Consider the following 133,375-nt stretch of genomic DNA (forward strand, 5'->3'; position numbering starts at 1 on the left):
AACAAAAAATTTACAGACTTACAAAGAAATGGCAAAGTGTGACCCACATTCAGGAAAACAATCAACAAAAGAAACTACCTCTGCATGCTCCTAGATGTTGGAATTAGCAGATAAAAGCTTCAAAGCAGTTATTACAAATATGTTCAAAGTACTAAAGAAAACTATCCTTTAAATAGTTAAATGAAAGCATAATGACAATGAATCAACAAAAAGATATTCTTGATAAGGCTATAGAGGTTTTTTTTTTTAATAACTAAATGGACGGGCACCTGGGTGACTCAGTTGGTTAAGCATCCAACTCTTGATCTCAGCTCAGGTCATGATCTCAGGGTCATGGGTTCAAGCCCTACATCGGGCTCCACATTCAATGGGGAGTCTGCTTCAAGATTCTCTCTCTCCCTCTGCCTCTGCCCCTCCCGCTGCTCATGCCCACTCTGTCCCTCTAAAATAAATCCTTTAAAAACTTTTTTAAAAAAAGGAGCACCTGGGTGGCTCAGTCAGTTAAGCATCTACCTTCATCTCAGGTCATAATCTAAGGGTCCTGGGATCAAGCTCCATGTTGGACTCCCCACTCAGCAAGGAACCTGCTTCTCCCTCTGCTGCTCTCCCTGTTTGTGCTCTCTCTCTCTCTCTCTCTCTCTCTCTCTCTCGAATAACTTTTTAAAAAATCTTTAAAGTCATAAGTAATAATAAATAACTAAATGAGTGGAAATCATGGAGTTAAAGAGTACAATAATTAAAACAAAAACCTCTCTAAAGATATTCAAGAACAGGTTCAAGATACTCAAGAATTAGTGAACTTGAAAACAGATCAACACAAATTATCCAATCTGAAAACCAGAGGGATAAATGATTGAGACTCAGAGACCTGTAGAACAAGTATACTAAAATGTGTATAATGGGATGCTTTAAATCTTTATTTTTTAAAGATTTATTTATTTACTTATTTATGATAGACATAGAGAAAGAGAGAGAGAGGCAAAGACACAGGAGGAAGGAGAAGCAGGCTCCATGCCGGAAGCCTGACGTGGGACTCAATCCCAGGACTCCAGGATCACGTCCTGGGCCAAAGGCAGGCGCTAAACTGCTGAGCCACACAGGGATCCCCTAATGGGATGCTTTGAAGAGGAGGAGAAAGAGAAAGGGGCAGAATAAACATTTGAAGAAATAATGGCAGAAACACTCAGAATTTTATGAGAAACATTAATCAGACCCAAGAAGTCCAATGAATCCCAAGTAATATAAACACAGAGTTAGTCGTAGACACTTCCTGGTGAAAGATAAAAGTCAAAGATAAAAGCCAAAGATAATCCATTTTGAAAGCAGTAAGAGAAAAATGACCCATGCAGAAGGGAACCACAATGAAATTAGCAGTTAACTTCTGATCAGAAACAATAGAGGCCAAAAGACAGTGGAATGACATAATCAAAGAATTGGGAAAAAACACCATCAATCAAAAATTCTATATCCAACAAAATTATCCTTTAAAAGTTGCCGGTTAAATGGGGCGCCTGGTTGGCTCAGATCAAGAGCAAGTGACTCTTGATCTTAGAGTTATGAGCTCAAGCCCCAAACTGGGTGTAAAGATTACTTGAAAATAAAATCTTTTTAAAAATTAAAAGTTGAAGATTTTTTTTAAAAGAGATATTCCCAGGTATATAAAGAGTGAGAAAACTCACTGCTCATATAGTTCTTTACAGGAAATACAGAAGTCCTTCAGGCTGACACCAGTTTGTAATTCAAATCTGAAGGAAGAAATGAAGAGAAGCAAAAATGATTAATATGTGTGCTAATATAAAAGCCTCAATATATTTTTCCTCCTTTCTTCTCTTAACGTATTTAAAGGACATAAGATCATATAAAGAAAGCAGTAACCATAACAATGTATTATTGGTTTATAACCTATGTATGCAATAAACATATGCATAACATTAACTGCACCAAAGAGGAAGGAAGGAATAGAGCTATATTGAGGCAAAGTCTCTACATTTTACCAAAACTGAGTAATGCAATTGTAATTCAAAAATATCCAGTTAAAAAATCAACACAGGGCAGTCCTGGTGGCTCAGCGGTTTAGTGCCGCCTTCAGCCCAGGGTGTGATCCTGGAGACCCAGGATCGAGTCCCACGTTGGGCTCCCGCATGGAGCCTGCTTCTCCTTCTCCCTGCGTCTCTGCCTCTCTCTCTCTCTCTGTGTCTCTTGTGAATAAATAAATAAAATCTTTTAAAAAATCAACACAGAAAATAAAATGGTATATAAACTGGTAAATCAAAATATTTAATACAAGAGAATAGTCAAAGAAGAAGAGAGGAACAAAAAAGAATGGAGATATATAGAAAACAAAGAGAAAAATGGCAAATGCAAACACAACGGCATCAATCGTTACATCAAATGCACATAATCTAAATACCCCACTCAAAAATCAGAGAATCAAAAAAAAGCGAGAGTCCATTAACTGTATATTGTTTCAAGAAGACAAATCTTAGGTTCAAAGACAAAAATAGATTAAAAATAAAAGGATGGAAAAAATATATCATGCAAACAGTAACCATGAAAGAGCTGTAAAAGCTATATTAATATCAGATGAGATAGACTTTAAGACCAAAGCTATTATTTTTTAAGATTTTATTTATTTATTCATGAGACACACAGACAGAGAGAGGCAGAGACACAGGCAGAGGGAGAAGCAGGCTCCATGCAGGGAGCCCGATGTGGGACTCGGTCCCAGGTCTCCAGGATCACGCCCTGGGCTGAAGGCGGCGCTAAACCGCTGAGCCACCAGGGCTGCCCAAGACCAAAGCGATTATTAAAGAAAAAAGGGACATTTCATCCAGAAGATATAACAATTATAAACAAATACACATCTAACAACATATAAAGCAAAAACAGACAAAAGGAGAAAGAGACAATTCAACTATGACAGTTGGAGATTTCAATACCCGACTTTCCAATAATTGGTAAAACTAGAAAGAACATCAGCAAGATGCAGAAATCTTGAACAACACTATCCACAAGGCTGACCTAACTAAAATCTATGGGACCCTCCACTCAACAAATGCAGAGTACTCTTCAAATATGTGTGGAACATTCTCTAGGACTAGGATTATAACTTAGACTATAAAACAAGTTTCAGTACATGTAAAAGGATTGAAATAACTCAAAATAGGGCAGCCCCGGTGGCTCAGTGGTTTAGCGCTGTCTGCAGCCCAGAGTGTGATCCTGGAGACCCCGGATCGAGTCCCACTTCGGGCTCCCCTCATGGAGCCTGCTTCTCCCTCTGCCTGGGTCTCTGCTTCTCTCTCTCCTTTCTGTGTATTCTCATGAATAAATAAATAAAATCTTTTAAAAAAAAACTTTAAAAAATGAAATAACTCAAAATATGTTTTATATTTTATATTATATTTATATTTTATATAAAGTAAACACAAAAGAATTAAATCAGAAATCAAAACCAGAAAGACATCTAGAAAATTCAAAAATATTTGGACATTGAACAGAACACTTTTTTTTTAATTTTTTTATTTATTTATGATAGTCACAGAGAGAGAGAGGCAGAGACACAGGCGGAGGGAGAAGCAGCCTCCATGCACCGGGAGCCCGATGTGGGACTCGATCCAGGGTCTCCAGGATCGCGCCCTGGGCCAAAGGCAGGCGCCAAACCGCTGCGCCACCCAGGGATCCCTGAACAGAACACTTTTAAGTAACCTTCAAGCCAAAGAAAAAATTACGAGGGAGGGATCCTTGGGTGGCTCAGCGGTTTTAGTGCCTGCCTTCGGCTCAGGGCATGATCCTGGAGACCCGGGATCGAGTCCCACGTCAGGCTTCCTGCATGGAGCCTGCTTCTCCCTCTGCCTGTGTCTCTGCCTCTCTCTCTCTCTCTCTCTCTCTCTGTATGTCTCTCATGAATAAATAAATAAAATCTTAAAAAAAATTACGAGGGAAATTATAAAATACTTTGAACAGAATGAAAATGAAAATTCAACACATCAAAATTATGGGATGCAGCTAAAGCAGTACTTAGAAGGAAATTTGTAGCTTTAAATGCCTCAACCAGCAAATAAGAAAGGTCTCAAGTCAACAGCCTAGTAGTGATCTACCTTAACAACCTAGAAAAAGAAAAGCAAACTAAATCCAAAGCAAGCCAACATAAGATCAGTGTAGAAATGACTGAAATAGAAAACAGAAGAAAACTAATGAAAACAAGAGTTTGCTCTTGGGAAAGATCAACTAAACCAACCTTAACTAGACTGATCAAGGAAAATGGTTACCTAGATCAAGAATGGAAAGGTGGGACATTACCACTGATAAAAAACAAATTTGAAAGATTCTAACGCAATGTCTTGAACAACTTTATGGCAACAAATTAGACACTTCAGATGAACTGGACAAATTCTTAGACACAAATAACCAAAATTGACTTCCAAAGAAAGAGAAAAAAAAACTCAAAGACAACCTCCAGAATGGGAGAAGATATTTGCAAATGATGTACCAGATAAAGGGCTAGTTTCCAAAATCTATAAAGAACTTATTAAACTCAACAGCAAAGAAACAAACAATCCAATCATGAAGTGGGCAAAAGACATGAAGAGAAATCTCACAGAGGAAGACATGGACATGGCCAACACGCACATGAGAAAATGCTCTGCATCACTTGCCATCAGGGAAATACAAATCAAACCCACAATGAGATCCCACCTCACCCCAGTGAGAATGGGGAACATTAACAAGGCAGGAAACCACACATGTTGGAGAGGATGCGGAGAAAGGGGAACCCTCCTGCACTGTTGGTGGGAATGTGACCTGGTGCAGCCACTCTGGAAAACTGTGTGGAGGTTCCTCAAAGAGTTAAAAATAGACCTGCCCTACGACCCAGCAATTGCCCTGCTGGGGACTTACCCCAAAGATACAGATACAGGGAAACGCTGGGACACCTGCACCCCGATGTTTCTAGCAGCAATGTCCACAATAGCCAAACTGTGGAAGGAGCCTCGGTGTCCATCGAAAGATGATGGATAAAGAAGCTGTGGTCTCTGTATACAATGGAATATTCCTCAGCCATTAGAAACGACAAATACCTACCGTTTGCTTCGACGTGGATGGAACTGGAGGGTATTATGCTGAGTGAAGTAAGTCAATCGTAAAAGGACAAACATTATATGGTCTCATTCATTTGGGGAATATAAAAATTAGTGAAAGAAAATAAAGGGAAAGGAGTGAAAATATCAGTGAGGGTGACAAAACATGAGAGACACCTAACTCTGAGAAATGAACAAGGGGTGGTGGAAGGGGAGGTGGGCAGGGGGTTGGGGCGACTGGGTGATGGGCACTGAGGGGGGGGCATCGGTGGGATGAGCACTGGGTGTTATGCTATATGTTGGCAAATTGAACTCCAATAAAAAATTTTAATAAAAAAAACAAAGAAAGAGAAAATCTGAACAGACTTATAATAAGCAAATAAATTGAATTAGTAATTTCCAATGTTCCATAGCAGAAGAAATGGACATCTCTCCAAAGAAGCCATCCAGACTGCCAACACATACGTAAAAAGATGCTCAACATCACTGATCATCAGATAAATGCAAATCAAAACTACACTGAGATATCACCTCACACTTGTCAGAATGGCTAAAATCAACAATGCAAGAAATGAGTGTTGGCGAGGATGAGGAAAAAAAGGAACCCTCTTGCACTGTTGGTGGGAGTGCAAACTGGTGCAGCCACTCTGAAAAACAGTATGGAGGTTCCTCAAAAAGTTAAAAATAAATAAATAAATAGATAAATAAATAAATAAATAAATAAATAAATAAATAAAAATTTTTAAAAAGTTAAAAATAGGGGATCCCTGGGTGGCTCAGCGGTTTAGCACCTACCTTTGGCCCAGGGCGTGATCCTGGAGTCCCGGGATCGGTCTCACGTTGGGATCCCTGCGTGGGGCCTGCTTCTCCCTCTGCCTGTGTCTGTGCCTCTCTCTCTGTGTGTCTCTCATGAATAAATAAATAAAATCTTTTTTAAAAAAAATGTTAAAAATAGAGCAACCGTACAATCCAGTGATCGCTCCACTGGATATTTACCCCCAAAATACAAAAACACTACTTCAAAGGGATATGGGCACCCCTATGTTTCAAGCAGCATTATCTACAATATCCAAATTATGGGAACAGCCCAGGTGTCCATCCATATGGATGGATAAAGAAGACGTGGTATACACACAGTGGAATAGGACTCCCAGAGAAAGAGATCCTGCCATTTGCAAAAACGCGAATGGAGCGGAGAGTATAATGCTAAGGGCCGTGTGTCAGAAAAAGACAAATACTATATGATTTCACTCATCTGTGGACTTTAAGAAACCCAACCACAAGAGAACAAAACAAAAACCAAGCAAAATAAAGACAGACAAACCGAGAAACAGACCTGTAGTTACATCTGAGGACAAGCTGATGGTCACCAGAGGGCAGGGGCATGGGGAAGATAGGTAACGGGGTTAAGAAGTGCACTTGTGGGATCCCTGGGTGGCGCAGGGGTTTGGCGCCTGCCTTTGGCCCAGGGCGCGATCCTGGAGACCCGGGATCGAATCCCACGTCGGGCTCCCGGTGCATGGAGCCTGCTTCTCCCTCTGCCTGTGTCTCTGCATCTCTCTCTGTGTGACTATCATAAATAAATAAAAACTTAAAAAAACATTAAAAAAAGAAGTGCACTTGTCCCCACGGCCACTGGGTGGTGTGTGCAATGCGGAGATGTTGAGATGTTGGATCTCTAGATTGTATACTTAAAACTAACAGAACACTGCGTGTTAACTATCCTGGGATTTCATCAACCAATTAATCACTTAATGGTCCCACAAAGAAAATCCAAGCCCAGAAGTCTTCACGGGTGAATTCCATGACGTAGCATAACCGGAAATCTATGTCCATAGAAAAACTTGAGTGTAAAAGAGAAAGAAAACCCTTGCATCAAACGATCACAGCAGCATTATCCACAACAGCCAGAAGGTGGAGGCACCCCGAAGGCCCATTAGTGGGTGCACGGATGAGCAAAACGTGGTCCCCGCATACAGTGGAACATCGTTCAGCTAGGAAGAGGTCATGAAGTACTGTTCCACGCTCCGGGGCGGACGACCTCAGAGACGTTACGCTGGACATGAGAAGCCGGGCACGAAGGGTGACGTATTGTATGATTGCATTTATGTGAAACATCAGAACAGGCCAATCCACAGAGGCAGAATGTAGACTAGTGGGGGGCGTGGGGGTGCTGGGGGGAATGCGGAGTGACCACTAACGGCTACAGGGTTTTTTTGGGAGGTGATGAAAAGGTTCTGGAATTGGATCGTGGTGATGGTTTGCACACCTTTGTAAATATGCTAAAAACCAACAAACTGTACATTTCCAAGGGTGAATTTTACAATATGTGGATTATATCTCCATAAAATAAAACAAATTCTAACTTTGAAAGGGAAAGGATCAAAGATCCTATACCGGACAGATATTAACCAAAAGAAAGTGACAGTTGTTATGTCACTGTCAGGCCAAGTGGACCATGAGGCAAAAGCATTGCAGTGTCAATGCGCGTGTCACTCCGTTTTTTTTTTTTAAGGTTTTATTTATTTATTCATGAGAGAGAGAGAGAGAGAGAGAGACAGAGACAGAGACACAGGCAGAGGGAGAAGCAGGCTCCATGCGGGGAGCCCGACATGGGACTCGATCCCCGGCCTCCAGGATCACGCTCTGGGCCGAAGGCAAGTGCCAAACCCTGAGCCACCCAGGGATCCCCGTGTCACTCCGTTTTGATGAAATGATCAACTTACCTGAAATATGTAGCACCCGCACTTACTAACTTAAAAATACACAAAGCAGAAAAAAAAATACACAAAGCAGTAGTTGGAGGAATAAGAAAGAGCCATCAGGCTTCTACTCAGGGACATCTCCGTGGGGCCTCGGGGCATCCGGGTGGCTCTGCCGGTTGGGCGCCCAACTCTTGATTTCGGCTTGGGTCATGGTGTCCAGGTCGTGGGATCGAGCCTCACCTCGGCCTCTGTGCTGAGGGTGTAACCTGCTTGGGATTCTCTCTCTCTCTCTTTCTTTTTTTTGAAATCTCCGTGGGGCCTGGAGACAGGCTCTGGAGATTTTTTTTTAAGATTTATTTATTTATTTATGATAGACATAGAGAGAGAGAGAGAGAGAGAGAGAGAGAGGCAGAGACACAGGCAGGAGCAGGCTCCACGCAGGGAGCCCAACGCGGGACTCCATCCCGGGTCTCCAGGATCGCGCCCTGGGCCGAAGGCAGGTGCCAAACTGCTGAGCCACCCAGGGACCCCCCCACCCCCGGAGATGAGGTTTTTATATTCATCGCAAAAGGCCAGGTGGGGTTGAAAAATATCGAAAACCTCTCTTAAGGCAAAAATCTAATCCCGTCACTGCCCTGCCTACAGGCAGCCGTGCAACGGCTCCCCAGCGCCCACTTGAGAAAGTTCACTTTCAGGCCAGTCGCTAGCCACTGGGCACAAGTGTCCTCAATCCACCAAAGCGGGTTATTTGTTCTTTCCCAAACACTTCGCGCTTCGTGTGTTGCCCACCTGCGGCCATGGGGACGGAGGCACGGCTGCCCGGGTTAAGCCAGGAATGGGCAGAGGACGTGGCTGGCCTGTGGCCACCAGTGGCTGGCGGTCCTGCGTGCTCCCCTCCGCCTCCCGAGGGAGCTGCTTCTCTCCCGGGGTGGACTCCTTCACCCCCCCCATGTCACCCACGAGTGATCCCCATCTTTCCAGGCCCGCCTCCACTGCCCATGTCCCGCCTCGGGCCCCCACGTGGACCCGACCCGCGTCCCTGCCTCCAGCACCGCCACGCCGAGCTCCGCGGGGTCTCTCTAGGGCTCGGGTCCCACGCTCGGCCTCTGGCTCCGTGGAACGACCTCCAGGTCCCCACTGGCCAGCGAATGTCATGAAACGGAACCGAGGCCCCGGCTCCCCGTTCTTCCTCGCGCTGACGGCCTGCACCCGCGCAGAGAAGGGTGAAGAGCCCCCCGCGTTCTCCGCAAGTCCCCAGGCACCCTCATGCTCCCAGGGAGCCTCGTCACTCGCACGCAGGCAGTCGGGGGCGTCAAGCACGCGGCTGTGTGGCCTTGGCTCCGGCCCTCGGCCTCTCTGCGCCGCCCTTTCTGCAGGTGTCAGGTGGAGATGGTGACGGGGCTTCGAGTGACACACGGAGGCGGCGGGTGGCCCGACGTAAAGCTGCATCCGCATTTGCAGAGGAGGACGAGAAACAGTCCCTTTGGCTCTATTTTTGGGCCCTGCAGGGAAACTGGCCGTGCCCACCACCCACACTGTCTCTCCCCCAAGCCCACCCCAGCCAACCCCTCTTGGTAAATGGTCCGACGTCTAGGCCACCGGGCTGCACCTCCTTTGCTCCCCACCCCCACCCGACCAGCATCCCCGCCCCACCCAGCCGGTGTCCCCGGCCCCAGCGCCACCCACAGGTTCGCGGGGACCCACCCTGTGTGGGCCAGAACCAGGGCTACAGGGTCCTCCCATTGCCGGACTGGTCCCTGACAGCTGGGAGGACACGAGCGCACTGGGGCCCGCTCCCAAGCAGCACCCACCCTCTCCAGCTGCCCCAGCTCAGCTCCTGCCACCCGCCAGCGGCTGGCCACTGCTCCCAGACTAAGGTCCAGCCCTTACCCTGCCAGGCCTGAGCACCTGCCCGTCCCCGAGCCTGCAACGGTCTCACAGAGCGGCCCCCAGCTCCCTCTCCATGGCCCACCCCCAGCTCTGGCCTTCGGGGCCAGTCTCTCTCCCAGACCGCGACACCTGCGGCCTAGGCACCTGGGCGACCCAAAGATTGCCTCTCACAGACTGCCCCCTGGGAGGGATGCAGGGCACCCCCCCCCGCCTGCCCTGGGGGTCCCCTTATCTCCCGGCTCCCGGATGGGAAGGGCAGGACTTCTCCCCCAGGGCCCGATTCCAGGGGTGCGGGTGGGGTGGGGAGGGTGGCAGTGGGGGAGAAGAATGGTTTTGAGCGGCTGCCCAGGTGGTGACGTCCGAGGAGGCCTGATGGATGGTTTTAGATGTGGCCATGGCGCCGCCTGCTGGCCGGAGGCCAAGTGGCACCCGCGTGCGGCCGGCGGAGCTGCAGCCCCAAGCCCGCGACCGGCCGAGGGTCTGGCCATCTCCCAACCGAGCGGCTCCTGCGCAGGGCTCCCGGAGCAGCCGGCGCGCTGTCCCCACGCAGGTCATGCCTATCGTCCGAGCAAGCTCACCCCCTCCATTACGGGGCCTCCTCCTCGAGGGCAGGCACCTTGCACGCCAGGCCCAGCGGCGGCCACAAACCAGAGGCCCAATCGATACTTGGACAAAACAAGAACAAGCAGGTGTCCTGAGACTCTGGGGTGAAGACGTCAGAAGTGTCAGGAGGTGACAAGGGCCTGAGTAGGAGCTAAGGGGGGGGACAAACAGGTCACTGGAGGTGAGGACCCCAAGCTGCTGGGACCTGGCCTCAGCCCTGGCTGCCTGAGGGCCCCTGGACTGTGGGCCGGGAAAGGGGCGCAGGCATGGTAGGACTGGATCATGTGACCCAAAAGCCCGGAGCGCAGCATCACCTAGAAGTGGGCCTAGAAGTGGGCCACGGGGACAAAGGGCGAAACTGCCCGCCACCCTCTGGATTTGCCCTGAGCACAAGGGCCCATGGGAGCTAAGGGCAATAGGGAGCAGGAAGGGGGTGAGGGGAGGCTAGGAGAAGAGAGCTAGAGGGGTTGGTGCGCCTGGGACTCCCACCCTACGATGTGCCCATTGCTGGCCGCCTGGAGGTGCGCTATGCCCGGCGGTTCCGACAGGTGCCAGGCCCCCTGGCTCCGACCCCAAGCACCACTGCAGGCCTCCCGCACCCCCTGCCCTCGCCCGCCGACACCCAGGCCGGCCTTGCTTGGGCCTCCCTGCCTCCCTGCCTCCTCGCGGGTCCCAGAGCTTCACAAGGAGAAGGGTCTCCCCCATCGCGCTCCGCAACAGGGGCTGGCAGGGAGCAGCGGGCAGGACTCAGTGGGGAGGAAGCACCGGCCAGCTGGGCCGGGACTCAGGGTGCTCCTCTGCTCGGTTAGGGCTGAAGAGCGGCCCTAGGGGTCTTCCTCGAATGGAGGGAGGAGGGAGGAGGCCTAGTGGGGCCAGGAAAGGCTCAGGGCCTGGAAGGTAGGACTCTGGAGCCCTCGCCCGGCCACAGTGTGGTTGCAAGGGGCAGGGGCCACACAGCCCGGAGGACTGGCCACCGCTCTTCACGCTGCAAGCCATCACAACCCAGGCTGGGTGTCCCGTGTCATCTTCCTGTCCCGGGGGTGTCATGCCCTCCCTGCCCCCAGCTCATGGGCTCCATAAGCCACAGTACGGGACGGGTGTTGAGTCCTCACTGGTGCCCTGTCCTGGCTAGGGGGCTCCTCCCACCTTCCGGGGTTCCCTAGCCTTCCACATAGGAGGTGCTCCTGGAAATGCTCTCTGTCTGGCCAAGGCCATGGAAGGTGGGGGACGGAAGGGAGAGGTTGGGGGACACAGTCTCCCCTTGCCTGTGAGCCCTTCCCAGCCTGTCCCCGAAGCCCATCCCCAGGGCACTGGAGACAGGGCTCCCCAGACCGCCACTCGGCCCCCCACCACCGCCCTCGGCTGGCAGCCCTCCGTTTCCGCGGAGCCAGAGCCACATGCAGGCCGGCCTCTAGGGGAGCAGAGCTGGCAGCCGGGCCGCCTGTCGCTGGCACTTTGGGGGGACAGGGACAGGAAGTTCTTGAACAGCTGGGAGCTCGCCTGCCACCATGGGAGGGAACACAAGTTCAGGTGGCGGTGGGCGAGGTCACATGGTGGGGGCCTGCGGCCAGCGGGGCCACCTCCTCGGTTTCCTTCCACAGGTGACATTCATCCCTCCATACTCGTCCCCCACCCCTGTCCCTTACCCCTCCCTCCAGCTCACCATGGGCCCGTTGCTCTGTCTGTCTTTATTGATTTAGGGACAACTCGAGGGGGCTGGAGGGCCATGACGCAAGCGGGACCACCACAGTCAGCAAAGCACAGAACAGCGTGCAGGAGGAAGTGCCCCCGAAGCCTCCTTGGCTCCTAGAGGGGGCGTGGTGGTGACGGTGGGGGAGCCCCCGCGGTCACGGAGGCCAGGGCACAGGGTGGCAGATGGGGGAGTCCCACGCCTGCCCGGGGCCGTGCGCCACACCCACACCTCTCCGACTTTCCAGCAGAGGCCGCGGGGTCCTGGGGGTGGGGAGAGAGGCCCGAAAGGATCCACCCATGAGAAGGGAATCCGGGAGGCCGCGTGCACCCGAGCACCTGCCTGCGGGGGGGCAGTCAGGGGGTGCCCCCAGCCTGCCCTGCGCCCCTGCTCCCAGTCAAGGCTCTCGGCAGCGGCGCCCACTGGGTCCTTGACACCGGCCCGCACTGACCCTCATGGGCCCGCGGCCACCAGCCCCCGTCCCCTCCCTGCCGCCGCCCTCCGCTCTCTGGGGTCGCCCCGCTGAGCTCCTGGCCACACGGAGCCCGCCCCCTGTAAGTGCCCTCGGGAGTCAGGTCCCCGTGGGTGCGGGGCCCACACCTGCGCATCACCACTTGGGGGGCTGGCAGGACTGGAGGCCGGGGTGGCTGTGGCGGGCCATCCTCCCCTCAGAGGCCTCCTCACCCTCCGGGCTCTGGCCCAGCTTGCGGATGTGGCGCAGGAAGGAGGTGGCATTGAACGCTCTCTGTGGGGACAGAGGGTTGTCGGGCCAGGCCCCGGCCATGGCCCCAAGACTCCCAGGAGCCCAGAGGCCACCGGCCACCCGGGCCCTCTTCCCTGAGGGGCGGGGGCCGCCCTGAGCCAGGTCCACGGGCCCGTCCCTCACCGACCTTCCAATGGGTCCGGGCAAAATTCTTCTGGATCTGCTCACTGACGGAGCCCAGGATGTCCTTGTCCAAGGCCGCGTCCCCAGAGATCCTAGAGGGAGGCCAAGGGTCAGTGGCGGGGCAGCCTCTGAGGGTGTGGTCCCTCCGGGCGCGGGCCAGGTTGGCAGGGGTCCCCACTCACCAAAGATGCTGTAAGGCCTGCTGGCAGGTGAACCTCTTCTGGGGGTCTCGCTCCAGAAGGTGCCGGATGAAGTCTTTGGCTGGAGTGGGGACGGCAGGTCAGCCCACCCCATCCCCACTCCCCCCGTCACTCCCCCCTCCCGCAGCTCGGGGCCAGCTTCAAGTTCACCTGATTCTGAGATGTCATCCCAAAAGGGAGAGTCAAACTCGTAGCTGGCCCTCAGGATCTGGCTGAAGAGTTCAGGATCGCTCTCGTCGTAGAAAGGGGGGTACCCACAGAGCCTGGCACCCACACATGAATCACCCAGCTGCCCAGCCCTCCCCAACCCAGCAGAAAGCAGGCAGGCCGAAGAGGAGCCTTCGCAGGGGTCACTCACAAGATGTAGGAGATGACACCCAGGGCCCACACATCCACGGCCTTCCCGTAGGGTTTCTGCTCCAAGAGCTCCGGGGCTGGCGGCCAGAGACAGACAGACACACACCCGCACGCACACGCACCGCGCCTTCAGTGCTGCCAGGCTCGGCCGAGCTAACCCCACAAACGACCCACCACCTGCCCTACCCTGGTACACGGCTCCCGCGGTGTCCCCCAGGCCCCCAGCCCCCAGCAAGCCTCAGCGTGCCCCCCTCACTGACCCACATATCCTGGGGTCCCACAGGCGGTGCCCAGCATGTTGCCAGCCTGGATCTTGGAGAGGCCGAAGTCGGAGACCATGATCTTAGAGTCCTCAAAGGGCGTGGCATAGAGGAGGTTCTCAGGCTGCGACACGCGGGGCGCCAGAGGAAGTGCCAGGTGAGCCCCGGGGCCCCCTGGAGTCCCCCAGACGCTCGGGGCGCAGGGTTGCCGGGCGAGGCCCAGGCGGGCAGGCGGGAGGGCAGGCACCTTGAGGTCCCGGTGCACGATACCCAAGCTGTGCAGGTAGGAGACGGCCCCGAGGACCTGGCCCACTAGGTGGCTGGCGTCCTTCTCTGTGTAGGAGCCACGCTCCATGATGCGGTCGAACAGCTCGCCCCCTGTCACCCTGGGGGGAGCGGGGGCTCAGCTAACCCGGCCGCGGCGCACCGCCCCCCCAGCGCCGCCCGGCAGCCTGCCCCTGCCCTCCTCACAGCTCCATGGCCAGGTACAGGTGGGAAGGGCTCTCGTGGACGTCCTCCAGGGCCACGATGTTGGGGTGGCTGACCCTGCAACGGCACGAGGAAGGCGCCGCTGGGCCACCACAGCCCCCCCGCCCCCGCGCCTCTCGGGGGCCTAGGAGTGCTCCGCCCGGGGCCACCCCAAGCCCTCCTCCCTCCTCCCGTCCTCCCCCGGGGGTCGGAGCCCCAGGCCGGGCGCACCTGCGGAGCACTGCGATCTCGTTCTCCACCAGGGCCTCCTTGCCTCGCAGGGCCTTCTTGGGGATGCACTTGAGGGCCACAAGGTGTGAGGAGCCGCGCTCCTGGGCCAGCACCACCTCCGAGAAGGCGCCCCTGGGGGCAGGCCGCGGGGGCAGGAGGGAAGGGGGAGGGGTGGGGAGGCTAAGGCGGGAGGCGCTGCGGGCCCAGGCCACCCGGCCGCCCCCACCCGCCTCACCCGTTCACACTCGCACACGCACCCCGCGCTCACTGACACACACACTCACGAGCCGAGCTTCTCCCGGATCTCGTAGACGCTGCTGATGTCTTCCGTCTGCTTCTTGAGCAGCAGCATGTCTGCGGGGGTCGGGCGGAGATGGAGGGGCGCCCCCTGGGGAAGCCACCCCCAGTGGCAGCCCCGCGAGAGCCAGGAAGCCGCCTGCCCCTCCCCCACCGCCCAGGCCCGCACCCCCAGGCGGGCGACTCCCAGCGAGGCCACCGGGCCGCTGCCCCCTCCCGGACGCGACGCGAGGCCACGACCCGGTGCCCCCACCCCCGCACCCCGACGGCGGTCAGCACCGACACCCGCTCTCTGCCTCCACACAGCGGCCCCGCCGCGGTCGGCGCACCCCCACCCCGTCCCCCCGGGCCCACCCCACCCACAGCGCGCACAGACGGGCGGCCCCCTCCACCCCCGGGCCTGGCCCCGCCGCCCTCGGCCCGGCGCTGCCAGGCACGCGCCTCTCGGGGCCTCCCGCGCCCCCGAGATGCACCTGCGACCCCCGCGCCCCGCCGCCGGCCGCGGCCACAGCCACCCACGCGGCCGCCCCCGTGCAGCGCGGGCCTAGGCGCCTCGGGGCGGGAGGGACTCGGCTGCCTGGGCCTCCCGCGTCCCGCGCTGCGTGGGCCGCGCCGGGCTTGACAGGTGCGCGCGGGGGCGCGGGGGCTGCGGCGGCGGGGCCGGGATCCCACGCGCCCCCGCCCGCGCGCGCCCCCGCTCCCGGCAGCGCCGGTGCGGACCTGGAGCCGAAGCCGCAGCGTCGCCGCGCAGTGGCCGCCGCGCGAGCCCCCCGCCCGCGCCCCGCCGGACCCGCCCCCTCCGCGCGCGCCCCCGCCGGCCGCCGGCGACCAGAGCGGGCGGTGGCCCAGCGCTGCCGCGGAGCCGCAGGGCGCCTTGTAAGGCAATGGGCCCGGCGCCGCCGCCGCCGCCTCCCTCCTGGGCCCGCCAAGCCAGTTCCTGCCGCCTCCGCTGGACCGGCCCCAGGGCCTTTGCACCGCGGCCGCGTGGTGACGGGGCTCCCTGCGTGCCTGCGGGTCTCCTCCCTAGCCCCGCCCCGCCACTTCTGCCACCTGGCCTGAGCCCCCAGCGGTGAGCACAGCTGGAGGCCACGACGAGCCTCCCCACTGGACTCCCCCTGCCCCCCCACGCCCAGTCTCCTCCCCTCCAAGGAGTCAGGCCATTTCCCGAATCCAGAACGGTTCCCGCGGCCTCCACACCCTCCCAGGGCTCCCCACGTGACCAGGAGTCAGAGCACAAGTCCCTGCAGGGGCCCAAGGGTGCTGCATGTTTGGTCCTCCTTCCCGATCATGCTCAGGCCCCTCTCACCCCCGCCCCCCCTCCACTAGCTCTAGCAGCTCCGACCCCGCCGGCCCCCTAAGTGGCCCTCAAACCCCCCCCCCCCGCACCTGCCCCAGGGCCTTTGCACTGGCTGCCTCTCCCCCCGGGAATGCACTTCCCTCAGACTTCTGCGTCCCTGCCGCCTCACTCTATCAAGTCGCAGCTCCAGTGTGCCCTCCTGGAACAGGCCTCCCCTGCCCGCCCACCCCAGTCCCTAGTACACCACCCTGCCTGCCCTGTCCTCAGAAGATCCATCATTGCCGTGTCACCTTCTCCGTCTTGTCTTCCTCTTCAACACACCCGCTCCTGGAAAGTGTCTCTGCTGACCCAGCTCCGGAAAATAATCGCCGGGTGACTGGACTCAGTCCTTCATCCAACAACTGGCGGATGCTTCCCCTCCAGCTCCATCTCAGTTCAGGCACTGGGTCCAGGGACGTCCGTGCCCCACCAGGGACAGGGATGCAGGTGTCCTGGCTGTTGACCAGAGCTCATGCAGACCTGCCAGGGCTGCAGGGGCTTCTCGGAGCCACAGGGGCCACGGGTGGCCTGCTGAATGTCTCTTCGCAGGGGTCTGCAGGCCCTGGCGTGACACAAAGTCTTTTTTTTAAGTATTTTATTTATTTATTCATGAGAGACAGAGAGAGAGAGAGAAAGAGACACAGGCAGAGGGAGAAGCAGGCTCCATGCAGGGAGCCCGACGTGGGACTCGATCCCGGGTCTCTAGGACCACCCTCCGGAGTGAAGGTGGCGCTAAACCGCTGTGCCACCGGGGCTGCCCCACACAAAGTCTTTTAAGAGGCTCCCCAGGCCCGACAGACATTTGTCAAGATCATCTTTGCAGAACTCAGCTCGGACACGTCTCTAATACTTGGTCAATCTGAGAAGGACCCCCAAGCTCACCCAACAACGTTCCCGGGGCCCTAGCCCTCGGCAGCTGGCTCACCTCTGTGAACAGGGTTTCCTAGGAATGGAATTGACCGTGACCCGCAGCTCACCCTGACCGGAAGGCCTGTTTCGGGACGCCTGGACCGACTGACACAAACCGGAGCCTCGTCTTACCTGCTCGTCTAATAATTACCCATCAACGTGTCTAATCCACTGTGGCCGCTTTGGCTCAGCCAGAAGAAAGATTATCAGAGCCCCGTGGTCACGGGTGATGACAAGGAATATAATTCACATACGTGTGCGTTTGTGTTTCAGACAAGCGCGATGTCTGAGAAATGAAAGCCCGCCCGCCTGGAGAGGGACGTCCCCGCCGGCCAGCACGTGAGATGTGGAGGCAGGAAGACGAGGGCTCACTTCCAAAGGGAGCATGGAAAGAAGAGGCGGCATCGGAGTTTGCGATGGACACAGCTCCGAGCTCAGCAGGTGCTTTTGAGGGCCCCGGCCTCACGTCAGAGGTGGTAGGTATCACGGTTGCTGGGCTTTCTTACAGTGTTTACAATACGCCAGAAATCACACCCTTTGCAACTGTTTAAACATCTGCTGAAGTATTGTAGACTCCCACTTCGAAATGCCCGTGTGGTTGGGATAAAGAGCTTTTCCAAATCCTTTCAGAGGCCCATTTGCAGAAAAATCAGTGGAAAGTTGACCGTAGGCCTAAATGTAAAACACCCAACTCTTGTAAGAAAACAGAAGAGAAAAATCTGTCTTAGCTTGGGCTTGTGATGAGTTTTTAGATATAATATGGGAAGCACGGCCCATGAAAGAAAACACGAGAAATTGGACTGTATCAACATTTTGAATGTTTGCTCTGTAACAACGGTGTTAAAGGGAATGAGAAGACAAGCCACAGGAGCGGGGGAGATCTTTGCAAAACATGTGTTTGATAAAGGACCGGTTGGGATCCCTGGGTGGCGCAGCGGTTTGGCGCCTGCCTTTGGCCCAGGGCGCGATCCTGGAGACCCGGGATGGAATCCCACGTCGGGCTCCGGGTACATGGAGCCTGCTTCTCCCTCTGCCTGTGTCTCTGCCTCTCTCTCTCTCTCTCTGTGACTATCATAAATAAATTAATTAATTAAAAAAAAAAAAGATAAAGGACCGGTATTCAAAGTATACGAGGAACTCAGGGATGCCTGGGTGGCTCACCTGGTGAAGTGCCTCTGCCTTCGGCTCAGGTCTCGATCCCGGGGTCGAACCCGGAGTCAGGTTCCCTGTTCAACAGGAAGTCTGCTTCTCCTTCTCCCTCTGCCCTTCTGCCCTGCTCATGCTCTCTCTCACTCCTGTCTCTCTCAGAAAAAAATAAATTAATTAAATCTTAAAAAAAAAATATATATATATATATATATATGGAACTCTTAAAATTCAACAATAAGAAGCAACCCAATTAAAAAATGGGCAAAAGGCCTTACCAGACAGCTCACCATGAAAGAAATACAGATGAAAAAGAAGGATATGAATAGATGCTCCACATCCTACATCTTATGTCAGCAGGGAACTGCAAATTAAAACAGCGAGATACCCCTACCCTATGGCGGTTTCTTACAAAAGTCAACGTACTCTTACCATATGACCCAGCAATCACACTCCTGGGTGATTTCTGGGTGATTCAACCCGAAGAAGTCGGAAATTTATGTCTACACAAAAACTAGCACATGAAGGTTTAGAGCAGCTTTATTCATAATCAGGCAAAAATTGGGAGCCACCCAGATGTTCCTAGGTAGGAGAATGGATTAAAAAGAAAAGGGTGTGGGGATCCCTGAGTAGCTCAGCGGTTTGGCGCCTGCCTTCGGCCCAGGGCCTGATCCTGGAGACCAGGGATTGAGTCCCACATCGGGCTTCCTGCATGGAGCCTGCTTCTCCCTCTCTCTCTCTCTGTGTCTCATGAATAAATAAAATCTTTAAAAAAAAAGAAAAAGAAAAGGGTGGTCCATCCGGAGGCACCTGGGTGGCTCAGTCAGTTGAGCAATCGACTCTTGGCTTTGGCTCATGTCGTGATCTCAGGGTCGTGGGATCGAGCTCCACTCTGCTCAGCTGGGGGTCTGCTTGAGATTCTCTCTCTCCCTTTGCCCCTCCCCTCGTTCCCTCTCTCTCTCTCAAATAAACAAATACATAAATAAATCTTTTTTTTTATTTTTTAAAGCTTTTATTTACTTATTCATGAGAGACACAGAGAGAGACAGGCAGACTACAGGCAGAGGGAGAAGCAGACTCCCTGCAGGGAGCCCGATGCAGGACTCGATCCCGGGCCCCTGGGATCATGCCCTGGGCCAAAGGCAGACGCTCAACCACTGAGCCACCCAGGCGTCCCAATAAATAAATCTTAAAAAAAAAACAAACCAAAAACCTATGGTCCATCCAGACAATGGAAAAGCTATGAAGCCATGAAGAAATGGTTGACTCTTGGATACCTACTGCATTTTGCTAAGTGAAAGAAGGCAGTCTGCAAACAGTGACAGACTGTGTGAGTCCCCTTATATGACATTCCAGAAAAGAGCAAAACTATGGAGACAGTCAACAGATAGAGGGTTGCCAGGGGTTGGAGAGAGGGGAGTAACGTTTGACTAGGGGAAGCCCAGGAGATGTTTAGGGTCGTGAGGCTACAGTATGTGGTGCTGTGATGGTGGATACTGTGGATGAGTCAAGACCCAGGAAAGTGTGCAGCACAAAGAGCGAAGCTTAACATCAACAAAGTTTGGGGCGCCTGGGTGGCTCAGTCGGTGAAGCATCTGCCTTCAGCTCAGGTCGTGATCCCAGGGTCCTGGGATCGAGTCCTACATCAGGCTCGCTGCTCAGTGGGGAGTCTGCTTCTCCCTCTGCTCCTCACCCCACTCATGCTCATTCTCTGTCATAAATAAATAAATAAATAAATAAATAAATAAATAAATAAAATCTTTTTAAAAATCTGCCAATTTAGGGATGCCTGGGTGGCTCAGTGTTTGAGCGTCTGCCTTTGGCTCAGGGCATGATCCCGGGGTCCCAGGATCCAGTCCCACATCAGGCTCCCTGCATGGAGCCTGCTTCTCCCTCTGCCCATGTCTCTGCCTCTCTGTGTGTGTCCCTCATGAATAAATAAAATCTTTTTTAAAAATCTGCCAATTTAAAAATAATCCTTTAGGAAATTGGGAGATCTCAGGGAGGAATAGACTCTGACAAAAGAAGCTAGTTGTATCTCAAGTGTATGAAACCGTTTCACAGAAGAGGACTGGGGGGCTGATGTGAGTCAGTAGGAACTGAGTGGAGTCCGTAAGACCAAAGGCTAAAGGAACAGTGTATTCTAGCAACTCTTGTTCCCCACAAGGGTAGGGGTTAACAATGCTGAAACCCCTCGACACGTACACTGGCATTCAACAATTAAGTACATGAAAGGCAGAGACAGGGAGGCAGGTTTCTCACTGTTGCAGTGGGATGACACAGACAAGCAAGGGGGGTGCTAGAAGGATCCATGTGACGATGGATCAGAGTTGGAGACATCAGTATGAATGGACGTTTACGTGACTATACAGGTGCGTATGTATATATAGAATGTATAACAGATGCATACACCGTGTCTACCTATATACCATACAGCAATTTGTTGTATATTAAATTCCGACATCACGTATAGGTATGTTCATAGATACGTGTTAGTATGCACGTAAACTTCCTTGCTCTGGCAGCTAAGAGACGTGGAAGCTATGACACCCCAGTAGCCCTGAGCACACTAGAGCCACGACCATGGTCTCTAACAGCTTTCTCCCGTAAAGGGCTCCTCGTGTAGGGCTGGGACAGGAAGTGCACACGGGAGCCTGAAGCAACTTACACTGCCAGAAAGTAAGGAAAGGCAGTGTGCTCAAGCTCTCACTCGCTCTGTCTCTCTCTCCTCCTCTGTTGCTCACACACACACACACACACACACACACACACACAGTGACGAGGGTATGACAAAGGACCGCAGGAGTCAACTGAAAGAGCACCCAGGGGTCAAAGATGGAGCCACATAATAAATAAAGTAGCATCGGGTTGTGATCCAAAGTAGAAAATAAATATCCACTGTTATAAATAAATGGTCAAATAAATAAATAGGGGGGAAGGGACAACTTTGGCACAGAAAACTGTAAATAATGGACTCAAGTGTGGGCTGTGCAGAGTGCCTGCCTTCCAAACGGGATGGATCGGAAACAGGGAGGTTCAATTTGCAGTGGAGACACCCAAAGAGCCAGCGGGACCCCAGCCAGGTGACCGGCGTGGCCGTGGCCGGGGGCGAGTCACGCTGAGGGCATGGAGCCTTGCGAGGATGTGAAGGGAAAGGCACGTTAGCCCTGCGGTCGTCCTCCCAATAACCGCCCGTGTTGCCTCCTGAAACACCAAAGCAAAGTGTCCAGGTCGTTCAGCACGAGGCAGTGTGGTCCTGGGGCAGAGACAGGACACTCCGGTAAGTCGAGGAAACCTGAGTTGTCGCTGGGGGCTTCCGGTCATCAGGGAGCACTGTGCGCTGCTGGTTGATGATGGTGACCGCGGGGCCCCAGACAAACTCCAGAGACCGAATCGGGAAAGTTTACCTGAGGGAGGCCAACGCCCCGAAGGGAGCGGACTTGCATGTCAAAGACGTTTCCAGAAGACCCAAAATCCTTCCAGGTTCCAGAAGGAAAATGCGCCGCACCTGCTGGTGGGCAGGGAGGGTCAAAGGGCTCGAGGTCAGGGAGTCCCTCGGCCGCGGGCAGCCCCCCGGAGCCCATTTGGGGATGCTCTGCCCTCGGGGTCTTCTGCCGCCTGAGCCCAGCCGGAAGGCGGACCCCAACTGGCAAGTCTGAGGTCAGGGTGGAGACAGCGAACCCCTTCTCAAAGGCACCCCGCCGAGGCAGTGTGAGTACCAGGGGAAGCTGCTGTGCCTCTGCGGTGGAGGAGGGTCAGGTTGCCCCTCCCCAGCACTGGGGACCCTCCCAAGGCTCCAGCCCCCAGCCCCAGGGGTGCCCTCGAGCCGCTCTCCCTCCACCAGCTGTCAAAAGCACAAAGCCCTTCAAGGTGGACTCCGGCTATTTTGAATTCCAAAGCTCTTTGAGCCCCCACCCGATCTCCAGCTGCCCCCAGGCCTCTCCAGGGATCCAGGGATCCCAGGCGCCCCGGGGTGGGGCGTCCTCCCACCCGTGCACCAGCTCCCACCCCCGCCCCCACGCCCCAGGCCCGGGCCCAGTTCCCAGCGGGCACTCCCAGGCCTCCGGGGACAATGAGGGCCTTCCGCTCCCGCTCCCTTCCTGCCCTCCCCCCAGCTCTCTCCTTCCCTCCTCCCCCTCTTCCTCAGCTCCCGGTGCCAGCGGCCAGGGGCTCCAGGCAGGGGGCCCTGGCACCCCGCTCACCCCAGCAGCCAGGGCCCCAGGGGCGGGGAGGGCAGCCGCAGAGCCCATCGAGGCCCACGGCCCCTCCGCGGGAGCCGCCCCGGGAACACTGTAGCCGCCTCTATGGGTGCGGGCTGCTGGGGTCAGCACACGGGAGGCCAGAGTTCCGGCCTCCAGCTCCCACTTTGGGCAGCTCCTGCCAAGTCACCCTGGCCAGAGGCGAGGATGGGTCCGTGAACTTCGGGCACCCCGTCAGGCTGCCCGCCTCGGCTCTGCGTGGGAGGCAGCGCGCGCCCACCTGCTCGGCCTCTGTCCTGGGACAGGTGGCAGCTGAGCGGAGCCTGCGGGGCGGGAGGGAGGTCCGCCCACGGGGTGGAGCCCGCAGGCCGGCTCCTGTCCAACTGTGCACCCCTTGGAGAGGACCTGAGCTCCATCTGATCTCGGGCGCAGCGACGCGGCCCCGGAGGAGCGGACACGGAGGCACAGGGCGGCTTTGTGCTGCTGAGACAAGCCCGCGGCGCTCGGCCAGGGGAGGAAGCCACCAGTGGGGTCCGGGCCCGGGGCCGGCCATGGGGGTGGCATCAGCACCTGCCTGAGGACCACTGGGGCGGCGGGGGAGGGAAGGTGCAGCCCTGCCAAGCCGGGTCCGGGGCCCTGTGGCACCCCCAGAAAAGGAGGCCTATGGAGGCCTACAAGGGCCTAAATGCTCCCCGTGAAGGCCCCCCTGGGGCACTGGGGGCCTAGGTCCTAGGGGTCCTGGAGCTCACGCAGGCCATTGTGGGCATCCACCGCGCCCTTCCCGTCTCCCTTTGGCCTCCTGCAGGCCAGCCGCCCTCCCTCCTGACACCCTCTGACCTCGCAAAGGCAGCAGCAGCCTCGGTGGCAGCTCACTCAGGGTTGTGCCACTGGCCTTTGAACCTGCCTCCCCTCCCAGGGGAGACAAGAGTCCCCACCCTTGGCTCCTGCAGGCCCTTCACAGGCTCCCGAGGCCTGGCCCTTTGTCCCCTCTGCCCTCCCGGCAGCTGAGCTACTTCCCCAAAGTGCCACCCACTTGCCTGCGTCCTTCTCCAGCCACCGCCTTCTCCCCCCACCACTCTCTTCAGATGAGCGAGATGTTAAAATTCTCGAAAGAGCCGCCTGCACCCGGCCACGTCCCCACTTCCCCTGGCTCCTCAGGGCGCTGTCTGACCTCTGCCCGAACCTCTCCATCGCAGTTGCCGCCCTCACTCCACTCCTGCAAGTGCTCCCGGCCCCTCCCCCCGTCCTCCCCCGGGACAAGATCCTCAGCCTACTTCCTTGGCTCCTCTTTCCTCGCACAGGAGCACAGAGGGGCTTGCGTCCCGGGCTGGGGCTGCTCGTCTTTCCCCAGTCCTTGCTCCCCGCAGTCCCCCTGCCCCGGGCCTCCCACGGCCCCTGTACTTCTCCACGGCCCCTTTGTCTATGGGCCAGCATCGGTCTGAGACGGGGCAGAGAACACCCAGGTTAGGGGCCTCTGATGAGCAGTGCAGCCCTGCTGCCTCGAGGGTCCCCGAGCGCCCTGTGCCCCCACCCGACCTAAGCACAGGCCACCCTGGAGGCTCCTCCAGCGATTCTGGGTGGAGAGGCTGCCCCTCCCTCACCGGCAGGCTCAATCTGGCTCGGCCCAGAACTGCTTTTCTTCCTAAAGCCGCTGGATGGCCGAGGGTTTAGCTTAACGGGATGAGCCATCTGGGGACTACAGCCTGGTGATCAAAGTGTGGGACCGGTTGGGGGGGGGCGCACTTCACCTCCCTGCCAGGACAATGACCCTTTCCTCCCCCCGCCCCCCCGCCCATGGCTGCTCTTGGCTCTACAAAATCCCCAACAGGCTGTCCCGTGCTGGTGGGGAAGTGGCCCAACACCCTTGCCAGGAAGGCCTGAAAGTCCCTGGAGAGAGAAGCTCTGCAGGTGGGGAACTGGGGCCTCCCAGCTGACGCCGGGGGGGAGGGTCTGTGCAGGCGGCAGGCACCAGGGGGCAGCCTTGGCCTATTCCAGCCGGAATCTCCTGCGGGTCTCCCGGGAGTGGGGGGCAGCCAGGGTCCCCGGGACCCCTCCTTGGTGACAACGTGTAGCTTTACCGGGCAGGCTTGTCTCTGTCCACTTGGGAGACTCATAGAGAGACCTGTCACCCCGAGAGCTGGGACCCTGACCTCCAGCTCCCAGGGTTCGTTCGCTGGCTGCCAGGAGGAGGCAGGTGGTGCCCGTGGCCAAGCCCCCCAGCACACCTGGAGGCAGAGCCGAGGCAGCCTGTCCGTTGCCTGCCAGCCGAGGGGTCCCTCGGGAGGCCGGAGCGGCCTGCAGCCCCCCGGGAGCAGGGAGCTGGGAAGCCGGGGAGCCGCAGGCCTCCTACCAGCACTGGCCCAGGCCCTCGCTGGGGGTCAGACCAGGGTCAGGGAGATGGCACGGCCGGCCTGCGAGGATGGGGAGAGCAGGAGGGGCCCAGGATGGCCGGAGGCAGCCAGGGGAGTGGCTTTCCTCGAGCCGGGAAGGGAGGCTGGGAGGGGCGCCCTGGGCGGCAGGCGGGCCCAGGTGAACCTGGGGCCAGGCGCGGTGGGGTCCCCGGAGCGAGGCACTGGCGGGCGCCCCAGGTAGCAGCCATCCTGCCTCCCGCTGGAGCAGCGTCTCCTCCTCGGGAGGAGGGAAGGAGGAGGTGGGCGGAGTGACGGGGAGGGCGGGACGGGGGGGAGGGGGACCAGCCCGGTCGTGGGGGTGGGGCGACAGTGACATCACCCCAGAGTCGGTTCTTAAGCGGCAGCCGATCGGACCGGGAAAGAGAGGGACGGTCGGAGCGCGGTGGCGAGTCGCTGAGCCCGCCGCGGCCCCGAGAGCGGCTGGAGCCGCCGCCGCCGCGAAGGAGGGGCGAGCGCGCCGAGCCGTCGTCGTCGCCGCCGCCGCCGCCGCCGCCGCCGCCGCCGCCGCCGCCGCCACCGCCGGAGCCGCGAGCGAGCCGGGCAGCCGCGCCGGCCCGGACCGGGGCGGGGGGCGCGGGCCGCAGGCCCCTGCTCCGGCCGCCGCTTGCAGACCGTGGGCGCCCGATGCCGCCCGCGCCCCGCTAGGCTGAATCTCGGGCCGGGCGAGCCGCCGCCGCCGCCGCCCGAGCCGCGGGCAGGAGTCTCGGGAGCCACCGCCACCGCCCGGCCGGGCCCCGCCGCCGCCCGCGCGCCCCCGGGCCCCCGACACACATGAGATTCTTCAGGCTCACTTTCAAGTGCTTCGTGGACTGCTTCTGACCGCGCCGCCCCGCCTCCCCGACCCCCGGCCCGGCCGCCCCCGGCCCCCGGAGGGCCCGCGCCTTCGGGGCCCCCCCCGCGCCACCGGCGCCCCCCGCCGCCCGCCCGCCCGCCCCCGCGAGGCGCCGCGCCCCCCGGCCCGGCCGCGCGGCCCGCCGGGGCCATGGCGAAGAAGAGCGCCGAGAACGGCATCTACAGCGTGTCCGGCGACGAGAAGAAGGGCCCCCTGATCGCGCCCGGGCCCGACGGGGCCCCGGCCAAGGGCGACGGCCCCGCGGGCCTGGGGGCCCCCGGCGGCCGCCTGGCCGTGCCGCCGCGGGAGACCTGGACGCGCCAGATGGACTTCATCATGTCGTGCGTGGGCTTCGCCGTGGGCCTGGGCAACGTGTGGCGCTTCCCCTACCTGTGCTACAAGAACGGCGGAGGTGAGCGCCCCCGCCCCGCCGGGGCCCCCGCTGCCCCCGCCCCCTGCCCGCGGCCGGCCCCAGCGGGGCGCAGGGCCGAAGTCCGGGGGCCGGGGGCCCGCAGGCCGCCCCTCGCTGGCCGCCGCCGCTCGGTGGCCCGGCCTGGCGGCCTCCACCCCCCTGGCCGGTCATGTGCCTGGCAGCGTGTGGGGGGAGGGGGCCGGCGAGCCTCCTGCCGAAGCCCCGGGACTGATTGGCCACCGAGGTGGGAAGGCCAGGCCTGCCCCCTGGGGGGCTCCCAGAGGTGAGGAGCCCAGGCTGCCCCCGCTGCTCGGGCACACAAGTGGCACATTGTGCGGGGCCCCCACGTGTGCACACACGAACACACACACACACAATGGGCTACTCTGTCCCTCCCCCTGCCCTCTCCTCCCCTCCCTTCCCTTCCCCTCTCTTCTCTTCCCCTCACTCCCCTCCCTCCCCTCCTCCCCTCCCCTCTCCTCCCCTCCCTCCCCTCCCTCCCCTCTCTCCCCTCCCCTCCAGCCTGGGCCTGGAACACTGGGTGCCTGAGCCAGGCTTGGGTAGCCTGCGGCCTGGGCCGCCTGGCGCCGCCGCTGGACACACTGCATGCACACCCCATGCCCGCCTGCCCGGGCCCAGCTTAGCAACAGCAGTAGGCACCCGTGTGTCCTGTGACTGCAGAGCGGCACTGGGGTTGGGGGGAAGCCACGGGGACTGGGCGATGGCTGGGAAACTGAGGCCCAGAGCGAAGGCCTTGGCCCAAGGTCACGCACAAGAAGGATGCTGGGACCAGGAGCCAGGCAAGCTGCAGCCAAGCCTGACTTCTGAGGAGTGCAGAGCTGAGCGGGGCCGACGGTAGGGGGCCTGGAGAGGGAAGGGGAGCAGGCGGGCTGCTGGTGCCCAGCTCCCCTGACCCCCCACCCCCCGGGCCTATGCTCTCTGGCCCTGCCGCGCCAGGGGCCTCGAGCCCCGCTCACCAGACATTGTTGTACCCCACTTCGTCTCCCCCTGTCCTTGCTCACCAACACCTCCAGACACCCCCTACATTCCCTGGCAAAGGACTGCCACTCAGCCACCCACCTGCCCTCTTCCCCGGACCTTCGTGCTTGCAGGCGACTGCCTGGGCACACGGGACCCCAGGGCTCCCTGTCCTGGCCCCAGCCAGCCAGTCCCCCAGGCCTGAGTGCCAGCCACAGCGCACGTACGCGCAGGAGCACACATACACATGCCCGTCCTCCCCTGCGCTGCCCAGGAAACAGGGAACTGCGACACGAGGGTGTGTGTGTGTCCTCCACGCCTGTTAGGTCACCGTAGGTGAGGGTAGGGCCAGAAGCCTTGTGGGTATAGGGCCCCCTCCCACCCCAAGAAACAGGGTTGCAAGGGCCGAGGACTGCCACAGCCCTCCCAACACTCCAGCCTTCTCCCCACAAGGCTGTTCACCTTGCACCTCTGAGTCAGTGGCCACCCCCTGCACTGATTCACCCAGTGGGAAGTTGTGATGGGGCCAGGGTGGGGCCCAGAGCTGGCTCCACCCTGACGTCCCAGGGCTTCGGAAGGCGGGCCAGCCAGCCAGGGGCTAAGGGGCTGCCTGTGCAGGTGCCCACCCTCTGCTTCCTCCCCCAGGTGTATTCCTTATCCCTTATGTCCTGATCGCCCTAGTTGGAGGAATCCCCATTTTCTTCTTGGAGATCTCACTGGGCCAGTTCATGAAGGCCGGCAGCATCAACGTCTGGAACATCTGTCCCCTGTTCAAAGGTGAGCAGCCCCAGGCTGGTCCCTCTTGTCCTCTCCCTCTGGGATCCCTCGCCCTTCCCACTGCGAGGGCAAAGCTGGCACCCACTTGAGAAATCTTGTCCTATCTCAGCACTAGGCTGGGGCTCCACGGGGGCCCCCCACGTCACGAGGGGAAAGCTAGAGGACCTGCAGACCACCCGCATGATCTTGGGCAGGTGGGGACGGGAGCCAGGGACTTGGCCTCTCCGCTGAGGCCAGGACGCCCAGGCCCGGCAGGGCTGAGAACAGGCCCTGCCAAGCACACTTGGCCCCCCGAGGCTGAGTGGCGGGTGCAAGAGCTGACAGCAAGACACGCCGCCAAGGGCCTGCTCCCCCAAGGCCAGAGGGCCAACCAAAGGAGCTTGGATGGGAGCCATGCAGTCCAGGGCCTGGAGGGAAGGACTACTGGCAAAGGTCAATTTAGAGCTCCTTGGGCGTGTGGGCAGTGCGCTCCCATTCTCTCAGGCCCTAGGAAGTACCCTGAGGAAGAGTCAGTGATTGGCCAAGGTTGCCTGCCGAGAGGGAGAGGGGGACTATGTCCCAAACGGCCCCAGGTCACCAGGAAGCCCCCAGCCACTGAGGACTGGAGGCCACTGGGGGCCCAGGTGGAGGCTTGGCCCTCCCTCCACCACCATGGTGGCAGTGGGACCCAAGAGGAGGGGACAGGTGTGTGAGGCTAGGGAACTTACAGGACCGAAGGCTGAGATCGGGGCCAGAGGGGAGGACTCGAGGGAGGCTGCAGGAGGTGAAGCCGGGAGCAGGGGCAGGTTTCTGCTGGCGGGGAGGCTGAGGGGGCCAGACACAGATGGGGGAGCTGCCCTGGTGTTGCCACACTTGCACAAGGGAGTCCAGGGTCCAGGGGGCTCTCTGCATCTGCTGTCCTCCCACTCCCCACGATCCTCCCACCAGATCTTCGCAGTCGTGCTCTGGAGGCTTCTCGGAGCCTGGTTGGGTAGATAAGCAGGGGGGCGGGGGGGGGAGTGGCTCGTGAGAAGCCCACGCAAAAACTCCTCCCCAGGCCTGGGCTACGCCTCCATGGTGATCGTCTTCTACTGCAACACCTACTACATCATGGTGCTGGCCTGGGGCTTCTATTACCTGGTGAAGTCCTTCACCACCACGCTGCCCTGGGCCACATGTGGCCATACCTGGAACACTCCCGACTGTGTGGAGATCTTCCGCCATGAAGACTGTGCCAATGCCAGCCTGGCCAACCTCACATGTGACCAGCTTGCTGACCGCCGGTCCCCTGTCATCGAGTTCTGGGAGTGAGTCAGGCGCCTCTGGGCCGGGCCCTGCCTGTCCCCCGCTGCAGGCTCCACATATGGCCGGAGTCTGCGTGCGCTGGGGCCCGGCCTGTCTTCGGGGAGCCCCCAGCACAGCCCCTAGAGGAGCGGGAACGGGTGGACCTGGCTCCTTCAGAACGTCTCAGTCCCAGGCATTGTCACTCCATCGTGCCCGCCAGCCTGAGAGGGGGTGGCTCGTGGGCATGCTGTGGGTGCTGTGGGTGCTGCGGGGCCGGGCTCCCAGCCCTACAGCCTCCGGCCCGTTCAGGCTCACACCCTGCAGCACCTCCAGGCCCCAGGCATGAGAGGGAGGGGGGCTGGATGGGGCGCACTGCCCCCGGGGCCGCCCCCAGCCGCTCTGCCCGCTGCCTGCACCCCTCACGGGCCCTCCCTCCGCCAGGAACAAAGTCTTGCGGCTCTCCGGGGGCCTGGAGGTGCCGGGAGCCCTCAACTGGGAGGTGACCCTGTGTCTGCTGGCCTGCTGGGTGCTGGTCTACTTCTGTGTCTGGAAGGGGGTCAAGTCGACGGGAAAGGTACAGCCAGAGGCTGGCAGGGCTGGGGGTGATGGCCGCGGTGGGGGTGTGGGGGGAGAAGGGGCGCCCCTGCCAGGGACCACTGCTGCAACGGGAGGGGGCCGGGGCCCCAGCAGGGCGCGGGTCGTGGAACCCAGGCCGCCGGATCCCCCCCTGCACGCTCAAGCCCGGGAGCCTTCCCTCCCTCGGGGGAGAGGCCCAGGCGGCAACTGTCCCTTGTCAGTGAGGGGCCACCCCGGCTCCCCCACTTGCTGTCCGGGCCTCTCTGCGGGGACCCGGGCTGCAGCTGCCCTTGCCTGCCTGGCCCGCTCTGCTCCGTGCGGTGGGAGGCAGAGGTCTGCGGTCCACGTGGCTCTTGCCCCTGTCCCTGGCTGGATGCTGCCTCTCTGGCATCAGGGGGCGTGGGACCTGCCCCTGGCCGTCTGCCCCCCCCCCCCCGTGGCCTCCCCTGCACGCCGCGGGGCTGCTGCTGCCGCCCGAGCCGAGCACACAGCCTCCCCGGGAGGAGCCGAGGCCTCGAGGAGGACGGCGCGGCCGCCGGCTGGCCTCCCGCTGGACCTGCGAGCCCCCGGCGTGGTCCCCTGGCCATCCCGCCGGGCCGGGGGCCCCTCTGAGCCGCCCGCCCCCCCACAGATCGTGTACTTCACTGCTACCTTCCCCTACGTGGTCCTCGTCGTGCTGCTGGTGCGCGGAGTGCTGCTGCCCGGCGCCCTGGATGGCATCATCTACTATCTCAAGCCCGACTGGTCCAAGCTGGGGTCCCCGCAGGTGAGGGCACGTGCGTGGAAAGGGGGGAGGGCGCGGCCGGGCGCACAGCCCCTCACAGCGTCCCCGGCCGGCCCCCCGCAGGTGTGGATCGACGCCGGGACCCAGATCTTCTTTTCCTACGCCATCGGCCTGGGGGCCCTCACGGCGCTGGGCAGCTACAACCGCTTCAACAACAACTGCTACAAGTAGGTGCCGCCGCCGCCGCCGCCCCCCCCCCCCCGGCCCGGCCCCGGGAGGCGGGTGCCCTGACCCGCCCCGTGGCCCTGTGTCCCCAGGGACGCCATCATCCTGGCACTCATCAACAGCGGGACGAGCTTTTTTGCTGGCTTCGTGGTCTTCTCCATCTTGGGCTTCATGGCCACGGAGCAGGGCGTGCACATCTCCAAGGTGGCCGAGTCAGGTACTGCCCGCGCCCGCCGCACTGGCCGCGTCACCCTGGGCCCGGGGAGGCCCGGCCGAGCAGCTGCACGGCCCAGCTGTCCCCGCCGGCTCGGAGCGGGAGCCCGGGGCCCCCCGCCACGCGGAGCCTTGAGCCCCGGGCCTCGGAGAATGCCCCGCCCGCGTGCCAGAGGCTGCCGAGGAGGGGGGCCTCGGTCACCGGTGACCCGGGGACGGGGTTCGAGTCGGCGGAGCGACGGGAGTCGGCGGAGCAAAGGCCGCCGACACCCTGACCCCTGACCCCGGCGGGAGGGCCCCGTCTGTGGGCGTGGGAAGGGGAGGGGGCGATGGTGCAGCCGGCGAGGCACCCGGGTGTGCAGACCTGCCCTCCCCTCTCAGGGCCCGGCCTGGCCTTCATCGCCTACCCCCGGGCCGTCACGCTGATGCCCGTGGCCCCGCTCTGGGCTGCCCTGTTTTTCTTCATGCTGCTGCTGCTCGGCCTGGACAGCCAGGTTTGCAGGGGGCGACAGGGCGGGGGGGGGGGGGGGGGGGCAGGGGGGCGCTGGCGTAGGCGGAGGGCGTGGCCTCAGCGCCCGGCCACAGTTTGTAGGTGTGGAAGGCTTCATCACCGGCCTGCTCGACCTCCTCCCGGCCTCCTACTACTTCCGTTTCCAAAGGGAGATCTCTGTGGCCCTGTGCTGCGCCCTCTGCTTTGTCATCGACCTCTCCATGGTGACTGATGTGAGTGGGGGCGAGGGGGGCCGCCCCGGGCCTCCGGCTGCCCATCGCCTTCCCTGTCGCCTTCCCTGACACGGCTCTGTCCCCAGGGCGGGATGTACGTCTTCCAGCTGTTCGACTACTACTCGGCCAGCGGCACGACCCTGCTCTGGCAGGCCTTCTGGGAGTGCGTGGTGGTCGCCTGGGTGTACGGTAGGTGCTGCCTACGGGCGCAGGGGCGGGCGGGGCGCGGGCGGGCGCGGCCGGGGTCTCCAGCTGCAGCCCTCGCGCCCCAGGAGCCGACCGCTTCATGGACGACGTCGCCTGCATGATCGGCTACCGACCTTGCCCCTGGATGAAATGGTGCTGGTCCTTCTTCACCCCGCTGGTCTGCATGGTAAGGGCCAGGGGAGGCGGGGGCGGGGGGAGCAGCGCCGAGGGCCCGCCCCCGGCTGAGCAGGGGTCGTCCCCCTCAGGGCATCTTCATCTTCAACGTGGTGTACTACAAGCCGCTGGTCTACAACAACACCTACGTGTACCCGTGGTGGGGCGAGGCCGTGGGCTGGGGCTTCGCGCTCTCCTCCATGCTGTGTGTGCCCCTCCACCTCCTGGGCTGCCTCCTCAGGGCCAAGGGGACCATGGCCGAGGTCAGTGTGCCCTGCGCGACACGCCCCCGCCCCCGGGCCGAGGCATCAGCTCCTAAGTGCCCGGTCTCCCACCCGCTAGGATGCACCAGTGTGCTAGAAGTCTCCGGGCCAGCTGGGGGAGGGTGGCATGGAGGGGACGCAGACCCTCCGGGGCCTGAGGTTGTGGCGGGGGGGGGCAGAGGTCTGTCCCCGGCCTCCCACCCCTTCCCCTAGTCAGAGAGTGGGGTGCAGTCAGTCCCCACAGGAGGGGCCCCTGTCCCCAAGCCGCGGCAGGTGGTGGGCAGCGGACAGGTCAAGGGCCAGCATGCGTGCCCCCTCGACCCCCATGGCCCGGGGACTCAACGCGTCCCTTTCTCCCGCAGCGCTGGCAGCACCTGACGCAGCCGGTGTGGGGCCTCCACCACTTGGAGTATAGAGCTCAGGACTCCGATGTCAGGGGCCTGACCACCCTGACCCCAGTGTCCGAGAGCAGCAAGGTGGTGGTGGTAGAGAGCGTCATGTGACGGGCACCCGGGCTCCCATCACCAGCTCACCCTCTTGTAGCCATAGCAGCCCCTGCTTTAGCCCCCCTACCCCTCCAGGGGGCTTGCCTTTCCCTGACACTTGGGGTCTGCCTGGGGAGGGGGGGAGGAAGCACCACGAGTGCTAACTAAAATAACTTTTTTTTCCATTTTTAATAAAACGCCAAAAATATCACAACCCACCAAAAATAGATGCCTCCCCACCCCACCCCCCAACCAAGCTGGTACACACGCTGCTTCCCAGGCCCTGCCGACCGCCGGCCCCCTCGTGCCCGCTGCAGATGTGTCTCCCCAGCCCCACCACGCCTGCCTCTGGGGGGGGGGCCACCCTGGAGGCAGCAGTGGCGGGAGGGGGGGGACACAGGGCAGGGAGGTGGGGGAGGGGCAGCAGAACCAGAACCAAGGCCGCTGTTTCAGCTGGGCTAGACCCCTCTCCCCGTCCCTCTTCTAGAAGCTTAGAGAGCCAGCCAGCAACGGAACCTCCCGGTTCCCGCGCCAATTGCCACCAATATCAATTGTGTGAGCTTGTGTACGAGTGCATGTGTGCGTGAGTATGTAGGTAGGGGGAACCTAGATCTCTCTTAGCAAAGGTGAATACCAGGTGTAAACTGTGCCTGTGGGCAAATGAGGCTTGTATTTTGCACATTTTATAAAAACTTGAGGAAAGAGATTTCTGCTTGTATATTTCTAAAGAGAAAACAGCCCGACGTCCCTCCCCCTGCCACTCCCCACCCGTCCCTTTCAGCGTCCCCTTAGTCCCCTGCCCCAGCCAAGGAGTGTGAATTTATAGATCTAATTTTCATAGGCAAAAGCTTCAAGCCATGGAGCGTGCGAGTCTGTCGTGTGGGTGTGCATGTGTCGTCCCCGGCCCCAGACTGGGGGGGAGAGTGCACGGCGGGCGGCCTCCGGGGACACCCCCCACGCCCCCGCTGCCCACAGGTGGATGCGGTGCCGGGACCCCGGGGCCGCTCGCCTGGCACGTGCGCCCTGCCCCCGGGGCCGGGCACGACCGCAGGGATCTGAGGTGGGCACCAGCCGGGGAAGGGATCCCGGGCCGGGCTCCCACCTGCGAGCTTAAAGCTGATGCGCTTCCCACGTCTCGAGTCTTCCATGTAGCAGCTTTAATTAACCCACGTGTGTGTCACGTCCGATCCCGAGACAGCCGAGTGGACCCTAGAAAGGCTTCCCCCATACCACCCCGACGTCGGTCGGAGGGGTGGGACCGGGTGAGGGTGGGGGTCCGGCGGGGACATTCTTACTGTGCTAAAAAGCCACTGCAAACATAGCAATAAAAACCTGTCATTTTCCAAAGCTGCCTCCTGCTCCACCTCTGCTTGTCAGGAGGGGGGCTGTGCGGGGAGGGTGTTGGGGCTGCAGGGGTGGGGTAGGGGAGGCCACCTCCCCTCGGGCTTTCCTCGGTCCCCGCGCCCACCCGGTGCCATTCCGGGAGCTGGGAAGAGAGCAGGTACCGAAGCCCGCAGAAGCCTTTTCCCCCCGGAGCTGACATACTTGGGGAGATAGGATGACGAGGATGGTAAAGAGGAACGCGAGGGTGGGAAGTCGTGGGTGCTGAGATTCCTGAGGGTTGCCCAAATGCTGCATTGAACAGGTGACCTCCAGAAGGGAAGGTGAGCAGGAGTGCTGGCACGGCCAGTGACAGCTGCAGCAGGACCCAAGAAGGTGAACAGCACTGGGACTGGGGTGCTAGCACCGTAAGGGCCAAGTCTTCAGATTAGGGACCCATGTGCAAAGTGGAGCCAGTGGAGGTGTGGATGGCTGTGATGAGGGGGTTCAGACAGGAGTCAGGAGACTCTGTGAGACACAGACAGATCCTGAGCTCCTGGGCACCAGGAAGGGTGGCGGTGGCAGGCCCTGCACCCAGGGACTTGAGAGAGAAGGTGTGGGGGTGACGGTGGCAGCTAACTAGGCCTGCTGTATCAGAGATGTCGCCTCAGTGCAAACATCCAGTCAGCACGTGGACAATGAGTCTGGACTGGAGAGAAGAGTAGCAGTTCTCAGCATGTAAACACAGCCCTGACAGCCCCGATCCCCGCCCCCCCCAAGCTCCACAGGTGACTGAGAGCAGGGGCAGAGGGAGAAGTGGCCCAAGCACCCGGCCCTGGGGCCCTGGGACACTCACAAGGGGGCAGAGGGGGAGCCGGCAGTGGAGAGGGGGGAGGGGCAGGAGGGACCCCGAGAGGGGAGGGTGGCCTCCTGGCACAGGAATGAGCACCCCTCTCCCGCTTCCACGCCCCACCCCCCAGAGAGGAGATGGTCAGGAAGCCGGGGGCATAGGGTTGCGCTGGGGGACCACTGATGGTCAAGAGACAGGAGGCCCTGAGAAAGTTTGCTGGGTCCGGCAACGGGGTTCCAGAGACCCACACAGGAGGCCCGGGGTGCTGGGTGCATGCAAAAGCTTGACCGGAGTGGGATTAAGAAAGGCGGTGTAGAAGCAACCCAAGTGTCCATTGATAGAGGAAATGGATGAATAAAATGTGCCTATCCACGTAGTAGAATATTATTCAACCTTAAAAAAGGAAAGAAACGGGGCAGGGCACCTGCCTGGCCCAGTGGGAAGAGCGGGAGTCTTGATCTCGGTCGCGAGTTTGAGCCCCACATTGTGGGTAGAGATTCCTTAAGTACCTAAAAGCTTTAAGGAAAAGGAAACCCTGACATGTACTATGATGTGAAAGAACCTCAAAAACATGCTGAGAAAAGCAGCCAGACACAGACACTGTAGCAGTCTGCGTCCACGAGGTACACAAGAGTGGTCACACCCACAGAGAAAGTACGATGGTACGTCAAGGTTTCGGGGCCTGGTGCGCACTCTAGACGCCAGCCTGGGAAGGGAGTGGTGGCCCTCAGAGGGACTGGCTTGCTGCCCCTGCAGTTCCTCCCTGGCCAGTCCCTGCTCTCCAGCAAGGCATGGCCCCCCCCTACTGAGGAGGAGCTTTAGCCCTCAACTATACAGCCAAGGGTGGGCCATGTCTGAGGGTCACCAATAACCAGGGGACAGGTCCCCACAGAGCTCAGAAAGGAACACTGGCTGAGCAGGCCCGACTCAACTCAAGCCGGGCCTGTGCTGGCATGTGGAGGCGCCTCCCCAGCGGGCCATGCGAGCAATGTCCCGGGCCCCTCACATGTGCCTCGCCCTGTCGACTCCTCCAGCAACAGCCCCTGCCTCGTCGCCCCCAGAACAGAGCCTGCAGCCCAGGGTCATCCTCAGGCCCGCTCTGCTCCCCACCCTGGGCTCACACCAACTCCTTACCATCCCCACTCCCCCAACTACAGCTGTACCTTTGGCTCTTGCCAAATGGCCTATGAGCCACCTGCCACAATGCCACCAGACTCCAAAAACATCAACATCATAAAAAGGGAAGTCGACAGAGGTTGGACTGCTTGGCTGGGGCCCTGAAAGCAACGGTAATCACCATTTACTCTGGAACCTGCCCCTGTGGTAGGGGCTTCAAATGTGGGGTCTGGCCATCTAGTGGGAGACAGGTAAGGAAAGCAGTGAGTCCTTGGGGCACGTGGGTGGCTCAGTGGGTTAAGCATCTGCCTCGGGCTGGGGTCACGATCCCAACATCCTGGGATCAAGCCCCACATCGGGCTCCCTGCTAGGTGGGAAGTCTGCTTCTCCCTCTGCTGCTCTTCTCCCTTTCTTGCTCTCTCAAACAAAAAAATTCTTAAAATGTTTAAAAAAAACAGTCAGCCCAGGATTTGGTACGTACTGGGCTACCACAGCCAGGGGTGGGGCACCGGGAGACGGGGTGCCGCAGGCCCACTCAAGAGCAGGAGGCTGCTAAAAACGGTGCTTAGAACAACCTACGGGCCAGTTTCTGTGGGTGGTCCTCCAGTTGGGGCTGTTACCCCCATCCTCATCTCATCCCCCCACCCCTGGCGGGGTATGCCAAAAGCAGCATGGTGCAACATTCTCTTTGCTTGGCCCAGGGCCTGACACCATGGGGGTTCAGGGGCCACCCGAAGCTGGCCAGGGAAGAACCCACAGTTTGGACTCTGACCCCTAGAAATTCACAGAACGGTGAGCTCAGGGGGAGGGCAAGGTAGTCAGGGAACACTTCCTGGAAAAGTGGGACTATCCCTCAGCCTTAGCATAGCAACCACACAGCCTCACCCACAGTCCCCCACCCCTACCACCCATCAGACACCACCTTGCTGCTCATGAAAGCACAGGGAGGGGACACAGGAGAAGGCAGCCACTGGCCCAAGGCCTGGCCAGGAGGAGTAGGAGTACAAGCTAGCCACTAACACGAACATCTCCAGGGGCTCCCCAATTCCAAAGAAAATACCTCCAACCTGTTCTTTTTGCCTAGTCCTCAGGGCCAGCAGAGGATGAGCACTGCATCGAAGACAGGGGCTACAGCAGCCCCAGCCACCCAGGCCCTCAGGCTGGTCTTGAAGGCCACCTCCTGAAGCTGGCCGGCGGGAGGGGGCAGGGAGGGAGACTGCCAAGGGGGGAGACCACAGCAGAAGCAGGCTCTCCAAGCAGGTACGCACGTCCAACATGTTCCCAAGGTTGCAGGCAGCAGAGGGGGCACCCTCCCCACCACCTAGCTCTATCCTGGGCCAGTCATAGGTCACTGTCAAGGGCAAGTCTCCTGTCTTAGTAGGCGTGAGTCAGAGGTCATCCTGCAAACCTTCAGGAGGAAGTGGGGCAGGGAGTGACTGGTGGCACTCTGCCATGTTCTATCTGTCCTAAAATGTGATGAACAGGACTCAGAGAAGGCAGGCAAGTCTGCCACCCGGAAGCCCCAGCAGTTTACTGAGTCTCCCAAGATTCCCTGGACCCAGTGGCCAACACAACAGGTCAGACACACCCCAAGTGGTCATAAAATAGGGCCTGCCTGGGGAGCAGAAGGCAAAGGGACAGGGAGAGCAAGTATGAGCCTGGGCCCAACCTAGGATGAGGGGGTCTTTAGAGATTAGTAAACTGAAAGAAAATAACCTGAAGGCCTCTAGGACCCAACATTGGGGGTCTCTATCAGAACTCCCCGCCACTCCCTTCCTGGTCCCTCCAGTGATGGGAGAAAGACGCGGCTTCCTGGTGGCCTCAGTTACACGCACGAATCATAGTCACATAACAACGAACTTTATTGCCCCAGGAAAACTCTACTCTGCCTGCACCGTCTACCCTCCTGCAGGACCAGAGACAAGGGGCCCTGGAACCCCAAACAACACGCAACACAAAAGAGGCACAACCCAGTGGGAAGCAATGCCTGCCTCATGCCTGGCCGGCTGGGATGGCAGCAAATTCATCCTGCGCAGGCAGAAACTGGGTCCCCTGGGGTATGCCGGGAGAGCGTGGAACTGCAAGCTGTGCAAGGGGACAGGAAGCAGAGGGGGCGAACTGAGGTACCGGGGAGGCCGGGCTGCAGGCAGCAGCGGGCACAGCCCAGGTGGCAGGTGGGGAGGAGCAGCCTCACTCCTCCTTCTTGTCCGTGGGGCCATCCACCGCTGCCTGGAAGGGACAGAAACCACAAGGCAACGGGTCGACAGGGTGCACCCCTCCCCTTCACCCCCTAGCCCCTTCACCCCAAAGGCCCAGCTTGCTGGCTTCTCCCCAGGTAACAGGTACCAGGTGAGCAAGGGACCCCACCTGCAGCAACACCTAAAGGCCTGCCCAGGTGATTGTGGACCCTCTCTAGCAAAGGCTGGGACCCTAATGCCAACCAGAGGGGTGTAGCTGGGCGCCTCTGCTGTCACGCTTCTCTTCAAGCCACAGGACCCCACACCAACCGCCGTCTTGGGCCGGTGGCAGACCTGGCATTCAAGTCCCTCCCAAGTCCCAGCTCAGGCCCTGCACAATTCTGCACATCTTTTATGGGTCCTGCTGGTGATCCCACCCTACACTGAGGCCAAGCAGTCCTCCTCTGGGGCCTGGGCCCTATCTCTTCAGCCACTGTGGTGGCCAAATTAAGGCCAAGTGACAAGGCAAATTGTTAGAACTTAGGGGCATTTACATGACCCTCAGGCCCAATTCCCAGGCCACCTGAGCTTCCAGATTCAGCCAATCTGAAGACTCTTGACAGGTCCTAGGAGCAGGGTGGGGCAGGTAGGCCACCCCAGCCCTGCATCACCCCCACAGCCCACATGCAGAAGAGGCAAGCTGCCAGTCGCAGAGTGTCCCTGCAATGGACCTGGACCAGTCAGGAGCGCCACACCACAGACCAGGTACACGTGTGGGGGAAGGTGCTCTTCTCAGAGACACTGACGCCAGGCATGAGGGCCCACCGCACTACCAAGGCCACTTTAGCAAGTGGCTGCCATCTGCCAAGCCACACCCCTCCTGCTAGAGAAAGAGTTCCAGCTGCTGAGCCCAAACTGGCACTGCTTGGCAGGCTCTTCTCTAGACCCAGAGTCAGCAGCAATGGAGGAAGAAAGGGGGAACGGGGGAAAGAAGAAAGCAGCCAGCCCCACCACCAGGGCCTCTTGAAGGCTCTGTCGAGGGAGGCCAGGCTGGGGATGAGCCCGCTCGGTGCTGCTCAGGGTGCGGGGGGCAGATCCGACCCGGCAGAGCAGAGCACACATGCCACTGACCTGTAACTTTGCGTGCTCCTCCAACAGACGGTCGTACTCCTTGGTAAGGCCCTCAGACTGCTTCCGCATGGCCACGGCCTCGCGTTCAGCTTTCTCTAGTTCTGGAGATGATGCAGATAAGGAGAAAAAGAAAACACAAAGATAGGGATTAGTTAGGAGGAAAAAATCCAGCTGCTGGAGACACCAGAGACAGGTCTGAATGTGTCCCCACTGAGGCTGTCTAGGAGGGTGCTCCTCTCCAGAAAAGTTCCCCTGCCAGCTGTAGGGCGAGCCCCTGAAGCAGGGGAGGGCTGGCTAGCACAGATGGGGGAAGCGGGAAAACACCAAGGACCCCCTGGCCCATTTGATGGAGGGACTCCAAGTGGCCCTAGGCATGGGTGACTTCGGGGAGGCTGTGGGCCTGGAACCAACAGTCTGAGAACATTGAGGTGACAGCAGGAGGTAGGGAGCAGAATGCTGAGAGCAAAAAGCGTGTTGGGAGGGGCTTTCAGGAAGGGAACAGATGAACTCTTCAGTAACACTGCCACATGCGGAGAGCAATATTCCCTGGGCCTATTGCTGGCCAACATGCTCCAGAACTAGTCTCAGAGCACCTGGGACTCCCCGGGCCTCCAGACAGAGACTGCACCACTGAGCCCCAGCAGCTAGATAAGCAGGGGGCCATTTGTACGTTCTCACTCAGCTCCTGAGCCCAAGTGCACATCTGTTATTAATACTTTGGCACAAGAGGGGCAGCCAGCACTGGTGGAGCTTCCAGACTTTCAGGGGCTGGGGGACACCTGAGGACAATGCTCACTTTGCTTGTTGATGTCTAGCTCGTCCTTCAGCTTCTTCAGATCAGCCTTCAGGCTCCTGTTCTCCTCTTCTACCTTCTCCTCGGCATCCTTACCATCCAACTTGACCCCGCCAGCAGCAGCTTCCTAGGAAGAACGCCAAGGGCACGGGTTACTTGGGAGGGAAGGAGGGAGGGAGGGAGGGAGGGAGGGAGGGAGGGAGACAGGCGATCCTGCTCCGTCTCCCCCACTGAGTGTGATTCCTCAAGCTGCACTGGGCACTTGCCCCTTCAGAAATGTCAGCACTGAACTGGGCCACTGCTTGTTCCCAGCTACCAGGCAAGGGGAAGGGCCAGCAGGGCCACCTGCCACACTTCACAGGCCACACACCCTACCTCTCTTCCTTAGCAGCACTGGGAGTTCACCAGTCCGCCCAATGACTCCATCTGCTGCTACCTTCTGGAGACTTTTGCCAGTCACCCCTAACTGACCAATGACCTCTGTTCCTCTCCCCAGGCTCCAGAGCTCACTCTGGACAGAAGCAGCAAACTCATCCCTGCCCATGCAACTCTATCCCTCCTGTGGATGAATCCAACCCCATCTACCCATCTTCCCAGCTTAGCTCACACCTCACCTCCTCGGATAAGCCTTCTGAGACTGGCCACTTCCCATCCCTGTCTTGTCCTGAGCTGATACAATCCTCAGGAAACCACAGGCCTTATCTTGCATTCTTCTATGCTAACCTGCCCATGGTTCTTCATAGCACAGGGCTCAGCTCACCAGAGTCAGTTTTATCAGGAAAGAGTCTGACCTGGATGTAGCACATAGAGACAAGGGAGCAACGAGGGTGCCCCTTTCCCTGTCAAGTCCCACAACCTCTCCCTACATACCCCCACTGAGAACCACCCCTGTCCCTTCTACCCAACACCTCAGCTTTGCCAACAGCTGCAGTGTCACACATTTCCCAGCGGTGACACTGCGGCCCGGAGGGAATGTCACGTGGCAGAGTCCAGCAGGTAGAACTCACCTTCTTCAGCTGGTCATTCTCTTCCATGTACTTCTTGGCCGCCTCACTGGCACTCTCTGCCTGCTTTTTAAAGGCTTCATTGGACGCCAGCAGCGTGGCCTGCTGGGAGATGAGAGTCACCAGGCGTCTAAGCAGGCTGCAAATGAAAAGGAAGGGAGAAGTGAACAGAAGCAGCAAGGGAAATGGCTGGCATGAACTTCTCTTGGTTGCTCCTGCCCCAAGCCTGCCTCCAGCCTAGACCTGTCCTCTTGGATTGCCAGAGCAGCCAAGCAAGACGCCGCCAGCCTGGGTCTGGCAACAAAAGGGAAAAGGTGGAGCCTAAGAACCATCTTCTGCCACCAGAATGATTAATACTGCCCCAAAACAGCTGCTCGAAGCTGAGGCTGTCCTTCAGTCCCAAAGGCACAGGAAGCAGCAGATTGACAGAATACCCCAGGCCAGGCCTGGCTACAGCTGGAGGACCCTGAACCTAGCCCTTTCCAGCTCAGGGCCTGGATGTTCCAGAGAAGCCACAGCACCATCTTTCTAGCTGTGAAGTCAGGCTTGCCCTGGTAAACGAGAGCAGCCAGCGTCCAGAGGCACTTCCAGCTTCTGGGCCAAATCCTCAACACCCACCTCATAGGGGAGGCACAATCACTGCCCCATTTCAGAGGGGAAACTGGCTAAGGCAACTGGTAGAGGTCAAGAGCCAAACATGGACACGGCAAAGCCCCCATTGTAGGCTGTCTGACCCCAAGATCCAAGCTTGGAACTATCACCCATTCTCAATTTAGAGGGAACCACTCCCAAGCCAAGTAAGAGGAGGACAAAAATGACTCTTCTCTCTACACATGGTCTACAGGCAGCTGTTAGAGAACATTGCTACAACAAGGTCTTCTGGGGCTGGAGGAACAGAAAAGGAAGAAGCAGGACCCAAGCATACATCTCAGGTCCAGACCAGCCACGAAGGGCAAACAGGTGGCAGCTGGGGGCACCTGCGACTCCATTTCCCTGATAGCCAGCCCTGTCCTCGAGATGTTACCTGACAAGAGAAGAGAGGAACAGAGAAAGGCACAGCTCAAACAGTAAAAAAAAAATAAAAAAGAAAAAAATGGGGTGGGGAGGAGGGAGGGCACATTCCCCACACACCTGAGACAAGAGGCCCTGGCTGGTCATAGCTATGAGGAAGGCACCCACAAGCACCCCTGGGGAACAGGGAAAGACTGCTTTGTACAGTGTTTCCACAACAAAGGGCTTGCTCAGAGGAGACAAAGCAGCCTTGGATGTCTGCTCCTGGGCCAGCCTTCACAGGGTTCTCGTGGACACCTGTAGTTTAGACGGCCCGAGGGCATGGGGCAAGAAACCAGGTGCACTCCCCTGCTGGCATGGGCCGTGGCACAGTCCCCGTCAGGAATAAGTACTGGGCAGGGGCAAGAGAGGTAGGCACACAGGGGCCCTCAGAAGCCCATCATGCTTCCTGGTTTGCGGAAAGGCTCCAGGGGCCCCTGGCAGCATGGGGAAAGCCAGGCTGCTGGTTCCTGGCAGGATGGGAGAGTTTCCAATGACATGTGCTCTCTAAAATTAGCAGCTGGACCTCGTGGCCCAGGGCTCAGGTTTCCCTGTCTCAGCCCCTGACTATACACCAGCCTGCCCCCCACTGGGCTGGAGCCCTGGAAGAGGAAGGAGCTACCAAGCACCCCAGAAGCCAGAGAGAAACAACACATTTGACTTATGTCAGCAGGGCAGAAGTCACCGGAGGGACCCAGAAAGAAAGGCAAGTCTGACTAAGCCCCAACCTCCCTATTCTGAGCACTCCGGCAGCTCTCAGCAGATCCTGGTGATGTTGAAGAGGCCCCTCCTCCCAGATGGCGACAAGCTGGGGGGAGGGCACGTGTGCCACCTGGTGGACCCAGCAGGCAAAGATAGGGCAAATAAGCCCAAGAGTGACACACCTCCTGTCACAACAAGGCCAGGCAGGTGGCCGACAAGAACAGGACTCCAGCAGCGTCGTAAGTGACCATGGCTGTCCCCCAGGTTATCCAAGGAGGCCGGGCCCAGGATGGTGGTGCCAACAGTAGCAATGCAGCAGGGGTCCGGTTTTCCTCAGTGCCCTCCAAGCCCGTCCCCAGCTATGGAGAGCCAGGGCTACCACCATGAGCCCAGGCAAACACAAAGACCCTAGCACAAGAACTGATCAAAGAGCCTCCTGAAACCGCAGCCTGCTCCAGCTCACAGCCCTTCCTCAGGATCTCTCCCTCGGTGCAGGACAGGAGCCACCAGAGCAGGCGCCCTCCAGCACCTGCCAACCCCAGACCCTGAGTCCACGTCCTCCGGCTTCCTGTTAGACCTGTTCTTCCAACCCTGCCCTGGACAACTCTGCTATGCTAATTCTTCCCTCCAGGAACCTTGTTCTCAAGGAGCTCTCCCTCCTGCTGGCCCAAGCCACTCTTCTCTTCTCTTCCTTCCCTCTCCCTCCCTCCCTCCATTTGGCAACCTACACCAACCTAGGACTTGCCCTGCTCAAGTCACTACCAGGACCACCGCTGGCCTAACCACCTGCTCCAAGGAGTGCCCTGAAACCCCTGGAGCGCTCGCTCGGCAGCACTTGGTGCAGCTGATAGGTGGCCCTCCTTGCAGGATTCTCCCCCGCCCCTGACTCAAGCAACCCTCACTGCCCACCCATCTCATCACTGACAGGGTTCATTTCAGGCCAGGCCCTCACACCCAACTGTCTCCTAAAGGCTGGCCCCTGGGGGTCCTTGAGCCAAGCCCAGTCGGTCTGTGGGCAGACCATCCCTGTACCCCCCTGTACTGAAGGGTGTAGCCGGTCTACCCACAGTCTGCATGTGCCCCATTGCGCCCTTCTCCCCCCAGCCCCAGCCCAGTCCTGTCCACATCACCTCCACACAGACCACCTCCAGGTCATCCCCACTGCCAACGGGGATGGCCTCAGTGTTCGTGTCCTGGGTGATGAACAGCTCCCAGTAGCCTCCTTCCTATCCATGACCATATGGCTTTGCAATCCACACTCCAAAGGCAACCAGAGTGATCTTTCTCCGAGGCAACCTGATCACGTCACCCCTCTGCTTAAACCCTCCGATGCCAGTTTGGGCCTTCTCCCCCTGCCAGCCATGGAGGGCCCTGCTCTGCTCCAGGAACACCAACGGCTAACCGTTCTTGAACACACCGGGTTCTCGCTCGCCTGGTCTCCATGCCACAGCACTGGTCTGTGATAGCCTCCCCTCTTCTGGTGACTCAGACCAACTCAATCACCACCTTCCCCCAAAACCCTTTCCTACTCCTCCTGGGCCCCCATCTCGGCTCTCCCACAGCATCTCCGCACACCCCCACGTGGCTGGCCACACTGCTCTTACTCTGTGCTCCCCCTTACCACCTCTCCAAGTCATCCTCTGTTCCCCAAAGCCACAGCTCTCCCCGGCTCTGCTTTCCCTCTGCCCAGCCACAGCAACAGGACACAGGCAACAACAGGGTGACAGGGACCAGCAGTGGAGAAGTACAGTGGAAAACCGTGCTGATGAGCAAGCCAGGCTTGGGACTGCAGTGGTAGCTAAGAGGCAGGTGGAAAAACACTCAGCACCAAGGCCGGGGGGCCCAGGGCCAAGCCAAGAGCAGCAAGCCCAGGGGCTGGCCTCCTGGAACTGCCCTTCATATACGGGGCCCAAGTCTTTGCACCTGCCCCCAAGACATCATCCTGGAGGAAAGGCTGATGTACTGGTTTTCTGCTGTCTCCTGCCCCTTAACCTCCAACACTCTCTGCTCTACTGCCCGAGTACTATCACGCACAAAACTGTTCTGAGCCATCCATTTCTGGACAGCACATGAGAACCCACAAGTCAAAGGGATTTGCCGAAGTACAAGGCTGACAGAGGGACCCAGGGACCAGGTTAAATGCACCCAGTGATGGATGGGAAAGCCATCACACAAACCTTAAGAACACCTAGATGTGTCCTTGGCAGACCAAGGTCATCCCCAAATACCTGAATTCAACTCAGCTTTCTTCTAAGATGTTCTTGGACTCTGAGTGGAGCTCTCATGCTTTTATAAAAGGTTGAATAAACAACAGAAAGAGAGAGAAACAGACTCTCTATGTGGACACTAAAGAAACAGTGCCAACCATATCAAGTAGGGAAGACGAGGTTCATATGTGCTTTGCACCAATCCCATCTCCCTCCTGTGGGCAAATAGAGGAGGCAAACATTGACTTCATAGGGTGTGAGGCACAAGCAAGGGGAGCATTCTCCAAAGTGCCAACTAAAATTTTCTATGGTTGTGGTAACACCCTCACCTCGACCCTGTTGCTAATACTGCCCGCTTAGCATTTACCAGGCATCTCCTGGGTGCCATGCCCACAGGTGAGTTGAGTCACTGAGTCATTGGGACCCCAACACAGGGACAAGCAGGCAAGCAACTCCCCTTCAGCCCACTGCCCACTGGGCACAAGCTAGTGTCACAGTGCCACCTGTTGACTCTCCAGGCTGATTGCAACCCTGTGCCAGATGAAGCTTGGCAGGGCTGCTGGTGGGTTCTGGGTGAACCCAGCCCACCTGTCCAGGAAAAAACATGGAGAAGGAAGGAAAGGCCACCCTGACAAGGAACCAAAAGCCAGGTGATGTCCCAAGAAAGGCTTTGGGCAAAGTCGAATGGTAATAATGACAGAAACGATCCCAGGAAACACACAACCTTAAACAGTTTAGAATCATAAGAAGAAGGCAGGAGAACAGCAGAAATAGTTTAAGATGCAGGGAAAGTCACCTCAAATGGCCTCTTAGCTCTCATGTACAGAGGTTGTAGAAATGGGGAGGGGGACTAGGATGAGGATAAATACCGATGCTCACCTCAACTCCAGCTCATGGCCAGGGAGTACTCACCCACCCTAAGGCCAGTGAAGCCAGTTAGAAGGGACAGGAGCAGAAGCACGTGGCCATCCACCCCCTAGAGCTAAAGAGAACCAGTGGACAGGAGCAAACTATTTCTTGAGCTTTCTCATGTTGCTTTCTTGAAACCTGTTAGGAGAGCTGTGTAACCCAGGGGACAGACAGCAACTGAATGAGGGCAGACAAGGAGGGTTCAAATATGCGGGTATCCTACCTGGTGACTGGAGAAATTGAGGGAGTGGGAGAAAGGGAGCCATCAGCCCTGGGTGTGCCCAGCACAGTAGTAACTTGAGTCGAAAGGAAACAAGGCAGTGCCTCCAGCAGGCAACATGCCATGCTCAGAGCCTGGGAAACCTGCCTGGACCAGGGCATCTGCGTAAAGGACTGAGAGGTGGCTTCAGCTATACTGATGATGTGGAGGCCACCTGCCACATGTGTCCTTTTCAGTTTAAATGAATTAAAATGACTAAGTGGCAAGCCCAATTCATCAGTGATACCAGCATGCTCCTTCACAGCCTGAGCACCTTAAGCCTACACACTAGAAACCTGCTCCCCACTCCCCTACCCTTTGCCTCAAAAAGGGGCCCTCCTGGAACGTCAGGCTTTTTCAGTGACCTTGGAATCAGAAAGAAGGAATCTCTGTTTGCTTGGCATCCTGCCCCAAAAAGGAGGAGCTCATTCACCATCTGCTTTTAGAGCATGAGGAAGAGAATTCTTCAGTCCCAAAGAACTGAACGATCTGTATTTTAAAAGTTGACGCTTGTTCCAATGCACGTCAGATGGTCTTTCCTGGACAACATGTAGAGAACTCCCCCCCACCTGCTTTACTGCTGTCCTGTCATGAGAGTCCCTTCTGGCCCAGCACCCACAGGACACTGCATGCTATAACTGGGATGAGTGGGCCTTGGGCAGCTGCAGGGAAGACTTCTGTAAAAGACTTACCCAGTGCCTAGGTCTGCAGCACTTTTCTATTCTAGTCATAGTCTTAGAAAAATGACAACAGCCAATATAGCAGCAGATGGAGTGACAGACCAATAGAACTGAAGGCCAAACCCAAACCTGATGTTCTGTGATGGGGCCTCCACCCAAATCACTCGATCTTCCAGCAGGCCTGAGCATCAGGATTTTAAAAATCCCCTAGTTACCTTATTCTAGACAACAATTTAAAGAGACAAACTATAAAAACCTAAACCCCAAACCTGCGTGGCAATCAGGGAAACGTGAGTAGACACTACCAAGTTTACATTATGAACTTGTTACTATAAAGTTCTTATAGATGAGATGTTAGTGTTGCTTATGATTTTACTTTTTTAAAAGGTTTTATTTATTTATTCATGAGAGACACACAGATCAGCCTGCACTGGGCTCCACTCAGCGCAGAGTCTGCTTGAGACACTGCCTCGCCCTCTGCCCCATGCACTCTGCCCTACTAGGGCATGTGCATGCACACACACTCTTTCTCTCAAATAAAAATTAAATAAATAGAATCTTTTAAAAAAACCAAATAATCCACAGCCAGGGCACAGTGGAGGTGGGGAGATAAAATGGGAGTGGCCAGGAGACTCCCACTGCTGAAGCTGTCATGTTGGGGGGGTGGGGGCTATCCTTTTCTGCCTCTATAAATGGTTATGTCATCTACGTCAACAAAGCTAGTAGCAGCCCCGGGTTGTTTCCAGTGCCTGGCCAGTGCTGAGAGCCCCCAAGTACCAACTAATTGGGTGTCCTCAGGATGCGTGTCCCCCAACCCTCTCTGTTCCTACTGCATAGCCTATCTCACTCTACTCTGCCACCGCCATGCCCGACTCAGAACACAAGGTCCCTGAGGCCAAAACTGGGCCTTCTCGTCTCTTAGCCTGAGCTTGGCATAGCCTACCACACAGTTGGGAAAATCCCACAAAACCCTTATCACTATTCAGGGGATACTGAGAAGTGCTACCATTTACTAAATACTCCCCATGTGCCAGAAATGATGTGCAGAACATCACCCGAATCACCTCAATCCTCACACCAGGGAAAAACTCAAGAAGTTAAGTGATTTTCCCAAGGTTACCAAACTGCCAATAACAGACCCAGGATCCAAACTCAGGTCCAATTCCAAATCCCACTCTGGTCATACCAGCCTGCCTCTCAGGGCATGGGTCACTATGGAGAGGAGGGGGAAGTGGCCATGGTTAAAGCATGACAGAGCCCAGACTGGCCACTGGCCCCTGCCCAGAGTGTATGCACGCACGCACGCACACCCCAGTAGTGACATAGGAATCAACTATCTGCAGACCTGAACATCAGGGAGATGCAGCGCTGACCTGAAGGCAAAACAGAACCCCTTGATTGCCTCAGAGGGTCTGGATGGATTTTACCCTGTGGGTTAAAAGGGACTCGACTGCCTTCAAACAGACAACCTAGCCTTCAGATCACTGGCCATGAAGGAGAGGAACCTGGCAGAGAAGCACAAAGGCAGCCCCATCTGACTGCAGGGGCTGACTGCAGTGACACCATCCAGCCCGGTGGGGTAGGCAGAAAAGAAGAGATCCCTGTGGATCAAATTCAGGTCATTACACATGGAGGGGTAGACCTTCCTGCATCTGGATGGTGAGCACTATTCTGACTCTGACACTTTAGCAAAAGTAGAGAAAAGTGTGGCCCTCTGAACACTCGAAACAGCCCAGTAGGAGCTGCCGTGTGGCTACACTCCCAGCGATTCCAGAGGGACGATGGCCAGCTGCCAGTCTCCAAGCAGGGATGTAGAGACCAAGGATACGAGTGTGCAATAATAATTCACTAGCCAGAGCCCACAGCTGCCCAGATCAGCACTCAGAAGCAGCCTGTCTTAGACCAGAGGCCCCCAGTGAGCACTTTGGGGGAGTCTAGACCCTGTGTTTTTCTAACGCCCCTGGGGTCCCTACTGTGGGAGCTCAGGAGACCTGAAGAGGTGGGCTTGCAATCTACAACACCTGGCACAGCAGTCTGACAAGTTCAACCTGGGTGCAGGCCTGACGCTGTCCCAATCTCCCTACCCCTACTATACAGGCCCTAAGGTTTACGCAGCCCTTGGCGTGTGCCCGGCCCTTGGCGCAGAGCTGACTGGCCTACAGGAGAAAAGACCAGGTTCCCATGCCGCCCCTCACAGGCTGCCCGGCACCTAAGCCGGCTAATGGCGCAGACCTCACAGAGTAGACTCAGCATAAGAAACCTCAGAGAAGCACGAAGAGGTGATGTTATTAGCTGGGCCACCATGAGAAGGGGGCAGGTTTCCAGGCAGAGGCCACAGAAACACTTGAGGATGGGGACCCATATGGCCAGTTCATGACCTGGGGAGGCCAGAGCACAGAGCAGAGGGCTGCAGGGAGGGATCACATCCTGAAAAAACTGGGTGTCAAGCGTTTATGCCAAAGGTGCTAGGAAGGCACTGGAAGCAGGGGTAGCAGGGTCAGTTTTCCAGGGAAAGGGGGACCAACTGGGGGAGCAAAAACAGCATCAGGAAGCCCGGCTGGAACAATCCCAGCACCACTGGAACAGCGGTTCCAAGGACCAGGAGGAAGGCAGGCTCAGGAGGTCAGAGCCCCAGGCTGTTGAATGGGTATAGTTTCACTTTCATAAGGTGAAAAGAATTCTGGAGCTTGGTTGTACAACAGTGCACAGAGACTCATCAACACTACCGACTCGGACACTGAAAAATGGTTCAGATGGTTAACTGGACAATATGTGTAATTTTACCACAATTTAGAAAGACCCACATGGGAAGATCACATGGGAGAAAGAAAAAGGACAGAGCACCCTCCCCCCACCCCCCTAGGCTTCTGGGCTGGGAAAGCAGTTCTCAAACTCAAGAGAAAGGAGCACAAGGACCTGGGCAGGGAACAAGCTGCCCACATCAGCGCTGAGGCGCAGTAGACACAAGACCAAAGCCCAGACCCCGCTCCCACCACTGCAGCCAACTTGTTTAAAGATGCAATGCTTTCCTTAAGCACCAGGCCAACTTCTCCAACGAGGAGGCCTGCTCCACCCAACTCCACACCACCACATGCTCCTGCCCCGGGGCCCTGTGAGGAACCAGGACTGCCACCAGTCTCTCTTCTGAGCATCCCTCTCTTCCTCTGTGGCACCCACATCCTCCAACCTGCAGTCTCTAGGTCTCTACCCCAGGCTTGCCTCTCCTGGCATGTTTCCTTTCCCCTCCATCTCAAGGGAAGTAGCCGTGCTGTCAGCACATCCCTCTCCGCCATCCCTCAACCCTTCCCTGAAACTGCCACAGCACGCCATCCTGCTGACCAGCCACCTTTCAGTGAGCTCTGCCGGCTCCCTTCTCTCCCAGCGCACCTCTGGCACTGCCACTCCGTGAGTGCCCCCTGGCAGAACCACCAGCACCTCAGCCTCAGAAACCTGGCATTCCTACCAGCTTCTCCCCTTCTCTCATCAGTACCCCTCCAACTTGCCCCTCACCACCCCTGCTACCATGCCCTGGTTCAGGCCACCGGCAGCTCTCCCTCCAGTAACCTCCAAGTTGGTCTCCCTACATCTAGGCTCTCCTGCTCCAGTCCAACCTCTGACCACTGCTCAAACATGCACACACATCTGTGACCATGGGGCAGTGCCACTGGAGCAACCCAGCCCTCAACCACATGGAGGTTAGGTACAAACTCAAGAACCAGCATTCAAAATGCTTCACCCCAGTTCTCACCACTCCTGACCCATCCACCCTGCTCACTCAGCCCACCCTTCCCCGCACTCCACCGGAGCCTACTGGGGCTCAGTCCTGCCAGTGCAATGTGTGCTAACATAGCAACATTGGCAGATGCTTCAAACAGCAATGAGAGGCCCATAGCACCTGGCCTAGCTGATGAGCATGCAAAACAGCAATTGAGGGAGGTTTTCCATTGTTTATGACCAGAAAAACGGGGGAAGACGGACTCAATGTTCAACAGTGGGCAACTGGTGCCAGCATGGAGCCCAACGGGAGCCCTGAACTCACAACCCTGAGATCAAGATCTGAGCTAAGATCAAGAGTCGAATGCTTAACCAACTGAGCCACCTAGGCACCCCCCTGATCCTGTTTCTTAGAAACAGGTAAAAGCAGGCAGACTCTGTAGGGAAAGAACCCAGGCATGGAAGTCACATTGTTCTAGTTTGATTTCTTGGCGCTGCCAACAGGCAGCTGTGGGGGCTCAGGAGAGGTTTTTGAGCTTCTCTAAACCCCCGTTTCTTCTTTGGAGAGCTGTTAAAATTATTTTGCGGTATATGGAACACCTAGCAAGTGGTAGCTGCGATCAAGGTATAAAAACCTCTAGGAAGATATACGGCAAAGGTATATATAGGTCAGCAGCAGTTACAGTAGTAGTAACATTTCAAAGAACTTATTTCACTTACTTAAAGCCTCATCTTCCTCCAAAGACTATGGTTATCAGATGACCATCTTCAGATGGATGAAAAGGGACTCAGAACCATCTAAAAGATTAGAGTCATGAGACTCGTGAAACCAAGACTAATGACGAGGACATGCAGGGAAGTACACGTTAGCTTACAGATAGCACAAGACCCTTTCTACCAAAAGCCAGGCAGTAACTACTTAGAGAAAAGAAATAGCCCAGTATCTGGTCTACAGTCAGAGGTGGGCTGAAAACCAACAACCTAGTACTGGCAGCTCACACCAATGCAGACAAGCTGGAATGTGAACAGTCGATTGGAACTAGGTGAGAACCTGGGCATGGCCACTTCTTAGAACCTGTGCTGCTCAAGCCACTCCATCTCTCTCGGGCTGCCCTTTTCCATTCATAAGCCCCCGGAACTACTCAAGTCATTAAAGCTCTTATTGGTTTTGAAAAAAACCAGAACCCAAACAAAACACACAAACAGCTCACAAAGAGGAGAGGCCACATGGCTGCAGTCTGAGATAAGCCCTCATTGTAACAGGTTGTGAACACTTCAAGCAAAAGGGGAGGAGCTAACCCAAAGCCACACCCTGACTTGGTGGAGCCAGTCTCCTGACTTTCAATTTTGAGTCCTTCTTCAGTCACTGTCAGCCCTCCTAAGTGTAGATCTGTACAGAATGGCATTCCAGGGGCACCCCTCTTCTGTAACTCCAACACGGGGCAGTAAGGGCTACTCACATGCACACCTCTGGCAACTACTCTGTCGTCTTCTTTCTGTGGCAATAACCCAGCTATTGTCTCATGCTGAATAATGCTCACGTGTCCACCAAGCTAAGACTGAGTGGGACCCCACAAAACAGCTGTTGTAATATAACCAAACCTGACCCAGCAGAGAAAGAAAGAGACCTCTCTCGCTCATTCCTTCACAGGTTTGCATACAGCTAACCAGAGTTACAGCTGGTTCAGGGGAGCCTGGCTGGCTCAGTCGGTAGAGCACTGACTCTTGATCTTGGGTTGAGTTCGAGCCCCACACTGGGTGCAAGGATCATTTAAATAAATAAATAAACTTTAAGAAACAAGTTAGTAGCTCATCTGTGTAAAATTTCAGAGAGGGCGGGGCACCTGGTTGGCTCAGTAGGTAGAGCATGCAACTCTTATACTTGGGGTTGTGAGTCAGAGGCCCACATTGGGTGTAGAGACTACGTAAAAATTTTAAAATATTAAAAAAGAAAGCTCGGAGAGGCCCATAAACAAAGACTTATAGAACAAAACAAGGAATGAGCCCTCTGCACTGGGCAGATAGTGTGTGCACAGATGAGAGAAGACATTCTTCAAAGAGAAAGTGTGTCAAACATTCTAGGGCAGGCACAGCAGTCTCTGAACCACCCAGGTTAAATGAGGAGAGCAAGACCGTGCTCCCGGTGTTTTAGATGCATCTGACTATATCCAGACCCAGAGAAATCCTATCCCAGGTAGTGAAACCCCTCGGCACAGCCAGAGCTGCCATCCAAAGTGGGCTCCAGGAAGTGCACGGTGCAAATGTGCCAGAGCAGCGCTATCCAAGCACACATGTGCATGAGGCTCACCCCGGAGCTTGTTTGCCAGAAGGCCAGGGGACGGTCTAAGGTTCTGCATTTCCAAGAAGCCTCTAGTTCCCACTGAGGCTACTACTGGGCTCCAGGCCGTCAGAGCAGCACGGTACCAGGGGAGCAGGACACTACCGATCCAGTTCCAACGACTAAAAAGAGTAAGAGGCAAAAAAGAACAGAATGCCTCGAAGGACTGATGTCTGAGAGTGGTTGTTAACAGTAAAAATTTGGGGTACCTGGGTGGCTCGGTTAAGCGCCTGCCTTTGGCTCAGGCCATGATCTCAAGGTCCTGGGACCGAGCCCCACATCAGGCTCTCTACTCAGTGGAGAGTCTGCTTCTCCCTCCTCCTCTGTGCTCTCCCTCTCTCAAATAAGTAAAATCCTTAAAATAATAGTAACAATAATAATTACAGTGAAAATTTCAAACCAGCTCATGTATCTGAGAACAGGGAAGTGGTGAAACACACAATGGTCCCCTCACATGACAGACTACATGACTGTTAAAAACAAGAGAGGTCTGCATGAGTCATGGAAAAATCACTAAAACATATCATTGAGTGAAAAGGGGCAAGTCAAAGCAGAGCAAAAAAACCCCAAGGCACTTATGAAAGCAAAGTTACACATCATATAAAACACTACTTTAAAAGTTCGGAAACATCCCATTATTACCCGTCTTCTGTGGATGAGACAAAGCGTTCATTCTCGTGCCTGACATTTCTGTATTATTTGAAGTTTAGGGGCCTTTATTTATTTTATGATGAGCAAGAATAACTTTATAATCAGAGGAACAAAGACTATAGTTTTGTTCTTAAAGTATTTCCTGCAAGCTACATACAGGTTGTGTGGACATCAAGTCTGGACAAGAATTTTCCATAGCTAACGTTGTGCAAAGAGAAGTTGCTCAAGGACCACAGCTGCCACATAGGATCTGAGCCCTAGACTAGGGAAGAATATGTATTTCTAGAAAATTCTAGAAACTATTCAATAGGTCATTTTCAGGCAACTGGTGAATCCACACTAATCCCTGAGAGTCACTGTTTCCTTTTCTAAGAAGTTGCACAAGACCAACCTTGCCTGTTTTTGGATCGGCTACTGGACAGGGACATGGGAGGGTGTAGCAGAGCATCTTCTAGCCACAACAGAGAGGTAAGAGATCTGTGGCTGCTGGAACACACAGGCCCAACTTGTCATGTCTGACTTGTTTAAAAGGAAACTCAACCGACTGTTGCATGCTTATGAAATGGACAAGTCACAGCAAAGTGAGGAGGCAGCTAGTGGGGCAAAGGGCAGAGTGGGACTGCAAGAGCAGATTGGAACGGCCGGCCCAAATTTCACTCGGTTCTCCTAACTTCTGTGCGTCCTTCAGGGAACAAGCAGGGTGTGTAAACAAGGACTGCTTCTCTCCAAGGCTACCCCTCTGAGGTTACAAAGGAAACTGCCAACTGCTCTTGCTCTGTAACCCTGATGGTGACGCTGTTACCTGACTCTGCATTCGTCAAAACACTCCTAGAACCCAACTCAACTCTCTGTACTATCCACCAGCATTAACTCAACCGCGGGAATGAAGCTGGAATGCCCAAGCACACAGTGTTGCGGAGAGAGGACAAGTCGCGCATGCACTCACGCACCTGGCATGCTGGCCACCCACTGGCCCCTGGCTCAGCCACACAGTATCTGCCCCAGAGGTGTCCTGGGAGAGACCACAAAAACAGAAGCATCAGAAGTGTGACTTCAAAGACAGAGGTGCGGAACAAGCACCCACTCCTCCATCCACCACCGCGATTGCTCCTGAACTGGCCACCTGCAGTTTGCCAGCCTCTCTGCACACGTGGGGCCCCAAATGCAATCCTCCAGATAGTGCTGGCCGACACAGAGCTCAACAGGGCTAGAGCACCTCCATCCTGGCGGCCCCAGCCTTCACGAAGGGCACTAGGAGCTCCTGCAGTTCTGCCAGAACTCCTTCTAGGGTGCAGGAAGCCACAACCCCACACCTGACCGAGTCCCTGACCAGCCACAGCTCCATGGTCCTCTGTCAACCTGTAGGCTTATTTACACAGGTGTCCCCATTCAAAACTCGAGTCTCATTAGAACTGGCCCCATCACTGAGTCTGTCTGATAGCTGTGGATTCCCAGCGGGAGCTAACCTGCCTGCTGCCCACCACCTCAAGTCCATCTCTCCCTGCATCTGCTGGACAAGCCACCAGCGTCTTCAGCAGAGAAACGCCAGGCAGGCTGAGGGTGGCTCCCAGCAGCAGCCACTCACAGCAGTGAGGATCCCACCTGAGTATACACCGTGAGGTCGGCACCCTGCTCACGCTTCGGTATCCGGTCCCTAGATATCCAACGAGAGACTGGCAAACACTGTGCAGAAAATCCACCATGGTGAAGCAGATGGAGGGCAGGGCAAGCCCGACAGAACTCGTTCTCTATTAATTCATGGTAACCGAATGGTCCCTCCCTCTTCTCTGAAAGCATACAAGCTATCCTTTCTTCCTAAGGTGGAGGTGCACCGTTCCCGGAGGTACTGCAGTACCCAGTGGATGTATGGAGTAGAAGGAACAAGCTCCTACTCCACTTCCCTGCTGGAAAAACACATTTACTCTACTGTTCTCTGATAGAGTCCACTCCTAAACTGGTAGGAACAGATACTACACTTGACCTTGGCCAAAAGGCCAAGAAGCAATACCAGATGCTCTTTCTAGAACGTGAACTGAAATCAAGTCAGACCCTCCTGTTCTACTTCCATCTTCACCGGCCTTCTCTCTCCTTTGGAAATTAGGATGTTTGCCTGTCTGCAGCCTTCCAGCATCGATCCGACCCTGCAGCTCCTCAAGGACTAACAATTCCACCTGCAGAAGACCGCCAGAGCCTCTGGCCACGATTTCATCAGTGTTAGTGAAAGCTACATTGCCCACCTGGGATTTCCATTCTCTCATTCCAAGGCTTCCTTTATCCTTGACCTCCTGCCCACCCTTTCCTTATGTTACATAAAAACATCAAGGAAACTACCCTTGCCCCAGGTCTTACTGTGTTTCATGATCCAGAGCCCACTGAGGGCTTTGTCTTCTTGACGCTGCTTTTCTTAAAGCTCTGCGTGCTCTCCTGGAGCAGTCCTTAGTTCTCTTTCTGTCCTTCCTATCTTTCATAAAACATAGGCTTGCCTGGGAGTCCCCTCCTACCCTGCCGCCCCCCAGCCTCTGTGGGCTATTTTTTAAAAATATTTATTGAAGAAAGGCAGAGAGACACAGAAAAGAGAGCACATGCGCGGGCACGCAGCAGGGAGAGGCAGAGGGAGAGAGAGAATCTGAAGCCAACTCTGCACTGAACACAGAGCCTGATGATCCACAATCCTGAGATCAGGACCCGAGCCGAAACCAAGAGTTGGACACCCAACCGACTATGCCAGCCAGGCACCCCCACCTCTGCGGGCGCTTTACACACAGTGAACTCTTCCTCCTCCCTGGAGCTCACCTGTAGTTAGACTCAAATGTGGACCTGCCTCCCTTTCAGTCTCAGACCACAAAATCATGCTTCTTTTTTAGAGCTTCCCGAAACCCTCCAACTCCAGGATACCTGTCCTCCCAGCCTTTTCACTGCCTGACTGAAATTTCCAGTTTGAAGACAGCATGCTTGCAGACCCCTTCAGTGATCCAACAGACCACCTGGTAAAGCTCTGTCCTTCCCAGCTCCAACCCTGCCACACTCCAACCTGGACCCAGAGTGGTGAAGGTCACCTGACTGTCTTTTCCTCTGAAAACCTGAAACCCAGGCAGGCCGTCATTCTAAGGCCTAGTGAAAAGGGGCATCCCGGAGACCAGAGGCAAAAGAGGCTAACTCAAGAATTTACACACTACCCTGCCAACCTCTGGAAGCCCCTGGCCTGAGTACAATGTTTACTCCCAGCCAATCAGCACACTCAATGGCAGCCAGGCCCCTCTGATGAGAAAGAACCCCTGTGAGCAGAAGGCCTCCAGACTCAAATAGGCACTTGCTATCAGTTCAGTCTTACCCAGGCTAGCCACCCACACGGCCCTGACTGAGGCCCTCAGTCTCACCAGAAAACCCACCAGAAATACTCGGGCTGCCATGGAGCACAAAATGCTCCTGCAACAAAACTACAGTGGGGAAGGCACTAGGGACAGACACGGTCTCAGCCTCGTAGTGCCACTTCTGCTCACTCTTCTCAGGTCAGGTTCCCATGCCCAAAGGTCCCTATTCCAGTGGTCCCTTTAAACTGGCCTCCAAAGACCCTCTCCCAGAGGGCAACACCTCATCACTCACTTCAGCCTACATAGAGAAAGCAAGCTGGGCATGTGTTTGCCTTAAAAGAGCACGTGGCAAGTTACGGCAGAGCCAGGACACAAGTCTTCTGCCGTTCTGGTCAGACCTTTCCCACTCACCACACTGCCTCTGGGGGAATGAGGGTCCCCAGTTCAAGGCCACAGACTGAGTAAGCCAAAGTCACTGGCTAGCCCACGAGTCCTTTCCCAACCCTAAGCCCCTTGTTCCTCCTCACTCACAAGGACAGCAGCAAGGAAAAGCCAGCAATATAGAGATTCCTCTGGGCACGGAAAAGCTTCATGTGGAAGTGTTCCACAGCCCCAGGATTATTCTGCAGGTTCACCTTCTCTGTCACGTCGTCGTACTTCCGAATCTCACGTACAGCATCTGCAGCACAGAAGAAACACAAGGGCATCATCAGCTCCTTCTCAGACAAGACCGGATTGTCTAGGGGAGACACGTGGCACAAGTCAAGGTGACCCCACTTCCCTCACATCTGTCACCCCAGGTATCTCCCCTTCTATGCACACCTTGAGGGGATGCCTTGTCAGAAGCTTGGCCTCGAGACCCATTCTCCGGCTTTTTTCATGTCACTCCCTGGCCCCATTCCTACCCAGACCACAAACTTGCTCTGTATCAAGGTGCTAACCAAGTCTGAGGTGTTGCTGACAACAGCCATGGAGCCCTCAGTGTCTGGTTCCGTCTACCTCAAGTCGGGCTGGCCATCAGCTACCCCAGTGACAAGCCAGGGTCATCCTGTTCATGTAAATCCCCACGAAGGAGGCATGAGCAGCCTAGGAGTCAAGACCCCAAAGCCACTTGCCAAAGGCAAGCTTTTCCATTTCTAAGGTTCATGAAGCGTTTTACTATTTAAACTGCCTTATTTGGGGCAGCCCCAGTGGCGCAGCAGTTTAGCGCCGCCTGCAGCCCGGGGTGTGATCCTGGAGACCCAGGATCGAGTCCCATGTTGGGTTCCCTGCATGGAGCCTGCTTCTCCCTCTGCCTGTGTCTCTGCCTCTCTCTGTGTGTCTCAATAAATAAAATATTTAAAAATAAATAAATAAACTGCCTTATTCTAGGAATGGACATCATTAAAATGTCCGTATCTCCCAGAAACACCTACAGATTTAATGCCATCCCTATCAAAATACCAACAGCTAGAACAATCTAGCTAGAACATTTTTCAGAGCTAGAACAATCTTGAAAAACAAAGTAGGAGGTATCATAATTACAAATTTCAAGTTATATTACAAAGCAGTAATAACTAAAACAGTATGCTGCTGGCATGAAAATAGGCATCGATGGAATACAATAGAAAACTCAAACTCACAGCTGTATGGCCAAATAATCTTCAACAAAGGAGGAATGAACATCCAGTGGAAAAAAAATCTCTTCAACAAATGGAGCTAGGAAAACTGGACAGCCACATGCAGAAGAATGGAACTGGGCCATTTTCGGGACACCTGGGTGGCTCAGTGGTTGAGCATCTACCTTCGGCTCGGGGTGTGATCTCAGGTCCAGGGACTGAGTCCCGCATCAGGCTCCCCACAGGGAACCTGCTTTTCCCTCTGCCTCTGTATGTCTCTCATAAATAAATAAATAAAATCATTTAAAAATTTTTATTTTTTAAATAATTCTTTTTTAAAAAGATTTATTTACTTACTTATTTAGTTAGTTAGTTATTTATGATAGATGGGGGGGGGGGGAGGCAGAGACACAGGAGGAAGGAGAAGCAGGCTCCATGCCAGGAGCCTGACGTGGGACTCGATCCCGGAACTCCAGGATGGCGCCCCCCTGGGCCAAAGGCAGGCACTAAACCGCTGAGCCACCCAGGGATCCCCTAAAAATTTTTAAAAGGAAAGAAACTGGACCATTTTGTTTCATCAGGCACAAAAATAAACTCAAAATGAATGAAAGACCTAAATGTGAGACCTGAATCCATGAAAATCCTTGAAGAGAGCACAGGCATTAATTTCTCTGACATCGACTATAGCAACATTTTTCTAAATTTGTCCCCTGAGGCAAAGGCAACAAAAGCAAAGACAAACTACTGGAAGTACGTCAAAATACAAAGCTTCTACACAGTGAAGGAAACAATCAACAAAACTAAACTGCAACCTACAGAACAGGAAAAAAAAATTTTTTTAATTAAAAAAGCAAATAGAACGGTCTTATTCTGATTAGAAAATAAATGTATAGGGGCAGCCCAGGTGGCTCTGCGGTTTAGCGCTGCCTTCAGCCCAGGGTGTGATCCTGGAGACCCGGGATGGAGTCCTGCATCAGGCTCCCGGCATGGAACCCGCTTCTCCCTCTGCCTGTGTCTCTGCCTCTCTTTTTCTGTGTCTCTCATGAATAAACTACAAACCACGAGAGCAGAAGTCTTTTCTACTACACCCAGGACCTAGCACAGTTCTGGGTGCATAGGGGGCATGCAAATAACTGAATTGTGAGCAGCCTCTACTCCTGAGAGGCACCAATAGAAATACAGTATTCCAGTATACAAGTATATTTACATATTTGTCTATACTGTAGAAAAGGAACCATTTACTACTCCCCACCCTTTACCTGAGACATCTTTTTAAGTCAGTACATAAGGATCTACCTAGAAAGGTTTCTTAAGAGAACTGCCCCCCCCAAACAGGAGAGAACAAGGTACCGCAGTACCACAGTATATGGATACTGTTTGGTTAATTTTTGGTTTCAGACTATTTTTTGTTTTTTAAAGACTTCATTTGTCAGAGAAACAGAGCACGCAGATGTGCTCTTTTGCCGAGTGCAGACATGCTCTTTCTCTGAGCGGCAGGCAGAGGGAGAAGCAGGCTCCCTGCTGAGCAAGGATCCCATTGGGAGAGTTGATCCCTGGACCCGGGGATCACGACCTAAGCCAAAAGCAGATGTTCAACCGACTGAGCCACCCAGGTGTCCCAAGAGCCTGCTTTGTTTTTTAAGCTGATATTACGTTATTAAAAAACCTGCCTCCCTTTACTGGTGTCCTTGTGTTAATCTGTATCATGAAGCAAGCATCCTCCTACCCTATTAGTAGAGATCTAAACCAGGCCAAAAACATGCTATTTATTATGAACTATATGTTCCTGTCCCTTGCCTCCCTCCCAAGATTTTTATATTGATAACCTAACCCCCCAAAAGATGGTATTACAAGATTACGAGGTGGAGCCTCTGGGAGAGTTAGGTCATGAAAGTGGGGCCCCTGTGAATGGGGTTAGTGCCCTTGTATATTTTTTTAAGATTTTACTTATTTATTCATGAAAGACACACACACAGAGAAAGAGAGAGAGAGAGAGAGAGGTGGGGGGCAGAGACACAGGCAGAGGGAGAAGCAATGCGGGACTTGATCCCAGGTCTCCAGGATCAGGCCCTGGGCTGAAGGCGGCGCTAAACCGCTGAGCCACCCGGGCTGCCCAGTTAGTGCCCTTATAAAAGAGACCCCACAGAGCTCTCTCACCCCTTTCACCATGTGAGGACAAAGTGAGAAGGCTTTATGAACTGAGGAACAGGCCCTCACCAGCACCAAACCTGCCAGCATCTTGATCTTGGACTTCCAGCCTCCAGAACTGTGAGAAATACACATCTGATGTTTAAGTAAACAGTCTATTATATTTTTGTTATAGCAGCCCAATGTAAGACCTAAAATTGAAAACATTCATATCCTTGGATTCATCAAAATTCCACCTCTATGGATTTATCCTATGTAAACATTTGCATAAATATATGACCTTACCGATATACCTATAAAGAATTGAGGGGTGGCTCAGTGAAGCATCTGACTTCGGCTCAGGTCACGATCTTGGGGTCCTGAACTAGAGCCCCATTGGGCTCCCTGCTCAGCAAGGAGCCTGCTTCTCCCTTTTCCTCTATCCTTCCCCTACCCCCTACTTGTGCTCTCTCATGCTCTCTCTCAAATAAAATATTTTTAAAAAATTGAATCACAGCAAAACGTGTGTTATGATACCACATAATATTTATTTTTTAAGATTAAAGATTCTGAGAGAGAAAGAAAGCACAAGTGGGGGGAAGGGCAGGAGGAGGAGGAGAAGCAGACTCCCCGCTGAGCTCAGAGCCCGACAAGGGGCTTGATCCCAGGGCCCTAAGATCACGACCTGAGCCAAAGGAGGCAGCCAGGTGCCCCAGGATACCACACAATGTTGAAAAAGGATGAGATTGCTGTAAAAAGAGATCTAACACAAAACAAAATGCACAATCCAAAACAGGGTGTACTATAATCTGAATCCAATCCCAAACAGTATATAGTATTTTAATAAAGATGTCAGCATCAAAAATGCTTATGGACATGTACAACAAAGCATCAATGATCATTTTTCTTGCGATACGGGATTATGGGAGGACTTTCTGGTTAAATTTCTGAATTTTTAAGAACATGTGGGGGATCCCTGGGTGGCTCAGTGGTTCAGCACCTGCCTTTGGCCCAGGCGTTGTGTCTGGAGTCCTGGGATCGAGTCCCACATCAGGCTCCCGGCATGGAGCCTGCTTCTCCCTCTGCCTGTGTCTCTGCCCCCCTCTCTCTATGTCTATCATGAATAAATAAAATCTTAGGAAAAAAACATGTTATTTTGTGATTAAAAAAAAAAAAAAAAACCAAAAACATGTTTGGAGTGCCTGGGTGGCACAGTCAGTTAAGCATCCAACTCTTGGTTTCAGCTGAGGTGATAATCTCAGGGTCATAAGACTAAGCCCCAGGTTGGGATCCATGCTCAGTGCAGCCTGCTTAAGACTACCTCTCCCTCTGTCCCACCCCGACCACACTCAAGTTCTTGATCTCCTTAAAATAAATAAATCCATAAAAAACAAAATACTAAAATAAAACAAAAACGTGTTTTTCTGTTCCATCATCTGCATCCAGGGACCCCAACACCCTAAGGACCACTTTGGTCAATGGCAGGGAGCAGACTGGGGATGGGGGTTTAGGCCACTAGTCCAAATCACGCAACACTGTGCTGCCCTCTGTATCTCAAGGCTCTGGACCAGGGCAGCTGACCGTGGATGCCCATCAAGCCCACTCCCTCACCTTCCCTCTTAGACCTGCCCAGACTCCTCCCCCTCAGGGGCCAGCCAGGGCTGCAGCTCCAGCTAGCTATGCTCATCACCTTTCATCAAGATTCCTGCTAGCTGGGCAGCCCGGGTGGCTCAGCTGTTTAGCGCCGCCTTCAGCCCAGGGCATGATCCTGGAGTCCCAGAATCAAGTCCCACATCCGGCTCCCTGAAAGGAGCCTGCTTCTCCCTCTGCCTATGTCTCTGCCTCTCTGCCCCCCCCCCTCTCTCTGCGTCTCATTAATAAATAAATAAAATCTTCTAAAAAAAGTAATCTTATAAAAAAATTTAAAAAAATAAAAAGAATAAAAAACATTTCTGCTAGGTAACATTTATACCCATAGAAGTCTTAACACGCTTATCTAGATCACACTTCTTACTGTTACGGTAGGAAGGAGCCAGTCATCAAAACCAGTGTCTCTCTAGAACTTCCAAGTTCCCTGACCTCAAAAAAGAAGAATAGCACCTCTGCCAACTCCTAGGTTCTCACAGGACCTCCTTGGCCGATCAGCTATGCCAAGACATGTGGAGCTCATGGATCCTTTACAGAGGAGCAAGGCCCGGAGGCAGCACCCTGGCAAGCCTCTCCCCACCCCCTTACCCCTATCCTACACCTAAAAGCAGAATCACACATACTCCATTCCACAACTCTAAAGCCTGGTTTTTTAATGCTCAAAGGATGACACCCTTATTTTCTACCCTTTCTGGCCTCCGAGACCACACAGGGAAGGAACTCTGACTGCAAAGAGCTACTTATGGGGCCTTGCCAAGTATTTCAAGAACAGCACAGTATGCACATGTGGGCAGCTGATGCCCACCCTATACAAGTGGGAACGGGTAGGCTGCACCTGGCTTGTTCAGAGAAGTCTGAACATATTCTATCAGGCGCCAACACATTAGGGAGGAAAAATGCCTAATGCTACAGCTAGTGGATGGTGCCTTATACATTCCCCCCACCCCGCCCCGCCAAACTATAGCTCCCTGGCCTCTGATCCACTGCCACATTTCTCCTGGAGACTCAGAGAGGAGTGCTCTGAGCCTAAGCAGGTATCAACACCTTGGAGACAGAACCACTGTCTGCCACAGAACCCAGCCAATACTTTATAAAGTCCAAGCTGAGGGATATGCTGACCACTTAGTACAACAAAACACATATTTAACAGCCAAATGAAAGCTATATTGCTGCCTTTGGTCTCCAAACAATCACATCACCACGTCACAAAATGCCTGCCTTCCACCTTAGTACCATATAAGGCCCCAAGCCTCATCCCTGAGAATGCCCTGAGACCAGCTTATCTTTCAAGCCTGGTTAGTGTGTACCTCAACATGGTGTTTACAGAACTCCACAGTTAGAAGGACCCATAAAGACCCTGAAGCCTGACCCAATCCAGAAGGCTCTGGGATACACTGCCAGACCTCAGTCCCCACTATGCTACAGGTCACGGCAGCTTCCTTTCCAGCCCCACTCCCTGACCATTTGGTCACTCGGTCCCTTATTCACAGCCTGTCTACATAACTGAAAAGCAGTGCTGCTTAAACCAAGATCAACATCAGCCAGTCAGCCAGCTTCTCTCGGATTAAGTTCTGAAACGACCTGAGGAGCCACCCCAAAAAGGTGAAGTGGTCATCACAGGGTGCACAAAGGCTGCCGGTCAAAGTAAAGGCCCTGCCAACAGTCAGGAGCACTCTCTTCGGGGATGAGGGATCCTCCTTCCAAGAGGAAGACGGAGGCACTGAGGTGGTCTATCTCGGAGAAATCCAACTTATAGGCTATACATGGAACACTGCACAAGGCTTTACAGCAGAGGCCATGCTGTGGCAGAGAGGCTGGGGCACGTAGCTGCCCTCAGCCATGGCTCACTCACCAATGACCAGCAGCACAAGGATGACAATGAGGACTACAAAGAAGGTGTTGCCATAAGTTACTACCAACTCCACCAGGCGGGACTTGAAAATCTTCTGCCATCTGTGAAGGAGACAAAAAAAAAAGCTGTAGAAACATACACTTGGGACCCAGGACCCTGAGAACAGAAAGCCAGTCTTGCACTCGTCTCCAATGGCTAAATATCCTGAACGGCCTCAGCCTCAAGTGTCCTCAGTTCTTCAATGTAGGACATCTGTTTGAGAGTGTGTGTGTGTGGCGGGGGGGAATGCTTGGCCATATACAGAAATTCCTGTGAAACCACTCTCTTAAAAACCCTAGTAGTAAAAAGAAAACAAAACACTAGTAGTCTCTGGGGAAGGCAACAAAAATGTTCTTTTTTACTATTATTCAAGGATAATTAACATATGGCTTTCAAAGGCAGCGAAACAGAAAACTTAAACTTTTCTTTGCATTCCTCTATGTAATGTTCAAAATGGTTGCCACATACCCATTATTTCCTCAAACAGTTTCTCCACATGACCAAAGTGGATTCATGTAGACCTCCACCACCCTGGATTATTATGAAGCTGACCCAAGACTTCCCTTTGTTTCTTTCCATAAATACTTCAGGAGGTAACTGTTAGAAAAGAGCCTTTAGGAATGGTTAATGCAATCACGATGCTATCACGAAACCTCAAGAAAATGAACAAGAATCCCTCATTATCAGAGCCAGAGTCCCAAAGTCTAATTGCTGCAATTTTTTTTTAACACTTGGTTCGTTTGAATTTGAACAGACAAGGTTCTGACTCTGCATTTTTGATAAGTAGCTTCAATCTCTCCTCGCCCTCTTCCACCTTCTTTCCCAATCGACTTTCTGCAGAAACCAGGTTGTTTTTCCCACAAAGGTGCCCAGATTGCAGCTCCAAAAAGGCCTCTGTCTCTATATTTCCTCTGAACTGTATGAAACGCAAAGAAATTCAGATCTGGCTTTTGACTAGAATATGTCCTAGACAATATCATATGCTTCCTATTTTATCACGTCAGAGATAGTTTTTGTTTTAATTGTTTTTAAGGGGCAGCCTGGGTTGCTCAGCAGTTAGCGCCGCCTTCAGTGCAGGGCGTGATCCTGGGGACCCGGGATCGAGTCCCATGTCAGGCTCCGTGCATGGAGCCTGCTTCTACGTCTGCCCCTCTTCTCTCTCTCATGAATAAATAAATAAAATCTTTTAAAAAATCATTTTTAAAAATATAAAGATTTAGCCTTATTTACAATCGTCTAATTAAAATCAGAGGATGTTCACATATTATGTGTAATTAAACATTAATTTCCAATTAACTTTTAACAGATCCTTGCTCATTAAAAGCAATATGGCTTCATCTCTCATAGGCTGAGTAATGCTCACAAGGCTGCTATGCAGTGCCAGCGGGGCTGCTTAGAAGGACAGAAGTTACCAAATCAGCTACAACATGACCCCATGGTGCAAGTGTTCCAGATGCCATATTGCCACCCCCTTGAACCCCCGAGGGAAGGCAGAGGGTATCATTCCAAGGAAGAAACATAATCAGAGAGAGGTCTTCTCTCTTTTGGAGCATTCCGAAGGCCAGAAGGCAGTGTGCACGGGAAAGGAATTCAAAAAGATGTGACAAAGCAAAACTGTGTGGAAGGTTGGCAATAATAAACACAACCCCTGCCACCTCAACCCCAGACAGGTTCTACCTGTTTCCATCTGGCCCCAATTCCAGGGTCTTACCAACTCTGCATGCACAAGGTTTTGGGGCTCAGCAACAATCACCTTTTGCTTGCCTGCTTGCTGCACAGACCATACCTTTTGGGAGAAATGAAGGGAATGCAGAGAAGCAGCACAGCAAAGACCTCTGCATAGAGGAAGGTGGCGACTGCAGTCCACTGCAGACTCATGCTGTTGCTAGAAGGTTTCCAACAGTGGGATGCGAGCTTGTTTCCTGACAGGACACAAAAGGGACAGAAGCTGTTGTGAGAGCTGAGCAGCCGCTGTTTACCCTCTACCCCAGCAGTCTATTCGGGTCTTTTTAAGCCACTGGCTGAAACTGGCCTCGACTTAGCAGGGATACTTGGCCAACAGTGCTCAAAGGCCTGACAAACTCCCGTTTGCCAGGACAGAATTGCTTGCTGCCTTCCAGGATGCGCATTAAGAGCCACCTTTCCGGCGAATTCCTCTCCCGACGGAGTCCAGCAAACTCCTTACGCCTGCTTAACTGGGAAAGTGTTAATAAAGATTATATAAACGGGAGAAAATTCTCGACATCCATCAGGCACACTCCCTTCCCAGTCAGCCTCAGGGCGGCAGTGTTTCAGTAACGCACTTTCTCCAGGAGCCGCGGCGCCCCCACACCCAGCCCCAGGGAACCCCGGAGGCCCTTCCCTCCCGAGCCTTCTCGAACGGAGCCGAGAGAAAACCTCCGGCATCCCTCTCTCGGGCGAAAGCAGGCGCTAAAAACAAAACAAAACAAAAAACCTTCCGACGCCGCCGTTCATCTAACTCCCGAGGCGGTGGGAGAACTCAGGGAACCTCCGAAAAGCCACAAGAGCGACTCCTACCGGGCGGGAGTCGGGACCAAGCGCAAATGCGGGTCTCGTGTTAAGTATCTCCTGGCCCCGTCTAGAGAAAGTTCTAGAAAAAGCGGTCCCCTGAGAAACCGGAGGAACGAAGCCCTCACGGCAGCGCGGGTCGGCCACAGCCGCCCACCCGGCTCCGGGCCCCGCGTTGCCCCGCGCGGCCCCCGACGAGGCCCTAGCCCGCCACGCCCTCCTCCAGCCTCAGGCCGGCGGCCCGTCGCTCGCGAGGAGCTTCGCCACCGCCCCTCAGCCCCGCGGCTGGCCCCCACGCCTTCACGCCCCCAGAGCCCAACTCCGGCCGCCGCCCCGACTTCCCTCCGCGTAGCCCTGCCCCCGGACTCCCGCCTCTCCGCGCTACCCGCCGCCGCCCCCGTCGAAGGCCCGGAGGACCGGGCTGTCCGCAGAGCCCAGCCGGGCGCGCAACCACGCTCACCCAGCTCCCCACAGCCAACGCACACGCCCCGTCGCCGCCGCAGCCGCCGCTACCAACGCTCCCACACGGCCCTGGCCCCGCCCCTTCCCCCGCGGCCGGAAACCGGAAGCATCCGCCGCGCCCCGCCCCCCCGCTCCCAGCCGCACCCAGGCCCCGGGGCTCCGCCCACGGCCACCTGGAGCCCCGCCCCCAAGCCGAGGCTCCAAAGCCCAGGACTGGAGGAGAAGAGGCGCCTCGAGGCTGGGCGGGGACGCCTCGGGCGCGCCGGGAGGGGGGCGGGGCCTTGGCGGGAAAGCCAGCGCGCGCTTCTCTGGCCCGCGCGGTCCTCCCACGTCTCAGTGGTCGGGGAAGGGGCGGAGCCCAGCCGGAGAGCGAGAACGGGGTGGGGCCGGCCGCGCCCGGGCTCCGCCTCCCGCCCCTCCTCCGCCTCCGCCCCTTCCCCCCGACTCGCCCCTGGGGAGGGGTGGGTGGGTGGGGATTCGGGGCGGGTGGCGAAGTCACTGTCGGCTTCAGCCGGGCTGCGGAGCGGACGGACGCGCCCGGTGCCCCGGGAAGGGGCGCCACCGGGAGAGGAGGAGGAGGAGGAGGTGGAGAGGAAGAGCCACCCTCTCTGCCGACACCCCCTACCCTCACCCCCGAGGCTCTGCCCCCAGGGGCTGGGGGCCTGACAAGTTTCTCCACCTTGGCTGCCTGAAGAGGCCGCTACGCTGGAGGGCCCCGAGCCCACCGCACCAGGGTCCCCAGCACCATCCCCGGTGGCCTAACGCGACAGTCTCAGGAACCACTGCAAGGTTTCCAGTTGCCTAGACAAGGAACCGGGGGTCAGAGCAACAACCCTTCCAGCCACCTGCCTCGACTTCTGCCTCAGGCACCAGTCCCAGCCCTGTGCATCCAACCCAGGTGACATGCCGGTGCTCTCCACCCCCCGGTCCTCGCGGGTGACCACGCTGAAGCGCACAGCCCTGGTCCTGGCCCTCACGGCCTATGGAGCCCACAAAATCTACCCTTTGGTGCGGCACTACCTGGCTGCAACCAGGGGCCCTCAGGTACCGGCAGGGGAGCCCACGCAGGAGGTGTCTGGGGCCACAGCGGCCAAGGCCAGCGTGAACCGGGTGTTCTTGCAGCGGCTCCTGGGACTCCTGCGGCTGCTCTTCCCCAGGACACTGTGCCGGGAAACGGGGCTGCTGGCGCTGCACTCGGCCTCCCTGGTGAGCCGGACTTTCCTGTCAGTGTACGTGGCCCGCCTGGACGGCCGGCTGGCCCGCTGCATCGTGCGCAAGGACCCGCGGGCCTTCGGCTGGCAGCTGCTGCAGTGGCTGCTCATCGCGCTCCCTGCCACCTTCATCAACAGTGCCATCCGGTACCTCGAGGGCCAGCTGGCCCTGTCTTTCCGCAGCCGTCTAGTGGCCCATGCCTACAGCCTTTACTTCTCCCAGCAGACCTACTACCGAGTCAGCAACATGGACGGGCGGCTTCGCAACCCTGACCAGTCCCTGACCGAGGATGTGGTGGCCTTTGCCGCCTCTGTGGCCCACCTGTACTCCAACCTCACCAAGCCGCTCCTGGACGTGGCGGTGACCGCCTACACCCTGCTTCGGGCGGCCCGCTCCCGTGGGGCCGGCACAGCCTGGCCCTCGGCCATTGCCGGCCTCGTTGTGTTCCTCACAGCCAACGTGCTGCGAGCCTTCTCCCCCAAGTTTGGCGAGCTGGTGGCAGAGGAGGCGCGGAGGAAGGGAGAGCTGCGCTACATGCACTCCCGAGTGGTGGCCAACTCAGAGGAGATCGCCTTCTATGGGGGCCACGAGGTGGGGCAGGTCGGGGTACTGGGCGCAGACGACAGCTGGTGGCAGGGGGCAGGCAGGGGGCAGGCGGCCACAGACAGCAGCGCTGGCGGGCGCCGAGGCCAGAGGTGTGGGTAGGCCACAGAAGACCAGACTGGGGATGGCAGGGCCTGGGGCAGCCCAGGCTTAGGCCCCAGAAATGGAGAAGCAGGAAGGCCGGGTGGGGACCGCCCGGGGCCACTTCTGCTTCCTCTCCCCCTCGGGGTGCTTATCCTGGCCTGGGGCGGTGGAGCCTAGCGGTTCGGGGTGCGGGAGCTCCCTGCTTGCTCCGCTCCTACAGCCAGCCGGGAGGAGGCTCCTGCCATCTGGAAGCAGGGACCCGGGGGGGGGGGGGGGGGGGGGGGGGCACGGCCGGCTGCTGGGCCCGGGGCCCTTTGAAGGCCGGCATCTGGCCCAGCTGGTGGGCCCGGCAGGCCGGCGTTAGGGGCATGACTCAGCCCGAGCGGCGTTAACGAGCAGCGCCGGCGGTGCTGGGCGCCCGGGGTCAGAGCCTCCCCCGCCTGCGCCCGCAGGCGGCCTGGCTACCTGCTCGGCTGCCTCCCCAGGCCCGCCCGGCCCAGGCCGCCACCGCGGCGGGACGCACTTCCTGCCCGCCGGCGGCCACCCTGCCCCCCGCGCGGCCGCCCTTCCGCCCGGGTCCCAGGCGCGCAGCTCCCCAGCAGGCCGGCCCGGAGCCTGGCGCTGGGAAAGGTTACTCGGGGCCAATGCTCCCTTTATCTCGCCTCGCCCCTCCCCTTCCTCGTGCCTGGGGTTGCGGCTGCCTCGGGCCCTGCTCTCTGCGACTCCGGTTTCGGTTCCCGAGGGCTTCTGGAGGGAAGGGCACGAGGCACAACGGTATAGCCGCCTCCTGGAGGAGGCCCGTGTGTGTCTTCCCCGGCTCAGGTGGCCTCTTGTCGCCCGACCTTGTCCCATTGGCTGCACGTTGGGCAGGGGCCGTGATTTCTTTTCCTAAAGGCTTGTCCCTAAACTGTGCACAGCGGGCATCCCAGGTGTAGGGCTGGGCTCCAGGTTGGGGGAAAATGCCTGGTCTGCAGCTACAGCCCGGGTCTCTTCTCCCGCATGCTGGACTGCAGGGCCTTGGCGGTCAGCCACGGCCTTGGGTGAGGCGCTTGGCACTTTACCCGCAGCTACATTGTCAGCCCCGGCTGGCGCTCCTGCCAGCTCCCAGCACGAGCCTGGATTGCCAGGGTGCTCGGAGGAGGCGTGCTCACTTCAGGAACCAGGATTGGACTCGATGCAAAGCCAATCAGTGTGCCAGACCTGGCTGGTGGGGGCAGGAGGGCCCCGGTGTGTGTCCACAGCCTGTCTCTTTCCACCTCGGCTCAAGGGCTAGAAAGTGGTGTGGGGTGATAGGCCCTCGTGGGTGCGTCAGGTGCCTTCACTGAGCAGGCACGTGGCTCACCCCAGTTCCACCAGCTGATGTCCCTATGGACACTGGCCCAGGCTCCATTCAACAGGTTAGGGCAGAGGTGACTGGCTGGCTGGCGGGCAGACATCACAGTGTCCTGTTCTCACTGAGCTCCCTGAAGGAGGCCGAGTTAGATTTCATTCGCGTACACACGTACACACAAACTGCCGCTGGCTGGAGAACAAGGTGAACCTTTCTCAGCAAATCAAAGCATCAAAGCAGGTTTATGAGAACCTGGTTCTCTGCTGATGGCTCTGCCAGGATGGTGCAAAGTCACGCCTCTTGCTGCCTCCAAGTGGTGTGAGCTCGGGCAGGTCCCTTTGGCTCTTGGGCTTCGTCGTCCCACAGTCCAGCGGGCGTGAGAGCACACACGCTGTGGCATGTGATGAGAGTCAAGTGCGAAAATACTCGGCAAAGGAGACGGTGCCAGGCTGGGCAGCTGGGCTCAGCCAGGGGTGGGAGGCGGGGCTGGGGCACAGACCCCTGTAAGGAGCCTAGAAAGCCACCACCAAATGGCCTCCTTGACATGACCAGTTCCCGACCCCTCTGGTCTCCCTTCCGTTCCCTTCGCCGCTCTCTTCTCCAGACCCTGCGGGAGCCCCTTTCCCTGGCTGTGCAAGTGACCTGGGGTCACAGGTGGTGGCCCCTGTGGCAATGGGGAGGGAAGGGCGGCACTGGCGGAGGAGCCTGCCCTTCAGCTCTCTGGGGGGACAATACGGTGTCGGGTCTTCATCCAGGGGAACCTTGGGCAGGTTGGGGCAGTGGGGCCCAAGGAGACGGGGAGACTCTGGAACTGAGTTCCTCAAACCCAAGTACCGCCTATTGCTTTCCCGTGCCGCCCTCTGCTTAGTTAGGGTTAGCACCCCCCTCCCCGCCAGCAGTTGCCCAGAGATGCCCCAAAGCTGCGCGGGGCAAAACAGGGGTGTGGTAAGCATGCCAGCTAGACAGGTGGTGGAAAGAAAGGATGGGGCCATGGGCCTCGGAAGGTGGGGGTGGGGAGGCCCTTCTTGGTGGCGACCCTACCCTGGTACTATGACGTCAGGCAGTCCCGAAGTTCGAAACCGGCCCCTGTGAATAGGGCCCAGTCGTAACCCCGTACCCTTGCCCTTGTCGTGGCCACCAAATGGCATAGCGTGTCCGAGCGGTGCTTGGAGACTCTGGTGGTGCCCGTGGGCCTTACCAGGAGGCCGCCTGGCCTCCCTCTCCCGCCCTCCCGCAGGTGGAGCTCGCTCTGCTGCAGCACTCGTACCAGGACCTGGCCTCGCAGATTAACCTTATCCTGCTGGAACGCCTGTGGTACATCATGCTGGAGCAGTTCCTCATGAAGTACGTGTGGAGCGCCTCGGGCCTGCTCATGGTGGCCGTCCCCATAATCACTGCCACGGGCTACTCGGAGTCAGGTGAGAGCCGCGGCGTCGCAGGGGGCCTGTCCTCCCGGGCTGGGGAGGCCCCGGAGCTTGGCTGACCTGCCTGCCCTTTCTGCTAGGCCCACGCCCCTGCCGGGGTCCCGGGCTCTGCACCGGTCACCCTCGCCCGGAGCTCCTGGTTGCCTTCTGCTCGGCCTGTGTCTCCCCTCTCCGCCATTCCACGCCCCGTGGCACCGCGCTGCTGAGCCTGGGGACTGTGACTCAGGGAGCCCCCTGTGTCCCTTTCTTAGACGCACGCACCCTCGCCCACCTGGTCCTGGCCTCGGCTCGCCGCGACCTGGGAGTGGAAGGAGGGGGAATCAGCTTCGGCTCCTTCGTCGCTTGGGCCCTGGCTTTCCTGTGCCTAAAACAACTCACGTGGGTTGCTGCGGGTATAGACGGGCGTGGACCTCGGCCCTAAGGCCTGCGGTGGGGGTGAGGAGAGACCGGAAAGCCTACCTTGCTTGTCACTTTAGCTCTTGGGTCATCAGGATTCCCCTTTGTCCCTCTGCTGGCAGTCTTTTGGTGGCCGCCCTCTGAAAGGTTAACACTGGCTTGGGAAGAGTCCCTGTTAGCCTCGAGCTCCTCCTCCACCTAGCCTTTAGAATATTCTAGCTCAGGGTCCCGCCAGGCCCACGTTTGATGTAGCCCGGGGTCAAGTTTGCCTTCCTGTTGCTTTTACGCTTTGCTTCTTGCTTGATTGGGTCAATGTGTGTTTAAATTCAGCCCTCTGGTCACCGATTTCTTTGCCCACTGGTCCTTTCCCACAGCCCAGTTACCTTCTTCCAGAGGGACGTCTTCTAGAAGTTTTTCCCACAAAGCTTTTGTTATGGAAACATTGAGATTGTTCTGTTGTCTGAAAACATCTTTACTCTTTTCCTAGACTAACGTTTAGTTGGGTGTGGGAGTTGGGGGGACGATTACTATCTCTCAGTCCCTTGACAACATCCCATTGTCCCTGTGGGACAGTCTGCGTTGTCTCTCTGGTTACTTCTGGACTTTCCTCCCTGGCATCCTGCAGCTTCCCTGTGAAGTATTTACCTGTAGGCTTCTGTTTATCCTGCTTGGGATTTGTTGTATGGCTTTCGGATATTCACGGTGTCCTGTCATTCTGGAAAATTCTCAGCTGCGATCTTTTCAAATATGGCCTTGGTCTCCTTCCTTTACTCTTTTCTTCTCACTGACTCCGTTGCGACTCCTCACCACTTCGCCGTCTGAATTCGGGGCCGTCCGCACCGATCTTTTATGCTCACTTGTCCATCAGTTTTTTCTTTGGCTGCATCTGATTTGAAATTTTTTGAAATTTCAGTGACTATTTCTATAAGTTCTTTTTGCTTCTTGTTCACACAGAAATTTGAAAACAGACATCTTTTTTTTCAAATAGGAATTTCTTTTCTTTTCTTTTCTTTTCTTTTCTTTTTTTTTTTTTTTTTTTTTTAGATTTTATTTATTTATTCGTGAGAGACTCAGAGAGAGAGGGGCAGAGACACACAGGCAGAGGGAGAAGCAGGCCCCGTGCCGGGAGCCCGACGCGGGACTCGATCCCGGGACCCTGGGATCAGGCCCTGGGCTGAAGGCAGATGCTCAGCCACTGAGCCCCCCAGGCGTCCCTCAAATAGGAATTTCAAACTGTCTTCGTAGATGTCTGATTCTCTCAATTCTTGGACTGCTCCTTTTTTACGCTCCATGGTGTCTGTCCAGCTTGGGGATTCTTGGGCGTGTAAACCAGCTTTATTTTCCACCGGCTGCTGTTCGCTCACAGTGGATCATTTCCCCGTGGGTGTTGCAACCAGACTTCCGTGGGAACCCTGAGTGGCCTAACTGGGGGGTCATTCCCCAGGAAGGTGTGTACTTGCTTTTTTGTTCAGGCCACACACACCTGCCTGCCAGGGTAAATAACCACTTGGAGGCCCTTTCGCCTTAGCTTCTCGGCTTGGGGAGGAGGGGCTCGTGACCTTGGCAGCGGTATTAATTTGAACTCCAGACACATAATTACATATTCTTAGGGGAGACCTTTTGTTTGGTGCACCCAGAGCCCCAGCTATGCAAGAGAGACTTCCCTGTCTTCTCCCATCTCTGGAGATTTCACAGGAGCACCCGAATACTGGCTTCTCTTTGTGCTCCTGGAAATTTCCTTGCTTTCCTTGGAGCACAGCTCTGCTTGAAAAGGTGGGGTGCCTGGCTGGCTCCATTGCTGGAGTGGGCGACTCTTGATCTCAGGGTTGTGAGTTGGAGCCCCACGTTGGGTGTAGAGCTTACTTAAAAAGAATAAATAGGGACCCCTGGGGGGGGCTCAGTGGTTGAGCACCTGCCGTCGGCTCAGGGCATGATCCCGGGGTCCTGGGATCGAGTTCCACATCGGGCTCCTTGCGGGGAACCTGCTTCTCCCTCTGCCCGTGTGTCTGCTTCTCTCTCTCTCTCTCTGTCTCTTGTGAATAAATAAATAAAATCTTGAAAAAAAAGAATAAACAAAACCTATTGTAAAAAAATTTTTAAAGTTAAAGATATGTTCTTTCATGCAGTTTGGTAGCAAGAGGGTTTTCAATTGCATATAAGAGAGAGAGAGCCTGACTTGTTTCAGAACCAGAAGTCTGATTCTCTCCCTATTTGTGTCTCTACCCTGGGGCTTCTGGACCCTCTGCTACCTGTCCGCCCCTGGGTGACCCCCAAGAGGAAGGCTCTAACTGGAGGGGGATATTACTTTCGGCTACAAAGGCCTTACATGAGGGTGGTGGCCTTGATTTAGGCACAGGCGCCGGACCCAGTCAGCACCCCTGGCCTGGAGCATGGGAATCCATCCCGAGGACACCGACCTGTGGTTTCTGCAAGGGAGCGCCTGCAGCCCCCTTCCTCTGTAGCTGTCCCTGGGCCCCAGACCCCCAGGCTCCTTCCTGACTACTGCCGTCCTACCGGCCTCCTCGTTGTTCCCCTGAAGCAGGGCTCTGCCGGGAACGCTCTCTCCTCTGGGGACCCACCGCCCCGCCGCCCTCTTCTCCTTCCCGCTCGCCCGTTGCTCTCCCACCGCCGACCACACTGTCTATTCCACTTCTCTATTTGGTTTGTCGTCACTCTTGTCACCTTAGGCTCTGCGTGCTCACTGGGGGTGGGGATTTTTGTCTGTTTTGTCCTTGCCGTGTCCCCAGGACCCGGTGGCCAGTGAGGGCTCCGGGGGCCTCCTCCAGGAGGCTGGGGCCCTGGGGACCGACGGGAGGAGTCAGACACTTACCAAATGCGGGAAATTCAGATACCTTTGGCCTGCCGGAGCTGCAAGGCCGGAGGGCCCAGAGGGAGGATGGCCTTACCGTGAACGGCTGCCTGGTGTCCTGCCCCGGGGCTCTGGTCTTAGCTGCCTGAGCCTCTGAGGAAGCCCACAGAGGGCAGTCGGTGCTGTCTCCGGGGAGGTGCCCGCTGTGGCCAGGACGCCCCCAGCAACTGCAAACCGTTTCTCTTTCTGTGCAGTCACTGTCTGGCTTTTAGGATGTCTGGGGAGGACAGCTTATGTCCCCCCTGCCTGTTGGGGGCTATGACCCTGGGGGCACAGTGGGAAGGCAGGCCCAGGGCCATTAACTGTCAGGATTAACCCCCACCCGTGTCTTGTTCCTTGGATTGCTGGGCCAGGCCCAAGAAAAGGCAATGCGAGGCAGTCAGGCCGTTCATCCCGTGCCTTTTCCACCCTGTACCCAGGTGGCCCTGAGGCCACCTACCCCTTCCCACCCCACCTCTGCCGTCATATTTCTCAGGCTTCCACCTTGAATTGACATATTGACATATGCCCCCACCCCGGATAGAGTCCTTGGGCCCATCATGGGAAATCCCTTCCCACCACTTCGGCCCCAGGAGCCTCAGCTTCCCCTGGATACCCCAGTGAGCACTGCTCACTCTCCCACACCCCAAGAAGCTCAGAGTCAGCCTTCCCCTTGCTCCCCATCACCATTTCCAGAACATTCCTTGTGTAAAAGCCCTGCCCACTCAGGAGCTCTAAGGGTCAAGGGAATCAAGGCCACTGACAGAAGAGGATTAAAGGGAGCAACCACGGAGTCTAGACTGAACGAGAAAAGCAAGTCGAGACAGAAACAGGCTCCCAGGGAGAAATAGGGGCGTCGAGGATGGCCATTCTCATGAGGGCCACAGAATACAGTGTCGAGGCATGAGATGAGGGAGAAACGAGGTCCAAAAGGGACACACGTGTTGGAAAGACTCGGGGGGACGACGGCTCTGGGTGTTGGATGATGGGGTGCAGGTGTGGCCCCGAGAGGGGCTGCCATCCTTAGCATAAGACACAGAGCGAGGGCACTTTAGGGAAAAGGAGCTGGTTGTGCCAAAAAAGAAAGGCAAATGCTTACGGCTCATCTTCTGATCCAGATTATTCGGATGTAATTAACATACCGTACAATTCAGCCTTTTAAAGTGTACAATTAAGTGGTTTTTAATATATTCAGGAAATTGTGCAACCATCACCACTAAATCCACAACATCGTCATCACCCCAAAAAGAAACCCTGGACTCATTAGCAGTCACTCTCCAGCACTCCCCAGCCCCCCGCACCCACTCATCTTTCTCTTGCTGTGGATTTGCCTCTCGTGGACACGTCACATGAATGGAATCACACAATCTGTGGCCTTCTGTGTCGGCCTTCTTTCATTCAGCATCACATTTTCAAGGTTCATTCACATTGTAGGGTGAATCAGCACCTCCTTTTTATGGCCGAATAATCATCCATTATTTACGCATACCACAGTTTGTTCGTTCACCGGTGGACATTTGGGTCGTTTATACGTTTTGATGATTACGAACACTACTGCCACCACCATTTGTGTACAGGTTTTCGTGCGAACGCGTGTTTTTTTGTCTCGTGGATGCATGCCCGGGAGGAGAGTTGTTGGGTTCCGTGGGAAGTCTACGTTGAACTTTTGGAGGACCTGCCTGGCTGGTTTGCACGCAGCTGCACCATCCGACATCCCCACCAGCCGTCCCCGTAGGCGTGGGGCGGTATCTCCCCGTGGCTTCGATTTCTATTTCCCTGATGACTAATAATGTTGAGCATCTTTTCACGTGCTTCTTAGCCATTTGTAGATCTCAGAATACAGTAGAATCATCTGTTGAGATCCTTTGCCCACGGTTTCATCGGGTTCTCTTTGTTGTTGAGTGGAAAAGGTTCCTTACGGTATTCTGGATCCGAGATCTTCTCGGATATGTGATTTGCAGATAGTCTTCTCCCAGTCTCTAGGCTGTCTTTTCACTTTCCGGATGGTTCCCTTTGGTGCCCCCGAAGGTTTTATTTATTTTTTATTTATTTATTAGAGAGAGACAGAGACAGAGAGAGACAGAGGGAGAAGCAGGGTCCATGCAGGGAGCCTGATGTAGGACTCAATCCCGGGTCTCCAGGATCACACCCTGGGCTGAAGGCAGCACTAAACCGCTGAGCCACCGGGGCTGCCCAGTTTTATTTTTATTAATTTTTTAAAAGATTTTATTTATTTATTCATGAGAGACACAGAAAGAGACAGAGGCAGAGACACAGGCAGAGGGAGAAGCAGGCTCCCTTTGGGGAGCCCGATGTGGGACTCGATCCCGGGACCCCAGGGTCACGCCCTGAGCCAAAGGCAGGTGCTCAACCAGAGACACCCAGGCATCCCAACCCCAAAAGTTTTAATTTTGATAAAGCTCATTGATCTGTTTTTCTTTTGTTGCCTGTGCTTTTGGCGTCATATTTAAGGAGCCATATGTTAGTTTTGGGGGGGGGGTGTGAAGCAGGGGTCATCCTTTTGCAAGTGGATACCCGGTTGTCCCAGCACCATCTGCTGGAGAGACTTTTCTTTTCCCCAGGGGGTCAGTTTTGCTTTTCCACAGTCCCCTCCTTTCCCCTTGGCCCCATAGACTCAGAGGCAGTGAAGAAGGCAGCCTTGGAGATGAGGGAGGAGGAGCTCGTGAGCGAGCGCACGGAGGCCTTCACCATTGCCCGCAACCTCCTCACAGCTGCTGCGGATGCCATCGAGCGGATCATGTCATCCTACAAGGAGGTACCCCCCAGCCCAGCACCGCCCCCTGCCGTGCCTCCCACCGCTCCCCCAGCTGGCAGTGTCTGAGCCAGGTCACCATCCCCGCAGGTGACAGAGCTGGCCGGCTACACAGCCCGAGTACACGAGATGTTCCAGGTATTTGAAGATGTCCAGCACTGCCGTTTCAAGAGGCCCGGGGAGCTGGAGGACGCTCAGGCAGGGCCCGGGGCTGTGGCGAGGTCTGGTGTCCATGTAGAGGGGCCCCTGCAGATCCGAGGTAAGGGCGCGCTCCCCACGGACACCCCCACCCGGAGGGCAGGATCTTTGAGCTGTGTCCCAGGGAGGGCTTCCAGGGCCTGCCGTGACCCCCGTCGCCTTCTTTCCCCGAGTGGTAGCTGCTAGTCATCCCCCTCACTTGCCAGCTCCTTCCCAGTGCTCTGGCCAGAGATTTCTCTTGTTTCTCTTCGCAAAAGAGGGAGATGCAGTCCCTGAGTAGAAGGGATCACTCTCCCATGTGGGCAGCAAGCGAAAGTTCAAGACTACAGCAGGGGCTGGGCACTGTGGAAGAGGGGCCCAAACGTCAAAGCTGCCATTAAAATAGTGCCAGGAGCAGAGGGTTTTACAGAGCAAAGGCGGACTCCGTGCCTCAGGTTCCAGAAGCCAGAGAAATGACATTGCCCCTCCCCTGCCCAGAGCAGAGCACCACACACTGGTTGGGGGCAGGCTTCCGGAAGACCCATATTCCCAAGGGTCCCCGGACCACACACTGGCATGCCGTTAGCAGTGGAGTGGCACGTGGAACCCACCAGAAGGCAGAGGGAGTGCTGCTGCTCCCTCTATTCCTTCATTGCGTTCTCTCTCCAGGCCAAGTGGTAGATGTGGAACAGGGGATTATCTGTGAGAACATCCCCATCATCACGCCCACGGGAGAGGTGGTGGTGGCCAGCCTCAATATCAGGGTAGGTCAAGTGGGGGACGGGGTGGGGGGTCGCCTGACCCAGGAGTGCTGGCCTGGCTGGGCTCAGCTATGGGGCCCTGGGCCTAACCTTCTGTAGCTGCAAGCCCCAACCCTCGGTGTCTGGCTTATTGGGCCTGGATGTGTTGTCATTCCCCAGATCTACTTGGCTAGTGGGCTAAGGTCAAGGTGAGATGCCAGCGTGTCTCTGACTGTTGGTTCTATTGCAGCAGAGTCATAAAAGTGACTAGTGACTACTAGGAGGAGCCAAGGGGCACCCAGGGGCTCCTGGCCCTGGCCCCATGTTGCCATCCCCCCCCCGCCCCCATCCCCGAGAAGCCCAGGACTTGGGGGCTCTGCTTCAACTGTAACTATGGTGAAATAGATTCCTCCAGTGACCTGGGCTTAGGGTCCCCTCCGCCTGCTTTAAGGAGCCTCCAGCGTGGGTGTGTGCTGGGTACAACCTGGCCCAGCGGGAGGGCTCCCAGCCACTGCAGAGGCTGTCTGCAGAAAGGAAGCCCCGGAGGCCAACACCCACCAGTCTCCGGCGTCCCTAGTCGGAGCTTCCGACACGGTCGGGGCCTGATAGGGGAAGGAGAGGCCTGGGGTTGGGGCGGTCCGTGTCAGAAGTGAGAGGGAATCGTTCCTTCCTTCCTGGGCTGGGCACTGGGAGGCAGACGTAAGTTGGACGGGCATTGCCTTCAGGGAGGCCCCACACCGGGTCCCCTAAAGTAGTGCCAAGGTCCCAGTGAGCTGCGTGGGATCCCGTGGGGGCCACGGGAAGGATGGTCCTATCCCTGAGGTGAGCAGAGGTCACAGGAAGCTGCACGGGGGCTCGGGGAGGTGGGCAGCATGAGGAAGAAGGCCTCCCCCAGAGGGCAGGCCGTGAAGTGGCAGGAGCGGGGAGCTGAGGGGCCGCAGCTGGGTGGCCTGGAGCCGTGGCCCGGCGGGGAGGGCCTGGGGAGAGGTGAGTGGAAGGTCAGCGGCTGCTGGGGCCAGTGGGGGCTCCTTGTCCTGATCTGCCGAGAGGGGCCCCGAGAGCCGCTCGGAGGCTGGGCACGTTCCGTTACCCGGAGCGGCACAGGACGGTGGCGTGATCCCCGTCGCCCCTGGCCGTGCTCACTCTTGGGGTGTGACAGGGAGCCACCAATGGCTGGTTTATCCAAGGCAAACGATTTCCCTGCAGGCCCAGCGGCAGCCAAGTAGGCAAAGACCAGGGGCCCTGGCTCTCCAGGGCGCAGCTGGTTAGGGAGCAAGGCCAGGTGAGGAGGGGTGTCTGGACGGAGGAGCCGGGGTGCGGGGCGAGGCGGAAGCTGGGCTCGGGGGCTGGGAGATGCCCGGAACAGACGGGAGCGGTTCCCGGTCATGATGGGCCAGGCCGTGGGGCCAGGTCGGCGGAGGAGGGAGAGGCCCGGGAAAGAGGACCAGGGAGGCCGCTGGGGCGCCACGGTGGGCGGGGGGAGCCCGGCCTGAGGCACTGGCCCTTGCGCATCCACCATGGAGGAGGGGGGCCCAGCACCCCCCCCGCCCCAGGGCATTTATAATTTGACAAAGGATCACAAAGTGATGGGCTGGCACAGCAGAAGCGCTTCGCTCCCAGTCTGCTCCCGGCCGCTCCCAGTCCGGGGGGCCATACTGGCCATCAGTGGTGTTCCCAAAAGCCTCACCTCGGTCTCGGCCTCCTCGTCACGTGGCCTGCTCCCCGTGTGCACGTCTCCATGTCCAAAAGTCCCCTTTTGCTAAGGACACCGGTGACAGTGGATGAGGGGCCACCCCACTCCAGGATGAGCTCGTCTAAATTTAACTGGCTGCATTTGCAAGGACTCTTTTTCCGAATAAGGTCACATTCTGAGGTCTCAGGGGTTAGGACCATAACACACGCGTCTGGGGGAGATCCCGCTCAATCCACAACACTGCCACTCGGACCTGGCGAGGGGGGGAGCTGTGGCCTCAGTGCCCTGCCGCCTGACCCCTTCCTTCCTGCACACTCCGCCCAAGCTCAGCTGGCCTTTCTCCTACCGGAGGCATCTCCCTAAGGCCAGTGGGCACCCTGTAGTGGGCTAACTGGAGAGCCCGAGGCCCTTCACGCTGAGCGCAGGGGTCACAGCGGCATCCGGCCAGCGCCCTAGCACCCGCGGGGGCAGTGAGAGGCCCAGGGGGAAGGGGGACTAGCCAGGCATTAGGAACAGAGTGGGGGGTTATCACTGACCACCCAGAACTCGATAGAAAGCCCCTGGCCCGGGCCCGGGCCTCCCAGGAGAGCAAGTCTGCCTGGGAAGCGAAGACACTGGGAGTCCTGGTGAGCTGGGACGGTGGGCGAGAGGGGGCCGCTGACCTCCTGGGGCCTTCCTCACGCTGGACCCCTGCTCTCTGGTGCATGGCAGGGGCTTAGGGATCAGGCCCGGACCCCAAACAGGCGTCTGGCTAGGGCTCTGGCTGCCACACCTCATCCTTCATGCCCTGCTGTCCGACACCAAGACCCCGAGAATGGCCCGCCTACCAGCCTGGGCAGGGCCCCGGATGGGGGCCCCGGGGGAGGGGACGGAGGCCCGTGCAGCCCCCCCCAGGTACCAGCGCCGCTGCCTCCGCAGGTGGAGGAAGGCATGCACCTGCTCATCACCGGCCCCAACGGCTGCGGCAAGAGTTCTCTGTTCCGGATCCTCGGCGGTCTCTGGCCCACTTACGGCGGCGTGCTGTACAAGCCCCCGCCCCAGCGCATGTTCTACATCCCTCAGAGGTGAGGGGAGCGTCCCGCCGCTCCGCCCCTACCCCTTCACCCGTGGGACCTGCCACCCAGGAGCAGCAGAGCGGGGGGCATCGGGAGAGCTCAGCGAGGTCGTGCCCCCGGAGTCGGAGGGGCCGTGGTGCCCCCACCTGCCGTCGGGCCGTGGCCTACTCACCTGGCAACTTGGTAGCCGGGGAGTGTGTGCACGCGCAGGAGGGGGGTGCGAGGCATCTGTGCACGTGTGCTGTACGGTGTGGGGGTGTGGGGGTGCACATTGTGAGCATGCGTGCAGGGGGGCTTGTGAGCCCTGCCCGGGTCGCTTAGCGACGGGGGTCGGCCCTGCCCCCAGCAGCCAGGGCCGGTGACAGGGCCCCGCTGGCGCACAGGGCAGCCCTGCCCCGGGTAGACACGCAGCCTTCCCACAGGCCCTACATGTCCGTGGGCTCCTTGCGGGACCAGGTGATCTACCCAGACTCCGTGGAGGACATGCGCAGGAAAGGCTACTCGGAGCAGCACTTGGAAGCCATTCTGGACATCGTGCACCTGAACCACATCCTGCAGCGGGAAGGAGGTAGGGAGGCGGCGGCGCGTCTCACCTGGCAGCGCCACGGAGCGAGCCCTCAACATTGCCCTTTGTCCCAACACTCAGGTGAAGGGCCTGCTGCTGCCCCCGCCGCCGCCCCAGCCCCAGCCCCGGAGGGACACAGATAGCCCCGCCGTCCAGGAGTCCAAAGTGCTAGGAGCCCTGGAAGCCCCACCCACCAGTGTGGACCTGAGTCCCCGAGGCAGGGGAGGCATCCAGCGGGCGCGCTCACTTTTGGCCCAGGACACCCTCTCCAGGCTCTGGGGCTCATGGCAGGGAGGGCCCAGTGGGCCCAGCGGGGAGCTCGGGCTTTCCCTGACAGTGAAGGAAGCCTTTGGAAGCTTCTAGGCAGGGACGTGACAGGTCAGTGTCACATTTCAGCAAGAGGACGGACGCTGGGCGTGAGCAGGGCAGCTGGGGATTGGGTGAGCACGAGCTGTGTGTGCAGAGGGCCCCTGGCGTGGGAGGCAGGACAGAGCCCTGGAGGTGCCAGCCCCTGGGTAGGAGCCCGCGGGAGTGCAGGGACAGCCTGGTAGCAGGAGAAGGCACTGCTCGAGGGCCTACCGGGCTTGTCTGCAAATACCCATGGTGCCCAGAGGGCAGGAGGCGGGGAGGGTGGCCCAGCCGCAGGGGAGAAACCAAGGTGGGGCTGGGCCCAGTTTCCTCTGGGAAATCTGGCAAGTGGGGTCCCACCCCTGCCTCCATCCCTTAAGGGGCGCTCGACCTTACTTAGGCAGTGACCTGGGCCCCTGACTCTTCCCCCCTCCTCCCCGAGAAGGGCAGGTACTGCTCCCTCCCTCAGCACCACCAGTAAAGGCCGTGAGCCCCGTCAGGGCTCAGAGCAGGCCTGCAGGGAACCGCAGGTGATTCCCGAGGCTCCTGCCCCGGTGTCATCCCCCGTGTCACAAAGACGGCTGGCCCGAGCTGGGACACTGAGTGGCACCGCCCCTCCCGGGCCTCCCCTGGGTGCCGTGGACCCCCGGGCTTCATCCCCAGCTTCCCTCTGTCCCGATGAGCCCTTTCATGTTCCAGCCGCCCCGCACCTGGGAGCGCACCCCTTCTCCTGTCTTCCGGGCCCCCCGGGCTGTTAGCACTGAGTTGGGCTGCAAGTAGCAGAACCCACCCCCAACAGGGGCTCAGATGGGTCGCAGGTTTATCTTACCACGACACAGACGTCCTGAGGGAAGCAGGCGCATCCCCAGCCGTGTGAGGGCCCCTCGGGTCACTCAGCGGTGTGTGGCCTCAGTTCCCAAGGTCACCTCCTGTTGCAAGACGGGTGCTCCAGCCATCACGTCACATCCCAGGCCGCGGGATAGAGAAAGGGGCGGCGTGGGGGAAAGGGCCAGGGGTACCCACCCTGTGTCTTTGAGAGAAAGTTCCAGAAACTGACACGTGTAACATGCTTACACCCCACTGGCCAGAGTTCAGTCACATGGTCACACGTCACCTCAAGACAAGCTACCGAGGAGAGTGTTCTGTGGGTGGCCACACGGCCTGACAAAACTTCTAGGCCCGTGGGAAGGCAGAGTGGAGGTAGGACACGAGGACTCACTTCTGCTCAGACTTGCTGAGGCCCTGGCACCCGGCGATGACACCAGCAGCCGGTCCCTGCGGGTGAGAAGCCTTCTGGAGAGACCCCTGCGGCATCCCTGGGACTGGGCCACCGCTGGAAGCGCTGGCTGGCCCTCAGCACCGCGCCGCGTCCTGCGTGCATCCTGCGTGCATCAGCCGGGGCGGCTTCGACACGGGGCCCAGTGGCCGAGCACCTGCCACGTAGCCCCTCCGGGGCCGCGGCCGGAAGTGCGGGGGTCTCCGGGCTGAGAGCGAGGCCATGCGGGCCTGGGTCCCTGGCTCGCCGGCGGCGGTCCTCGCCCTGCGTCTGCCCGTGGCCGCCCTCTGGGGGTCCAGGGGGCCCCGTGACGTCAGGAGGCGGGCCCGTGGGACCGGGGCGCAGCCCCCCGACCTCGGACAGCGGGCCCCTTGGGAAGGCCGCGGCTCCCAGGAGGCCCTGGGGCGTGGGGGTCCCACATGTCTTGGAGGGGACACGATGCTGTCCACAAGTCTTTTTTGAACTTTGACTGTTCAAGTGTCACCTGCAGATGGATAAGCATCCGGGGCGCGTGTCTGCAGTGGCCAGCGTTCAGCATGGTCACACAAGCCCCATATCCCACGGTCACTAGCGTCTTCGGCCCCTCCCGCTGTCCCTGGGTCGGGGACAGCCCCTGCGGAATTGAACAGAAGCCCCTTGTCCTTGCCTAGGCTGGGAGGCCGTGTGCGACTGGAAGGACGTGCTGTCGGGGGGCGAGAAGCAGAGAATCGGCATGGCCCGCATGTTCTACCACAGGTGAGCTGGGCTGTCGGGGGGCAGCGGGGCTCCCTCGGGCGCCCAGCCTGCAGCGGGCACCAGGGGCAGCGTGGGGTGTCCAGGGGCCCGGGCGGGGCAGCCAGGCGGGGGGCCCCCGAGGAGACCTCACCATAGCTCCAAGAAGCGGGATCCGGTAGGCAGAGCGGGGTGCCCACCGTGTGGGGGCGGGGGAGGCCGAGGCTCGGAAGGACCCCACAGCCTGGCGCCTTCGACCCCACCCCAAGGCCCAAGTACGCGCTCCTGGATGAGTGCACCAGCGCCGTGAGCATCGACGTGGAAGGCAAGATCTTCCAGGCGGCCAAGGACGCTGGCATTGCCCTGCTTTCCATCACCCACCGGCCCTCCCTCTGGTAGGTGCCCTCCCTCCCCACCCACACCTTGGCAGCTGGGGAGAGACCCGCCAAGCGTCTCCTGCTGAACAGTCCCTGCCCCCGTCCCTCTGCCGGCCCAGGAAGTACCACACGCACTTGCTCCAGTTTGACGGGGAGGGCGGCTGGAAGTTCGAGAAGCTGGACTCCGCCGCCCGCCTGAGCCTGACGGAGGAGAAGCAGCGGCTGGAGCAGCAGCTGGCGGGCATCCCCAAGATGCAGCGGCGCCTCCAGGAGCTCTGCCAAATCCTGGGCCAAGGCTCCGGGGTCCTCCAGGGTGCCGTCCCGCCCTGAGCCCTGCGGTCACGTGAAGGAAACAGCGGCACTTGCCCGCCGACCCCTGCACCCAGCCCTGCCGCGGGCCCACCCTGCATGCCTCTCCCTCCCAGGCCTCCTGGCACAGGCCTGCCCCGCCTCGAGGACTGCCGGCAAAACCACGTGCCTGTCCCTGGGCCCCCTCCCCTGGCCGGGCCAGGTGGTCCTGCCTTCTCTCCCGGGGGCGGGGGTGGAGATGAGCCCCCCACTCGCACCGCCAGCCAGTCTGTGCAGAGCCTTGCATTTCCGGGGCCCTGCTCTCCTGACGCCGCAGTCCCCCCGGCGCCCTCCTCTTCAGTCCCTCGGAGACCCCACGGGCCATCCACTGCTACCGCCCGGATGGCCCAGCGAGGCTCCTGTCCCCTGGGACACCCTTCCTGCCATAGAAGCAGCCAGACAGGGCCCCTCGCGTGCACCCCTTCTCCCTGCCGGTTGTCTCCAAGAGCCCTCAGGAGGAAGGATTGCACAACATTTCTGAGCAAGCGCTGGTAAGAATGTAGCCCCTGCTCCTGTTGGCCCCTGGCCTTCTTTCCTTCTACAAGCTAATTTACTGGAGTCCCATCGGGAGCCATCTCGATTGCCAACACAAGCACCCTGCCAGCCATTGAGCCAGCCCCTGGTGGCCTGTTGCCCCACCAGCGTACACTGCCAGCCACCTCCCGGGGTGGGGTGGGGGGCACAGGCCAACCGAACGGGGAAACGGGCTGGGGCTGCCGGGCATGAGGGCACCTGTGTGCCCAGCTCAGTGCCAAAGAGGGGTCAGCCAGGGGAGCTGTCTCTGCAGAGCCGGCCCCCACCCAAGAGGGAGACCCCACCACAGCCACCGCATGTGCCTTTCCAGGTCCTCTGCCCTCTGGCCGGGGAGCATCCCTCAATCCCTCAGTAAAAGCCTCCCGCAGAAAGTGCAGTCCTGCCTCCTGGCCTGTTTCTCTGGCGGGGCTTGTGGGGCAGATGGGGAGGGGCATGAGATTGCCTGGGGTGGAAGGAGGCACCGCCACCCCTGCCCCCACGCAAAGACACAGCTCAGCATATTCTCCAGCTGACTCGGTGGGGAGGTAGATTTAGCAACATCTCACAATAATATTGGCTGAGCACAAACAGGACTCTGGAGCAATCGTGGGCCGGGTGCTGGGGTGGAGTGGAGAGGACGCTTGCCCTGTCCCTGCAGGAGGAGCTTCTGGAGAGACGCTGTGGGAAAAGCCGTGAGCTGCAAAGTGGGCTGGGGGGCTGCGGGGCGGGCACAGAGCAGGAGGAGGGCCACAGTGAAGAAGTGGTCCTAGACCTTCTTGGGAGAGGGAACGCTCGTAGGGACGCCCAGAGGTGCATGCTGAGCACGCCACAGGGCATCATGGTCAATGTGATGCGGAGGGAGAGGAAGGGAGGCGCGGGGCCTTGGGAGGCAGGATGGAAACCGCATACAGCGATGCTGCGGGGAGGCAAGAGCGCACAGCTGGGTCCCCGTCCACTGCTCGTGGGAAGGGAAGTGAGGCTCAAAGCAGGTGCTCAGTCCGAAACTTAGACGTGAATGTTCGTAGCAGGGCTGTTGATGATAAGCCAAAAGTGGAGACAGCCCAGAAGTCCATCAGCAGGAATGCGCCAACCAAATGTGCTCTGTCTATACGATAGAATGCTATTCGGCTAAAAAAGAATGAGGTTTGAGCCCCGCTGCAGCATGGACGGACTGTAGAAACATGACAGTAAGTGAAAGAAGCCAGACACAGAAGACCACGCACTGTGTGAGTTCGTGGGTAGGAAATGTCCAGAATAGGCAAATCTGTAGCGACACAAAGCAGAGGAGCTGTTGCCAGGGGCTGGGTTTCCTTTCGGGGCAATGTTCTGGAGCTGTAGAGGTGACGGTTACACAACATTGTGGCCGTACTAAATGTCACCGAACTCTGCCCTTTAAAAGGCTTGATTTCATGTTATGTGAATTTCACCTAAAAAAAAAATCGATCTATGGATAATAGACGACGGAGACATTGATTGATTGATTGATGATAGCTAGATGACACCTGATTGATAGATAATAGAGGCATGGTATATACAGAGAGCTGATTGGTGATAGTTAGGGGCGGCGATGAGAGAGCAACCACTTAAAGCAGCCCACGCAAGGTGTGCTGATGCTTGGAATCCCGGATGTAGAGTGAGGGTAGACGAAAGTCGAGATGTGGGCAGGGGTCAGACTCTGGGGGGAGTGGAGCGGGACCGCCCAGGTGACCCTTGGACTCTGGCTTAGGTGGCCAGGGGAGCAAGGGCACCCTTAGCTGAAGGAAGGACAGTCCGTGATAGAAGATAGAAGTGGACAACCTGGGGAGGAAGTGCCTGGCGTTCCATCTGGGGGATGGGAGATAGCCTACATTTGACTTGAATTGAGGGGTTAGGATTTGTTCTCGATCCCGGGAGAGGTAGCGAATCTGGAGGGCGAGGAGCTTTCCCTCCTTTTCTTCGGAAGATTGTTGAGGTCGTTCCTACCTGATGATAAATCTTTGTTTTTTGTTTTTTTTTTAACTTACATAGTTAGCATGGTTCTGTGGTCTGCCACCAAACCGTAATTGATACAGATGGGAAGAGACGTAGCCGGCGGAGCCTGTCCACAAGGAAGTTAGTGGAGAGAAATTAACTTTGGACAAAGTAGACCTCAGGGCACAAATCATTGTTAGGAATAAAAGAGGTCACTGCGTAATGATTAAAGAAATAACTCTTTCACAAGCATTAACCATTAACATGTGCGCACCTGCCTAATGGTAGAACCTCAAATACCTATCAAACAAAAAGCAGAAAAAAGAAAAATTAAATAGGCCATTTGCCACAATACATCCCACCACTTCTCACTGCAATCGGGAGCTCGAGAAGACAAAGCTTGCGAGACTATAGGAAAAACTGAGCGAGCTCAATGAATGGACAACCCCAAACTAGAGACTGCATACTCTTTTCAAGTTCACCTTGAACATTTACTAAAACTCACCATGTCGTAGGCCACCAAACCAGTCTCGACAAGTAAAGAATTTAGCGGAGCCTTCGATAGCTCAGTCGGTAGGAGCGGAGGACCGTACTAAAAGAATTGGTATTGTACAAATCACATTCTCCAACTGTGATAGAATAAAATCGTTAGTCCACAATAAAACTAAAATTACATCCTCTCATATGTTTGGAAATTTTAATGTACAGATGTAAATTTTAACATGCACTTCCAGGTAACTGGTGCAAAAAAAAATTATGATGAAAACCTAACATGCTGAGCAACAATGAAAACACTACATGTGCAAATGAACAGGGGGGGGCCTGGGTGGCTCGGTTGATTAAGCCTTGGGCTCAGGTCATGACCCCCAGGGGTCCTGGGATGGAGCCCCTTGTCTCATGAGACTCTGCACTCAGCGGGGAGCTTGCTTCTCCCTTTGCACAAACCACCCCCCACCCCAGCTCATGCTCGCTGTCACTCTGCTCTCTGTCAAATAACATATTAAAAAATATATATAGGATGTAGCTTAGGAGGAAATGTATAGCCTCAAAAAGAATACAATGAGCACCAACTCAGGAAGCTAGAAAAACCACAGCAGAATAAACCCAGAGAAAATAGAAAAACAGAAATCATAAAGACAGCAAAAATTAAGGAAATGGAAAAATGAAAAATCAATAAAGCCAACAAAGTTTGTTCTCCAAAATTAGTAAAATAAACAAGTCTCTGGCAGGAACGAAAAGAGAATGCACACGTAAAGTGATGCGAGGAGGGAAAGGGGTATAGCCACAGAGACAACAGCCAGTTTTTTTTTAAGATTTTCTTTATTTGAGAGAGAGAGAGAACACAAGTGGGGGGTGAGGAGGGGCAGAGGGAGAGGGAGAAGCAGACATCCCACTGAGCAGGGAGCCTGGTATGGGGCTCGACCCCAGGACCCCAGGATCATGACCTGAGCCGAAGGCAGACGCCCAACCAACTGAGCCACCCAGGTGCCCTCCACTGACAGCCATTTCAGGTGCAGCGGGAGGCTGTAAAGCAGGGGAGCTCGGACACCTGTGGAACCCTTGCTCCTAAAAACACCGCGAAAATGACAGTAAGGGGGTGACAAATGTACAGTGGAAGAAGTTCGCCATGGAAAATGAGAGGAGTGCCTACCAAGAATGTGTTTTTTTAATATTTTATTTATTTATTAGAGACAGAGAGAGAGAGAGGCAGAGACCCAAGCAGAGGGAGAAGCAGACTCCATGCAGGGAGCCCAACGTGGGGCTCGATCCCGGGTCTCCAGGATCACACCATAGGCTGCAGGCGGCACTAAACCACTGAGCCACCCGGGCTGCCCTCCAAGAATGTTTTAGAAGCTGGAAAACCGGTGGAGGAGTAACAAGTGACATAGGAGACCAGAGCACACTCTTAACCCAGCAGGAGGAGGCAGCCGGGAGCAGGGCCTGGTTTGCACAAGAACTGGAAGCGGCAGATATCTCAGAAGAGAATATGCATGTATGGGAGCGGGGTGGACTGAAAATCTGTATAAGAAGCTGCTAGATGAGGGGCGCCTGGGTGGCTCAGTTGGTTGAGTGTCTGCCTTTGGCTCATGTTGTGGTCTCGGGGTCCTGGGATGGAGCCCTGCATCAGGCTCCCTGCTCAGCGGGGAGTCTGTTTCTCCCTCTGCCCCTGCACCTCCTGCTCATGCTCTCTCTTTTTTTTTCTCACTCTTATTCAAATAAGTTTAAAAAAAAAAAAGCTGCTAGATCTCACACACACCCACATATACACACGGAAGCTAAAAAAAAAAAAAGCTGCTACATAGCCCCATCTTTGCCCCACCTCTTGCAGAAGACCAGACTTCACTCTCCATCAGGTTAGAACAGAAGGGTGGAAATGCAGGGGCGCCTGGGGGTGCAGTGGGTTAGCCGTCTTGGTTCCGGTCCGGGTTGTGGTCTCAGGGGCGTGGGATCAACCCGCGTGTAGGGCTCCAGGCTCGGTGCAGAGTCTGCTTAAGCTGCTCCCTCTCCCTCTGCCCCTTCCTCTCTATCTCTCTCTCTCTCAAATGAATAAATCTTAAAAAAAAAGAAGAAGGCCCGTGGAAATGCAAATTAAAGTCACAGTGAAATATCCTTTTATTGCCACTGATTGGCAGGAAGGAAAAGCGTGGCAGGGAACACGGACTGGCGGGAATCTGTACCCTGCAGGGGAGGGGGGCCGTGATCTGGAAACTGGTATAACCACTTTGGAAAACAATTTGCCATTATCTAGTAGAGTGGAAGGCGTCCATGGTCATGAGCTAACAGCGTCACCCCCGGGCACATCCTAGGGCAGCTCTGGGGCCTCCCCGAACGAACCAGATCACGTGCACGAGCAGTTTGGGGCAGCGTTGTTGATGAGACACCAAAGCTAGGAACAAGCCAACTGTCCGTTAGCAGGAGAGTAAGCGCACGATGCCCAAGTCCTACGACGGGAAGCGACTCAGCAAGGACAGCGCCACCCTTGCACAGGGGCCACGCCAGTCTTCTCCGTATCCTTCCAAGTGTCGTGCACAAGCCGCCGGAGGGAGCGCGCCACAGGAGTGACTAGAGGACGGCTGTATGCACCAACGTGGCTTATGTCGCCGATGCAATTTGAGCAACGACTTGCGGGAACGTACACCTGGTCTGATGCCATTTGTCTAAAGCCCCAAAGATGCAGAACTAAGCGGCGTTGTTTAGGGACAAGGCATACTGGGGAAAAGTGTAAAGGAAGGCAAGGAGAGGGTAGCCGTGCCCTCTGCTGAGGGAGGAGGGGGCCGCCGGGGCCTCGGAGGCTGGGAGAGTGGGGTCATCCAGTTGCTGGCGGGGACACGGGCAGCGGGCTTTCCCATCGTTGTCTAGACGAGTCACAGAGCTGCTGTGTGCTCTCGTGTATGCGCGTAGTTGAATGAGATGAACCTGCCATTTTTTATAGGTCAAAATAGCTGGGTGTTAAGCAGTTTCATCTGCTTTTTGACCTACCAAATTTCATGATAATAATATAAAACCAAAAGACTGGGGAGCCTGGGTGACTCAGTGCTTGAGCATCTGCCTTTGGCTCAGGGAGTGACCCCAGGGTCCTGGAATCGAGTCCCGAGTCGGGCTCTCCTCAAGGAGCCTGCTTCTCCCTCTGCCTGTGTCTCTCCCTCTCTCTGTGGGTCTCTCATGAATAAATAAATAAAATCTTTAAAAAAAAAAACCCAAAAGGCTTTATGCTAATAGATGTAAACGGTGATGGAGTGGGCATGCTCCTAAGAAAATATTATTTATCAAAAACTAACTCAAAAAAAAAAAAAAACTAACTCAAGGGGTACCTGGATGGCTCAGTCAGTTGGGCGTCTGCCTTTAGCTCAGGTCATGATCCTGGAGTCCTGGGATCGAACCCCGCATCGGTTTCCCTGCTCAGTGAGGAGCCTGCTTCTCTCTGCCTGCTGTTCCCCCTGCTTGTATGATCTCTCTCTCTCTGTCAAATAAATAAAAATTTTTTTTAAAAAAAACTAACTCAAAATAGAAAAAGTCATCCAAAAATTCATATGGGATCTCAAGGGACCCCAAATAACCAAAACAATTCTGAAAAGGAAGCACAAAGTTGGAGGAGTAGCACTTCCTGATTTCAAAACATGTTCCAAAGCTACAGGAACCGAGACAGTGCAGTACTGGCGTCAAGACAGACAAATAGGCCAACAGAACAGAGTAGAGACCCCGGAATAAATCCTGACAAGGGCGCAAGACCATCCAATGGGGAAAGGACAGTCTCCTCACCAAATGGTGCTGGGACAACTGGACAGCCACATGCAAAAAAGAATGAAACTGGACCACTTCCTTACATCATACACAAAAATCAACTCAACACTGTTTAGAGGCCTAAACATAAGACCTCCAACTATAAAACTAGAAGAAAATATGGGGGGGGGGAGCATCATGACATTGGACTTGGCAATGACTTCTTGGAAATGACACCAAACGTGCAGGTGACAAAAGCAAAAAGTAGACAAATGGGAGGACTACACCAAACAGAGAAACCGGTGCATCTAAGGACCACGCAATCAAAGACCCCTCTGGAATGGGAGAAAATATCTGCGCATCACACATCTGACAAGGGCCTAATATTCAGAATACATAAAGAACTCCTTACAACTCAACAACAAAAAAATCAAATTCCCCAATTAAAAAATGGGCAAAGGACTCGAATAGACATTACTCCAGAGATGACATACAAATGGCCGAGTATATGAAAAGTTGCTCAATGTCACTGATCATCAAGAAATGTAAATCAGGGCAGCCCAGGTGGCTCAGCGGTCCCGCGGTGTGATCCTGGAGACCCCGGATCGAGTCCCATGTCAGGCTCCCTGCATGGAGCCTGCTTCTCCCTCTGCCTGGGTCTCTGCCTCTCTCTCTCCGTGTGTGTCTCACGTGAATAAATAAATAAAATCTTTTTTAAAAATGTAAATCAAAACCTCAATAAAGTATCACTTCACATTCATTAGGATGATTACTATTTTTTTTAAAAAGAAGGGGGCACCTGGGGGGCTCAGTGTTGAGCATCTGCCTTTAGCTCAGGGTATAATCCCGGGTTCCCGGGATCGAGTCCCGCATCGGGCTTCCTGCAGGGAGCCTACTTCTCCCTCTGCCTGTGTCTCTGCTTCTTTCTCTCTCTCTCTCTGTGTGTCTCTCATGAATAAATAATAAAACCTCTTTAAAAATCCTAAAAAAAAAAATCAGAAAGGGGCGCCTGGGTGGCTCAGTTGGTTAAGGGTCCAACTCTTGGTTTTAGCTCAAGTCATGATCTCAGGGTGGTGAAGGAATCTGCTTGAGGATTCTCTCCCTCTCACTCTGCCCCCCCCATATACATTCTCTCTCAAATAAATTAATTAATCTTTTAAAAAACCCAGAAAATCTCAGGTGTTGGCAAGGATGTTAAGAAATTGGAAACTTGTGCACTGTTGGGAATGATACCATGGTGCAAGTGCTCTGGAAACAGTATGGAGGTTCCTGAAAAAATTTTAAGTACCTAAAACACCTAAAATAACTGCCATATGATACAGCAATCCTACTTATGAAAAGAATTGAAAGCAGAGATATTTGTGGGGTTTTTAATTTTTTTAGATTTTTATTTAAATTCAATTAATTAACATATAGTGTATTATTAGTTTCAGGGGTAGAATTTAGTGATTCATCAGTTGCATATAACACATCACCTGCCCTCCTCAATGGCCATCCTCCAGTGATCCCGTCCCTTCACCTACCTCCCCTCCAGCAACCCTCAGTTTGTTTCTTTTTTTCAAAAATATTTTTAAATAATTAAAAATTATTTTATTTTATTTGTTTTATCTATTATTTATTTGTTTTATTATTTATTTATTTTTTTAATTTTATTTGTTTACTCGACAGAGAGATAGAGCCAGAGACCACAAGCAGGAGGTGGGGAGATGACAGAGGGATAAGGAGAACAGATCCCCTACTGAGCAGGGACCACGATTCAGGGCTTGATCCCAGCACCCTGCTGGGAGGTCCAAGAGGTTGCTGCCTGTGTTCTCCTCTAGGATTTTGATGGCTTCCTGTCTCACATTTAGGTCTTCAATCCATTTTGAGTTTATCTTTGTGTCTGGTGTAAGAGAATGGTCCACTTTCATACTTCTACATGTGGCTAGGTTTCCCAACACCATTTGTCGAAGAGACTGTCTTTTTTCCATTGGAGATTCATTTTTTTAAAAGACTTTATTTATTTATTCATGAGAGACAGAGAGAGAGAGAGAGAGAGAGGGGCAGAGACATAGGCAGAGGGAGAAGCGGGCTCCACGCAGGGAGCCTGATGCGGGACTAGATCCCGGGACTCCAGGATCACGCCCCAGGCTGAAGGCAGGCACCAAACTGCTGAGCCACCCAGGGATCCCCTCCATGGAGATTCTTTCCTGCTTCGTTGAATATTAGTTGGTCATAGAGTTGAGGGCCTATTCTGGGTTCTCTATTGTGTTCCTTGATCTATGTGTCTGTTTTTGTGCCAGCACCACACTGTCTGGACGATCACAGCTTTGGAATACAGCTTGAAATCAGGCATTGGGATGCCCCTGGCTCTGGTTTTCTTTTTCCACATTCCTTTGGCTATTTAGGGTCCCTTCTGGTTCCATACGAATTTTAGGATTATTTGTTCCAGCTTTGTGAAGAAAGTCCGGGGATTGCATTGAATGTGTAGATTGAAAGCAGAGATATTTGTATATCCAAGTTCACGGCAGTACTATTCACAATAGAACCTGAGCACCTATCAGCTGATGAATGAATGAGCAAAATGTGGCCTATCTACGCAATGGAATATTATTCTTTCTGAAAAAGGGAGGAAATCCTGACATACTCTACAACATGGATGAACCTCGAGGGCATGATGCCAAGTGAAAGAAGCCAGTCATAAATGACAAGTACTGTATGATTCCACTTCTATGAGGTAGTGAATGTAATCAAATTTCTAAAAACAGAAAGTAAAATGATAGGTACCAAGGGCTGGAGGGAGGGGCCAAAGGAGAGTTGTTTGATGGGTATAGAGTTGCAGCTTTGCAAGATGAAAGTTCTGGAGATCTGTTTCATAACAGTTTAAGCATACTTAACACTACTGAACTGTACACTTAAAACTACACGCTTGGCCCTGCCCAAGAGCGGGCCCAACACCAGCCCCTACTGCTCAGACGCCAGTGAGCCCCCATCCACGTGCTTCTGCCTTGTTCTGAGTTTAGCGAAAGTAAACTTTGAGAGCTTTGAGAATCAAGGTCAGAAAAGTCTAGAAAGTCACTATGATGGGAAGTTTTATGTGATGAATTTTTTACTGCCAAGAAAAATTGACTCAAGAAAAAGCAGAAAACCTAAATGGTCCCATAATCATTAAAGATATTGGATCAGGGGATCCCCGGGTAGCTCAGCAGTTTAGCGCCTGCCTTTGGCCCAGGGCATGATCCTGGAGTCCCGGGATCGAGTCCCACGTCGGGCTCCTGGCATGGAGCCTGTGTCTCTGCCTCTCTCTCTCTCTCTCTATGTCTATCATAAATAAATGAATAAATAAATCTTTTTTAAAAAAGATATTGGATCAACGGGCATTGAGGCGGGCAGCTGATGGGATGAGCACTGGGTATTATACTATATGTTGGCAAATTGAATTTAAATAAGAAAAAAAAAAGGAACTGGATCAGTAGTTTACAATGTATGGATAGAGGGGCAAGAGACCGCAAAACCAAGGTTTGTAGATGAAGTCTATCAGATCTTCAAGAAACAAATATCCCCTCTCTGATAAACTGTTCCAAAGAACAGAAAAAGAAAAAACGCTCTCCCAACACATTTTATGATGTCTCTATACCAAAACTCAATGAGAGTAATACAAGGCAGAAAGAGAGAGAGAGAGAGAGAAAAAGAAAGAACAAAAGAAAAGGAGGGAGGGAAGAAGGAAGGGAGAGAGAGAGGAAGGAAGGCAGGGAGACAGGCAGGCAGGCCAATCCAGAACTATATATACATATATATATTTAAAAAATACGGGCAGCCTTGGTGGCTCAGCGGTTTAGCGCCGCCTTCAGCTCAGGGAGTGATCCTGGAGACCTAGGATCGAGTTCCACATCAGGTTCCTTGCGGGGAGCCTGCTTCTCCCTCTGCCTGGGTCTCTGCCTCTCTCTCTCTGTGTGTGTCTTCCATGAATAAATAAATAAAATCTTAAAAAAAAAAAAAAACACCATGATGAGATTGAGTCTAGCTCAGAAGATGTAAAGGTGGTTTAACATTAGAAAATCAATTAATGTGGGATGCCCGGGTGGCTCAGTGGTTGAGCATCTGCCTTGGGCTAAGGGCATGATCCCGGGGTCCTGGGATCAAGTCCTGCATCAGGGTCCCTGCTGGGAACCTGCTTTTCCCTCTGTCTGTGTCTCTGCCTCTCTTTGTGCCTGTCATGAATAAATAAATTAAAAATATTTTAAAAAAAGATTTCACATCAGCGACACAGAAGGTCACTGAGAAAGAAGACAGATAGCATTTACTATGGCATCATAAGTAATGACATGCCAGTCCTCTAGGAAACAATGTATTTAAGGGATCTTAATAAGGGCGCCTGGGTGGCTCAGTCGGTTAAGGGTCTGCCTTCAGCTCTCATGATCTCAGGATCCTAGGATCGAGCCCCACATCAGGCTCCCTGCTCAGTGGGGAGCCTGCTTCTCTCTGCCTCTACCCTTGCTCATTCTCGAAATCTCTCAAATAAATACATAAAATCTTTAAAAAAAAATAAGCGATCTTAATAAAAAGAGATACACTATGTTCATGGATGGGGAGACAGTATTCTAGGGACAGCTAGTCTTCAAAGTAATTCAGAATTCAACAAAATCTCTATTTACCCCTTCAAAGAAATCCCAACAGACTTTTTCCAAAACCTTGACAAACTGGTTTTTTTTTTTTAAGTTTTAAGGAAAACTAAAGGCCCTAGAACAGGCAAGATAATTTTTTTTTAAGATTTTATTTATTTATTTGAGAGAGAGTGAGCAGGAGAGAGAGGGTGCACACACAAGCCAGGGGAGAGGCAGAGGCAGAGGGAGAAACAGGCTCCTTGCGGGGAGCCCAGTCTGGGACTCCATCCCAGGACCCCGGGATCACGACCTGAGCCAAAGGCAGACAGTCAACTGCTGAGCCACCCGGGTGCCCTGGCAAGATAATTTTGGAAGATGAGGAGGGGGAGCAACAATCTGACGGGGAAAGCAAGGAGAAGGAAAAGGAAGCCTTCAAGCTTTCGTAAGTGTAGTAGAGGCAGACAAAGACACCAAAGGGACAGAGGACAGAGCTGCCAGCTGCCCAGACCTCGGACAGGGCATGTGACCAAGGGCTCAGTGCACATCAGTGGACAGCTCTCCCATGGAAAAGGAGAAAAACGTGACCCCTACCTCACACCAGCTGCAAACAAACCCACTCCAGAGGCATTAAAGAGCACCTGAGTATGAAAACCAATTTTATAATATTTAGAAAAGGGGCACCTGGGTGGCTCAGTGGGTTCAGTATCTGCTTTCAGCTAGGGTCATGATCCTGGGATAGAGCCCCCCATCGGGCTCCCTGCTCTCAGTCTCCCACTCCCCCTGCCTGTGTGCTCACTCTGTCTCGAATAAATAAATAAAATCTTTAAAGAAAATTGAGAAAAGAGACCCAGGAGACAACTTCTCTGACCTCGGGTAGGGGAAGATTTCTCAAGCAAGACTAAAAGGACAAAGCATAAAAGAGAAGAATGATGGGGCAATTAAATCTACATTAAGACTTGCTTACCCAACGATGCCACTGGCAATCTGAGAAGACAAGTCACAGGCCCGGAGAAGATGCAACAGATCGGACACTGGTGCCCACACTGTACACAGAACCCGTCAGCTGGTGGGGAAAGACAACCGACATCAAAACCTTGGCAAAAACAAAAAACAAACCTTGGCAAAGCCACGCTCGGACATTTTGCAGCAAAGGAAGCATGGAAAAGCTCAACGGGACTGGTAGGCAGCGGATGACAAGTCAGAGCGCCGTGAGGTGTCACCACCTGGAACCCACAGCACGGACAGGAAGGACTAAGGAAAAGCCCTCGTAGCAAGTGTCGGTGACCATGCGGCCCGCAGAAACGCGTACGCGGTGGCGGTGGCGGACGTGGGACAGCAGCTGGGACGATGCCCCAGCCTGGAAACCCCAAGTGCCCGTGGCCGGGGACCCGGGGAGCTCCTCGCGGTGCCCCGGACCCCGGCGCTCACCCGGACGCTGGGCGCGGCAGCACGGGGCGCCCCGACGGATGGTGGAGGCCGACCCCCAGCCCTCCCCGGGATGCGGGCAAGGGCAGTGGCGAGGGGCCGGGGTCACCGCCTGAATCCTCCAGCTCGACTCCCTTTCTGTAGGAGGAAAGCCCACAAAGCCAGCGGGCGGCGTCCACGGGCACCACCGCCTTGGGACGAGGGGCCCTTGCAGGCCACATGCGCACGCACCTGTTAAAAACCGGGTGGAGTGAGGGCAGGTTTCTTTTCTTCCGTGGAAAGGTAGGAAAGCTGTTCCCACCACTGAGCTGGAAGCTGTCTTTCCTGATGTCACCGGGGACACACGTGGGCGTTAGGTGTGGATGGAGGAAGGTTTGGGGAGAGAGGGCCAGCTGTCTACGGGGTTGCTGAGGGCAGTCCTTCTGATCCTATGGGTCAGAGCCAGCCCCTCCTCGGCCCTCCCCAACAGCCTGCCCCACCTGGAGCTTCTAGACCCTTCCCTTGGCCCCCTCTCGGCGACCTGGTCTTCCCCCTTGGAGGGTGCATGGCTGGAGGCAGTCACATCTACATCTGCCGGGCCTTTGGGCTCTGGGTCGCCCGCTTCCGGGGGCACCCCTGATCTCCCCTCCGAGTCCCCACCCCCATCCCAGTGCTCCAGTCACCTCGTGCTGAGCTTCTCACACTCAGACCCCAACGACTCCCCTGGCCAGCTCCTCTTGCTCACAGAGCCCTCAGTCCGCCCATCCCTCCCCACACTGCCCACCCCTCTCTGCGGGCACCCCTGCCCTGCAGGGAGCAACGCTCCAGCAGAAAGGGCCCGGGGTCCCCTGGATTCTCCTCCATCCACTGCCCCCACCCGTCCAACACCAGGCCTCTAGGGTTCCGTCCCCTCCAGTGTATCTGCCACGCGCCCCCCTCTCTCCATGCCCACAGCCACCACTGCTCCACGCTCCCCCACGTTCTCCACCCAGGGCCACCGGCTTACAGTTGTCCAAATTCACAGCTATTTACGAGGTCGTGGTGATGTACGTAAGTCCAGGTCCTCCCTCATTTGCTCACCTCTGCACCCACCTCGAGCATGCCTGTGCTCTGGGCAGGGGGAAACCCCCGTGCGCGTGTCACCCGCAGGCCCTCTCCCCTTGGTTCAGGGTTCGGGACCACGTGGCCCGATGGTGAAGTACAGGGGCCCTGCAGTGGACTCTCGGCCTGGCCACCAACTGGCCATGCAGCATCCTAACTTCCAGTGCCTCCGTTTCCCCGCTTGCGAACTGGAGGAAATAACTGTACCCCCTCCGGGCTCATCGGAGGGAGCGAAGGGGTTAACGCACACGGGGAGCGGCCCCGGTTGTCAGGAAGACATCAGCAGGAGCAGAAGTGTGCGGTGCAAGGTCAGCTTCACTCTCCCGGAGACTAGGCTCCCCGCCTTGGCGCCCTCCAGAGGCCCTCACCTGCTCGGCCAGGTGCCCACCAGGGCCGGCAGGGGGCAGCAGCGCCCCGCCCTGCCCCAGCAGGCAACTGGGCGGGCAGGGAGGGGCTGGGCACCCCAGCAGGCCCCGCCAGGATAAGTCGGGTTGGGCGCGATTGCATTGTGGGGAGGGAGGCCGGGGCTGCGCCGGGCCGCACTTCTGGCACTGCCAGCTGCTCCTCACCCCTGCCAGGGGCCCACCCAGGTAGGCAGGGGCTGGGCTGGCGGGGGGCGCGGGGGCTGGGGCCGCCGCGTCGCGGGGCACCGCCACGGGGCCGTGCTGGGACCTGGGAGAAGCCAGGGGTCTGCAGAGCCGCCTCGCCCGACAGGGCAAAAGCCCTCGGGCACCAGCCCAAGCCCCGGGACGACAGCCCCCGATGCCTCAGGGGCCCGGTACCCCTCCAGGCGGTGGCCCTGGAGCTGGGGGAGGACCCCTGGCTTCTAACCCCCATGGGAAAGCTCGCGGGGCGGGGGGCAAGGCATAGGGTAGGGAGGAGGCCCGCCTGGCTCCCCACCCCCACAGCCACCCAACCGGCCCAGCCAGGTGGCAGCGAGCCCCACTGCTGCCACCTCGCCCCGGAGCGAGCTGGTGGAGCCTGCCGTGGCCGCCGCCGCGCCACCGAGAAAGCGGGGACCCCAACCTGAATGCACCTGCCCCTGCGCCACAGGCCGGAGCCCCTGCGCCGCCAGTCTCGTGGGCAGACGGTGCCCGGCGCGGCTGGCAGGAGACCAGCTGCCGGTCGCCACTCCCTCCCCCACCCCCTTGGCACCCCGCGCTCAGAAGGGAGCCCAGCATCCTGGGATGCTGCTCCCCTGGGGGCTGGGGGGGAGGGAACAGCTGGCAACCAGTTGCCATGCCTGAAGCCAAGTGCTGGGCTCCTGGGGACCGGGCCCCCACCCCTCCCGTGCACCCCCTTTGCCTCGGCCCCTCCAGCAGCATCCTCCCCTGGCACTGCCCACTCCCATCACGCCGTACCTGGCACGATTTACGGGTCCCCCAGGGCGGGGCTGCATGGAGACAGGTCCCTTGCTCTCTGGCCAGTCTTATTCCCGGCCGAGGGGGCGGCGGGGGCGGGGTAGCAGGGGGGTAGCAGGTCTCCTGGACGCGCTGCCTTCGTCAGCACCTCCCTGCCCCCAGCCCGGACAAAGGCAGGCATTGAGGGCCACGACTGGCACTTGGACCAGGCACCCAGGCTACCAAGGCTAAGGCTGGCATGGCAGGGGCTCAGCAGCCTGACCTTCCCGCGGAGGCTCGGTGGCCTACCCTGCGCCCTTGGCGAGGACCCGGGAGGGGGATAGAGAGGACCACGCTGGCTGGCACGGGGCGGGAGTGGGGCGAGGCAGGGCGGGCTGTGTGGGTCCCATTTTTCTGGCTGGAAGAAACCCTGTCCTTTGTCCCCAGGTCCCAGGGGGTGTCTCTCTGGGGGTGGGGAGTGGCAGGGAGCCCCCTGGCCAGAACAGCCCCGGGGGTGGGGGTAAGAGCACCAGATAGTGAGTCCCTGGCCTGGGCCCGTGGACAGAGAGGACATTGTTGGGGTGGAGGCAGGGCCACTATTGACAAAGCTGCCAGCTGTGGTGGAGCCCAGCCGCCAGGCCCTTGGCCCCCCTGGCCTCACTCCTCCCTCAGGGCCAAGCCTCCACTGTCTCCCTCCCGCTCAGGACAATGCCCCCCACAGCCGTCTCGTGCCCGTCACCACTGCCCTGGGCCAGCTGAACTGAGGAGATGTGCCTCCCTTGGTGCCACACTGCCCGGGAGACCCCTCCGCTGCCCCCCTGCGAGGCGGTAAGTGCCTGGGGCCCCCGTCTGCACGGATGTCCCTGGGAGGTCCAGGGCCGGGCCGGGCCCCGTAGCACAGGGGGGCCTGGGCGTGGGGCCCCAGATGCTGTCCCTCCACCCCCACACCCACACGCCCCAGACGCTGCTGCCAATATCCCAGATCTAGAGGAAATGTCCCTCTCCTCAGACCAGGCCTGACCTTCCTGCCTGTGTCCCGGAGATAAGGGGCTGGGGGCCCCCCTCGGGGCCCTGCCCCCAGCTGGCACACCCACCAGGGCCCCGGCTCCGTCTCTGCTGCCAGGCTGCAGGGCGCGGACTGACGGTGGGCCTACCCCGCTGGCACAGGCGCACGTGGCCAAGCTGTGCAGGACCCTAGCTCACGGCGGGCCCTGGCTTCTGTCCTCTTCTCCGTGGGTCCGTGCCCAGCAGCTCCGGCCGGCACGGGCTCTCCTAATGTGCCTGTGGCGCCTGGTCCCCTAGACAGCCGGCCGGGGCCCAGGTGGCTGAGCAGGGTGGCTGCCCACGGCCCCGGCCAGCAGGTGGGGTGTGGGTCCACAGCAGGGGCCCCGCTCCGCTCGAGCCTTCTCTGGAGGCTTGCACCCCTTGCCCCGCTCCCCGCAAGGCCCACGGGAGATACCGCTGTGGTGTGAACGAACAGCTCCACATGGGTTGTGGGGGGGGGTTGCCCCCTCCTCAGCGAGGCTCGCCCCTCTTTTCTCTCATGCCTCCAGGTCAACACCCCCAGGGGCTGGGGCCCAGAGGCCTCCCCCTGCACCCCTCCCCACCTCCCCCAGCCCCCGCTCTGTCTGGCTCTCACATCTCCCCCCACCCCAGCCCCCGCTCTGCCCCTGCTGCTGCAGGCAGTCTCCGCCTGCCGGTCTCTGGCTGCCTCAGTTTCTCCCTGGCTGTCTCTCCCATGCCCGGCACTGCCTGTCCCCACCGCCAAGGGTCCAGTCTTTACAGCTGGCCCTGCCTGCCCAGGCTGAGTTTTCTCTCCCGGCCTTTGATGTCCCCTGCGCTACGGATGGCCCCCCAGTACGGTGGCCTCCTGCCTGAGTGGCAGGCACAGGATCCCCGTGACATGCCTTCCGCCACCCTTCCTGGTCCCGCATCCTCGTCCTTGCCCCCCCTTCCCCTCGCCCCACCCCCTGCCTCCCCTGGCCTCTCCCCATCAGCACCTCTGGCTTCTTCCCTGCCTCTCCCACCGCCCTTCTGTCCGCGGGAGTCCTTCTGTCCGTGTTCTGCGGCTGTCCGGGATCTGCCCCTCCTCCAACCACCTAGATGCAGAAAAAGTAGGAGATGAAAGCATTTCTTTCCTTGGGCACACGTGGGGGGGCCCCCACCCTCTCCGCCTCTCCGGCCCTCCCTTCCTCCGTGTCTGCCCCTGTCTGCTCTGTCCTCTCCCTCCCTTGTAGCTGTCCCTCTCCTGGGGTCTTCCCTCCCTCTGGGGCTCTCTCCCCGCCCCCTTCCTCTGGGCCTCTGGCCGCCCTGGCGGCGCAGGCAGCGGGTGCTCTCCCCGCCGGGCCTCACTTGCTCCGCGCCCCCCCAGGTGCCTGCGATGGCTCCCCGGCCTCCCCTCGGCCCCCACCTCCTGCTCGCGCTGCTGCTGAGCCTGCCGCCGCCCCCGACGCGGGCCCGTCACTTCTCGGCCCCCAACGCCACCTTCAACCACTTGGCACTGGCGCCGGGCCCCGGCACGCTCTACGTCGGTGCCGTGAACCGCCTCTTCCAGCTCAGCCCCGAGCTGCGGCTGCAGGCGGTGGCCGTCACCGGGCCGGTCCTCGACAGCCCCGACTGCGTGCCCTTCCGCGACCCGGCCGACTGCCCGCACGCGCGGCTCACCGACAACGCCAACCAGCTGCTGCTGGTGAGCGGCCGCGCGCGGGAGCTCGTGGCCTGCGGGCAGGTGCGCCAGGGCGTGTGCGACAAGCGGCGCCTGGACGACGTGGCCCACGTGCTGTACCAGGCCGAGGACCCCGGCGACGGGCAGTTTGTGGCCGCCAACGCCCCGGGAGTCGCCACGGTGGGCCTGGTGGTGCAGGCGCCGGACCGGGACCTGCTGCTGGTGGCCCGCGGCCTGGCGGGCAAGCTGTCGGCGGGGGTGCCGCCCCTGACCGTGCGCCAGCTGGCGGGGCCGCAGCCCTTCTCGAGCGAGGGCCTGGGCCGCCTGGTGGTGGGCGACCTCTCCGACTACAACAACAGCTACGTGGGGGCCTTCGCGGCCGGCCGCTCGGCCTACTTCGTGTTCCGCCGCCGCGGGGCGCGGGCGCAGGCCGACTACCGCTCCTACGCGGCCCGCGTGTGCCTGGGCGATGCCAACCTTTACTCGTACGTGGAGGTGCCCCTCGCCTGCCGGGGCCAGGGCCTCATCCAGGCCGCCGCCGTCACGCCAAGCACCTTGCTGGGGGCATTCGCCGCGGGCCCCGGCGGGGCGGGCGCCGCCCTGTGCGCCTTCCCCCTGGCGCAGCTGGACGCCAGCATGGAACACGCGCGGCGCCTGTGCTACACGGCGGGTGGCCGCGGCCCCGGCGGCGCCGAGGAAGCCACCGTGGAGTACGGAGTCACCTCCCGCTGCGCCGCCCTGCCCGCCGTGAGTGCCCCTCCCGCCCGGTCCCTCCGCGCGGTCTGGGGGGGGCTGCCGCCGTAGTCCCGGGCTGCGGGTGGCCGGGCGCTGTCGTGTGACAGCCGCGTGTGACCGCCTGGGTAGAGGATGTCAAGGAGGCACCGGCTCCCGGCTGCCCTGGGCCGGCTTCTTGTGTTTCTTCCTCCCACGCGTCGGCTTGTCCTGCCACGGGTGGGGGGCGCGACCACTGTGGCCCGGATCCCCCAGGGCTCCCGGCCCTGCCCTGCGGCCCTGACTAGCTCTGGGCCCGGGAAAGGCACCTCCCGCCTCTTCCAGGGGCTGATCCTGCCCTCCCTGTCCACCCAGGACTCCCCTGAGTCGTACCCCTGTGGCGACGAGCACACCCCCAGCCCCATTGCTGGCCGCCAGCCCCTGGAGGCCGAGCCCCTGCTGCAGCTCGAGCAGCCCATCAGCGCCGTGGCCGGCCTCCAGGCAGACGGGCACACGATCGCTTTCCTGGGGGACACGCAGGGTCAGCTGCATAAGGTGAGGTGACCGGGCCGCCCCAGGCCTGGACCCCCGACACCAAGCCCTCCTACTGCTCTGCTAGGCCCGGCCTGCTGGCTTGCCTGGGTGTGCCCTGCCCCACCATGGCTCCGGGAGCCCCGGTACCTTCCACCTCTCTGGATGTGTCCTGCCGGCAGGCTGAAAGGCCATGCCGCACGCCGCTGGCTGGCCGGGTGCCACCTTTCGGGGCTCCTCCTTGCATGACTTAGGATGACTGCCAGGAGGCTCCCGATTTCTCTAGCCAAGAGCAGTCAGGGTGGGCAGGGATGCCACGGGGCAGGCTGGGCAGTGCCTGGTCCCCAGAGCCCGCCTGACCCCAGAAGTCTTGTCTCCCCCTGGCCTGCTTATCTCCCTGCAGCTGCCCGCCTGCCCCGGCACCCAAGGCCCTTCCTTACCCAGGGTGGCTGGGCGATGGCGAACGGGGGAAGGTGATGCAAGCAGAGCAGGATGCCCAGGGGCCTGGCCTGGCCTCCCTGGGGTAGCAGGAAGGAGAGCTGGCTCCGTGGGATGGGATGCTCCCCGGGAGCCCCAACCAAGGGGAGAGCACGTGTCCTGAACGGTCAGCCCGTGGCCATCTCGAGAGCAGGCCTCGTTGTCCCTCCAGGTCTTCCTCAATGGCTCCCACGGCCACGTGTACCACTCCCAGCAAGTGGGGCCTCGGGGCTCAGCTATCAGCCCAGACCTGCTGGTGGACGGCAATGGCAGCCACGTCTATGTCCTCACTGCCCAGCAGGTGAGGCCTGTCCCCAGGATGGGGGGGACGGGGGGGCAGCACACAGGCACGAGTCTCTGCACCCACTGCCCCTGTCCCTCGCTACCCATCCAGGTGGACCGGGTACCTGTGGCAGCCTGCCCCGAGTTCCCTGACTGCACCAGCTGCCTCCAGGCCCGGGACCCGCTGTGCGGCTGGTGCGTCCTCCAGGGCAGGTGAGCACAAGGCCTGCGCCTGGACTTGGGCCAACAGGCACCGTGTGCGGGGAGGGCACACCTGGAAGTGGCCCTGGCCGTGCCGAGAGGCCAGCCTGGCCTCCTGAGGTGGAGGTACAGGGCCACTGTGCAGTCCCTGCATCCCGCCCCACGTGGCCCCATTTGTCCTCTTCTTGTTTCCCAGCCCCACCCCCCGTCAGGCCCCTGTCGCCTCGCCCAGGTGCTCCCAGACCCACTTGGGCTCCAGGAACCCCTTCCAGCAACCCTCCCCTCTGTAGCGGTGGCCCCCTCTTACTCAGGTCAAGGCCCAAGCCTGCACACTGGCCCTTCCCTCTTGTGCTCCCCCCCATGAGCCCCACCTCCCGCTCCCCGGCGGGGCCACCCTGCCCACCCTCGTGCCTCCGATCACCTGGGGGGAGCCTGAGACCCACACGGTGACCCCACGGGCCCCTGCCCACAGATGCACCCTCAAGGGCCAATGCGGGAGGGCAGCCCAGGCCAACCAGTGGCTGTGGAGCTACGAGGACAGCCACTGCCCACACGTCCAGAGCTTGCTGCCGGCCTACCGCCCCCGCCAGGAGCAGGGCCAGGTGAGCTGCCGGCCCCTAGGCTGCCCCCCGTCCTCCTCCTCCTCCCCCCTGCTTCTGCTCCTACCCCACTCTGCCCTAGCTCCAGCTCCTTCGGCGACAGAGCCGCACCCCCCCTACCCAGAAGCCCCTGCCTGCTCTGTTTTCCTTGCATGTATCCCAGGTCACCTTGTCTGTCCCCCGGCTGCCCACCCTGGCCGCGGATGAATACTTCCATTGTGCCTTTGGGGACTATGACAGCTTGGCCCACGTGGAAGGGCCCCACGTGGCCTGTGTCACCCCACCCCAAGACCAGCTGCCGCTTAACCCTCCAGGCACAGGTGAGGGGCCCCTGGGGCAAGGGGACGGGGGGAGGGGCTGGGGCAGGAGCCACATGACCCGCCGTGCCACCGTCATCCCCACCCCCACCCCCAGACCACATCACCTTGCCCCTGGCTTTGATGTTTGAGGATGTGGCTGTGGCTGCCACCAACTTCTCCTTCTACGACTGCAGTGCTGTCCAGGCCTTGGAGGTGGCCGCCCCGTGAGTGCTGGGCTTGGCGGCCGGGGAGGGGTGGCGACCCCCGATGGAGCCCGACCTGAGCAGCACCCCCCCTTCCCCTGCAGGTGTCGCGCCTGTGTGGGCAGCATATGGCGGTGCCACTGGTGCCCCCAGAGCAGCCGCTGTGTGTACGGGGAGCACTGCCCAGAGGGCGAGGGGACCATTTACAGCGCCCAGGAGGTGGGTGGGCCTGGCCTCCCCAACCACCGCCGGACACCCGCCCCACGCCCTGCCCGAGCCTCTCAACTTCTGGAGGGCTAAAGGGTCTCCTTTCCCCAGGCGGACGTCCAGGTGCGTGGCCCGGGGGCTTGTCCCCGGGTGGAGGGCCTGGCCGGCCCCGTCCTGCTGCCCGTGGGTTGGAAGAGCCGCTTGGCCTTGCGTGTGCGGAACCTTCAGCATTTCGGAGTGAGTGGGGGACTGGCAGGGGTGGGGGTGGGGTGCCGTGTCCAGCGGCCTGACAGTGTCCCCTCCCAGAGCCTGCCCACCTCCTACCACTGCTGGCTGGAGCTGCCCGGAGAACTTCAACGGCTGCCGGCCTCTCTGGAGGAGACGTCCGGGGACGTGGGCCTCATCTCCTGCCAGGCCCAGCAGGTGTGTAGCCGCCCCACAGCCTCACCTGCCGCCCTCAGACGTGCCCCACACCTCACAGTGTTCCAAGCCGTCAGGGTCTCGCCGTCCCTCGTGAGGCAGGCTTGGTGCGGGCTCTGAGCGCGCGGCAGGAACACGGCACCCACGGCCTCCGCCCCGGGCTTGCAGTCTGGTGGGAGCCGGGGGCACGGAACAAAGGCACCCATTCTGGGAGGAGGGCCCCGGAGGAGACGGGGGTCGGGGTGTCCCGAGCCGGGCCCGGCCTGACCCCACCCTCCACCCACAGCTCCACCCGTCCGTGGCCCAGCAGGAGCTCCGGGTGCCCATCTATGTCACCCGGGGTAAGGCTCAGCGGCTGGACAATGCCCACACTCTTCATGGTGAGCTTGGGGGCGGCAGGGCTGGCCGGACAGGGCGTGTGGCAGAGGGGAGGTGCCTCAGCGCGCTGCCTGCCCTTCCCCAGTGACCCTGTACGACTGCGCCGTGGGCCACCCTGACTGCAGCCGCTGCCAGGCAGCCAATGGGAGCCTGGGCTGCGTGTGGTGCAGCCACCGCCAGCCCGCCTGTCGCTATGGCCCTCTCTGCCCCCCGGAGGCCGTGGAGTTGCTGTGTCCCTCTCCCCGCATCGACACAGTGAGCCTCCAGCCCTCCCTCCCCGCCCAGCCTCGTCCCCCCGTCTGCCCTCCCTGCCCCCCGCCCCCCGCCTTCCTGGCCTCCCCCAGCTCAGGCCCCCAAGCCCTAGCAGGTCTGGCCCACCCCAGGTGCTGGCTGCTGGGGCACCCCCACCGCACAGTGGGAGTGGGTTCGGGGAACTCCATCACCATCCTTCCCCTCTGCAGATTGAGCCCCTGACAGGGCCCCCCGAGGGCGGCTTGGCCCTCACCATCTGGGGCTCCAACCTGGGCCGGGACTTCACTGAGGTGCAAGACGCCGTGAACGTGGCCGGCCGCCCCTGCAGCCCCGAGCCCTCTCTCTACCGCACCTCGGCCCGGTGAGCCATCCTGGCTGCTAGGAGCTGAGGGCTGCTTTCCTGGGGAAGCCCTCGGAGAGTGGCTACTGAGAGAGAGGGGTGACCTGCAGCCAAGAAACGTGGGCCCGGGTCAGAAGCGCCAACAGATGAGCCAGGGGAGGGAAAGAGGCGTGGACGGGGGAGGTTCTGAGCAGTGGCTGGTGGGTGGCCCATGGCTCCCACTGAGGCAGGGGCCTGGTCCATGCAAGCCCTGAGCCGCTCCGGGGCCTCCATTCTGCAGGATCGTGTGTGTGACGTCCCCCGCCCCCAATGGCACCACTGGGCCAATCCAAGTGGCCATTAAGAATCGGCCACCAGGCATCTCAACCCAACATTTCACCTACCAGGTCAGTGTCCAGCCCGGGGGGGCAGCAGGAGGGAGGGGCCGGAGCGAAACCTAGGTGAGGACTTCAAGGTTGGCCTCGGGGTAGCGGGCAGAGTTCCCACCTGTCCAGGAGGAAAAGCATGTGATCTGATCGATCCTTCCGGCCGCTGAGTGGAGGATGGGCAAGGGGCAGCAGTAGGACAGTGGGGACCCTACTGCTGGCATCTGTCCAGGCAGAAGGAGGGCAGTGGAAGCAGCGAGTGTGGCAGGCAGGCCAGGGCGAGGGTGGGGGTGACAAGGGAAGGGAGCCGCTGCAGGACTCAGAGCGGTGGGGACTTGCACGTCTGGTGTCTACAGGCCTAGCAGGGGACTGAGGGAGAGCGGAAGCCAGGAGGCCCAGGGCGGGAGCAGTGGGAGGCAGCGACAGGCTAGTACCAAGGGGTCTGCAGCCCCCCCAGGTTGGCGACCGCATCTCAGGATTTAGAGCTGGGGGGCGGGGGCGGGAGGCGGAGGCCCGCGGCAGAGGACAAGGGCTCCTGAGGGGCAGAGCAGAGCTGTGAGGTCAGGGGAGGGAGAGGTCAGCTGTAGCCCACGGGATAAAGGCCAAGCACCTCGGGGACTGGAGCCTGGGTGAGTGTCAGGCCAGGCTGCCATGGCTGCCCCAGCCTGCTCTGTCCCCCAGGACCCCATCCTGCTGAGCCTGAGTCCCCAGTGGGGCCCCCAGGCAGGGGGTACCCAGCTCACTATCCACGGGCAGCACCTCCAGACGGGAGGCAACATCAGTGCCTTTGTGGGTGCACAGCCCTGCCCTATGTGAGTATCTCTCCTCCCGGTCCCCACCGAGTTGCTGTCAGCTGGGGGTATATGCCATGGGCCTCATCATCCCCTCGTGTACGTGGGGGCAGTGGGTGCGGGGCTCTCTAAGGCCCCCCGCCGAGTCCAAGAGAAATGGTCACTGTGCCCACCCCTAGTGGTGCCCTCATTGAGGGTGGCAAGTGGGTCTCTGGGTGGGGGTGGCCAGGCCCAGGCTAGAGCCCGAGATGCCAGCCCCTCCGCCCTGCAGCCAGGAGCCGGTGTGTCCTGAGGCCATAGTGTGCCACACCATGTCCCAGGCCAGCCCAGGAGAAGCTGTGGTTCGAGTGGTCTTTGGCCACGCCCAGCGCACGCTGCTCACCAGCCCCTTCCAGTACACGGCCAACCCGCAGCTGGTGGCGGCGGAGCCCAGCGTCAGCTTCCGGGGGTGAGGACCTCGCGCCCTCAAGGCAGCCTCTGCTCCTGGCCGGGGAGGTGGGGCCGGGCCGGGCCACCTGCCACCCCCACCGCTGCTGACTGCCACCCTGACACAGGGGCGGGCGGCTGATCCGAGTCAGGGGCACGGGCCTGGACGTGGTGCAGCAGCCCCTGCTGTCGGTGTGGCTGGCGGCCACGGCGGAGGTGCAGGCTGCAGGTGTTGAGCCCCGGGACCCAACCCCGAGGACGAGCTGTGGGGGCCCCGCCGCAGCGCCCCAGGCTTGTATCCAGCTTCGGGAGGGCTTGCTGCAGGTGAGCACCCCACAGGCAGGCAGCAGGGCTGGTCACACCCGGGGCGGGGGTGTGGTGGGCCACTCTGCCCCTGGGGGCGAGCAAGGGAGCCCCAGCTCACCCCTCCTTGTCCCGGCCCCTGCCGCCTCGCAGTGCTCCACTGTCTGTTCCATCAACTCGTCCAGCCTCCTTCTGTGCCAGAGCCCTGCCGTGCCAGATGGGGTGCACCCCCAGCGGGTCTTCTTCACCCTAGACAACGTGCACGTGGACTTTGCCAGCGCCAACGGGGGCCAGGACTTCCAGTACCAGCCCAACCCCCGTCTGGCGCCCCTCAGCCGTGAGAAGCCCACCCGCCCCTACCGCCTCAAGCCGGGCAACGTCCTGGACGTGGAGGTGAGGGCTCCGCTGGCGAGCTCCGTGCGGGGAGCGGGGACACAGGCCGGGCACCACGGCTCAGGCTCGGGTCTCTCTCCCAGGGCCAGGGCCTCAACCTGGGGATTAGCAAGGAGGAGGTGCGCGTGCACATCGGGGACGGCGAGTGCCTGGTGAAGACGCTCACGCTCACCCACCTGTACTGCGAGCCGCCCTCCCGGGCCCCGCAGCCCGCCAACGGCTCCAGTGCCCTGCCGCAGTTCGTGGTGAGCCGGGGCTCCAGGGGCACGGGTGGCTGGGCAGGCGGATCCCTGGGGCCCCCCCACTCAGGAGCCTGCCCCCCACCCTGCCCTCAGGTTCAGATGGGCAACGTGCGCCTGGCCCTGGGCCCCGTCCAGTACGAGACTGAGCCCACTCTGTCTGCCTTCCCCGTGGAGGCCCAGGTGGGCCTGGGCCTGGGTGCCGCCGTGCTGATCGCCGCTGTCCTCCTCCTCACCCTCATGTACAGGTGAGAGGCCCCTCCTGGTGCCGGTGCCGGTGCCGCAGGCACCTGCACAAACTCCCCTCTGCACTTCGGGAAAGGTGCCAGAGGTGGGCTTCCAGGCCTGGTGGCCTCAGGGGCCCCACCGTCTCGGGCCAGTGACTAACACCTGGCCCCCGGGTTGCAGGCACAAGAGCAAGCAGGCCCTGCGGGACTATCAGAAGGTTCTGGTGCAACTGGAGAACCTGGAGATTGGTGTGGGTGACCAGTGCCGCAAGGAGTTCACAGGTGAGGAGAGCGCAGCGGGGAGGGCGCCGGGGGCCCACCTGAGCCCGAGCGCATACCTCGGTGGCTCCCCGCCCGCAGACCTGATGACCGAGATGACCGACCTCAGCAGCGACCTGGAGGCCAGCGGGATCCCCTTCCTGGACTACCACACCTACGCCGAGCGGGTCTTCTTCCCGGGGCACGGCGGCTGCCCCCTGCAGCCTGCGCTCGAGGGGCCCGGGGAGGAGGGCCGCCGTGCCCCTGTGCGCCAGGGCCTCACGCAGCTCTCCAACCTGCTCAACAGCAAGCTCTTCCTCCTCACAGTGAGGGCTGCGTGGCTGGGCGGGGCACCCGCGGGGTCTGGAAGGGGGGCAGCGGGCACGGGGGCGGGGGGGCCAGTGGGGGCCTCCCCTGAGTGCCGGCGCCCCTCCCACCAGCTCATCCACACCCTGGAGGAGCAGCCCAGCTTCTCCCAGCGGGACCGCTGCCACGTGGCTTCTCTGCTGTCCCTGGCGCTGCACGGCAAGCTCGAGTACCTGACGGACATCCTGAGGACACTGCTGAGTGACCTGGCTGCCCACTACGTGCACAAGAACCCCAAGCTCATGCTGCGCAGGTTGGCTTTGGCCCCACCGTGGGCCTGGCAGCCAGGGTGGAGGCTCCCCGCTGGGCTGCACCCCCACCCCCCACCCCATCCTGCCTTCCCTCCTTTGCCCACGTCAGCCCAGGGACAGGGTGGCCCAGTGACACCCTCTCTCTGACCTGGGGCCTGCTCCCCACAGGACAGAGACCATGGTGGAGAAGCTGCTTACCAACTGGCTGTCCATCTGTCTCTATGCCTTCCTGAAGGTGAGGGGCGCCCGGGATGGCACCGTCGCCTTCCCCTCATCTGAAGGCTGCTGCTGTGGCCTCCCTGACCTGTGCCCAGTTTCCCCGGGGGCCTCGGGGTATGAGGGGTGGGGAAGTGAAGGGCCAGGTGTGAGGCAGAGGCCGGCTGTCATCGTCCCCCCTCCACAGTGGACAGCCCCTCCCTGCCCCTACCTTGTCCCGGGGGCCGACTCTGGCCCGTCCTGATGGTTGCAGGAGGTGGCCGGTGAACCGCTGTACATGCTCCTCCGGGCCATACAGTACCAGGTGGACAAGGGCCCCGTGGACGCTGTGACCGGCAAGGCAAAACGGACCCTGAACGACAGCCGGCTGCTTCGGGAGGACGTGGAGTTCCGGCCCCTGACGCTGATGGTGTTGGCGGGCCCCAGGGCTGGCGGGGCCGCAGGGGGCGGCGCGGTGCAGCGTGTGCCCGCCCGGGTGCTCGACACAGACACCATCACCCAGGTCAAAGAGAAGGTGTTGGAGCAAGTCTACAAGGGCACCCCCTTCTCCCAGAGGCCCTCAGCGCACGCCCTAGATCTCGGTGAGAGCCCACCACCCCCCGTCCCTGCGTGGGGCCGTCCCCACCTGTACACGCTCAGCCCCGCCTGGCTCCAAATGGCAGACTGGGAGAGCAGGCTGCGGGCTGACTGGCCTCCCTGGGTGCCCCCAGAGTGGCGCTCGGGCCTTGCTGGTCACCTAACCCTGTCAGATGAGGACCTGACCTCAGTGACCCACAACCACTGGAAGAGACTCAACACTCTCCAGCACTACAAGGTGCCAGGCTGGCAGGGGCTGGGGGGGGCAGGCCCCCACCTCCAGGCCAGCCCAGGAAGGAGCCCAGCCTCTGCTCACCTGCCCCCCAGGTCCCGGACGGAGCCACCGTGGGGCTCATCCCCCAGCTGCACAACGGAGGGGCCGTCTCCCAGAGCCTGGCCCAGAACTGCACCCTGGGGGAGAGTGAGTCCTGTGCCCCCACGTGCCCCCAGAGCTTGGAGCGGGCAGGCGGGACAACCGGTCCTGCCTTCTGCCTCGCCTGGGTGTCCCCCACACCTTGCCGGGGAGGTGGGCCGCCAAAGCTGTACGCAGGGCCACGGACCTGGGGCAGACCAGGGCAGCAGCTCGTCCTGGCCGGGCAGCTCCGGGACCGGGGGCTGTTGGGCTGAGCTCTCCTCCCGCTGCCCTGGTTCCGCTGCCACCCCCAGCCCCACCGGGCCAGGTGAGCAGGCTGGGCAACTGCCGCCAGTGCTGGGGCAGGGGGTACGGGGCGCGGGACTGAGGCCAGACTTCCGGGCCCTCAGACGTTCCCATGCTGGAGGATGGTGAGGAGGGTGGGGTCCACCTCTGGCACCTGGTGAAAGGCACCGAAGAGCCAGAAGGAGCTAAGGCCCGGCGCAGCAGCCTGAGGGAGCGGGAGCGGGAGCGGGCGCGGGCCAAGGCCATCCCGGAAATCTACCTCACCCGCCTGCTCTCCATGAAGGTGGGTGGGCTCCGGGGCTGGGAAGGCGCCCCCGGGGGGGCCCCTGACCGGGCTGGGGGTTGGGCCTGGCGCCAGCGCACACCGCCCACACGGCCCGCCCACGCCTTCCAGGGCACCCTGCAGAAGTTCGTGGATGACACCTTCCAGGCCATCCTCAGCGTGAATAGGCCCGTGCCCATCGCCATCAAGTACCTGTTCGACTTCCTGGACGAGCTGGCCGAGAAGCACGGCATCGAGGACCCAGAGACGCTGCACATCTGGAAGACCAACAGGTAGGTCGCCGGCTGTCCCCCACCCCGTGCGGAGGGCGGGGGCCACAGGGAGCCGAGCTGGGCAGCCCCCCGGCCTGGATCTCCGGCCACCCTGAACGCGGGCTGGCAGACAGCTCCCCGTGGAAGTCAGGTGGGGGGCCTGGGCTGACGGCGCGTCTGCGGGCCTGTGCCCCCCCCAGCCTGCTGTTGCGGTTCTGGGTGAACGCCCTGAAGAACCCGCAGCTCATCTTTGACGTGCGGGTGTCAGACAACGTGGATGCCATCCTCGCCGTCATCGCCCAAACCTTCATCGACTCCTGCACGGTCTCCGAGCATAAAGTGGGCAGGGTAAGGGCAGGGCCGCCCCGGCTTACGGGGTGAGCGCCGCGGGGGCTCAGTACAGAGCCCTGAGTGGCGCTGGGGCACGGGTGGAACAGAACGGGGGCCAGGAGGCTGGGCGAGGGGGCGCTGGTGGTACATCCGGTGACAGGGCCGGAGCTCCCCCCACCTCCCCGCTCAGGCCCACTCCTACCCGGAGCAGGACTCCCCAGTGAACAAACTGCTGTATGCCCGGGAGATCCCTCGCTACAAGCAGATGGTGGAGAGGTAGGTGTCGGGGCACCAGGCCCGGGGGGCAGGGGCTGCCCGCCCCTAACAGCGTCTCCTCTGCCAGATACTACTCCGACATCCGCCAGAGCTCTCCGGCGAGCTACCAGGAGATGAACTCGGCTCTGGCCGAGCTCTCTGGGGTGAGGCATGGCCCAGGGGGCACACGACTGCACATCTGTGTGGGTGCAGAGGTGAGGGGCGGGGCTTGGGCTTTAAGGTCCAGGCTGGGGCCTCACCTCTGCACGGTCGGTCCCCAGAACTACACGTCTGCTCCCCACTGTCTGGAAGCTCTGCAAGAACTCTACAACCACATCCACAGGTATTATGACCAGGTGAGGCCTGCGGTACTCCAGGGGGGACGGGCACACCCCCAGAGCCCAGAGGGAGGCCCCAGGAACCATGGGAGTGAGGTGTGGGATGGAAGGAGGTATCCAGGCCCAACAGGCGGAGGGGAGGGAGGGCCCAGGTTGGGGAAGAGGTGTGACTTCAGTCCAGACTCCTCAGGGAGGCATGGGGCAGCCCCTGCCAGATCCGGAAGCTTCTGCTGAGACGGACACAGGGCTGGGGTGTCCCTGAGCTGATGGACCGAGGGCAGAGGCGTCAGGCAGGGCACCCTCCTCTTCCCTGGCAGATCATCAGCGCCCTGGAGGAGGACCCTGTGGGCCAGAAGATGCAGCTGGCCTGCCGTCTGCAGCAGGTAGCGGCGCTGGTGGAGAACAAGGTGACGGACCTGTAAGCTTGGGCCATAGCAGACGCCCAGCGGCCTGCAGAGGAGCAAGCAGGCCCTCCCACCGCGGTGCCTTCTGACCCCTGGATGGAGCCAGCAACTGAGGAGGGGCCGGCTGGGAGCGGCAGGGGGTTGTGCCCACCAGGAGGCAACCTGCCACCTCTCCCACCACGGCCACCGGCCCTTCGCTCCCCTCCCTGGGCTTCTTTCTAATTTATAGGAATCCTTACCTCTTCTCCCACCTCCCCCACTGTATTTATTTGCTTGCTGGAGAATCACATCTGGAAATAAAGTAGAAATACATCTTTTTAGCAAAAACCCGATCCCCAGGCCCCGCCTGGCCCTATGAGTCTACTCGGCGCTTCCTCGCTTGGCCGTTCCCCCAGCCCCGTGGCTGTGACTCCCTGCCTAAGGAAGAGGGGGTCACCAGGCACCCCCAGGCCTTGCTCTCCTCTCTGCCCTCGTCTCCCCTGGCCCACCAGCCCCCTTGTCTGCCTGCCATGCCCTGCCAGTTCTTTCCTGGCCCAGGGACAATACGACCTAGTGTCTCCCATCCTAGGCTAACCAGCGTCACTGCCGAGCCCCCTCGGCGCCTCTCTGACTCCCCGACAGTCCTAGCTGGCCTCCCAGCTCCACACTTGGCGCCTCCACTCCCTCCCAGGAGCAGCCAGAGGGATCCTTCTAAAGAGCACAAGTGCCCCTCAGCCTCCTCGGGAGCCTCCGGCTAGTGCCCGGGGCCTCCCAGCCTTCCTCCCCCCCCACCCCCCGCCGACCACTCTGGCCCAGGAGGTGTCCTCCTGTCTGTCGGGCTGTAGGCCTCACCCCAGCCAGGCCCTGCAACTCCCTGGACGCTTACCCACTTACCCTTCCTGGGGAGCCAACGCTCCCCCATCCCTTGGATGGAGCCCCAAGTCACAGGCTCCAAAGGGCTCTGCTGGACCCGACCCTGGTATCCCTCTGGCATGTCCTGTGAGAGTTGTGGGCTTGTCTGGTCCCTAGAGGAGGACCCCCGAGGACAAGGCCAAGGTGGATGGTGGGCCCAGCGAGTAAGGCGGGGATGGCTGCAGGGCCCCGAGGAGCTGGAAGGGAGAGCACACGGGGTCGGTGCTGGAGTCCTGAGCGGGTAGGCTTCCAGGCTCTGACCCGGTCCCGGCACCTCCGGTGGAAGGAAACAGTTGCCCTCAGCTCAGGCCTTGACTCATTCATCCAGAATCCCCAGTGACACCACCACGTTCAGGGCCGGGGTGGGCGGGGGGGGGGGGGGGGGCTCCTGCCGGCCTAAAGGGTCAAGAGGCCACGTAAGGTGGAAGAGCACTGAGTGTGCGCAGGGAATGGGGTCTGCGTGGGAACAGGGAGGGTCACCTCTGGGAAGGCGACCACAGGGGCCAAGCAGAAAACCGGAGAATGTTCCAAGTGTCACTGCTGTCCTAGGGCATGTGAGCTCTGTGGGGGGGCGGGGGGGCGGCCTGAGGACCAGGTTGCCCACTGCCCCCCTCAGCTGGCTCCAGCTCTGCCGTGTGGGAACTCGGCCTGGGAAGCAGGTCGCCGACACACCCCCACTCAGTGGGCCCCCTCTGACCCCCCCCGCCACAAGGCCTTAGCCTGGGCACTGCGTTAGGGCATCCTGCCGGGGCGGGGGTGTCCCCCGTGCCCCAGGGTCCCGGTCGGCGCGAGCTTGGAGGCCGAGCGCCAGTGGGGGTGGGGCGGGGGGCCCCGGTGGCCGCGCCTCCTCCCCGCCGCATACCTTGCCCACAGCCGAGCAGCTGGGAGGCTATTTATAAAGGCGGGTGAGCTCAGCGGCGAGGCCGAGCCTATAAATGCCGGGCGGCGGCCGGCCCCAGGGAGCAGCCGCCGGGGGCGCGGGAGCTGCGGGCCGCGGCCGGGATGAGCGCCAGCGTGGGCGGCGGCGGGGACAGCGGCAGCAGCAGCAGGTAGGGCTCGGCCCGGGCTCTCGGGGGGCCCCGCACCCCGGCACCGCGCGCTCACCGCCCGCCCGCCCGCCGCACCCGCAGCTCGCAGGCGTCCTGCGGCCCCGAGTCGTCGGGCTCCGAACTCGCCCCGGCCGCGCCGGCGCCCCGGATGCTGCAGGGGCTGCTGGGCTCTGACGACGAGGAGCAGGAGGACCCCAAGGACTACTGCAAGGGTGAGGCCCGGCGGGTGGCCCGGCGGCGGGAGGGGTGGGCCGGGGCGGCAGCCCGCCCGCAGGGCCCCGCCGCGCCCGCCGCCCACCGCCGCCGGCTCCCCTCCGCAGGCGGCTACTACCCGGTGAGGATCGGCGACCTGTTCAATGGGCGGTACCACGTGGTGCGCAAGCTGGGCTGGGGCCACTTCTCCACCGTCTGGCTCTGCTGGGACATCCAGTAAGCACCCCGCCCCCCGCCCCGCCGCGAGGCCCCGGGCTCCGGCCCGCCGGCAGCCGACGCAGGCCTTGGGGTTGCAGGCGCAAGCGCTTCGTGGCCCTGAAAGTGGTGAAGAGCGCGGGGCACTACACGGAGACGGCGGTGGATGAGATCAAGCTCCTGAAATGTGTGAGGCGCCTCCCTCCCCGCTCCCCGCGCCCGCTCCCCGCTCCGGCGGGGCGGAGTTCCCGGAGTTCCCGGAGGGGCAGGCTCCAGCTGGCAGGGGCAGGCCCGGAGGCCGAGGCGAGGGCCGAGGGCCGAGGTGCCCCGGGGGTGCCCCAGGCAGCAGCTGGCGCGGGGCACGCCGGAGCCAGTAGTGTCCCCTTCGCTCCAGGTTCGAGACAGTGACCCCAGTGACCCCAAGAGAGAGACCATCGTCCAGCTCATCGATGACTTCAGGATCTCAGGGGTTAACGGGGTCCGTATCCTTCCCAGTGTGGCAACAGCAGGGCCAACTCCTGCCATCCCAGCCACTAGGTCCTCAAGTTTCCTGATCTGCGCGACGGGGCTTCTCCCTTCCAGGGACACTAGTCTACAGAATAGCCCCAGTGCTTTGGGGGTTTGTGTTTATACGTGGGGGCGGGGAGCAGATGGCCAGGTTGACACTGGTCGTTCATGGGCATTGCTGAGTTACCCCAAATGGCAGCAGCTGCCTCTGTGGCCGCACCCGGGCTCTGGGACGAGCACAGAAGGTACCATTCCAACTGGCACACCTGAGAGTGACAGGGACACTCTAATGACACCAGGAGGGTGGTGACTGTGCACGGGCAGAGCCTCGGGTGGGTGGGGCCTGTGCCCCAGCTGTGCCTGCTGGCCGCCCTTCACTCCCAGCCCCAGATGTGTGCATGGTGCTGGAAGTCCTGGGCCACCAGCTCCTCAGGTGGATCATCAAGTCCAACTACCAGGGCCTGCCCGTGCCCTGCGTCAAGAGCATCGTGCGGCAGGTGAGCGTCGTGTGCTCCGCGGGACAAGTGTGACAGGCAGACGGACGGGGCTGCTCAAGAGCTCACCTGGCCCTCCTCAGGTGCTGCACGGCCTAGACTACCTCCACACCAAGTGCAAGATCATCCACACCGACATCAAACCCGAGAACATCCTGCTGTGTGTGGGTGACGCCTACATCAGGCGCCTGGCCACTGAGGCCACCGAGTGGCAGCAGTCAGGGGCACCGCCCCCATCCCGCTCCACAGGTAGCAGGAGCTGGTGGGCGGGGGGGCGGGGGGGGGGGGCTGGCTGTGGGCCTCAGCCCCTGCCTGAGTCTCTGTTCCTCTCTCTCCCCCAATGCTCCCCTGCCCCCCCAGTCAGCACTGCCCCCCAGGAGGTCTTGGTAAGTTGGGTTGCCCCTCTCCCTGGGCTTCCTCTCCCTGCCTCCTCAGAGCTCCCTCCTTGGGTCTCTGGTCCCACCCCCCCCACCTCTCCCCCCAGGATGAGGGTGACACACAGCGTGGGTCACAAACCCTAAACTGTCCTCGGGGGCTGCTGGGCTTGCCACTGCCTCAATGGAAGAACGCTGCATCTAGGGCCAGGTGGGGCCCAGAGCATCCCCAGGGGAGCCCCCCCACCCCAGAGGCAGACCCATCAGCTCCTTTGCAAACTGCAGCTTTGGGGAGACCAGAGGGGGATGGAGACAGGAAGCAGGTGAAGGGCTGGTGCCAGGGGTGGGGGGCTGGAGTCTGGTGATGTTTGGTCACCCAAAGTAGCCCTGGGGCCCAGAGGCCTTGGCCCCTGCGAGGCATGCAGGCCACCAGCAGAGGCTTGGGTTGGTCAGGGGGTGGGTGAAGGGAACCCAGGGGTGACCCTGGCTCTACTGGCAGACCGGTAAGCTGTCAAAGAACAAGAGAAAGAAGATGCGGCGCAAACGGAAGCAGCAGAAGCGGCTGCTGGAGGAGCGGCTGCGGGACTTGCAGAGGCTGGAGGCCATGGAGGCGGCGGCACAGGCTGAGGGTGAGGGCCCCGAGGGTGAGGGCCCAAGGGCGTGCCCAAGCACAGCCACCAGGGCCTCTGCTCACACGCCGCCTCTGCCCATCTCCCCAGACGCCGGCTCGAGGCTAGAGGGGGGCAGCGGCTCCACCTCCTCTTCCGGCTGCCACCCTGGGGGGACCAGGGCTGGCCTCTCCCCTGCCTCCTCTTCCCCCGCTGGAGGGGGCGAGCGCAGCCTCAGCCCGGGCTCCCAGACCTCAGGCTTCTCCGGCTCCCTTTTCTCTCCTGCCTCGTGCTCCATCCTCTCAGGCTCCTCCAACCAACGGGAGACCGGGGGCCTCCTGTCACCCAGCAGTAAGTTGGGCAGGGCCTGTGGGTAGACTTGGTGGGTGGCCGGCGGGCAGGGCTGCCTGCCCCCACCCCAGGCCAGCTCAGTCTCTCCCCACTTCTCTTCCTTCTCCAGCACCGTTTGGTGCTTCGAACCTCCTGGTGAACCCCCTAGAGCCCCAAAACGCAGACAAGATCAAGATCAAGATTGCAGACCTGGGCAACGCCTGCTGGGTGGTATGAGCTGGCCTGGAGAGCAGAGCTGGGCACCCTGCTGAGGGCAGGGGCGCAGGCCCGCTCCCAAGGAGCCCGTTGGGGCCCACAGTGCCACTCGACCAGACCCCAGGGTCTGCCTTATGACTCAGACCCAGGACTGGGCCCAGACCAGCATCTGTCCCATCCAGTCAGCGGAACTGGACCCACTGCAAGGGGCGGGGAGGCCAGTCCCTCTCGGGACCTCTGGGGACCCTGAGGCTGAGCGAACCCCACTGGGCTCCTTGGGTTCATGGGCCCAGAGGCGGTGGGAGATGGTGGGGGCCAGTGGGGGTAGGCCGGCTGTGGCCCCGGCTGCTCCCCAGGGCTCCCCTTGCCTCCAGCACAAGCATTTCACCGAGGACATCCAGACTCGCCAGTACCGGGCTGTGGAAGTGCTGATCGGAGCGGAATACGGGCCCCCCGCTGACATCTGGAGCACGGCGTGCATGGTATGCCTCAGCTGCTGCTGCCCAGGGCCGGCCCACCGGCTGGCAGCCTCACCTTCTCCCCCTTCCAGGCCTTCGAGCTGGCCACCGGCGACTACCTATTCGAGCCTCACTCTGGAGAAGACTACAGTCGTGACGAGGGTAGGGGGAGGCCGGCCCTGGGCTCAGCCTCGGGGCCTCCCAGCCGCCCGGCTGCCCCCCAGCCTCCTCTCTGTCTACAGACCACATCGCCCACATTGTGGAGCTTCTGGGAGACATCCCCCCAGCCTTTGCCCTCTCAGGCCGCTACTCCCGGGAGTTCTTCAACCGGAGAGGTAGGACCGAGCAGGCTCCGTTCTCCTGGATGTCCAGGGTAGGGCAGGGCCCACAGGTTCCCAAGCAGGGGGAGTGCCGGGTCCCGGGGACCCTCCCGGCAGAGCCTCACCCAAGGCCACTGCCCCTCCACTCCCCAGGAGAGCTGCGGCACATCCACAACCTCAAGCACTGGGGCCTGTACGAGGTGCTCATGGAGAAGTACGAGTGGCCCCTGGAGCAGGCCACGCAGTTCAGCGCCTTCCTGCTGCCCATGATGGAATACATCCCCGAAAAGCGGGCCAGCGCCGCCGACTGCCTCCAGCACCCCTGGCTCAACCCCTAGGCCTCGACGGGCACTTTGTGCAGCTTGAGGCGGGCCTTGCTCACCCTCATGCCCCTCCCAGTGCCTTCAGGGAAGGTGGGATGCCTCCTGCCACCCTCCTGGGTGCCAGCTTTCTCATAGCCTGTGGCAGGGCAGGGAGATGCTGGAGCCTGGCCCACCGTTTAGAATTCGTTCTGCCCCCAACCCTCACAAAGGGCCCTGAGTGGGAAGTGTGCGTATTTCTTTTCTTAATAAAGTGTGAGCTGAAACGTCAGCATCCTGGAGTGACAGGAGCGCGGCGGCTGAGAGAGGGGACAGAGGGTGGTTTATTCTCGGTCTGCCCACCCACCTGGCTGCAGTGCCGGCAGTGGGAAGGGGTAGCGGGTGGAGGCAGTCCCAGGGACCGCCTAGGCTTCCACGGCCCGGCCGTTGATGATGCGGATGTGGCGGATGATGTCCTGGATGGCTTCTGATGTAGTGCCTTGGCCTCCTATGTCAGGGGTGTGCATCTGCGGGAGACAGGCAGGCTCGGGCACACACACCCGGGACCTGCCAACACCTGACCCCCACCCTGTAGGCAGCCCGAGGGTGGCCCACTATCTCCCATGGCTTGGAGGGGCAGCGGGACCAGCTCAGGTCCAGAAAGCCCTACCCTGTTTGGTTCCGCCCTCCCCTTGGGGGCAGTGGGAGGTGCCAGGTCACCACTTCCTGCCCCTCAGATGGCACACCAGCTCCAGCCCTCCTGGGGGAAGGGGCTGGGGGGAAGGCAGGGGAGGGGAGAAGCGGAGCCTCACATTTTCATTGTCCATGGATGCCAACACGGCCTTACGGATGGAAGTGGCGTAGGAATGCAGCCTAAAGGAGGGAGAGCAGCTTTCAAACCATTGGGGCCGGGGGCTGCGAGGGGGGCTGCCAGTGGGGCATCGAGAAGTCACTTACTTGAGGTGGTCAAGCATCATGCAACTTGCCAGCAGCGTGGCCGTGGGGTTGGCGATGTTCTTATTGGCAATACTCTTGCCTGTGTTCCTTGTAGCCTAGAAGGGGTGAGACAGGGGAGGTGGTGGCGAAGGTCACAGTGTTTGGTATGTGACTGTGCTGGCGCAAAGCCTCCACAACAGGCCAGCCCACAGAGACAGAGAGCAAGTCAGTGGGTGCCCCAGGTTGGGGTGGGGATGCTCGTGAATGTGGCCACAGTCCCCTCTCAGGGTGATGGAAATGCTCCAGAACTAGACAGAAGGGACGGTGGCCCAACACCATGTGTGCACTTAACACCTGAGTTGCTCATTTTAAATAGTTTCTCTCTGTTATGTCAATTTTGCCTCACTTTTTAAAAAAAGACTAAAAAACAGAAACTAATAGGTCCACTAAATGTTGTCTGTTTCTCCATATAATGAAACATGACTCAGCCATAAAAAAGAACGAAGCTCTGAACTCTGCTACAGCGTGGATGGGCCTTAAAAACACTAGACTGGGGTAAAATAAAAAAACAAACTCCACTAAGGCAAAGAAACTAATCATAAAAGGCCACATGCCATAAGACTCCATTTGTAGGGGCACCTGAGTGGCTAGCGTCTGACTCTTGATTTCGGCTCAGGCCATGATCTCAGAGCCCCGTGTGGCTCAGCAGGGAGTCTGCTCCTTCCTCTCCTCTGCCCCTACTCATGTGCACTTATGCTTCTCACTCTCTCAAATCAATCAATCAATCTTAAAAAAAAAAAAAAACCCACATCCATTTGTAGGAGATGGCCAGAAGAGGCCAATGCACAGGGGCAGAAAGCAGATGAGTGGTGGCCAGGGGCGGGGAGGGGGGGTGTGGGTGACAGTCACAAATAACAAGTACGAGGCTTTCCTTTTTGGGGGGATGACGACGTCCTGGAACGAGTCAATGGTGATGGTTGCACAACTCTGAATAACCTAAAACCACTGAATCCTCACACTTCCAGTGAACTGGATGGTCTGCGAGCTATAGAGCACCCAGGGGCCAGCAGCCCTGGCGCCACTCACCGTCTCAAACACAGCGTACACGTGGCCATAGTTGGCCCCGGCCACAAGGCCAGGGCCCCCCACCAGTCCCGCGCAGACATTGTTGACAATGTTACCGTAGAGATTAGGCATCACCATGACATCAAACTGCTGTGGCCTCGACACCAGCTACAGGAAAGGAGGAGACAGACGGGAGCGTGAGCACGGGAAGCCCACGGTGCCCGAGGCAGGCGGCCATGGGGCCCGGCAGGCCAGCTACCTGCATGGTGGTGTTGTCCACGATCATATTCTCAAAGGTGATCTGTGGGTAGCGGGCTGCCACTTCCTTGCAGCACTGGAGGAAAAGCCCATCGCCCAGTTTCCTAGGAGGGGGACACAAGACACCAGCTTGGCCACTCTAACAGCCAGCTGGAGGAATGGGGTGTGCGGATGGCCACAGAAGCTGGGTTCCAACCTCCGACCAGCCCCCCGCCTGTGAGACAGGCATAATCCCGCTTGCCCTCCCCGAAGCATGCAGTGCGGTAGAGCCTCGCCCGGGAACCAGGCAAGGGGGCACAGCCCTGAGTGTGGCCCCTCGGTGGGCGGCCAGGGCTCCGGGCTCCAAGTCCCTGAGAGTGGGCCCCAGGAGCGTGTTCGGTTCAGCGGTTTCCCAGGCGCCTGCAGAACGGGCAGGAGCACGGCAGCGGCGGGGCATACATGATGTTGGCCTTGTGCACAGCAGTCACTTTCTTGCGCCCGCTCTCCTGGGCCAGTTTGAAGGCATACTCAGCAATGCGCAGGGACTTGGCCTTGGTGATGATCTTCAGGCTCTCCACCACCCCAGCCACACTCTGGGACAGGGACAGGGAGAAGAGACCCTCTGGCCCAGGTTTCTCTTCGATGCCTGGCCTTCGTTACTATAGACCCCAGCCAGGCTTGTCCCCAGCCCCGATGACCCGAGGGGAGAAGGGGACAGCCCGGGTCTCACCCACCTCGTGTTCCAGGCTGCTATACTCGCCCTCTGTGTTCTCCCGGACAATGAGGATATCGATGTCCCTGTGCCGGGTCACCACTCCTGGCAGGCTCTTGCAGTGGATGACATTGGCATAGAGGTCCAGGCTGGTGCTGGGGACACGGAGAGAAGAGGAGATGGCCAATTCCACAACTGTCTGCCGGCACGCTCCACACCTGCACTGAGCCCCGACCCTGGGCACCTGGTTCTCACCGAAGGATGTTGTTTCGGGATTTGTGGGATGGTGGCAGGTTATGGTTCGTTTCGATGTTGCCTGCAAGACAGACGAAGACAGGCTTGAGGGGGGCCCCCAGGCTCAGCCATACCGCCGTATTCCCCTCCCTGAACAAAGGAACGCATGCCAGAGGCAGCTCCAACCAGGAGAGAAGATGGCTTTCAACGGCAGAAATAGTTCACAGAACGCCAGAGTGTAACCTGCACCGTAAGCCCCTTGGGGGTAGAGGGTGTGCGTGTGTGCATGCGTTTCCTTCATGGATGGGTTCCGGGGACCTAGAGCAGCACCTGGCACATAGCGGGCACTTGATAAACACTCACTGACTGAATGAATGAACAAATGAATGAACAAGGGCTGGCAGCTAGCCAAGAGATCTTGCCAGACCCTGGGCAGGAAACGGCAAGATCAGGGTCTGGCTGGTTAGAAAGTGACCACTCCTGCTTACTAACAGGCTGGCTAGCCAGGCTGGCGCCAGCAATGTGACCTTGACCAGTGTACTGTCAGGCCCTGTGTCGAGGTGCCACATGAGCCCCAGCTCAGGGGCACATGGGGGCTGCCTGGAGAAGACTATAGCTTGGCCCGGGCTGGACCCAGGGCAAAAGAGAACGGAGCAGCAGGGGGCCAGTGGCCGCTGGGAAAAGGCAGTTCTCCCAAGGGTGCCGAGCAGGCTTTTCTCAGAGCCCACGGGGCCCATGGCCCCCTCCGAGTCACATCCTGCCCACGCTGCCTTCGCCCAGTGTCTTAGGCACCTTGCAGATGCCACGTCAGCTCCGCCTCTTGACTGCCAGGGCCTGGGACTCTAGCCGGGTTTGGCTTTGCTCACACAGAGCAGGTGATGGGCTCTAGCTTACAAAATGAGTAATACAAAGAGTTTAAAGACATGTACCAAACCGAGGTGACCTCAGGAAGGGCTAGAATTCCCGTGTGTAACACCCACACGGTAGTGGTGGCTAGAGCCGAGGAAGCAGGCAGAGGGCTAACACTACATCTCTGCGACATGTGGTTTGTGAAAAAGGTTCTGAGGGTCAAAGCTGACCCCAGCAGAGAGGGCCATCCCAGGAGGGAAGGGGGTGGGCAGAAGCCCTTGACTAAACAGGCTCCCACACAGTCTACAGCCACCAGGATCTCAGAACCGCAGAGTGGACAGGACCCTGGAAGCTTCTGTCCATTCTCCAAGCACAAGGGTCTTCCCTAGCCAGAAAAACCCTGAGGTCAGAGTCGTGTGGTCCTAGGGACAAGTGTCAGCTTAAAAGTGAAAGGAATCAGGGGATCCCTGAGTGACCCATCGGTTTAGCGCCTGCCTTCAGCCCAGGGTGTGATCCTGGGGTCCCGGGATCAAGTCCCGCATCAGGCTCCCCTCGAGGAGCCTGCTTCTTCCTCTGCCTGTGTCTCTGCCTGTGTGTGTGTGTGTGTGTGTGTGTCATAAATAATAATAAAAAAAGTGAAAGGAATCATGCATGGTATCACATTGTGCCCACCCCCGACCTGAACTCACCCTTCAGGGCCACACGGTTCCGCCGGATGGCCATGATGGCATTGCGGATATCTTCTTCATCAGCATTGGAGCTCACATGCACCTCTTCAAAGTCCACTGGCACACACGCATGCCTGGGGCAGCAGCAGGTCAAGGGAGCTGGCCCCAGGTGAACGCCAGGCCCCCTCCCGGAAGCCTGCCCGGACCACTGGGTGCAGAGGCCTCCACTGCTGTTGCCCACCCTGACCTGGCTCTGGCTGAGAGGAGACTAGGCCCATCTGCACCAACTAACAGGGAGACACTCAAACTCCACAACACAGTGAGCAGGACTGCTGGCACTTTCCCCATGCCCAGGCCAGCCTGGCAGGATCACAGGCACTGGGATGAAAGGCCTGGAGTTACTGCCCCTCTTGGCACGGTTCTCAAGCCACCCCTCACCCGTGGCCCGGGATACAACCTCCCCTGGGGCTACAGGTCAAGGGGAAGTGGGCCCAGGCGCTGCTTACCTGAACACAGACTTGACATGCAACATGAGCTCTGGCCCAATGCCATCCCCTGGGATCATGGTCACTGTGTGCCGCCCACCATACTTAGCCGACGGAGGCTGGAAGGAGGGGAGGTTGAAGGTGGGACCAGGTGCCAGCTTGGGGTATCCTACCCCGCCACCCCACCCCACCCCAGACAGGGCTACTCCTGGGGGCTTCGCTGCTCAGGGGGACAGCAGCAGAAGCAGCCCCAACCCCCACCTGGACTTGGGTCAATCTGACAGCAATTAAAAGCCCCAAAACTTAAAAGGCAGATGAGAAGAATACTCACAATTGTTTGTTGCTAGAGAGAGAACAGGAAGGAAGAAGACACTAGTCAGCCAAGGTTGGAGGAACAAGGCTGTGCCCAGGGAACAGGGCCTCTTCCCTGGGGACACTGTGTAGCACAGTTCGTGTGAGGAGGGGTGGGCGACCTCTGGAGACCACGCCTCCGAGGGAAGGAAACCGAGGGCCAGGGAACAGAGAGGCACAGCACGCACATGTGCACACAGACAGACACACACACACGCACACACCTTCACACGCACAGATGGGCGTACACGCATCAACAGCAGTCTACGTGAATGCAAGCACACACCCTGGCGGGTACTTACCGAGACGCTCCTCCGGGGGACCTCATGGGCACCTAGAACCTGGGAAAGAGAACCCAGATGCCAGAGGTTGCTGCCGAGCCCAGAAAGTCAGTTTGGCAAAGGCCAGCTGAACTCTTGGCAGGGGAGAGGGACTGTCCCCACATCCCCAGACAGGCCCCACGTGTCATCCGCTCACCTCAACCACGCACCACCATCTGGTGAAGAGCACAGAGTACGTGCCCACACAAATGGCTCCAGAGCCTCCATTTCCCAAGCACCAGCCCGTCAAAGCACTCGGGAGGGTCGCCGCAACCCTTTATGCTTCCTTGAGTTCCACAGTCAGTTAAGAAATGTGTCTCCCTCCCCCTTTTGTTGTGTGATTCTTTATCTGCCGATTATTCCTGCTCAGTGATGTGTGTTGTCTGTAACGCGGGAAAGTTGGCACACTAAATGTGGAACGATAGGGAAATCATTATAACCAACCACAAGGCCATCACAACAACCACTTTATCTTTTTTAAAATCTTTTTTCCTTATTACAAAATCAGCATACAGTCCTAACAGGGAGATCAAAAGAAAAAGAGAGCACCCAGCCCCCTGGCCGCCCAGAGACCATCACGGTTGGCACGGTGGCGAACGACCCTCCACAATCACAAGTCCAAAGCAAACACGCCACAGAAAACCTAACCATTTTTAGAAAAATCACAGACACCCAGCTTTTAGAAGGGTTTCATAAAGGATTGCAAAACTGCTTTGTGGCCTACATGGAAGATAAATGTTCCCAACCCCCTGACTCCGAAACAGCCACATTTAGCCACACCACTCACATCTGACAGCTTCAGAGTAAAAGCTATCTGGGCCAAAGGAGACAGGTGTTGAGAAATGATCCATCTAGAGTCCCCCACATTGTCTGGAGGCAGAAGCTTGTGTGCCAGGTCCCTCTACAGTGGGGCTACAGGTCCTCACACTTTCCTCCCTGCTATGCCCCACCTGGGACCACACCCAGGTGTCCCTCAACCCAAATGGGAAGGGACAGAACCAAGGTCCCTTTTGTCCCTTGAGATGCCCTTGCCCCTTGCCTACTGGGAAGGCAGAGTGCTCCAGCCAATAGCATAATCCCCCGGCCATTCTGCAAAGAGCCATGCCCTCTTGCTAGAAGTCTAGAAAGCTCAGAAAGAGACTGACCATCCCCTTGGGGTCTACCTGGCTGGTATTCACAAGTCATCCCCTTGCACAAGCTCCGGCAGCACTGGTGTGCCGGTCACCCACCCAAGCCAGAGGCCAGGAGGGCAGTGACCACTAAGACAAAAGGCTGCAGGTACCTGCTTATCCATGTGGCCCCTGGGCCTGCAGTGACAGGCAAGGCACACTCGAGGCTTTCCTAGTTTCCTTTCCACCACTTGTCAGTATCTGAATTCATCTTATTTGTAGTCTCTTGATTCGACTTATAGAAGGAGGTTCCCACTGCCCTTCTTCCAGGAAGCCTTCCCTGATTTGTTAAGGCTGTGGAACTGGAGGTCCCTCTGGGCTCCCAAAGCCCTACCTACTCCCTCCCCCACCAACCACAATCTCCCTAGGCTGTCCCTATCAACTGCCTTGCTCCGTCCCCAACCCCTAAGCCCCTGAGGGCAGAAGCCACATCTGTCCAGTTCCATACTGTCATCCCAAGACCTAGCAGAAGGCCTGGTCCAGAGCTTGGACATAAGAAACATTTCTCAAATTAACAAGTACATGAGAAACTGAAGGAAAGGGTGGTGGGTCTGGGGGGCCAGTGAGGCCTTGGTCCAAACCCACCATCCACCGCTTCTGGTAACAAACAGCTTAACCTGGCTGAACTTCCTGTCCTTACCTGAAACCTATGGAATAGAAATGCCCACTTTATGTGGTTGCTGGGAGGATGCAGCAAGTCATCTGGTTCCCAGCAGGGCACACCCGCCCCTTCACCCCACCAGTTCCTCAAGCCGGTGTTCAGCACTGGGTGGACCCCTGCAGCTCCCAGCAAGTAATTCCTCCTAGGAGTCCAACGGCACCAGGCAAGTAACTTGGCCATGGTGGTGAGCCACCACCTGCACCTAGCTCTGTATCTTGGTAACCACCCCCACTCCTACCCTCTCCCTTGGATGACATCACCACCTAAGCTAAACCTCTCCTTCACCTGGTCCCTATGCTAAATGTTTCTTCCAGGCTTTAGCCAAAGACCCAGAGAGCTCTCAAGACTGACTTCCCTACCTTGCTCTGGACAGATACAGGCACCTTCCTTCAGGGGGTTATAAGGGTTCTGCCTCGCACCTACGCCGCCCTCTGAAGCCACTTGTCAAAGAAGCCCCGTTTAAGGCAGGATGGGATATATGCACAGGGCTACTGCTCGAGCATTAAGCGGGAGGGTGGGTTCTCAGTCATCCTCTGACAGTGCCACAGAAAGAAAGGAGCCCAGGGTGGTATGTGTCCCTGCAAAAGGATTTGCACATTCCAAATCTTAGTGAGGCTTCATTCTTCAGCGTGTTCTGTTAGATCAAGTGCCAATGGTGGCTGCATGTTTTCCCACAAGACCCCAATTGGTGGGACCAAAGATCTGGGGTTCATCCCTAAAGCTTTCCATACCCAGGACGGTCTCAGGGCAAGGCACTGCCCAGCTACCCACTGCTGCCTTCCTCCATCCCCACCCCAACATGGGCACAAGCACACAAAGAAGAGGAGATCAGGGAAGAGACAAATGTCTTCACCAAGACCCCGTGGGAGCCTAACTGCCAGAGCCGCCAGGGCCTCTGGAAAACCCCTCCTCAGCAAGTTAAGAGAAATCAGAATTTGATAAAGCGTAAACTATCACAGGATAGCTTTCCTGAGGGGTCAGACGGCAGAAGCATAGCAAATGTGTCCACAAGGTGTGTTAGCAAAGTCACAGGATTCTGGAAGGTCAAGGTTGGCTAGTTCCTTTGAGCCGGAGGGGAAACTGGAGTTCAGAGACAGGAGGGTGGCCATACTGTGGGTCAGTGGGGGGAGCCAGGCCTGGAGGTCATACGTCTTGACCCCTAGAGCCAGTCCGGGCTCTCTGATGCTTCCGATGGCTTCTGGTGATGGCTTCACCCAGAGTAAACTATCCTCGCTTAAGTGTGAAAAGAAAGAGGAATGAGACCTGAATAACCAAGATCCTAAACGGAGAACTGAGGAAGCAAAGCCCCCACGGCTTCCCACGTCCCCAGTCTCAGAAAATCTAGCTCACTTCCATTTCAGGCGCCTGCGGGGAGAAGGCATCTGGGGCTATAAAGATGTCCAGGGGGAGGGTGTGGTATCAGGGATAACGGGAAAGTCCGGTTCTCCAACTCCACTGGGACAAGCGACGAAGCGGTCCGTAAGAGAAAATCCCGAGGAGGAACGGGGACTGGGAACGGGATTCCTAAGACGGCAAGAGTCAGGCGGGCCGGGACACGTGACCGCCTCGGGACCAAAGATCCCGAGGCTCCCACAATGACACTAGGAGGTGACACTTGGCCCGTTGTTGCCCACTCTCCTCGCCGGTCCGGAGCTCCCCCCGCCGAAGATGCAGACCCCTGGGAAAGCCGGACGAGGGCCAACTTTACCCAAGCCCCTCACTGACAGCAGAGGCAGCCAATCAACTGCGGCGCCTAGCCCTCTCCCCGCCCCTCGCGGGGCCCACAGCCAATCAGGCTCCAAGACGCTCTGCAAGCCTGCGGTCGGCCAGCGAGCGCCGCAGCTGTCCCCGCGGCCCGCTGCCCCTTCTCACCTCCCAAGGACGGCAGAGGAGAGCCGGTCTGAGCACCGCCTTTGGAGCGCCGCGGACGACCGCCGCCACCTTCAGCGCCATGACGGAACGTGAGAGCCGTCGCACGTCCACACACAGAGACACCGCTCTCGCGAGAGTTCGGCAGGGTGAGAAGTGCCGGAAGCGAGCCACGGACCCGGCCGTGCGCACGCGCACGGCCGCGCCGGTTCTCACGCCCCCTTCCGGCGCGGACAGCGCCGCCGCCGCCGCCGCCATCTTGGTGGGGCGGCCACCTGGGCCTCTGGTCTGGGGAGGGGACACGTCAGTGCCGCCAGCGGTGTCACAGGCCCGCCCGGCCCGCGGGCGCCTGATTGGCTGCCGCTGCTGCTTACGCGTCGTGCTTCCTCGTCTGTTCCTCGTGTTGAGGGGAGTCGGTCTCTTTTTTCCCTCGGCAGAGAAGAGGCGATGGCGGCGCTGGCATCCCTCGGCGCCCTGGCGCTCCTCCTGCTGTCCAGCCTCTCCTGCTGCTCAGGTAGCGGCCTGGCCGGGGCTCCTTTCTGGCGAGCCTCTTTCCCACGACTGGTGGTGCGTGGGGGAGGAGGGGTGCGGGCGAAGCAGGGTTCTGGGCCTTCTTCCTCCGAGAGGCAGGTGGCCTCGGGGCGCGGCGACCGTTTAGCCAGCGGCCAGGCTCCCGGGGAAACAGCCAGAGATTCCTTCCGTCTCCTCCCGCGAGGAAGAGCCCCAGAGCCTGCCCTGTGCGCCCGCTTCCCAGCCCCAGCAAGGAAAGTGACACACGTCCCTGTTCCCCCTCGGAGCTCCCAGTCCCGGAGGGCGGGGGTGGGGGGCGGACAAGAGCAAAACTCTGCCGCGCAGTGCGATCGGAGTGAGAAACTGGGCTGGGGGGAGAGGAGCCACTTGACCCGGTGAGGTGAGACCAGGCCTCCCCAGGCAGGGAGCTGTAAAGAGAGGAAGCAGGGACGGTCCAGGCAGAGGGACCATGAGCATGGGCAAGTTAGATAGGAGCATCAGAAGAGGGGGAAAAGGTAGAAGAGATTGGGGGGTGCTGCGCTGGGGTGCCAGGCCAGACTTGACTTTTTCCCTGAGGTCCTGGTGTATTGGTAAGGGGCTTTTCAGCAGAGCTGAGCCACAGTCAGATCAATGAACATTCTTGAGAGATTCTTAACACCTGGTGGCACGGTTGAGCTCAAACCAGAGTCCAGAAGTGTGTTTAGGAGGAGATCCTTGCCCGAACCACTGCTAAGCCTGGGGGGGCTTAGGCTCGGTTGGGGATGCCTTCTTCACATTCACTTCACCTGCCCTGCTCAGGCCAGAGCATTTGGTGCCTGGAGTGTTTCATCAGCCTAACTGGCATTCCTGCCTGCACCCCCCTCACCTTCCCCTTGGCGATTACCCACTTTGTAGCCTGCGATGTCTGGAAAGGACAAACCTGGCTGTGAAACTCTTGGATGTTCCTCAGGGTCCATAGGGCAAAGGCCAAGCTTAGTGGAAGCCACATATGTGGCTCCAGACAATCACTCCCTACTGATGTTCCCAGGCATCTTCCTCCTGCCCAGATTCAGGAGCTTCTCTGTCTCAGCCTAATGCATGGCTCTGCCAGGACACATTCCAAGAGCAGTTGGCTGACAACTTCCCCACTGGTTAGAATCTGCTTGGCACCCTGTGTTTTAGGCAGTGCCCTTCCTAACCTGTAGCAGTTCAGTCTCCAGCAATGTGGAGGTGGCTGAGGCAGCATCCTTTCTCTCCCGGCAGCCCTGTTAAAGGGGACAAACTGGGCCCATTCCTTCCCTTGGGAAATGCTGGGTCCAGTCTTGGCCTTCTATCACCCGTGGCTGGAGCCAGAGACCCCTTCATCTCAAGCCTGCATGCATTGCAGGCAGCACCACGCTTGCTGTCTGCGGAGGATGCCTTCAGTAAACTGACCAGGGCCATGCGTGGCTCTGAATTGAGGTCTGTCTGCCCCTCCCCTAGGGCTTCTGGGGTGCTCCAGGGCAGGCTGCAGCCCAGAATCATCGCATGGCTTCCCTGTCCATAGGTCGAGGCATAGGCACCAGTTTTCCAGTGAATCTATCCAGCTGCTGCTGCCCCTCTCCCCAATAAACACACACTCTTTTTCTCTTTCTCTTCCCTTCCTCCCTCCCTCTCTCTCCCTTGCTCTTCTTTTGAAAATAGCCTTTCTATCTGCCCCATCTGCCTAGCCTTCCTTCAAAACTGTCTCACCCTCCCCCCACTTACTGCTGCATTTCTGACTGAGCATTTGGATCTGTTGCCCACACCCCACCTGACAGATTGCAAAGGGCCCCATGTGCCAGCTGACAAGGTCTGGGAAGTGGGTCTGAGTAGTCCCTCCTGCCCCCCAGCCCAACACCCACGAGTTGGGCCTTACGTAGGCATGTCTACCTCCCCACAGCAGAGGCCTGCGTGGAGCCCCAGATCACCCCTTCCTACTACACCACCTCGGATGCCGTCATTTCCACTGAGACTGTTTTCATCGTGGAGATCTCCCTGACGTGCAAGAACAGGGTCCAGGTGAGGCAGTGGGGGTTCAGCCAGGAGAGTGTGGGGCAAAAGGTGAGCACTGAGCCTGGGACATCAATTCCTCACTGGCAGCTGGTGGGGTCAGACCCATGTGAACAGACAGAGGGTGAGGAGAGAAAGGTCAGGGCACAGCCAGGCCAGGCTGGTTTTTTTTAGAGATTTCATTTACTTATTCATGAGAGGGAGAGGCAGAGACACAGGCAGAGGGAGAAGCAGGCTCCACGCAGGGAGCACAACATGGGACTTGATCCTGGGTCTCCAGGATCACACCCTGGGCCAAAGGCGGCACTAAACCTCTGAGCCACCGGGGCTGCTCCAGGCCAGGCTGTTTAAAGGAGGTGTTTAGCACCGCCTTCAGTTCAGGGTGTGATCCTGGAGACCTGGGATCGAGTCCCACCTCGGGCTCCCTGTGTGGAGCCTGCTCCTCCCTCTGCCTCTGTCTCTGCCTCTCTCTCTCTGTGTATCTCTCATGAAAAAAGAAATCTTTATCTTTAAAAAAAGGGGGGGGGGGGGACGCCTGAGTGGCTCAGCAGTTTAGCGCCTGCCTTTGGCCCAGGGCGCAGTCCTGGACTCCCCGGATCAAGTCCGGCGTCGGGCTCCCTGCATGGAGCCTGCTTCTCCCTCTGCCTGTGTCTCTGCTCCTCCGTGTCTCTCTCCTCTCTCTCTCTTTCTCTATCATGAATAAACAAATCTCTAAAATAAATAAAGGAGGTGTTAAAAGAACATTTTCCTAATCTGATCGGCCTAGATGCAAAATACGTAGGTAGATCTCTCGCTGTACCTTATAACAGCAGACGCTG

General features: G+C 58.4%; 8 protein-coding genes, 4 long non-coding RNA genes and 1 other non-coding gene across 30 annotated transcripts in view; 5 read left to right on the forward strand and 8 right to left on the reverse strand.

The window, feature by feature from the left end:
* Nucleotides 1–11,942: 11,942 nt before the first annotated feature.
* On the reverse strand, nucleotides 11,943–15,775 carry PNCK (pregnancy up-regulated nonubiquitous CaM kinase). Of its 3 annotated transcripts, none has more exons than XM_041740311.1 (12): nucleotides 15,383–15,775; nucleotides 14,650–14,719; nucleotides 14,366–14,497; nucleotides 14,138–14,212; nucleotides 13,914–14,052; nucleotides 13,667–13,790; nucleotides 13,408–13,483; nucleotides 13,200–13,261; nucleotides 13,032–13,110; nucleotides 12,854–12,941; nucleotides 12,564–12,708; nucleotides 11,943–12,226 (listed from the first exon to the last, which is right to left on the reverse strand). In XM_041740311.1, exons 2-11 carry the CDS (start codon nucleotides 14,715–14,717, stop codon nucleotides 12,571–12,573), a joined length of 981 nt encoding a protein of 326 aa, XP_041596245.1. In that variant the 5' UTR covers nucleotides 14,718–14,719; nucleotides 15,383–15,775; the 3' UTR covers nucleotides 11,943–12,226; nucleotides 12,564–12,570. The 3 variants fall into 3 exon arrangements, with proteins under 3 accessions (XP_041596245.1, XP_041596243.1, XP_041596244.1); XM_041740309.1 differs by having other exon boundaries at nucleotides 13,200–13,312; nucleotides 15,383–15,771; XM_041740310.1 differs by lacking the exon at nucleotides 15,383–15,775 and adding an exon at nucleotides 15,136–15,376 and having other exon boundaries at nucleotides 13,200–13,312.
* Nucleotides 15,776–16,258: 483 nt separating this feature from the next.
* Nucleotides 16,259–23,332, reverse strand: LOC121483142. Of its 2 annotated transcripts, XR_005985697.1 has the most exons (4): nucleotides 23,090–23,332; nucleotides 21,461–21,561; nucleotides 18,069–18,208; nucleotides 16,259–16,560 (listed from the first exon to the last, which is right to left on the reverse strand). It is a non-coding gene; the product is annotated as an uncharacterized LOC121483142 (long non-coding RNA). The 2 variants fall into 2 exon arrangements; XR_005985696.1 differs by lacking the exons at nucleotides 16,259–16,560; nucleotides 18,069–18,208 and adding an exon at nucleotides 19,182–19,764.
* A 1,702-nt stretch (nucleotides 23,333–25,034) lies between these two features.
* SLC6A8 (solute carrier family 6 member 8) lies at nucleotides 25,035–33,841 on the forward strand. Its single transcript, XM_041741682.1, has 13 exons — nucleotides 25,035–25,907; nucleotides 27,531–27,662; nucleotides 28,699–28,948; nucleotides 29,367–29,499; nucleotides 30,133–30,267; nucleotides 30,349–30,452; nucleotides 30,543–30,667; nucleotides 31,045–31,157; nucleotides 31,249–31,386; nucleotides 31,473–31,575; nucleotides 31,659–31,759; nucleotides 31,839–32,009; nucleotides 32,372–33,841. The coding sequence occupies exons 1-13, from the start codon at nucleotides 25,646–25,648 to the stop codon at nucleotides 32,510–32,512; spliced, it is 1,908 nt and encodes a 635-aa protein (XP_041597616.1). The 5' UTR covers nucleotides 25,035–25,645; the 3' UTR covers nucleotides 32,513–33,841.
* A 3,777-nt stretch (nucleotides 33,842–37,618) lies between these two features.
* BCAP31 (B cell receptor associated protein 31) lies at nucleotides 37,619–67,109 on the reverse strand. Of its 2 annotated transcripts, none has more exons than XM_041741086.1 (8): nucleotides 66,959–67,109; nucleotides 65,756–65,891; nucleotides 63,931–64,031; nucleotides 57,238–57,385; nucleotides 40,889–41,024; nucleotides 39,885–40,008; nucleotides 39,089–39,189; nucleotides 37,619–38,009 (listed from the first exon to the last, which is right to left on the reverse strand). In XM_041741086.1, the coding sequence occupies exons 2-8, from the start codon at nucleotides 65,845–65,847 to the stop codon at nucleotides 37,971–37,973; spliced, it is 741 nt and encodes a 246-aa protein (XP_041597020.1). In that variant the 5' UTR covers nucleotides 65,848–65,891; nucleotides 66,959–67,109; the 3' UTR covers nucleotides 37,619–37,970. The 2 variants fall into 2 exon arrangements, with proteins under 2 accessions (XP_041597020.1, XP_041597021.1); XM_041741087.1 differs by having other exon boundaries at nucleotides 66,884–66,993.
* Nucleotides 55,217–55,401, reverse strand: LOC121483694. Its single transcript, XR_005985810.1, has one exon. It is a non-coding gene; the product is annotated as a U2 spliceosomal RNA (small nuclear RNA).
* Nucleotides 67,110–67,422: 313 nt separating the features above from the next.
* ABCD1 (ATP binding cassette subfamily D member 1) lies at nucleotides 67,423–85,830 on the forward strand. Its single transcript, XM_041741082.1, has 10 exons — nucleotides 67,423–68,763; nucleotides 71,427–71,607; nucleotides 77,491–77,633; nucleotides 77,721–77,889; nucleotides 78,477–78,571; nucleotides 81,159–81,304; nucleotides 81,718–81,863; nucleotides 84,135–84,219; nucleotides 84,465–84,590; nucleotides 84,692–85,830. The coding sequence occupies exons 1-10, from the start codon at nucleotides 67,864–67,866 to the stop codon at nucleotides 84,900–84,902; spliced, it is 2,202 nt and encodes a 733-aa protein (XP_041597016.1). The 5' UTR covers nucleotides 67,423–67,863; the 3' UTR covers nucleotides 84,903–85,830.
* PLXNB3 (plexin B3) lies at nucleotides 82,325–114,854 on the forward strand. Of its 9 annotated transcripts, XM_041741080.1 has the most exons (36): nucleotides 99,149–99,282; nucleotides 100,737–100,860; nucleotides 102,404–103,444; nucleotides 103,784–103,963; nucleotides 104,589–104,717; nucleotides 104,811–104,911; nucleotides 105,372–105,501; nucleotides 105,662–105,818; nucleotides 105,913–106,021; nucleotides 106,105–106,219; nucleotides 106,319–106,444; nucleotides 106,514–106,630; nucleotides 106,914–107,007; nucleotides 107,091–107,260; nucleotides 107,467–107,618; nucleotides 107,878–107,983; nucleotides 108,644–108,774; nucleotides 109,025–109,201; nucleotides 109,308–109,503; nucleotides 109,636–109,875; nucleotides 109,959–110,120; nucleotides 110,211–110,362; nucleotides 110,523–110,623; nucleotides 110,702–110,925; nucleotides 111,040–111,218; nucleotides 111,385–111,451; nucleotides 111,686–112,013; nucleotides 112,143–112,246; nucleotides 112,336–112,429; nucleotides 112,771–112,949; nucleotides 113,061–113,221; nucleotides 113,401–113,548; nucleotides 113,742–113,806; nucleotides 113,874–113,949; nucleotides 114,067–114,141; nucleotides 114,441–114,854. In XM_041741080.1, exons 2-36 carry the CDS (start codon nucleotides 100,801–100,803, stop codon nucleotides 114,543–114,545), a joined length of 5,751 nt encoding a protein of 1,916 aa, XP_041597014.1. In that variant the 5' UTR covers nucleotides 99,149–99,282; nucleotides 100,737–100,800; the 3' UTR covers nucleotides 114,546–114,854. The 9 variants fall into 9 exon arrangements, with proteins under 9 accessions (XP_041597007.1, XP_041597008.1, XP_041597010.1 ...); XM_041741073.1 differs by adding an exon at nucleotides 82,325–82,335 and having other exon boundaries at nucleotides 99,179–99,282; nucleotides 104,589–104,911; nucleotides 110,523–110,925; nucleotides 113,721–113,806; XM_041741077.1 differs by having other exon boundaries at nucleotides 104,589–104,911; nucleotides 113,721–113,806.
* On the reverse strand, nucleotides 91,308–97,968 carry LOC121482947. Of its 2 annotated transcripts, none has more exons than XR_005985675.1 (3): nucleotides 97,844–97,968; nucleotides 97,152–97,250; nucleotides 91,308–91,344 (listed from the first exon to the last, which is right to left on the reverse strand). It is a non-coding gene; the product is annotated as an uncharacterized LOC121482947 (long non-coding RNA). The 2 variants fall into 2 exon arrangements; XR_005985676.1 differs by lacking the exon at nucleotides 91,308–91,344 and adding an exon at nucleotides 95,543–95,566.
* LOC121482945 lies at nucleotides 107,562–110,098 on the reverse strand. Of its 3 annotated transcripts, none has more exons than XR_005985671.1 (4): nucleotides 109,843–110,098; nucleotides 109,604–109,731; nucleotides 107,981–108,083; nucleotides 107,562–107,701 (listed from the first exon to the last, which is right to left on the reverse strand). It is a non-coding gene; the product is annotated as an uncharacterized LOC121482945 (long non-coding RNA). The 3 variants fall into 3 exon arrangements; XR_005985673.1 differs by lacking the exons at nucleotides 109,604–109,731; nucleotides 109,843–110,098 and adding exons at nucleotides 108,397–108,497; nucleotides 109,136–109,273; XR_005985672.1 differs by lacking the exons at nucleotides 109,604–109,731; nucleotides 109,843–110,098 and adding an exon at nucleotides 109,136–109,271.
* Nucleotides 111,381–114,170, reverse strand: LOC121482946. The gene is made up of 4 exons (XR_005985674.1): nucleotides 114,046–114,170; nucleotides 113,142–113,206; nucleotides 111,644–111,758; nucleotides 111,381–111,520 (listed from the first exon to the last, which is right to left on the reverse strand). It is a non-coding gene; the product is annotated as an uncharacterized LOC121482946 (long non-coding RNA).
* A 1,455-nt stretch (nucleotides 114,855–116,309) lies between the features above and the next one.
* On the forward strand, nucleotides 116,310–120,661 carry SRPK3 (SRSF protein kinase 3). Of its 2 annotated transcripts, XM_041741084.1 has the most exons (15): nucleotides 116,310–116,467; nucleotides 116,549–116,679; nucleotides 116,788–116,896; nucleotides 116,977–117,064; nucleotides 117,270–117,357; nucleotides 117,773–117,879; nucleotides 117,960–118,125; nucleotides 118,237–118,262; nucleotides 118,750–118,879; nucleotides 118,970–119,209; nucleotides 119,319–119,419; nucleotides 119,779–119,886; nucleotides 119,955–120,024; nucleotides 120,105–120,197; nucleotides 120,336–120,661. In XM_041741084.1, exons 1-15 carry the CDS (start codon nucleotides 116,421–116,423, stop codon nucleotides 120,518–120,520), a joined length of 1,689 nt encoding a protein of 562 aa, XP_041597018.1. In that variant the 5' UTR covers nucleotides 116,310–116,420; the 3' UTR covers nucleotides 120,521–120,661. The 2 variants fall into 2 exon arrangements, with proteins under 2 accessions (XP_041597018.1, XP_041597017.1); XM_041741083.1 differs by having other exon boundaries at nucleotides 119,955–120,197; nucleotides 120,336–120,599.
* A 146-nt stretch (nucleotides 120,662–120,807) lies between these two features.
* IDH3G (isocitrate dehydrogenase (NAD(+)) 3 non-catalytic subunit gamma) lies at nucleotides 120,808–130,192 on the reverse strand. Its single transcript, XM_041741085.1, has 13 exons — nucleotides 130,041–130,192; nucleotides 126,321–126,359; nucleotides 125,999–126,010; nucleotides 125,689–125,786; nucleotides 125,204–125,316; nucleotides 123,687–123,747; nucleotides 123,454–123,586; nucleotides 123,179–123,312; nucleotides 122,742–122,844; nucleotides 122,504–122,650; nucleotides 121,439–121,533; nucleotides 121,294–121,354; nucleotides 120,808–121,008 (listed from the first exon to the last, which is right to left on the reverse strand). The coding sequence occupies exons 1-13, from the start codon at nucleotides 130,119–130,121 to the stop codon at nucleotides 120,907–120,909; spliced, it is 1,179 nt and encodes a 392-aa protein (XP_041597019.1). The 5' UTR covers nucleotides 130,122–130,192; the 3' UTR covers nucleotides 120,808–120,906.
* An 85-nt stretch (nucleotides 130,193–130,277) lies between these two features.
* Nucleotides 130,278–133,375, forward strand: part of SSR4 (signal sequence receptor subunit 4) — a 4,631-nt gene continuing 1,533 nt past the window's right edge. Inside the window, exons 1-2 of one of the 2 annotated variants that reach the window (XM_041741090.1) lie at nucleotides 130,278–130,551; nucleotides 132,448–132,566. In XM_041741090.1, the coding sequence (XP_041597024.1) occupies nucleotides 130,485–130,551; nucleotides 132,448–132,566 (186 nt within the window). In that variant the 5' untranslated portion in view covers nucleotides 130,278–130,484. The remainder of the gene's footprint in view (nucleotides 130,552–132,447; nucleotides 132,567–133,375) is intronic. The other variant, XM_041741088.1, reaches the window with a different exon arrangement.

The sequence above is a fragment of the Vulpes lagopus genome, chromosome X, assembly GCF_018345385.1.
Source record: "Vulpes lagopus strain Blue_001 chromosome X, ASM1834538v1, whole genome shotgun sequence".
Classification (NCBI taxonomy): Eukaryota; Metazoa; Chordata; class Mammalia; order Carnivora; family Canidae; genus Vulpes; species Vulpes lagopus.

What these genes read in the sequence shown, in the direction of transcription:
- SRPK3 (XM_041741083.1), top strand. Translation starts at nt 116,421, where the DNA reads ATGAGCGCCAGCGTGGGCGGCGGCGGGGACAGCGGCAGCAGCAGCAG. An exon ending in GCCCCCATCCCGCTCCACAG is followed by an intron (nt 118,126 to 118,236) that starts GTAGCAGGAGCT and finishes CTGCCCCCCCAG; the next exon opens with TCAGCACTGCCCCCCAGGAG. An exon ending in GGAGTTCTTCAACCGGAGAG is followed by an intron (nt 120,198 to 120,335) that starts GTAGGACCGAGC and finishes TCCACTCCCCAG; the next exon opens with GAGAGCTGCGGCACATCCAC.
- PLXNB3 (XM_041741073.1), top strand. Translation starts at nt 100,801, where the DNA reads ATGTGCCTCCCTTGGTGCCACACTGCCCGGGAGACCCCTCCGCTGCCC. An exon ending in TCTCCTGCCAGGCCCAGCAG is followed by an intron (nt 106,631 to 106,913) that starts GTGTGTAGCCGC and finishes CTCCACCCACAG; the next exon opens with CTCCACCCGTCCGTGGCCCA. An exon ending in TACAAGCAGATGGTGGAGAG is followed by an intron (nt 113,807 to 113,873) that starts GTAGGTGTCGGG and finishes CTCCTCTGCCAG; the next exon opens with ATACTACTCCGACATCCGCC.
- PNCK (XM_041740309.1), bottom strand. Translation starts at nt 14,717, where the DNA reads ATGCTGCTGCTCAAGAAGCAGACGGAAGACATCAGCAGCGTCTACGAG. An exon ending in TCGTGCACCGGGACCTCAAG is followed by an intron (nt 13,791 to 13,913) that starts GTGCCTGCCCTC and finishes CGCGTGTCGCAG; the next exon opens with CCTGAGAACCTCCTCTATGC. An exon ending in GGATGACATCTCAGAATCAG is followed by an intron (nt 13,111 to 13,199) that starts GTGAACTTGAAG and finishes TCCCCACTCCAG; the next exon opens with CCAAAGACTTCATCCGGCAC.
- ABCD1 (XM_041741082.1), top strand. Translation starts at nt 67,864, where the DNA reads ATGCCGGTGCTCTCCACCCCCCGGTCCTCGCGGGTGACCACGCTGAAG. An exon ending in CCTTCTATGGGGGCCACGAG is followed by an intron (nt 68,764 to 71,426) that starts GTGGGGCAGGTC and finishes GCCCTCCCGCAG; the next exon opens with GTGGAGCTCGCTCTGCTGCA. An exon ending in ATGTTCTACATCCCTCAGAG is followed by an intron (nt 81,305 to 81,717) that starts GTGAGGGGAGCG and finishes GCCTTCCCACAG; the next exon opens with GCCCTACATGTCCGTGGGCT.
- BCAP31 (XM_041741086.1), bottom strand. Translation starts at nt 65,847, where the DNA reads ATGAGTCTGCAGTGGACTGCAGTCGCCACCTTCCTCTATGCAGAGGTC. An exon ending in CCTTGTGCTGCTGGTCATTG is followed by an intron (nt 57,386 to 63,930) that starts GTGAGTGAGCCA and finishes TCTGTGCTGCAG; the next exon opens with ATGCTGTACGTGAGATTCGG. An exon ending in TTTTCCTTGCTGCTGTCCTT is followed by an intron (nt 41,025 to 57,237) that starts GTGAGTGAGGAG and finishes TTTCATTTGCAG; the next exon opens with CCTGCTTAGACGCCTGGTGA.
- SLC6A8 (XM_041741682.1), top strand. Translation starts at nt 25,646, where the DNA reads ATGGCGAAGAAGAGCGCCGAGAACGGCATCTACAGCGTGTCCGGCGAC. An exon ending in CCTGTCATCGAGTTCTGGGA is followed by an intron (nt 28,949 to 29,366) that starts GTGAGTCAGGCG and finishes TCCCTCCGCCAG; the next exon opens with GAACAAAGTCTTGCGGCTCT. An exon ending in CTCCAAGGTGGCCGAGTCAG is followed by an intron (nt 30,668 to 31,044) that starts GTACTGCCCGCG and finishes CTCCCCTCTCAG; the next exon opens with GGCCCGGCCTGGCCTTCATC.
- IDH3G (XM_041741085.1), bottom strand. Translation starts at nt 130,121, where the DNA reads ATGGCGCTGAAGGTGGCGGCGGTCGTCCGCGGCGCTCCAAAGGCGGTG. An exon ending in CATGTCAAGTCTGTGTTCAG is followed by an intron (nt 125,317 to 125,688) that starts GTAAGCAGCGCC and finishes CTGCTGCCCCAG; the next exon opens with GCATGCGTGTGTGCCAGTGG. An exon ending in TGGACAACACCACCATGCAG is followed by an intron (nt 122,651 to 122,741) that starts GTAGCTGGCCTG and finishes CCTTTCCTGTAG; the next exon opens with CTGGTGTCGAGGCCACAGCA.